At 41.0% G+C, this 141,499-nt stretch overlaps 9 protein-coding genes, 1 long non-coding RNA gene and 1 pseudogene across 13 annotated transcripts; 4 read left to right on the forward strand and 7 right to left on the reverse strand.

The window, feature by feature from the left end:
• Positions 1-29,244: 29,244 nt before the first annotated feature.
• Positions 29,245-34,175, forward strand: LOC127770621 (phosphoglycerate mutase-like protein 1). 2 transcript variants are annotated; one of them, XM_052296405.1, is made up of 10 exons: positions 29,245-29,475; positions 29,821-29,891; positions 29,996-30,103; positions 31,083-31,162; positions 31,918-32,080; positions 32,344-32,418; positions 32,531-32,619; positions 33,175-33,294; positions 33,623-33,667; positions 33,772-34,175. In XM_052296405.1, the coding sequence occupies exons 1-10, from the start codon at positions 29,322-29,324 to the stop codon at positions 33,854-33,856; spliced, it is 990 nt and encodes a 329-aa protein (XP_052152365.1). In that variant the 5' UTR covers positions 29,245-29,321; the 3' UTR covers positions 33,857-34,175. The 2 variants fall into 2 exon arrangements, with proteins under 2 accessions (XP_052152365.1, XP_052152366.1); XM_052296406.1 differs by having other exon boundaries at positions 29,350-29,475; positions 29,798-29,891.
• A 304-nt stretch (positions 34,176-34,479) lies between these two features.
• Positions 34,480-38,349, reverse strand: LOC127770622 (uncharacterized). Its single transcript, XM_052296407.1, has 5 exons — positions 38,030-38,349; positions 37,531-37,706; positions 35,232-35,415; positions 34,818-34,924; positions 34,480-34,721 (listed from the first exon to the last, which is right to left on the reverse strand). The coding sequence occupies exons 1-5, from the start codon at positions 38,099-38,101 to the stop codon at positions 34,640-34,642; spliced, it is 621 nt and encodes a 206-aa protein (XP_052152367.1). The 5' UTR covers positions 38,102-38,349; the 3' UTR covers positions 34,480-34,639.
• Positions 38,350-39,731: 1,382 nt separating this feature from the next.
• On the reverse strand, positions 39,732-49,015 carry LOC127771377 (fatty acid amide hydrolase). The gene is made up of 19 exons (XM_052297278.1): positions 48,590-49,015; positions 48,428-48,488; positions 46,121-46,311; positions 45,899-46,028; positions 45,683-45,760; positions 45,444-45,591; positions 44,956-45,068; positions 44,799-44,874; positions 44,436-44,507; positions 44,217-44,268; positions 43,611-43,691; positions 43,458-43,541; positions 42,875-42,978; positions 42,657-42,749; positions 42,398-42,466; positions 41,567-41,631; positions 40,890-40,951; positions 40,537-40,632; positions 39,732-40,024 (listed from the first exon to the last, which is right to left on the reverse strand). Exons 1-19 carry the CDS (start codon positions 48,779-48,781, stop codon positions 39,965-39,967), a joined length of 1,827 nt encoding a protein of 608 aa, XP_052153238.1. The 5' UTR covers positions 48,782-49,015; the 3' UTR covers positions 39,732-39,964.
• A 20,504-nt stretch (positions 49,016-69,519) lies between these two features.
• Positions 69,520-72,861, forward strand: LOC127772316 (probable glucuronosyltransferase Os04g0103100). The gene is made up of 4 exons (XM_052298345.1): positions 69,520-70,677; positions 71,007-71,256; positions 71,632-71,844; positions 72,583-72,861. The coding sequence occupies exons 1-3, from the start codon at positions 69,953-69,955 to the stop codon at positions 71,800-71,802; spliced, it is 1,146 nt and encodes a 381-aa protein (XP_052154305.1). The 5' UTR covers positions 69,520-69,952; the 3' UTR covers positions 71,803-71,844; positions 72,583-72,861.
• Positions 72,862-73,569: 708 nt separating this feature from the next.
• LOC127772315 (uncharacterized) lies at positions 73,570-76,563 on the reverse strand. Its single transcript, XM_052298344.1, has 9 exons — positions 76,235-76,563; positions 76,018-76,156; positions 75,682-75,894; positions 75,446-75,590; positions 74,732-74,882; positions 74,517-74,626; positions 74,337-74,434; positions 74,138-74,207; positions 73,570-73,957 (listed from the first exon to the last, which is right to left on the reverse strand). Exons 1-9 carry the CDS (start codon positions 76,467-76,469, stop codon positions 73,868-73,870), a joined length of 1,251 nt encoding a protein of 416 aa, XP_052154304.1. The 5' UTR covers positions 76,470-76,563; the 3' UTR covers positions 73,570-73,867.
• Positions 76,564-76,639: 76 nt separating this feature from the next.
• On the forward strand, positions 76,640-80,899 carry LOC127772318 (uncharacterized). 2 transcript variants are annotated; one of them, XR_008017355.1, is made up of 4 exons: positions 76,640-76,977; positions 77,073-77,301; positions 78,035-78,126; positions 80,560-80,899. It is a non-coding gene; the product is annotated as an uncharacterized LOC127772318 (long non-coding RNA). The 2 variants fall into 2 exon arrangements; XR_008017354.1 differs by having other exon boundaries at positions 80,591-80,899.
• LOC127772317 (rhomboid-like protein 19) lies at positions 80,709-83,871 on the reverse strand. 2 transcript variants are annotated; one of them, XM_052298346.1, is made up of 9 exons: positions 83,741-83,871; positions 83,499-83,642; positions 83,165-83,283; positions 82,802-82,862; positions 82,335-82,501; positions 81,837-81,951; positions 81,523-81,725; positions 81,318-81,428; positions 80,709-81,136 (listed from the first exon to the last, which is right to left on the reverse strand). In XM_052298346.1, the coding sequence occupies exons 2-9, from the start codon at positions 83,580-83,582 to the stop codon at positions 81,040-81,042; spliced, it is 957 nt and encodes a 318-aa protein (XP_052154306.1). In that variant the 5' UTR covers positions 83,583-83,642; positions 83,741-83,871; the 3' UTR covers positions 80,709-81,039. The 2 variants fall into 2 exon arrangements, with proteins under 2 accessions (XP_052154306.1, XP_052154307.1); XM_052298347.1 differs by having other exon boundaries at positions 83,499-83,637; positions 83,741-83,861.
• A 10,648-nt stretch (positions 83,872-94,519) lies between these two features.
• Positions 94,520-98,079, reverse strand: LOC127770092 (G-type lectin S-receptor-like serine/threonine-protein kinase At2g19130). Its single transcript, XM_052295767.1, has 2 exons — positions 98,044-98,079; positions 94,520-97,185 (listed from the first exon to the last, which is right to left on the reverse strand). The coding sequence occupies exons 1-2, from the start codon at positions 98,077-98,079 to the stop codon at positions 94,672-94,674; spliced, it is 2,550 nt and encodes an 849-aa protein (XP_052151727.1). The 3' UTR covers positions 94,520-94,671.
• A 965-nt stretch (positions 98,080-99,044) lies between these two features.
• LOC127770226 (G-type lectin S-receptor-like serine/threonine-protein kinase At2g19130) lies at positions 99,045-101,930 on the reverse strand. The gene has a single exon (XM_052295893.1). It carries the CDS (start codon positions 101,793-101,795, stop codon positions 99,354-99,356), a length of 2,442 nt encoding a protein of 813 aa, XP_052151853.1. The 5' UTR covers positions 101,796-101,930; the 3' UTR covers positions 99,045-99,353.
• Positions 101,931-102,937: 1,007 nt separating this feature from the next.
• Positions 102,938-104,203, forward strand: LOC127770093 (uncharacterized; annotated as a pseudogene).
• A 7,089-nt stretch (positions 104,204-111,292) lies between these two features.
• LOC127770228 (chalcone synthase-like) lies at positions 111,293-115,155 on the reverse strand. The gene is made up of 2 exons (XM_052295895.1): positions 114,763-115,155; positions 111,293-112,958 (listed from the first exon to the last, which is right to left on the reverse strand). Exons 1-2 carry the CDS (start codon positions 114,935-114,937, stop codon positions 111,952-111,954), a joined length of 1,182 nt encoding a protein of 393 aa, XP_052151855.1. The 5' UTR covers positions 114,938-115,155; the 3' UTR covers positions 111,293-111,951.
• Between the last annotated feature and the right edge of the window lie 26,344 nt (positions 115,156-141,499).

Below are 141,499 nucleotides of genomic sequence, written 5' to 3' on the forward strand. Positions count from 1 at the left end.
CCCCTATGTATGCCCAGATTCCTCATGATCGGGATGAAGAGAAGTGTCGAGTCAAAGTCACCTTGAACAGTAATAGTGAAGATATCCCATCAGTGATGTTCGAAGCTGGAGGAGGAAATTATATTCATGCATGTCAGGAGGTGGCAAGGATCGCCATAGGAGAGCTCCGCGATCGCTACAGTGATCAGTTGGCCGACACGGAGTATCGCTACCATCCTCGCCAACCCCAGGGAAGTGACCGTGGCAGCTACCTAGAGACTGAGGGGATTGAGAATGATGCTACCACAAGGCATTTGGTTGAGATGCTGTGGGCTATGGATGAGACCCGCGCGGAGGTTGTGCTAGCAGCTCAAGATCGTGAAGATCGGAATCGCGGTAAGATTTGCAAGCTAGAAGACAAGGTGGATCGTTTGGAGAAGGAACTAGCCACATTGAAGGGAGAAGCACCGCCGCAGAAGGCCAGGGTTCGTCTTACCGCAAGGAAGAGAGCTCTATTCGTCCCTCGCTACCAATTGGCGCCAAAGGTCCGTGTGGTGGAGAAAGAAGTTACCCCAGCCCTAGCAGATCCTCCGGTCGTCAATATAAGTGATGATGAGGGAGAAGAATCGAAGCGCACCCATTCAAAGGTCGAGTGGGGAGCCACTCAAGATGATGAAGACAAGTCGAACGAGCCTTCAATCAACTCCGATGCCCGGAAGATCTAGAGTTCCTTGTCAAGCCGTTGTCCTAGATCGTTGTGTTAGTTTGCTTGTTTTAAGTTTGGTTGTGTGTGTGGGTCCTGCATGTGGTTTACATCAGTGGTGGGATGTAAGTGCATGCGTTTGTTTGCTTTCGAGTGTTAGGTAGTTGGTGAGTTTAGTGGTGTGAGAGAGTCTTCAGTTTTGTAAGAATGAAACTCAGTTAAGATCAATAAAAGTTAAGTTAGTGGAAAAATTAATTCTCTGTCCTAAGTAGTTTTTCCCGGTTTCTCTTCTTGTGCCCTTGCCCATGCCAGATGGTGCTCACTCGCAGCAACGGGAATGGCCCCAACAACAACAACAACAACAACAACAACAATGGAGAGAACCCCACACTTGCTCAAGTCCTGGCTCAACAGGCACAGCTTATGAACATGATGATGCAGCAACTCCAGAACCAGCAGAATCAGGGAAATAACCACGCACCTCCCCAGAACAAGTTAGCAGAATTTCTTCGTGTGAGGCCGCCCACTTTCTCTAGCACCACTAATCCTGTGGAAGCTGGTGATTGGCTGCACGCCATAGAGAAGAAGTTGGATTTGCTTCAGTGCACCGATCAGGAGAAGGTCTCATTTGCATCACACCAACTGCATGGCCCTGCCTCTGAGTGGTGGGATCACTTCCGCCCTAACAGGACTACTGCTGAACCTATCACTTGGCTTGAATTCACCGCTGCTTTTCGGAAGACGCATATACCATCGGGAGTGGTGTCTCTCAAGAAGAAAGAATTTAGGTCGCTCACCCAAGGATCTCGCACGGTCACCGAGTATCTGCACGAGTTCAATCGTCTGGCTCGTTATGCTCCAGAAGATGTGCGCACTGATGAAGAGCGCTAGGAGAGGTTCTTGGAAGGACTTAATGATGAGCTTTCTTACCCACTCATGATTGGGGATTACCATGATTTCCAGAAGTTAGTGGATAAGGCTATTCGTCAGGAGGACAAGTACAACCGCATGGAGCAGAAGAAACGTCGGATTGCTCACTTCAAGGCACAACAGGGGAATAGTCAGAGGCCGCGTCTTACTTTAGGACCCCAGTCCATGCCACAAGGAGGTTCTTCGTTTGTGGTTCGTCCGCAGCGTCAGTTCTTCAACAACAATGCTGGCAACAACATCCGAAATCAAGCTCCACGTCCTGTGGCAGCTCCAACCCAACAACAGCCTACCAAGAAGGAGCAAGGCAGCAAGCCCGGAGTATGCTTCAACTGTGGTGAACCAGGACATTACTCTGACAAGTGTCCGAAGCCCCGACGCGTGAAGGTTGTCCCTACCCAGAGTAACTTTACCGCACCTACGCCAAAGGCTCGTGTCAATCATGTTGCTGCTGCAGAAGCTCAAGGTGCTCCAGATGTGATTTTGGGTACGTATCTTGTTAACTCAGTTCCTGCAACAGTGCTTTTTGATTCTGCTGCTACACATTCATTTTTATCTATGAGTTTTGCGGGAAATCATGGGATGGAAGTAGAAGATCTTAGACGTCCTTTGATGGTTAGTACCCCGAGTAATCAAGTACTCTCTTTGCAACGTAGCCCCTCTGTCAGAATAGAAATTCAAGAAGTGCCATTCCTGGCCAATCTTATCTTGTTAGAATCCAAAGATCTTGATGTCATCCTAGGGATGGACTGGTTAGTCAGGTATAAAGGTGTGATAGACTGTGCCAACAGAAAAGTAACTCTCACCAGCAATGATGGTCGAGTTGTAACAGTTCATGCACTGTCCTCCGAGTCTTTAAGGTCAAGTCTGAACCAAATAGCTTTGGAAGAGATTCCCGTAGTACAGGAATACCCGGACGTGTTCCCGGACGATTTACCTGGTATGCCGCCTAAGAGAGATATTGAATTCAGAATAGATCTGATACCCGGAACAACTCCGATCCATAAGAGACCTTACAGAATGGCAGCCAATGAGTTGGCAGAAGTCAAAAGGCAAGTCGACGATTTGCTTCAAAAGGGATACATCAGACCAAGTTCATCTCCATGGGGAGCTCCAGTTATTTTTGTGGAAAAGAAAGATCATACCCAGAGGATGTGTGTGGACTATCGTGCATTAAATGATGTGACTATCAAGAATAAGTACCCGCTGCCCAGAATTGATGATTTGTTTGATCAGCTCAAAGGTGCCACCGTTTTCTCCAAGATAGATCTTCGATCAGGGTATCACCAGTTGAGGATTAAAGAAGAGGATATACCTAAGACGGCTTTTACCACTAGGTATGGATTGTTCGAATGTACTGTTATGTCTTTTGGACTTACCAATGCCCCCGCTTTCTTCATGAACTTAATGAATAAGGTGTTTATGGAATACCTAGACAAGTTCGTGGTGGTCTTTATCGATGACATTCTTATCTACTCCCAAACAAAAGAAGAGCATGAAGAACATCTTCGTCTTGCGCTAGAGAAGCTGCGAGAACATCAGTTGTATGCCAAGTTTAGCAAATGTGAATTTTGGTTGTCTAAAGTGAAGTTCCTTGGTCACGTCATCTCAGCCGGAGGAGTTGCCGTTGATCCCAGTAATGTGGAATCCGTAACCAACTGGAAACAACCGAAGACGGTTTCAGAGATTCGCAGTTTTCTGGGTCTTGCAGGTTATTACCGGAGGTTCATAGAGAATTTCTCCAAGATTGCTAAGCCCATGACACGACTGCTTCAAAAGGATGTAAAGTACAAGTGGTCAGAAGAATGTGAGCAGAGTTTTCAAGAGTTGAAGAATCGCTTAACATCAGCTCCTATTTTGATTCTACCTGATCCTAAGAAGGGTTTCCAAGTGTATTGCGATGCATCTAAGCTTGGCTTAGGTTGTGTTCTGATGCAAGAAAGGAAGGTGGTTGCCTATGCATCTCGTCAGTTACGCCCGCATGAGAAGAATTACCCTACTCATGATCTTGAGTTAGCTGCAGTGGTTCATGCGTTGAAAATTTGGCGTCATTATCTTTTCGGTACTCGTACAGAGGTGTACACCGATCACAAGAGCTTAAAGTATATCTTTACTCAGCCAGATCTGAACATGAGACAACGGAGATGGTTGGAATTAATTAAGGATTATGATATGGGAATTCATTATCACCCGGGAAAGGCTAATGTTGTAGCAGATGCTCTTAGCAGGAAAGGCTATTGCAATGCTACGGAAGGACGACAGTTGCCATTGGAGTTATGCAAGGAATTTGAAAGATTAAATTTGGGAATTGTTAGTAGAGGTTTTGTTGCAGCCTTAGAAGCAAAGCCCACGCTAATCGATCAGGTTAGAAAAGCCCAAATTAATGACCCCGATATTCAAGAAATTAAGAAGAATATGAGAAGAGGAAAAGCTATCGGTTTCTTGGAAGATGAGCAAGGAACTGTATGGTTGGGCGAGAGAATCTGCGTCCCAGACAACAAAGGTTTAAAAGATGCAATTCTGAAAGAAGCTCATGATACTTTATACTCTATTCACCCTGGTAGTACCAAGATGTACCAGGATCTCAAGGAAAGATTTTGGTGGGCAAGTATGAAGCGTGAAATCGCTGAATACGTAGCAGTATGTGATGTTTGTCAGCGAGTCAAGGCAGAACATCAGAAGCCCGCAGGTTTGTTGCAGCCTTTGAAGATACCAGAATGGAAGTGGGAGGAAATCGGTATGGATTTCATCACTGGTCTACCCAGAACATCATCAGGCCACGACTCTATTTGGGTGATAGTCGACAGACTTACCAAAGTGGCTCATTTCATCCCAGTAAAGACAACATATTCCGGAAGTCGGTTGGCTGAATTGTATATGGCAAGGATTGTGTGCTTGCATGGTGTCCCTAAGAAAATAGTGTCTGATCGAGGTAGTCAGTTTACTTCACAGTTTTGGAAGAAGCTTCAAGAAGAGATGGGTTCTAAGCTGAACTTTAGTACTGCTTATCATCCGCAGACAGACGGACAAACCGAAAGGGTAAATCAGATTTTGGAGGACATGTTGAGAGCTTGTGCTTTAGACTTCGGTGGAAGTTGGGATAAGAATTTACCTTATGCGGAATTCTCGTACAACAACAGTTATCAAGCTAGTCTTCAGATGGCTCCTTACGAAGCGCTGTATGGTCGGAAGTGCCGCACTCCGCTTTTGTGGGATCAAACGGGAGAACGTCAGGTTTTTGGGACTGATATTCTAAGGGAAGCAGAAGAAAAGGTAAAAATCATTCAAGAAAGATTGCGTCTGGCCCAGACTCGTCATAAGAGTTATGCCGACAATCGTCGTAGAGATCTAAGTTTTGACGAAGGAGATTATGTGTACCTTCGTGTCACGCCTCTTCGAGGAGTTCATCGCTTCCACACTAAAGGAAAATTGGCACCGCGTTTCGTGGGACCTTACAAGATTGTCAGTAGAAGAGGAGAGGTCGCTTATCAGTTGGAGTTACCTCAATCTTTAACAGGAGTCCATAATGTGTTCCATGTGTCGCAATTGAAAAAGTGTTTAAGGGTACCTACCGAAGAAGCTAATCTTGAACAGATAGAAGTCCAAGAGGATCTGACCTATATTGAGAAACCAATCCGTATCTTGGAAACAGATGAGAGAAGAACCAGGAATCGAGTGATCCGTTTTTGTAAAGTTCAATGGAGTAATCACTCGGAAGAAGAATCAACTTGGGAACGAGAAGATGAATTGAAGTCAGCTCATCCGCATCTGTTCGCCAGTTCTTCCGAATCTCGAGGACGAGATTCTGTTTAAGGGGGGTAGGTTTGTCACACCCTAAAAATCCTAAATATATAAATTGTTGTTTAATTGGAATTATTAGAATTGATTTTTAAAAGCCTAGAAGAGAAGATCTAATTTTTAAATAATAAATTCCAATATAAAATGGGGCTAGATAAAATTTTATTAAATACTTTGCTTAATTCTATAATTCCTAGATTTTTCTGGGATTTATTTGAGCTAAGGAAGTATTTTTAATAAATGGAATTGCATTTCATGAATAATTTAAATTGGAAAAAGTTTTAAAAAGTCTCTTTTGGCTTTGGGCCGAAAGTCGGCCCAAACCCTCTCTCTCCTCCTCGGCCCAAGTCGGCCCAGTCCGCAGCCGCCGCTCGCGCGCGCGTCCGCTCGCTGACAGGTGGGGCCCGCCTGTCAGGGTCGTCGTCTTCCTCGCGCCGCCGCCGCCCAAAACCCTAGCGCCGCGCCGCCGCCGTCTCTTTCCAAATCCGGCCGATCCTTTCCGTTTCCAATGAAATCGATAGAGGGGAAATGATCTTCGGGACCTCCTCTATCTTTTCTCTTTTGGAATCATCGTCTAAATCGCTTTGGAAATCCGTGGATTCGATCTCGAATCGGATCGGTCTCTCTCCTCCGAACCCTAGACTTTCCTTCTCGTCGCCGGCCGCCGTGGGCCTTCGCCGCCGTGTTCTTGCCCCTATAAAAGGATCCCCGGTGTCTCCGCTACCCGCCGCCACCCTCGCCTTCGCCTCTCGTCGTCCGTAGAGCCCTAGCGCTGTGAGTCCTCGCGCCGCCGTCGTCGCCGCCGCTCCAGCCGTGCGCCGCCGTCGCTCCAGTCGTCGCCGTCGCTCGGGAAGGCCGCCGTCGTGGTCGCCGTCGCGTCGCCGTCCTCGTCCGCCCCTCCGTCGTCGCTGTCGACCGCCGGAACTCCGTCGCCGTCGTCAAGCCGAAGGTTGCCGCCGCTTCTTCCTCGTCGCCGACGTCGTCCGGTCATCGTCCGCCGTCGCTTTGGTCGCCGGTGAGTTCGCCGTGCCGTCCGCTACCCATAGGTGCTCTCCGTTCGCGCCGCCGCGCCGTCGTTCGCCGGCGAGCTCGCGCGGTTCGGTCGCCGCCGGGGATGACGTCACCGCTGACGCCATCGATATCGTCCGCCGTGGTCCGGCCGTGGACCGGTCGATCTCGGCCGTCCGTTCCTGTGAACCGTCGCCGTGCACCCGGTCCACCGCAAACCCTAGCCGCTGACGCAATAAATCCTCTTTTCCTTTTCAAAAATAATTCATTATTGCATCATAATTCAATTAAAATCCATATAAGTGTTTTAATCCGATTTAATCTTTAAAAATTCATAACTAATTCATCTTAGCTCGGATTTAGTTGGTTCAAGTCTCTAAATTTTTCTAAAATTGAGATCTACATGTTAAAAATATCCACATGTACTGTTCATGCTTTGTTTATGTGCTGTTTTGGTGTTTTGCTCTTTTCTGTTTAGATTCCGACGTTTCCGGAGAGTCCGTTTTCGCAGGAGAAGAATTTGAAGAGTTCCAAGGCCAGCAAGGCAAGTCACACAGATCCCAAATAACCCTTTGAGCGTGTTGATCCCATTTAAAGCTATTGTTTCTATTCAACTATTGCATTTATTTTCGAATGTCATTGGGTGGAATTAACCTATTGTTTGTTATAGCCCTTTTGTTCTTGATTACTTTATTCCTTGATACCTTGGGTTCTTATAAATTGACTAGTTGAGCTTTATATTGGTTTAGCTAGATATTAGATGTGATTGCTTAGCCATGCTTAGAAACATTAGCACACTATTGGGATAACTTATGACTCACTATTATTTAATGATGGCTTAATGATAACTCATGATGGTTAATCATGATTGGTTAATTAATTAATTTGCCAACTAAAACCTGTTAATGGTGGGTTGTGAGCACATGGTTTTGATGGTCGTGCTCATGACAATTAAGGACCGGTTCACGAGTTTCGGTTGTGAAACATTAACCGTGCCAACCACAAGCCAGCGTGGGCAACGGCTTTACCTTTTGTATAGCATAGTTCATTGCGGGGCACCAGACTGAGAAGTGGCAGAGATAAGCCCACGGGGGTCGCTGGGGAGTCCATGCCTTGTTTATAAGGGGGTGATTATGATCCAGGAACGGTGCGCTGTGGTGGATTGTGTTGTGCGAGGGGTACTGTCACAGCTCCTTTCTGAGGTACCGTGGTGGTATCAAGGCGCATGGTGACATGTCGTGGGGCTGTATCTTGTGGGTACAGTGGTACACCTCTGGTCAGAGTAAAACTATTCGAATAGCCGTGCCCGCGGTTATGGGCGGGTCAAACAATGTCTTTCGTGATTAGTCTCACACCTCTCATCATAATAAAAGATACTATGACTGGTAATAATTTGGTTAGCTCCTAGCTTGGAATGGTATGTTCCTGGTTTGGAGATAGAACTGTGCAGCCGGGATTGGTTGTTCAGAATGGTTGGGCCTATGCAACAGGGTATGTTGTATAGCGTTGGATTAATACTGTTTAAATATTACTTAACTGTTTTATTAAATTCTGAAATGTTTATTAAATGCTGTTTATGCAAATGAAACCCTACTATGCCATCCTTTGTTATCCTGTGCACTTGCATATTTGCTGCGTGGCTTGCTGAGTATGTCATATACTCACCTTGCAATCATTCATCAGAGGAGGAGTTCTACAGTGATGCTGATGGTGTGGAGGATTAGGTGTAGCCCTGGTCAAGCTGCCTGTGGAGTGGAATCGTCTGCGCCGTTTATCTTATTTTCCGCTGCTTAGATCTTTATTGATTGAGAGGAACTATCTACCTCTGTAATGACATTTTATTCGCTTATTAATTAGAGTAATAATTGTACTCTATTATCAATTTGTTATTGTGTGCCTCGGCTGATTCCTGGACGAGGGTTCACACACATATAAGCGTTTGGAATTTTGGATAGAAATTCCGGGCGTGACAGAACTCGAGGAGCCATTGTAAGATACAGGCAGATAAGATGTCTTCCATAGATCGGAGTCCGACATCTCCTATTCCCATGAAAGGAGTTTCTGTTCTTATCCATTATATTCCCCATATTTGAATATACCTTTATGTATAATACTATATATGCGGTATTTCTGGTGGCAAACATAGGAGGAATAACTAATCCGTAACACTGACACTTTGTGGGTAGGTTGTAACACTGACACTTTGGGTAGGTTAGGTAAGTACGTTTTCTTGATATTAGGAGGGAGCGATTATTTTTTTCAATAGATATAAGCTAATGTTATAAAACAATGTGTTGACTAATTTAAGTGAAAATTAAGGGCTATTGCTTTTTTATAGAATTTTTAGAATTTTTTTTATTTTATTAAAGCGCCATGTGATAATTTAAAAGCATTTTGGGAGCACTACGTAGCAGCTTGAGAGCATTTGAAAGATTGAACTTTTATTTAGTATATAATAGATATTTTCCTAAATTACGTCTCTCTCTGCGCTTCAAATTAATTTCTTATCGTTCTATATCTTTAAGTCAACATTTGTATCTCTGGCCATTAATTTTTAAATATTCATATAAGTATAACATCATAATTTTGGATTCACTATAAGAATAACTTTCATAACATATATTTCTATGATCAAGTAGAACTATATATCATCGGTAATGTGTAGGTTGTCCCTATCTGCATGGCTGCATCGATCACTCTCTTCACCTTACCTCCACCTCCATCCACATCACCCTCTAACTTTTACGCCAGATTTAAGGAATGGAATGGATCATTGCGTATATCACCTGAAGTAGCTCTTACTAGGGGCACTGGCCTCTATCTATCTGTCCTAACGTAGTACGATTTAATTTTAAACTACTAGTATATGGCAAATGAAGATATGATCAAATGCATGCAGCTTGTTGACCTACTGCACATGCTCGTACGCATGTTGCATATATTATGCAGTTTAATTAATTAGAAGAAAGTTGCAGAGATTGATCATTATATATGTGTGTGTATACTACTCTATAAATTAATATATGCGCGCGGGTGTGTGTGTGTTTTGATTAATAGGCTAATTAATACGATCGATCGATAATGGAATAATGAGATTCACCGGCAAAGTCAACAATGAACCGGATGGATGCATGGCCTTTATGACTAACTAGGAAGAAAGCACCCGCAGATACGTATACAGGGTTTAAGCCTTTATACCCTTTATGGCTAACAATGAACCCTAAACCCTTTATTAACTATTTGTAAAAGGAATACTAAAATAAGTTCTATCTCACCATATATATACCAAAGATTACTTTATGAACAAAGCAATCTTTATATTTTTCTCTCATATGGGTAGAGTTAGAGTATATGTGTGTATATTCATATAGTGAGTGTGCGTATGTTTATATGAGTGCCTACAATTGCCTTTTACATTGTTAGTAAAAGAGATACTTTCAAGACAATTGACAGATTAGGTGGTGGAGCAATGTGTGACATGAGGTGGCACTACGGCATGGCCTCTGCAACAGTCTTGCAAGGAGTGCCCATGACATGATCATGCCTACTATGGATACAATGATTGTTCGCATCATGGATCAATTTGAAGACATCAAGATCAAGCGGTCCAAGTGGTGCAATCTGGTTCGGCCACCCGCTTATATTGTTTTCTTCAAACAGCCGTAGAATGTGCATACGAGCTTTATTTTCGGCCCGTCAGTACTTGATGGAAAACTCTAGGTGTCCTCTTTGGATCCGTATCGAGTCTCATCTCCAAATTCCCTCTCAATTGACCGCAATCACAAAAACAAGGTGTTGCATCACCTATAATGGTCTTATGGACTCGTAACTTCATTTGGGACCTGGCCAAAGTGCAGCCCATGTGGAGTGCACCCCAATCTGGTGAAGCATGACACTAGAACCTCTTGGTCATCCTCCCACTTCTTTAAATAGCTAGATACCCCTTCATGGTTTCTCGGGTTTTGTTTAGATTAAAGTTTAGCTATTGCTACTCTACATTCTAGTTACGCATGTCGGCTAGACCGCCTAAGTACTCATCTTTAGAACCCCAACTTATTGTGTGTATTCAATTCCTATCTGCAACACCAGATTGTTTCTGTGTTGTTCTTGCTTGTTTCTTCGATTTACTTGTAGGCATAAGGTTGATTCGCACCAGCAAAATCAACAACCCACGGAGAGGTGTATTGGTCGCTAAAACGCAACACAACATCTTGTATGGTTGTAGTCAGATCGTTAGTGCTTCTCCCAAATTGTAATCATCCACTCATCGAAAGATCAAGCCAACCAGAGCCGTGAGCGTATCAAGTGCAGCTCAGGGTTTATTAAGTGGTATCAAAGCTTTCATTGCTTAGTGAATTTTTATCTACCTATAACAAGAAAATAACCATAAAAAATCCATCATTTATCTAGCCATATTTGTGCCACTGAATTGTTATTTTTGGTATTTTCTTTGTTGAGTTTTGCAATGCATCGTCGAGTCGTATTGTTGGTCTTAGCGTCTAGTCCATTTAGGGTTTCTAGTTCTGATCACGTATACTACCACTGTCACCGTCGCTGACGTGTCTTTGTTGTCGTCGGGACCTACGAAAACATAATCATCTCGCTGCTAGGGTTCGATTCTCAGAAGTTTATGTCATTAGGGTATTGTCGATAGGTTTTGGAGTTGATATAGGGTTGCCCAGTGTGTGTTTTTGCCATGCTTTTTTGTGCTGCACAAAAAGTATAAGAAGAGACTATAACGGATTTTGGAAGTACTTATGTTCAGTTCGGGCAGAAATAGTAGATTGGATCGGCTAAAAGTCAGTTTCCATTTTATCTCGTGCTTGTGCACCAAATCTGGACAAATGGCCGTATCCTTCCACCCCCACAGTACGGTTGTTTCCTCTACCATACCGTGAGTTACTAGACACCTTGATGAAAAAAATTTCGTCATCGGATTTACAATCTGTTTGCAAAAATGGAACTGACATAGCTTCATCACTTCATTTTTTTTGTATAGTTCAAATCTTTGGGTTTGAACTTTTATATTTAAGTCCTTATAATTTTTATATTTACATTTGAGTACATGTAATCTTGCAGTGAGGTTCTTGAGACTGTTTTGCTTAAAAATAGAAAAGAAAAGCCGCACAGAAAAGAAAAGAAAAGAGCAGAATGAAAAAAAGAAAGAAAAAAAGAAGAAGGAATGAAAAGAGAGAATCACTTAATTATTATCTTTGAGATTGCTTTCATATATCAGAGTTGTGCTTAGTTATTTTTAGTGCTATGTTGTGGTATCATCTGTGTCTAGGCTCACGTCTCTTAGTACGTTCTAGCCAAGGACTAACACGGTACTGTGTTTGAACGATATTCAACTTTGTTTTCTCTGATTTGAGTATTTGCTATTCCTTTGCTACATATATAAGCCTACCTACACCTCCACAAATTTTATTGCAGCCGCACAACAAGTGTTTGCCAAGGCATCGATACATCCAACCTTCATTAGGGTAATTGGTTGCGCTGGTGTATATCACCATTCCTCTTACATTAGTAAGAACTTGTAAGAGCTTGGTTAAAAGTTTGAGCTTTTATCTTTTGAGCCTCCACTACCTAGTAGTAAATAGGAACATGTATACTTTCGTTTATGTTTCTTGTTTTCTACTAACAATGTCAAGGATACGCAAGACAATTGGGGATAAGTGTGCTCAACATCGACATCTTCGTCGCGACATGAGGAGTGATCAACATGATATATATATGAGGTAATACTAATGAAAATGGTCAATAATAAACCCCTACCACTAAGTTTGATAGTATATTTTGTGTTCTTTATGCAATAGTTAATGGTTAAAGTTTTTACTTAATAGTGTTGGAATTAATGGATGGGCTAAGGCCCACTCGAAGATTAATTCTTTGGAAAATCACAAAAGCCCACCTCATGGGATGGCATGCATGTGGAGTTTAGTACCACCTTGCTTATTCTAGGAGAGGGGGACCTCCTTAAAAGGGAGGATGCCCTCCTAGCCACTTGAAGCATGTGTGGTGTAGAGAAGAGGGGGAACACACGCGCGTGCTCGCTCGCCTGGCCTGGCAGGCGGCGCGGGTGCATAACGTACGCGTCGAATGGTCCGCAAAATTGGCTCCTCACCCTGCGGGTGCACGACGTACGCGTCGAATGGTCCGCAAAATTGGCTCCTCACTCTTGCGCAGATGCATCCTCCTTTTGCAGTTTTGTTTTGCCGCGGGAAATTGGGATTTGTTTTGTTTTGGAAACATTCCAAAAAATCCGGTGCGTGAAAACGGCGTGGAGTCCGGGTAAGTTGCGCACGACTTATCCAGTTCGGTTACGCGGAGTGGAGATCGTGCGGGCGCCCTGATCAAGCAACCTATCTCTATATAAACCGAGCCGCCGCCTTCACGCAACACACGCGAAATCAATCTAGGGTTTGCCTCCTACTCTGTGGTGCGCCGTCGCTCGTAGACTACTCCATCCCGCTCGCCGGCGTGCACCGGCGATCAGGAGAGCAGATCTCCGGAACCTCTGTCTTCGACGTCTTGCACCGGGAGAAGGCGGCAATAAGGTTTTTGGAAAGCGCTTCGTGCGACTGCTCCCTGTTCGTCCGCGACGGCTCGCCTTCCTCTCCGCTCGTGTGCTACGCGCCTTCGTCGACGCCCGCAACCGCGAGTAGTTCCTGCTGAGCAACCGGTCTTTCCGCCACCTCGGTACGTGTTCGACATGTTGCGCATATTTGATCTATTCATGTTTTACTGCTTAGTTTACATATGTAGATCTAATGATGCGTTCACGCTAGTTTACGTCTACAATGTCGTGATATATTTATGGAATAAATTAAATCATTATGTCCTTATAATTTCAACAATCCAAAAACCTTATTATAGGCACTGTGGTTTTACTATGGCTGGTTTTGTCGATACACTGAGGCCGGAAAAATTCACCGATGTGCACTTTAAGAGATGGCAGATCAGGGTCACCATGTGGCTGACAGCTACGAAATGCTTCTGGGTGAGTGCTGGTAGACCTATGTCACACCCTAAAAATCCTAAATATATAAATTTTTGTTTAATTGGAATTATTAGAATTTATTTTAAAAGCCTAGAAGAGAAGATCTAATTTTTAATTAATAAATTCCAATATAAAAGTGGGCCAGATAAAATTTCATTAAATACTTTGCTTAATTCTGTAATTCCTAGATTTTTCTGGGATTTATTTGAGTTAAGGAAGTATTTTTAATAAATGGAATTGCATTTCATAAATAATTTAAGTTGGAAAAGGTTTTAAAAAGTCTTCTTTTGGCTTTGGGCCCAAGCCGACCCAGTCCGCAGCCGAGCCGCCGCTCGCGCGCGCGTCCGCTCGCTGACAGGTGGGGCCCACCTGTCAGTCTTCGTCTTCCTCCGGCCGGTCGCCCGCCCGAACCCTAGTGCCGCGCCGCCGCCGTCTCCTTCCAAAGCCGGCCGCCCCTCGTTTCCGATGAAATCAATAGAGGGGAAATGATCTTCGGGATCTCCTCTATCTTTTCTCTTTTGGAATCGTTGGCTAAAATCGTTTGGAAATTCGTGGATTCGATCTCGAATCGGATTCGTCTCTCTCTCCCGAACCCTAGACCTTTCCTTCGCGTCGACGGCCGCCGTGGGCCTTCGCCGCCGCCTCCTTGCCCCTATAAAAGGATCCCCAGGTCCGCCGCTACCCGCCGCCACCCTCGCCTTCGCCTCTCGTCACCGGTAGAGTCCTAGCACCGTGTAGCCTCGCGCCGCCGTCGTCGCCGCCGCTCCAGCCGTGCGCCGCCGTCGCTCCAGTCGTCGCCGTCGCTCGGGGAGGTCACCGTCGTGGTCGCCGTCATGTCGCCTTTCTTGTCCGCCCCTTCGTCGTCGCCGTAGACCGCCGGAGCACCGTCGCCGTCGTCAAGCCGAAGGTCGCCGCCGCTTCTTCCTCGACGCCGTCACCGTCCGTTGATCTTCCGCCGTTGTTTTGGTCACCGGTGAGTTCGCCGCGTCGCCCTCTACGTGCTGGTGCCCTCCGTTCGTGCCGTCGCGCCGTCGTTCGCCGGCGAGCTTGCGCTCCCGCGCCGCCGCCGGTGGTCCGTCGTCGTCGTCGTCTCCCGTGGTCCGGCCGTGGACCGAACGATCTCGGCCGTTCGTTTCGGTCGAATCAATCTCAGCCGTCCGTTCTCGTGAACCGTCACCGTGCGCCCGGTCCACCGCAAACCCTAGCCGCTGACGCAATAATTCCCTTTTCCTTTTCAAAAATAATTCATTATTGCGTCATAATTCAATTAAAATCCATATAAGTGTTTTAAACCGATTTAATCTTTGAAAATTCATAACTAATTCATCTTAGCTCGGATTTAGTTGGTTCAAGTCTCTAAATTTTTCTAAAATTGAGATCTATATGTTAAAAATATCCACATGTACTGTTCATACTTGTTTATGTGCTGTTTTGATGTTTTTGCTCTTTTCTGTTTAGATTCCGACGTTCCCGGAGAGTCTGAGTTTGCGGGAGAAGATTTTGAAGAGTTCCAAGGCCAGCAAGGCAAGTCACACAGATCCCAAAGAACCCTTTGAGCATGTTGATCCCGTTTAAAGCTATTGCTTCTATTCAACTATTGCATTTATTTTTGAATGTCATTGGGTGGAATTAACCTATTGTTTGTTATAGCCCTTTTGTTCTTGATTACTTTATTCCTTGATGCCTTGGGTTATTATAATTTGACTAGTTGGGCTATATATATTGGTTCAGCTAGATATTAGATATGATTGCTTAGCCATGCTTAGAAACCTTAGCACACTATTGGGATAATTTATGATTCACAATTATTTAATGATGGTTTAATGATAGCTCACGATGGTCAATCATGATTGGTTAATTAATTAGATTGCCAACTAAAACTTGATAATGGTGGGTTGTGAGCACATGGTTTTGATGGTCGTGCTCATGACAATTAAGGACCGGTTCATGAGTTTCGGTTGTGAAACATTAACCGTGCCAACCACAAGCCAGCGTGGGCAACGGCTTTACCTTTTGTATAACATGGTTCATTGCGGAGTACCAGACTGAGAAGTGGCGGAGATAAGCCCACGGGGGTCGCTGGGGAGTCCATGCCTTGTTTATAAGGGGGTGATTATGATCCAGGAACGGTGCGCTGTGGTGGATTGTGTTGTGCGAGGGGTACTGTCACAGCTCCTTTCCAAGGTACCGTGGTGGTATCGAGGCGCATGGTGACATGTCGTGGGGCTGTGTCTTGTGGGTACAGTGGTACACCTCTGGCCAAAGTAAAACTATTCGAATAGTCGTGCCCGCGGTTATGGGCGGGTCTAACAATGTCTTTCGTGATTAGTCTCACACCTCTCATCATAATAAAAGATGCTATAACTGGTAATAATTTGATTAGCTCCTGGTTTGGAATGGTATATTCCTGGTTTGGAGATAGAACTGTGCAGCCGGGATGGTTGTTCAGATTGGTTGGGCCTATGCAACAGGGTATGTTGTATAGCGTTGGATTAATATTGTTTAATTATTGTTTAACTGTTTTATTAAATTCTGAAATGTTTATTAAATGCTGTTTATGCAAATGAAACCCTATTATGCCATCCTTTGTTATCCTGTGCACTTGCATATTTGCTGCATGGCTTGCTGAGTATGTCATATACTCACCTTGCAATCATTCATCAGAGGAGGAGTTCTACAGTGATGCTGAGGGTGTGGAGGATTAGGTGTAGCCCTGGTCAAGCTGCCTGTGGAGTGGAGTCGTCCGCGCCGTTTATCTTATTTTCCGCTGCTTAGATCTTTATTGTTTGAGAGGAACTATCTACCTCTGTAATGACATTTTATTCGCTTATTAATTAGAGTAATAATTGTACTCTATTATCAATTTGTTATTGTGTGCCTCGGCTGATTCCTGGATGAGGGTTCACACACATGTAAGCGTTTGGAATTTTGGATAAAAATTCCGGGCGTGACAACCTATGGGAGTTCTTACTGCTGACCAGTAGAAAGAATTCGATGAGGCCAGTACTCTCTTTGTGGATGTATTCTTAGCGTTCTTGGTGATCGTCTAGTCGAGGTTTACATGCGTATGACCGACGCTAGGGAGTTGTGGGATGCACTTAATACTAAATTCGGTGCTACTAATGCTAGCAATGATCTATATATCATGGAGCAGTTTCATGACTACAATATGGCTGACAACCGTTCTGTAGTCGAGCAGGCTCATGAGATACAAATCATGGCTAAGGAACTCGAACTCCTTAAGTGTGTCTTACCCGACAAATTTGTGGCCGAGTGCATTATTGCGAAACTACCTCCATCTTGGAGAGGTTTCGGTACTACACTCAAACACAAGAGACAGGAATACTCCATTGAGGAGTTGATAGCGTCTCTTGATGTTGAGGAAAAAGCTCAGGAAAAGGACACCGTGTCTAAGGGCGATGGTGGGCAGTTTAGTGCCAATGTTGTGCACAAGGCCCAGAATAAGAGCAAGGGGAAATACAAAACTCAATAGACCACCAACTTCAAGAAGCAAAAGAAGAACAACAATAATCCTAATCAGGATGAGAGGACTTGCTTTCTGTGTGGCCAACCTAGTCATCTAGCTAGGAAGTGTCCACAACGCAAGGGGATGAAGGCACCTGCAGGGCAGACTTCTAAGTCTACTAATGTAACCATTAGCAACACTGGAGATGAAAGCGGGTATGGTAATTTACCTACTGTTTTTTCAGTTAATCAGTCTACTAATTGGTGGGTTGATACTGGGGCCAATGTACATGTTTGTGCTGACATCTCATTGTTTTCTTCTTATCAGGTCGCACGGGGTTCCACCGTCCTAATGGGGAATGGGTCATATGCTTCTGTTCATGGTGTTGGCACAGTAGATCTGAAGTTTACTTCGGGAAAGATCGTGCAGCTAAAGAACGTGCAGCATGTCCCTTCTATCAACAAGAATCTTGTTAGTGGCTCCCGTCTGACTAGAGACGGATTTAAGTTGGTTTTTGAGTCTAATAAAGTAGTCGTGTCTAAACATGGATATTTTATTGGTAAAGGTTATGAGTGCGGAGGCCTATTCCGCTTTTCCCTTTCTGATTTCTGAAATAAGTCTGTGAACCATATTTGTGGCAGTGTGGATGATGAGGCTAATGTTTGGCACTCATGTTTATGTCATATTAATTTTGGCTTGATGTCTCGGCTTTCCAGCATGTGTTTAATTCCTAAGTTTTCTATTGTCAAAGATTCTAAGTACCATAGTTTTGTGCAATCGAAGCAACCTCGCAAGCCTCACAAGGCTGCCGAGGAGAGAAACTTGGCACCACTAGAACTCCTACATTCAGATCTTTATGAAATGAATGGGGTGTTGACGAAGGGTGGAAAACAATATTTCATGACGTTGATTGATGATGCTACTAGATTTTGCTATGTGTACTTGTTGAAAAGAAAGACGAGGCTCTAAACTATTTTAAAATTTATAAGGCAGAAATTGAAAATCAACTTGACAGAAAGATAAAAAGACTTAGGTCTGATCGTGGTGGAGAGTTTTTCTCAAACGAGTTTGACTTATTCTGTGAGGAACATGGCATCATACATGAGAGGACGCCTCCCTATTCTCCCGAGTCTAATGGGATTGCTGAAAGGAAGAACCGCACACTGACTGACTTGGTGAATGCCATGTTGGACACGCGAGACTACCTAAGGCATGGTGGGGGAGGTATTGTTGACCTCGAATCATGTGTTAAACAGAGTTCCTAACAGAAATAAGGACAAAACACCATATGAGATATGGATTGGGAGAAAACCATCACTTTCTTATTTGCGCACATGGGGGTGCTTGGCAAAATTCAATGTACCAATAGCGAAGAAGCGCAAACTTGGACCTAAGACTATGGACTGTGTCTTTTTGGGATATGCTCATCATAACATTGCCTATAGATTTTTAATAGTTAAATCTGAGGTACCTGACATGCATGTTGGTACAATTATGGAGTCTCGTGATGCTACCTTCTTTGAGAGCTTCTTCCCAATGAAGGATACACATAGTAGTTCTAGCCAACCCGCTGAAATAATTCCCAGTTCAATCACACCACCAGAACAATCTGAACATACACATGAACATGTCACTGAGGAGGATGACAGTGAAGCTCCTCGAAGGAGTAAGAGACAAAGGACGGCTAAGTCTTTTGGTGATGATTTCACTGTGTACCTCGTGGATGACACTCCTAAGTCAATTTCAGAAGCATATGCATCTCCTGATGCAGACTACTGGAAGGAGGCTGTCCGTAGTGAAATGGATTCCATTCTCGCTAACGGGACTTGGGAGGTGACAGAGCGACCCTATGAGTGTAAACCTATGGAATGCAAGTGGGTGTTCAAGAAGAAGCTTAGGCCTGACGGTACTATAGAAAAGTACAAGGCTCGGCTTGTTGCTAAGGGCTACACTCATAAAGAAGGCGAAGATTTCTTTGACACTTACTCATCTGTTGCTAGATTGACCACAATTCGTGTGCTACTTTCCCTGCAGCCTCACATGGTCTTCTCGTTCATCAAATGGACGTTAAGACAACTTTTCTTAATGGAGAGCTGGATGAGGAGATCTATATGGATCAACCTAATGGGTTTGTAGTTGAAGGTCAAGAAGGCAAGGTGTGCAAGTTGTTGAAGTCTTTGTATGGTCTGAAACAAGCTCCTAAGCAATGGCATGAGAAATTTGACAAAACATTGACATCTGCCGGCTTCGCAGTCAATGAGGCAGATAAATGTGTGTACTATTGCCATGGTGGGGGTAAGGAAGTTATTCTGTGTTTGTATGTTGATGACATACTGATATTTGGGACAAACCTTGAGGTGATAAATGAGGTTAAATCATTCTTGTCTCAAAATTTTGATACGAAGGATTTGGGAGTAGCTGATGTTATCTTAAACATTGAGCTAATTAGAGGTGAGAATGGGATTACACTCTTGCAGTCCCATTATGTGGAGTAGATCTTGAATCACTTTGGTTACATTGATAGTAAGCCTTCTCCAACACCTTATGATCCTAGCTTGTTGCTTCGCAAGAACAAGAGAATTGCTAGGAATCAACTGGAATACTCCCAAATCATTGGCTCGCTGATGTACCTGGCTAGTGCAACTAGGCCTGATATCTCCTTTGCTGTGAGCAAGTTAAGCCGGTTTACCTCTAATCCGGGAGATGATCACTGGCGTGCGCTTGAGCGAGTAATGCACTATCTGAAAGTTACTATGGAATTGGGGCTTCACTATACTGGGTATCATGCGGTACTGGAGGGTTATAGTGATTCTAACTGGATCTCTGATGTGGATGAGATCAAAGCCACTAGTGGATATGTCTTCACACTGGGTGGTGGTGCTATTTCGTGGAGGTCTTCCAAACAGACCATTTTGACGAGGTCAACCATGGAAGCAGAGCTGACGGCATTGGATACTGCTACTGTTGAGGCAGAATGGATGCGTGATCTATTAATGGATCTGCCTATTGTTGAAAAACCAGTGCCGGCTATCCTTATGAACTGTGATAATCAAACGGTAATTGTCAAAGTGAATAGTTATAAGGATAATATGAAATCGTCTAGACATGTGAAAAGACGATTGAAGTCTGTCAGGAAATTGAGAAACTTCGGAGTTATAACGTTGGATTACATCCAAACAGCTAGAAACCTGGCAGATCCCTTCACGAAGGGACTATCACGAAATGTGATAGACAATGCATCGAAGGAGATGGGTTTGAGACCCATGTGAATTATACTATGGTGGTAACCCAATCTATGTGATCGAAGATCTCGTGAATTAGAACCTGGGAAGAACAAACCATTAGTAAACTAGAGGAGAGTACTAATCTATACCCTCTCTAAGTGAAGATGCCTGTACTCTCATGAGCTGCAAGGCAGCTTGGCTATGCCTTAATGAGTTCTATTGGCTTTAATTAGTGAAGATGATATCCTGCAGAGCATTCTTGAAAGAACTCACCTTTGTGAGCTTGACTGTTGGTCGCAGTCTATGGAGATTTTGGGTGAATCTTCTAGGAAGCTTACTAAAGACCTAGGAGTATGACTTATACACTACACCCGAGGGGTAGTCTACAGACGGTCTAGTACCAGATAAGACTCTGAGTGAAACTTGCTTGCACAAGACTTGCAATTCAAGGCGTAGTCCATTGTTCAAGTGTTGAGTAAGTGTAGCTTGGAGTTCTAGATGGATGTTCGACCTTAATCGGTCTCCATCGAACCGCTGGTATATAAACAGTACATTGGAAAAGGCAAATCTCAGTGGGATTTTGAGATTTGGTGGGGGATTGTTGGAATTAATGGATGGGCTAAGCCCCACTCAAAGATTAATTCTTTTAAAAATCATAAAAGCCCACCTCATGGGATGGCATGCATTTGGAGTTTAGTACCACATTGCTTATTCTAGGAGAGAGGGACCTCCTTAAAAGGGAGGATTCCCTACTAGCCACTTGAAGCATGTGTGGTGTAGAGAAGAGGGGGAACACGCGCGTGCACGGGGTACGCGTCGAATGGTCCGCAAAATTGGCTCCTCACCCTTGCGCAGATGCAGCATCCTTTTGCAGTTTTGTTTTGCTACGGGAAATTTGGATTTGTTTTGTTTTGGAAACATTCCGAAAAATCCGGTGCGTGAAAACGGCGTGGAGTCCGGGTAAGTTACGCACGACTTATCCGGTTCGGTTACGTGGAGTAGAGATCGTGCGGGCGCCCTGATCAAGCGACCTATCTCTATATAAACCGAGCCGCCGCCTTCACGCAACACACGCGAAATCAATCTAGGGTTTGCCTCCTACTCTGTGGTGCGCCGTCGCTCGTAGACTACTCCATCCCGCTCGCCGGCGTGCACCGGCGATCGGGAGAGCAGGTCTCCGGAACCTCTGTCTTCGACGTCCTGCACCGGGAGAAGGCGGCAATAAGGTTTTTGGGAAGCGCTTCGTGCGACTGCTCCCTGTTCGTCCGCGACGGCTCGCCTTCCTCTCCGCTCGCGTGCTGCGCGCCTTCGTCGACGCCCGCAACCGCGAGTAGTTCCTGCCGAGCAACCGGTATTTCCGCCACCTCGGTACGTGTTCGACATGTTGCGCATATTTGATCTGTTCATATTTTACTATTTAGTTTACATGTGTAGATCTAATGATGTGTTTATGCTAGTTTACATATGGAATGTCATGATTCATTTATGTAATAAATTAAATCATTATGTGCTTATAATTTCAACAAACAAAACTATAACAATACGTATACGTAGTTAAACATGAGCAGCCTATGAAAATCAATTTTCTATGTAGTGTCGTCCTTTTCATGTGAGTATACATATGTATTAATTAGAGATTAGCTTTTGTGTAGTTGATATGTATAGGTGTTTCCACTAATTTCATTGTGGCCTAGATCACAGATTAATTATGCCCTTTGTGTGGACTTGATTATATTTCTTTTCTGGAAGGAGAACACACGTACACATGATGGACCTAACTTCACATCATCGATCTCATCTTTTCTTCTTTATTATAAAGGGCACTAAATTGCATATAAAGTCTCACTTCGCCTAACCAGGTTTGACGACTAATAACTGAAGTACCACCAGTTTAAGTACTCGATCGATCGCCCAGGTCTAACTTTAAATTTTAATTAAATAATTAATGGGATGTCTAGGTGACGGCCGGAATTCTCCAATTAGTCTCGTCATACTTCTTTTCGATCCAATATATTACTGGAAGAGCCAGGAGGGAGATGGAACCAAACATGTCTAGCTAAAATGTAACCCAACGGATAAGGAGGTTCAGACCTATTTGGAAGAGCATAGAATTGCTATTTGGTAGATAGTTATTAAGAATCTGAAAAACTGAGTTTTCCAGATCCTGGCTGCTAATTTATCTTATGGATTCTGTAGCTACATATTTCAAAAAGTTGGGTGTGAATATGGACTTTTGATAGAAGAGTTCAAGATTTTAGGATAATCTAGCAGCTTCTAAACAGGGTAAATTATACAGGGAAATTAGTAGCGCAAATCACTTATGTAGTGAAATCTGTAAACTACCGCTAGACTTAAAAATAAACATCTAATATTTATCCGTGCTGCCAAGAGTACTCTTGAATAAATCTCGGGGTTCCCAACTCCCCCTCTCGTTTTCCGCATGCATGCTTTTGGAACGGCTAAACAGTACAATTTTTGTAAAAAGTTTCTATACGAAAGTTGCTTTAAAAAATCATATTAAAACATTTTTGAAAAAAATAGCTAATACTTAATTAATCACGCGCTAATGGATCGTTCTGTTTTCCGTGCGGGAGGAATTAGTTCCCATCCTCCTGAAATGAACACAGCCTTAGCCTCTCAGACAACAATCCAATTTAAAATTCGCTTCTATAAAAATTTGAATTGAGAATCTTGGGGTGGCTGTAATAACCGCTGCTACATGTATATATACGAAGAGGACTAGCCTGTTCCACAGCCATGTCACCTCCAAGTGCCACCATTACCATGTCGTCGCTGTGGATCCGGTCCATGGTTTCAAATCTGCTAGGAACAATTAATCATCCCTCGGATATGTCCATTTTGCCGCTACACTTAAGTTTGACACTATTAGGTGCAGTTAGCCAGAGAAATGGGCTTCAATTGGCAGCCCGCTAAATATATTGTGCATCGGCCCATAGTACATATATGTATATTGTGCTGCTTCTCACCCCAACACTCGCGCCTCTCCCGATCGAAAAAATTAAAGTAGTGGCGGCGCCGGAGGTGAGGTCCATGCGCCATCAATCCCTCCCCTCCCCCAAGTGGCGGCGGTGGCCGGCCCCTAGTGCCGACTATCCAGGCCCAACATCCCACAACCATGCATGCATCACCTAGTGCCATCCAATAAAACTTACGTTTGCAATTTTGATGACAAGAAATTAGGTATATATAAAAATGCTGGCTATAACTTAAGTCAAAATAGAAATACAAAATATTAATTATAATTTATAAGAAAAACTTGACATATAGAAAAAAATTGATACTATTATTATGATAGTATGTTGATACCGTGAAAGATCGATTATTGAACTATCTTATTAAAACAGAAGATCATTTTTATTTAAATATAATTTAGAGACAACCATAAATGCATAGGCTATCATATACATGTGATATGTTCATTAAGCATATATGTACACAAATTGAAAACAAGATGGTAAAGGACTGTTTAGATTTATGCATGGTATTGGTGCCCTATTGTTTGCTTGATTAATTGAGGTTGCATGGTTATGCTAACCATGATGAGGAGAAAGAAATGCACGGGATGAAACATGTATCACTAATAGAAATATAAGCCAACAAAAAATAATCCAATGATCAATAATAATATGACTTTGGGATGATCTCCGACGTTAATTAAGTGTGATTCTAATTGATATCTTATCTTATGTTATTTTATATAGTGAAAGCTGCAAGCTTTCTTACACGAGAACGCGTCACATCATCAAAAATATATCAACCGTTGAATAAATAATAGCCATTAGATCAGAAAGTTACATATGCACTAAAAAATAACAATTGGATAAACGTATGGAAATTTCCGGAGATTTATAGGGCCTCATCTTAGACACATGGTACAGAGAGAGAGGAAGCAAAGATAATGAAAAAAAATAAAAACCAAGAAGCTTATAGTGATTTCTCATATAGTACAATTTAGTTAAATGTATAGTTAGCTAGACCAATAGATACTTTGTAAATAAATTAATTCATGCTAAAACCTCATATATAACAAATAGTTCTTATACGGAATCAAAAGTCGCGCAACGCGCGACTATGGCCTTGTTTAGTTCCCAAAACAAAAATTTTTCACCCATCACATCGAATATTTGGACACATGCATGGAATATTAAATATGGATAAAAAAATAAAACCAGTTATATAGTTTGCGTGTAAATTGCGAGATAAATCTTTTAAGCCTAATTGCGCCATGATTTGACAATGTGGTGCTACAGTAAATATTTGCTAATGACGGATTAATTAGGCTTAATAAATTCGTCTCACAGTTTCCTGACGGAATCTGTAATTTGTTTTGTTATTAGACTACGTTTAATACTTTAAATATATGTCTGTATATCCGATGTGACAATTAACCTAAATTTTTCTCAAACTAAACAAGGACTATGTGGCTTGTAGATAATTAAAGTGACGTGAAAACACCACATAAGAAAAAAAATATTAATAACTACACTATATGAGAGGATCATTTGTATTGTATAGGTTATATAGATTTGAGCCAGCAAGCCCACAAGCTGAAGCCTGATGTACTGTAGCATTTGTTCTGCATGTCCTTTCGGTAATGGATCAGAACTTCTCTAAAAGAAAAAATACAAATTGGCATTGGATGGATCGCCTTTGACTTGTACTACTACATGGAGTATGGATATCTTACATGAATTAATACTGTATATTATATGTGCCTGTATGGCTGACCGAAACATTACTGAGATCGATGCTTCTAGAGGTCGAGCCCACCAAGTCCAAGTCAACTCCACACAAGCCAATTTTGGAAGTATATTTTTATGAAACACGTTACAGAACACACTCAAATATTTGCCACTCAAAACTCACTAGTTTCCTTGTATACCATCAAAAAGTTGATATTATCTCTGTTTTTTAATAGATGACGCCGTTGATTTTTTCTCACATGTTTGACCATTCTTCTTATTTAAAAATTTTATGCAAATATATAAGATATAAATCACACTTAAAGTATCATGAGTGATAAAACAACTCATAACAAAATAAATTATAATTACGTAATTTTTTTGAATAAGACAAATGATCAAACATGTGAGAAAAAGTCAACGGTGTCATCTATTAAAAAACGGAGGAAGTATTTCTTTATATGCTACTGCTTCGCAAAAAAAAAAAACTGACAAGGTAAGACAGTTTGACCTCAATAGTGGCATATAAAGGATGTAAATTTTCGTTGGATGGCATATAAGGAAATTCATAAATTTTGAGTGGTATATGAAGAATTTTCTCTATTTTTAAGTCCATGAATTGGCAATGGCCATCATGGTAATGTAACTTTTGTTTATCTGCAAGAACACTTAGGCTGCGTTCGGTAGGGGTGACAGAGAGAAGATTTCTCTCGTTTTCCATGCGCACGCTTCCCGAACTACTAAACGGTGAGTTTTTTTTCACAAATTTTATATATAGGAAAGTTGATTTAAAAAATTATATTAATCTATTTTAAAATAATTAATACTCAATTAATCATGCACTAATAGCTCACCTCATTTTACGTATCTTCCCATTCTTCTCTATCTCCTCCTCAAACTTTGCCTTAGTCGACTATAAATATAAATGCTAAAGCTATAATAGAAGTGTATGTAAATAGTAGGTATGTGTGCCAATAGATAAGTATACTTGTACAGTCGAAATTTTTGCTTGTACTGAAGTATTTTTAAGATGAAAAGTATAGTGGTAATATACCGATAATTTAACAAATTGATCCTTTCATAAAACTTGATTAAAAATAAACCACATAAAAACTAATTTTAGAAATGATCCGTGACATTAGCGCATGGGCATGGCTAGCACGCGTACGCGCGAGGACGCTAACTCGCGCGCACGCGGGCCTCAGCCTCCTCAATAGCGACATTTAACGATGCGTGTGACGACGTCGCTAATCCTGACCATTAGCGTTAATCATGGTGATTAGTGAAAATGCTACAATAATTTCCCAATAAAAAAATGAAAACAATTGATTTTGAAAATTTTCAAAATACGATTTGAAAGTTTTTCAAAATATCGATTTGAAAGTTTTCAAATCCGAGTTAGAATTTTTTGTATTTTGGGTTGAAAGTTTTAAAAATGTGAGTTGAAAGTTTTCAAATCTGAATTGAAAGTTTTCAAATTTCAGTTGAAAGTTTCAAATTTCAGTTGAAAGTTTTTAAAAATTGAGATGAAAAGTTGAAAGTTTTCAAAGTTTGACTTCAAAAATTTCAAATTTTGAATTGAAAGTTTTCAAATCTGAATTGAAAGTTTTCAAATTTCAATTGAAAGTTTCAAATTTCAGTTGAAAGTTTTTAAAAATTGAGATGAAAAGTTAAAAGTTTTCAAAGTTTGACTTCGAAAATTTCAAATTTCGACTTGAAAATTTTCAAATCTGAATTGAAAGTTTTCAAATTTCGAGTTGAAAGTTTTTAAATTTTGAGTTGAAAATTTTCAAATCTGAGTTGAAAGTTTCAAGGGAAAAAAAGAAACGTGGCTGCTAAAAATGGAAAAAAAAACATGAAAGAAACATACGTGTGGGCTTTTGGCCGTGAACGCGGTCTTTTATGGGCTTTTTGGCAGCGCGGCGCGTACGTGCCAATTAGCATTCTCATAGCATATTGGGGTTGGCGCACCAAGATCTTATTTGAGTTGGCACGAAATCTCCACGTCAAGGGATCTTTGCGCCACTGACCACTGTACCGTCTAAATAGGTGTGAAAGCATGTAGTTTGGTTTAGCTTGGTGGCAGATGCAACCAAGGTTCGAACCCCTCCTCTACCTTCTTTTTACAAAAAAAAAATTCCGCTTACCCTTAGTTCTCAACTTGCCGTTTTAATTTTAAACCCTAAAAACAAAACACGTGACATTTTAAAATAACATTTACCCATATTTATCAACTTGCTGTTTGAATTTTCTTTGTAAAGAGTTTTTTTTAATCCATTCTTCTATTTTTAAATATGTACTGAATGGGATATTTTTAAATAAAAATAAATTTTGAAAATGTGATATTTCTTTTAAGTGTACAAGTTTTTTAATTTAAACAAAACACATGAAATTTTATGATTTTTTTAAATAAAAATATATTTTTAAAAAATGTGATATATTTTTTAAATGTTTAAGTTTTTATACAAAACACATGACATTTTTATGAAAAATCAATTCGGGCTGGTGGGATTTGAACCTTTTACAGTGGAATCAAAAGAGCTCAACCACCAGGCTATGTTCACTTCAGCTACTTAGAGCATCACCAATAGTCTACTTATCTGATTCCCAAAACTGATTTTGAGAGATTTTAGTAAAAAAAACAGTTTCAACAAATCCCCTACTCTTTTACCCGAGCTTTGGAGTTCCCTTCTCCCGATTTCTAACTCCGTTTATATGCGGACGCGAAACTCACTCCCAATCTCGTACTCCCGCCTCTCCCTTCTCGTTTCCACGCGTGGAGAAAGCGATCTTTCTGCGCGTGAAAGAAAAAAAAAGGAATTTCCTATATATGTAGTTTAACAGAAGGGCCCACTTTCAAGTTTTGGGGATTGAATTTAGGCTATCTGTTGGAGGGAGGAGTTTTTTTTACTTCCTATTTTCAGTTTAGGAAACCCACAAACAATTTTTTGGGGAAAGATTATACGTAAGTTGTTGGTGATGCTCTTAGGGCACTCACAATGCAAGCCATGGGGCTCGTACCCCTAACCCAAAAAGTTGGCTCAAAGACACCCATCCCACAGTGCAAGCACCCCAAGTTGTGTAGCTTAATTGGATGAAATCGCTGTGCAAAGCAACTACTCTCACAACGCGCGTGACCTGGGTGCGGTTAGCACGACTGAGCGCAAGAAATCATTTCCTTCACCTACCCTTCATCTCGCTCCCGTGCTCGAGTTCGCCTCCTCCGCCTCACCCGCCGCTCCTCCCTCGTGGGGACGCCGCCGCCATGCGCCTCGTCTCGCCGTTGACTGCGCCGCTCGCTTCTCCTCCTGCACGGACTCGGGAGCGGTGGTGGCGGCGGGAGTGGACAGCGCGATGCCAATGGTGGATGCCTCCTCTCTGCTGCTCCGGTGGTGCGACGCTCGAGCGGGGGATGCCTCCACCGTGGCGACCTCGCCGAGGGAGACCTTGAGCAGCGGACTTGATGAGGAGGCCGTCGTTGTTGTCGGCACTCAAGGGCCCGGATCCGAGTTGCAGCGCCGGATTTGGGGGCAACGCCTCCTCTCTGCTGCTCCAGCGGATTTAGGGGGCAACGCCGATTTGGCCCTATGAACTGTGATGATTTTGCTTCATTTTTCTTTTTTTCATCTTGTTGAACCCGATCTGTTCTTCAATTTCTTCTCTTTCAATCCCCAAAATTTTCTTGCCTTTTCTTGACTCGGTGGTGGGAGGGGAATTTTCATGAGCAAACCGGGGATTTCTTCGCACGAGGGTAAGACGCCTCGAAGCCACGCCGTCCTTGGTGCGGGTGCTAGCCGTTTTCTCCGCCGCGCATGAACTCGCAACAGGGAGGTTTCTTGTCGCCCTCCATGGGGGCGAGTGGCTCTGTTGGGGCGTGCTTCCTCGCTCCACGCAAGCCCACATCCGAGCTGGCGAGGTGGAGCACCGGTCCACGTTCCCGCACTGTGATCGGCCTTATTAAGTAGTCTACTCGCATCTTTTGCACAGAGAAAAGGACAACGTCAGTGTATCTGGCGCTGAAATCTGCACACTGTATAAACATATTTTAAAGAGATTAAAGGAAGAGAGAGAAGAGCAGCATATGCTATAAATCTGTAGTCAGCTGCAGCACGGACTTCAAGACTTAATGTGTGTATGACATATAGGACCAAGTATTAATAGTATAGCAAACAACTATTGTATGAATTGACTATTACATTGGCTATAGTTGGCTATATTATTAAACTTGCTCTCGCACCATCTTTCTTCCAGCAATACAGAAAAACTGATGTCAGAGGGCTAATAGTAAATAGATTTTTCATAGAGTATTACTACTACTGCTAGTAGGAGAGGAGCGAAGCAGCAGCTCCAGATCTGTGGGTGTCTTTGGGTGAGTGGGCAAATAAACAAACAAAAGTGGCAAGCCAAGTAGCCAATCCGAACGCATCCCCGTCTTTCTTTCTTTCTTTCTTTGTGCCCAACTCTGACACGACTCACAGTTTTTTTGGCACGAGCTCAAAGCCTCAAAGTAGTAATGGTCCAGCTGCTCCAGCACTCGCATCTGCACACTGTATTCGCCGCCGCGACCACCACCATCGGAGTCGGACAGTTTCCCCGCCGCCGTGCCAAATTCCCCACCTCCCTTGTTCTTCTTCCTCGCTGCACCTCCTCCTCCTCCTCCTCCTCAGGTACCTCATATATAGCTTCCACCTACTTATCCTTGCCCCGCCTGATTCATTCATACGACCACTTCTTTCTCCGGATCCCCTCTCCTCTCCTAGCTTCTTCCTCTATCTGTACATTCGCAATATCCCATCCCATCGGATCGGATTGGATCCACACAAAAATCCCCATCACTGCCGGCCGGGCCCCAAACCCAACGATCCCTCCCCGATTCCAATTTCTTCCTTCCTGCAAATTTAAAGGATTTCTTTCTTCCTTTCCTTTTCACTGCTCTTTTATTTTTTTTGAGTGAGTTAACCCCCACTGTTGTTATTCTAATGGACGCAGATTCTATTTTCTTTGTCTTTTAGGAGCTCCAATGGACGCCAATCCTCCTACCACCGCCATGTATCCTCTCCACCGCTGCAAAACCATCTACCTGGTTACTACTTCCTCCTATGCTTTTCCAAATACTACTACTACTGCTCATCGATCACAATGTACTGTATTTCCTTAGCCATCAGTAATCCTTTCCTGTCCCTGCAGGTCAGGCATGCACAGGGTGTTCACAATGTGGAAGGCGAGAAGGATCACAGCGCCTACATGTCGCCCCAACTCTTTGACGCCCACCTTACTCCATTGGGCTGGAACCAAGTAATTTCAGCCTTCTCTCTCTCTCTCTCTCTCTCTCTCTCTCTCTCTCTCTCTCTCTCTCTCTCTCTTTCTTTCTTTCACAAATTGATCTACGTACTTTTCCTGTTTCAATCATGCTAGTCTGGGCTCTTAGTTCAGTATACAACACAAAGGAGTGGATCTCTTACCACCCTACAGTGACCTTTCCTTCTTTCTGATATTCTATTGTTCACTTGTTCAATCAAACCAAAGTAAATTTGTTGCACAAAATGAATATTGGAATCCACACTCACTTGGTGTGATTTCGGTATTAACTCATCCTCATCCATGATAAATAAATAAATAAATAGAATTCTGAAGACGCTTACACTCTCCATTTTCACATCACTAATATTTGTAAAACTATGATGGTCTGATATTTGAAAATGACATTAGTACATTTATCATGAAAGACACTTTCATATGGTTATAAAAAGTTGAAGATAACATAAAATATGCATTGTGGACCATATCGATGACCTAGTTATAAAACAAAAAAAATGAACAGAAGTAGTATGATGCAAAATGTCTTATTAAGTAAAAATGAACAGAAGTAGTATGATGCAAAAAATCTTTAACAGAAAGATTTTTTTTATACTTTTAGTTTGAGATCATAAAGTAATGCCTGCTATATTCGTTTTACATCCCTGAAAAATCTGACTTTGTGTGACGAGATCATCTTTTCATTCATAAACCGGCTTATGCAAAGAAACACTGTATTGCGTTTACTGATTTTGTGTGAAACTTCCATGTGGATGGATGAAGCATGGAAGGTTATATTTTTAGTCATGAATGGTATTCATGTTCTTATACAAAGTAGAAATGTCTGGTACTCCAGGCATATCAGATGCAAAATGTTATGTTAGTGTATATATATCTCCTAGCCCCTACCTGCAGGAAAACAGCGCAAAAAAAAAATAATTGCAAGTTCCATTATTAGTTTGTTTGTGTACATTTGTAGGTTGACTGCCTGCGTGAGCACGTGAAAAAAAGTGGACTTGCACAAAAGATTGAGCTGGTTATTACTTCCCCTCTACTGAGGTAGTTTTTCCTTGACCTTCTTGTATATGTTTTAAGTGTTCCAATACTCTTCTAAGCTTCCTAAATCCTAATATGTAATAAATGGTGCTATTCTGCATAATCTACTATAATAAATTATACCACTGCTTAATCTTACCAACTAGATTAATCTAGCAAATCGGTCTTTTAATCTTTTAACTGAACATGGTATTTGGAAGGCCTACAAGATACACCTGTGTTCTATTATTGTCCCTGATATATATGTCCGCTGGTGATCACTTGGTGAACCTTAAGTCCTTAACAGATATACCACAAAATCGTACACGTTCAGTAATTAGTAATGCATATCATGGTTTTAGCCACAAGAGCAGCATTGGCTTATTTCGGATTTGGGCCAGAAGCTCAGAACTCCAAGCTTTGTAGTATATGCTCACCTGGTTGGGTAAAATTATGATTCTCACATGTACCATGTTGCATACAAGTGTGAATTTTCTGCATGATCAAACAAGTTTGTGGTTTTCTGATGTTCTATTTTTAAATGTAAATAACAAGCATAAGTTGGAAACCTTTATGTGCATTAGTAAATAGCCACGAGGTATGGACATCATTCGGGCATGCCTGTATTTTTCTTGCAGCATTTGTTGCAGGGCTAATGTGCCTTGGATCTACTATAGACAAAATTCAGTTTATCAGAATTGCAGTGCCTAGTCATAACATAATATAATGTTGCATTGCAGTAGTGTGTTTCTAAATCAGCCTCACCATTAATTTCACAGGACTATGCAAACTGCAGTCGGGGTCTTTGGGGGTGAAAACTCTGTTGATGGAGTAAGTGCACCACCATTAATGGTGGAAAATGCTGGACATAGTAGCCGGCCAGCTATTTCCAGTTTGAACTGCCCACCGTTTCTTGCATTTGAGGCCTGCAGGGAGCACTTGGTACTTTCTTCTCCTAAAACACATTTAAAATATGAAGTGCTTATTGTACGCCATGCTTGATTATTGTAATTAAACATGATATTGGTCTGTTGCTAGAACCTATTTACTTTACTGTGCAATAGCTTTAAAATTGGATATGCTGTTTGAGAAATTGAATATTTTGCTTTATCTCTGTAGTTCTCTCACACCAATATCCTCATGGGTTTTGTCAATACACTTCCATAAATTTATTTTTTCTTTGTTTGATCCTTTGTTTTATGCAGGGTGTGCATCCCTGTGATAAAAGGAGGAGCATTACAGAATACCGCGCTCTCTTTCCTGCCATTGATTTTTCGCTGGCAAGAATCAATCTCTGTTGTTTCTCAATCATCAGTCATTACTGGGATCTCTTTGCTTCAAATGATGTTGCAATGATGTATCATAATATTTGCATGCTCATTTTCTTTACAGATAGAGAATGATGAAGATGTACTTTGGGAACCAAATGTCAGAGAAGCAAATTCATCTGTCGCAGCTAGGGGCATGAAGTTCATTGACTGGTAATTATATTTTTATAAAATCAATCAATTTCTTTCAATAATGTCCCTGGAACGCAATTACCATCTTGCATCGCGTCTTTTGTGTACACGTGTATCATAAAAAACAGTTTGGTCAATTGGTACTATATAAGGTTTGTGTGTAGCACTCATGTCAAAAGTGTGTATTGGTTAGACAGAAGTCAACTTGCATCTCTCTGCTATATGTCATGTTAGGTGGAACCTGAAATTAAGCTAATTTTGTTGCATCTATATTGACTATCCAATGATTTAAAGAACAAATATAGAAAGAAAAAATGAATGCTGGTCGGAACAATTTTATAACAGGGTCATTCAACAGAGGATGTACCCTTCCTCTAGACCACATATACTTGTTTGCATGCTTTTTTACCATTTAACAGTGTACTTATTTTTTACGGTTGTCTCTCTGTTCTCATGTTAATGGATTGTTGGCATGCAATATTTTATATTGGAAGACCCTTAGATGCAGCAGCAAGATTAGAACCTGTTACACATAGCATTTTAAAAGGATTGGATTTTTTCTCGATGTAATTTCAGGTTATGGACAAGGGAAGAGAAAGAGATAGCTATTGTAAGCCATAGTGGATTCTTATATCACACCTTAAGCATGTACAGCAGGGAGTGTCATCCAACCATAAGAGAAGAAGTGGGCAAGCAGTAAGTGCCTTTACACTGAGAATCCTTTTGGCTCGGTAGTTGCCAATTGTCATCATATTCTTCAACTATATGCCGATCATATTAATATATTCACAAGACATCACCTGTTGATACATAATGTGTAACATAACCAAATTGGACTGCACTCCTTTAAAGTCCCTTATGCTTCGTATCCTTATCACGCTACCGAATAGGATTACCCTTTTTTTACATTTTGGTTTCCTTGAACATTGTTGGCACGATAATTCTACTAAACGCTAAAAAAGTTAGATTCATGGTTAGTTGCATCAAAGGATCGTTTGCCTAACATTGATTTGTTTGTATGCAGCTTTGCCAACTGTGAGCTCCGGTCGATGGTGTTGGTCGATACAAGGTCAGTTTTGCGTCCTGATGTTCCAATGGTATATGCTTTGCATTCTTTTAACAATGAATCTACTGACAATTTGCATTCTGTATTGGTAAATTTCAATGCTGCAGCATGCTTGGGTCTGATTCCCCCAGTTACAACTACCCTGGAAGTATTCCAGCTGGACTTGATCTTCCTAGTGATGCTGCACCTTGAGCAAATTCAAGACCTGTGTTAGAGATTGTTACCGTGCATTGGTGCCTTGATTATTTTTCCCAGCCCATTGACACTATTCAAGCTAGCACTGGAAGTCTGAAACTTGGGTGAATTCAAACAGCATCTACAGATAGAACTTACCATTTGTTGCCCAAAAGTATGATCACGATTTTACAGGATATTTTATGCTTACAACTTTAGAGCATATCATGTTTTAAAATTTTACAAGATACTTTATGTCGTATCTCAACACGTACTGAACTTGACTGTAATAAACGTACGATTTACATATTTTACTCATGTACTTTGTGTTGCTTTTGTTTGCTTACGGCTTGGGAGTTCACGGGACAAATTCTTCGGAATAGCGTTGTAAAGCTACTACTTTGGAGCTCGTTCTTCTTGCTCTTTCTTTTCCTTTAGTCGATGCTGACATGCATTGTGATCTAATACTAGATTACGCTAAATATCTTCGGTTCTTCATAGACAAAATGGTAAAATGGCCCAATATCCCATCCCGATTTTGTCCTCGGTAAATAGGAGCAAAACATCCAGCCTTAAATCCGGCCACCCAGATGAACACGAAGATATCACCAGCTAGGTAATGCAGACTTGAAAGATCAAAGTTTAGCAACCCGTATGGTTATTCTTATGATTATTGACTTCTCCACGAGTAAATAGTGAACAAGTTCAGAATAATGTTCTACTTGAAGCAACTAATCTCTCGAATAACAAAATCCATCGAAGGGAAAAGTTACACCACAGCACGTCAAAAGCACTAATTATCTACACTTTATTATTCTTCGCCATCTCTTCCACATCAAGCTCTACTGCCAGAACTGGTGAATCCTGGTTCATGGCCATTCGGCTGTTGCATAAAGCAGGAGCAAAAGCAATAAGTTGATGTCAAATTACAACTTACTGTGTAGATGAGAGGCAGCCCAGAATATAACAAGGATCCTACCTGTTCTCCACTGGGCCATGGTCGACAGCCGTTCTTAAAGAGTATATCACTCTGCCAAGGATATCAGTCATAGGGACTGGTCCAAACAAGCGGCTATCCCTAGCTTCCTGTTACCAAAAGAGCTTATGTGAAGTACATAAAGAAGGTATGTGCTCAAATTCAATACACATATTTGTTAACCACACCACAACGATTTGTGCATCTAAGAGAATGTGCCCAAATCTCACTTTTTTGTTGCAACAATGAGAAGATATCTAGGTAAAACACTAATCTCTCTACGCTTTGTGCATCTAAAAGGATCATGTGCCCGTTGCTCGCTTTTATGTCCAAATAATAGGAAGGTATTTTGGTAGAACACCAACCAACAAAACTATGTCTACTATTTCTTCATGCATCAACTAACATACTACATACCTTTGGCTTTAGTGATTGGTTGTCTGCCAGAACCCAGCATTGATCCTTGTCAAGTACAAACGGCTCATCCTTCTCATCATTAGAGACCATCTCATAACCTTCTAGGGCAGCCAATCGTCGAACGATTAAATCATCAGATTTCTCTGGGTCTTTTAGTAAGACAACATCACCAACAAAGACTTGTCTGTGAAGATAATTAGATGCATAAATGGTTATCACATATGGATTATGGACATGATATAATATCTAACTAAAAAAGGTATCTGCATTAAGTTATGTCAACTTCATACATGGTTATTCTATGAGACCATAACCCATTAGTTGTTTTAAGAGAAGATATCAAATATTAACCAGCCCAACACAATTACACAATGATATAGCCAGTTTTTTTTTTTGTCAATTACACCTCATGAAATCAGCATCTTCTCAAAATTATCATATTTTTTAAACTAACAAGACAAGATCAATGAACAAAAATAGTCAAGACCGAAACCATATTCAGAGTACTCTCCAAAATTTTTATACAAGGACACAAAACTGGTATGCAAAAAGTTGAAAGGTTAGCATATGGATACCAAGCAAAATAACAACAAAGCAAAGTGGAGCAGTTGATGTAGTCTCAAAAGATTGGCAAAAGGAATTATCACAGGCAAACACTAACAATTGAACAGTTGCATACAATTATCTCACTCTTCTGTTAAGATCTCAGAACTACAGCCTCAACTTTAATAACTATTCATTAGTAAAACAATGCATTGGTTCAAGAAAGGAGGCAGAATTAGCTAGTGTACTTATTAAGGGTGTAGGTCTTGTTTATCAGTGGTCCTCGTAGCCTATTTTATATATCCATGTTTTACTACCACACTGGTCAATCAGATGATTTACAAGTCCCTCAAAATTAGGATCACAAGCAGAGAAGGGGCCATGTGCTGTGCAAGTCTGGCAAAAGGCTACAGATAGATAAAAATTTATCGTGGTCTATATCATTTTGGAATACACCAAGCAACATGCGTATGTGGATATGCCAGAATCCAGGTTACCCTCACCCAGAAGTCTACCAGCTCAAAGCATTGAATGTGTTGCTGGCTTGCTGCTGCTGCAGCCAACAGAAATCCAAACAACAATATCCAATAAGTAACCGTTTAAGAATTTTGGTCTCATAATGGAATTTAAATATTCAAGATGTCATTTTTACTGAAAATTTTCCGTGTATCTTGGAATCGCATTTTTTAGCCATGCTCGCATAGCTTGGATGGATATGAATATTTGTGCGTTTGCATGTGAGTTATCCCAATTGGATCCATATTTAAAAGGTTGCCTACCTAAGGGCCACTCTACTATGTCACACAGAATATGCAGTTAAGATAAGGAATCACAACTAACTATAGTAGAAAATTTGTCTTGTGTCCTCGATCCCAAGTTAGGAGTTGCTAAAAAACTTCCGCCAGTTTTTTCTCCTCAAAACTTTCAAATTTGTGACTCTTGGATTGCCTCGAGATCTGTGCAAGGAGAGGGAAAAAAATTTGCACAGCCGTGCACTAGTGGGAAGTCAAACTCCCGATCTCACAGTAAAGAGATGCTGATGCTAGCCAATCCAGCACAAACATGTTTTTGCACAATTATATACGAGTTACATATAAGTTACATTGTAACTATTGTATAGTTACAATAGTTACAATGTACCTACACTCCAATTATACTTCAGTTACATTTGAAAGTTTTCCACCCAAAAAACTTGCGGCAGTTTTTTGGGTAGTCCCATAAGTCTATATTGTTGGCTACTTGGCTTGTTGCTTTTGGCTAGTTTTATACAGGTTTTTGGTTAGTTCATGCGGTAAGTCACTTGGAAAAATTTTGATTGACTACTAAAAATTAAACTTTCAAAGTTCTGCATAATGAAGATAAGGCCACCCAAATTCAGCAGTCATGCAATTGATGAGCAATACTAGGGACAACCTTAGGAGCAAAAGATTATGGGCCAAAAAATATCAATCTGGGAAGAAAGATGCCAAGTATTAAAGCATAATTTAGATGAAAAAAAAAAGATTAATCATGGTAGTAAACTGACAAAAGAATCATGCTGACACAAGTTTGATGAGTTGTACATAATGAGTTGATAGTTGAGATATGTTATGTTGTTTTGATTATCTTGATGTGCATGCTACTCAACAAACACAATATGTTTAAACATGCATAAATCTTAATAAGCATACTAGTATTTACAGCTTGTGTAAGCATCATGAGGGAGAAAGTTGACAAGGAGTGTGGGGTAGAGGGTAAAGGGAAGCAGGTAATTTACGTTGGAGACAAATTGACGAGCTTTCTAACAAGGAGGGTTCCTCCTGTAGTAGATTCGATGGGGGCCATGGCTTCTCCCCCCTTGTTCCAATGCATGTAGGTGAGCTTGCCTTGGAAGAAGTTCTTCCAGACGGCATCGGTTAACTGGGTGCTGTTGATCTGGCCAACGTTATACTTCTGCATTGGGATAAACAGGAGGAGAAATGAAGCAATTCATAAATTAATTTGCTGCATATTCTATTCTACTGGTGGTATTCATCTGTGCGGAGAAACAGATTGGCTTATGAGAGCATGTAAAGATTCGATAATACAGCTACTGATTGATTAAAATCAATCAAGGCTATGTTAGTTAGTAGAGTAATCCACTACAGATTAGATTGCGGGTGTAATAGAATAGGCAGTGTGCTACTATCATATACTCCAATGCCATGGGAAAGATGGCGAGATAGAGTAACTAGGGTACAAGCACGCGGGCGGATCTATAGAGTAGTCGAACTTACCTTCCATGAGAGGGAGATGGAGTACTCGAACTTGTGCGCGGCGTAGCGAAACCACGTCGACAGGGAAACCATCCTCCTCCTGCTGCCCTAGTCGAATTTGAATTTGAATTTGATTTGATTCGATTTGACTTGATTTGATTAGCTCCTCCCCTCCGCCTGCTCGATTGCCCCGGCGGCGGTACTGCCTCTCGAAAGCCAAGCCCTAGCCCCTAAGAGGAGAAACAAAGAGGAGGCGGCGGCGGCGGCGGCGGCGGAGGGAGGAGGAAAGGAGAGAGAGGGACGGGGAACGCTGCGATTTATATTGGATTCGGGGTACAACAACACACAACTACAAGAGGTTTTTGCTGCTGCTCTTTTCTCTTTTTTTTCCTTTTTTGCCCTTCCTTCCCACGAAGCTAGGAAGAACAATATTATTAGAAATGAATTCATCTTTTTTCCTATAAAATAATGGATTATTTCCCCTCTCTCTCTCTCTCTTTCTTAAAAAGTGAGTACTAGTGGATTATTTATGTTGTGATGATAAGACACCTGAATTACATACAGTCGTTGATTCAACCATTAGCATAAAGTTACAAGTTGTTAGTATACTTTTGGATCTGTATGTATGTGCAATACCATTGTTGTCTAGGTCATCGCATCTTGGATCTTATCTCCATGTTAATATTACATACAAACTTCGTATCTAGCTACGTACATGCTTGATAGTCTTGGATGTTGGCGACAGTTTTAGACAAATTCATGCATTTTATTTAGTATATACACGCTCTTCGGTCACAAAATATCTAATATTTTGCATCAAATCCAGAAATTCGTTCATCAATACTCCGTCCGTCAAAAAAAAAACTCAAGGAGGGGGAGGGGATGTGACCCATCTTAAGGCCCTCTTTGTTTAGGCTTATAAGCTAAGTTATAAGTCGAAAAGTCTAAGCCAAAACAAACAAGCAGCTTTTTCATTTGGCTTTTTTAAGCCATAAGCCACTCTAACACTATTAAACCAAAAGCTAGGTTGAAGAAGCTTTTTTTGGCTTATATGAGATAGATGTATGACTCTACCATTAAACTTAGAACATTAAATCCACTGGTCTATAAATCATATAAGCCAATAAGCTGACTTAAAAGTCTAGGCCAATAAGCCTAAGCCTAAACAAAGAGGGCCTAAGACTGAATCTGGACTACCCTTTGTCCAGATTCTTTGTTCTAGGAGGGTTTTTTTTTTTACGGAGGGAGTAACGCTAAGTTACCTAATACGAAACATAAAAATGGTGTGTGTACATTTATATTAGTAATCCATAATCTCATAACTTATTCTAACAAAAAAACTATGATAAAGTACACCTCAAAAATCATGGAAAAAATCAAACAAGTATTTTGACTAGAGAACCTGTTTAGTTTGCGAAAAAAAAATTTTTGGATGTCACATCGAACGTTTAATCGGATGTCAGAAGGGATTTTCGGACACAAATGAAAAAACTAATTTTATAACTCACCTGAAAATCGCAAGACAAATTTATTAAGCCTAATTAAGCCTAATTAATCCATCATTAGCTCATGTGGGTTACTATATCACTTATTGCTAATCATGGACACAAAAGGTTCGTATCGCGATTTCCATAAAAACTGTGCAATTAGTTTTCTTTTTATCTATATTTAATATTTTATGTATATGTCCAAAGATTCAATGGGACGTTTTTAGGAAAAAAAATTTGGGAACTAAACAAGGCCTACTATATCACAAACACTGACCCAATCACACAATGCCTGCGCCAGTAATTTACAGGACTGTCCATACAAATGTGCGTTAGCCCTCCATTGGGAAACTTTTATTACATCCAACACCAGGAAAGACTGAATCATCTGCACTGTACAAATGTTCTGAATAAAAGCGTAGCACCAAGTGCCATACATCATTGATGGATGGATACATAATTTGTCAACTCAAGCGTTCAGGATGTCATGAAATGCAGATGGCCGTTTCCGCTTCTTCAGACAGAGCTCCTACAAGCAGGCACAACCAACGTCAGCTGTACACCGATTCTTCTAGCATCAGCAGATAATTTAACTATTGGACTTTGGATTATGTGGCTAGACCATTAAAAGAAGAATACTCCAAGTAATGCACAATCATAATACTTGTATTTATATTGCCATATTGGAAATGCACCTCCAACTGAAAAATAAATTCTAATGGGGTGGAAAATACCAAAATGCAGTTGGCACACCAATGAAACAAGACAATTTAAGAAGATAAATAAAAAATAATAATACTAATAGAAAACTTTCTAAGTTCATGGTACTACTCAGAATTGCAGTAACAAGTGCTATAGAAATATATATAAGTTTTCACAAGAATTAGAGGTAAACTTGCAATGGAAGGGCCAAATATAGTGGACTGTCTTGAAAATGTTCAGATATTCATCAGGATTCATACTAAGAACAGTCCAATCTAGACTTGCTGCAGGAGAAACCCAAACACGATATTTAATATTTATGATGTAGTTGCACAATACCTCGATTGCAGAAGCCACCCTTAATAAGCTAGCCTCGCCCCATGGTCGACCTATCAGTTGCAAGCCTATAGGAAGCCCTTGCTTATCATGACCAACCTGAGTCCAGAAGTAGTAACATATAAAACAAGTGCGCTTTTTAAAGATATTCAGTTACTGAACAAAAAATCCAACCCTGAGAAAATTCTTCTCTATTGGAAATAATGACAGTATTTAAGCAAAATATTTATGAATCACTCTTATCCAAAATTCACTTCATGCAGAATGCTAAGTTAAACATGCAGTACATGCTCTTCGTTTTTAAAGGAAAGATGCAATACATACATAAAACATAACCATGAGTTTGCACAACTTACAGGTACAGTTATCGCGGGCAAACCAAGAAGATTGCCAGCTATCACGAATCGCATCAGGTAAGCTGCAATGAAGCGGCGGTGTCAGACAAAAAAAGTTTTGCATGGTCTATATACAGAAGAAAATAGCCAAATTTGTAGTTAGCATCAAAACAGGCATACATATGCACTTTAATTCAAGTCACTTATAGATGAAAGATGATGGACTTGTTACTTCTAAGTTGTGTAACTAAGTTGTATATCAATCCAGACAGGAACAAAGATTCCTTGTTTACATGATTCCTGCTACAAAGAATAAGAAGCCTCCCTACAAAATTTTCCTTGTTCAAACTGAACGACTTATAGAACGGTTAGGTTCTCCACCCTAGGATTATTTGGAAGAGGTAGAGAAGGCCTTTTTTTGTGCTTAGTGCCAAAATTTTGATAATACAAGACGAGTACATGGACATTCCCAAAATTTTGGTAAATAAGGTTTTGATGGAGTGTTTGGCTTGCCACCTTACCAAACCTGCCCCTATACAGGCATCATATAATGCAAAATAGAAACATGACATGATCAAATAACAATTGACGCGTCCTGATTTCTGGTTTTCTCAACTTAAAAGCTATGATTTCGCACAGGTAAACAGGCAAAATAGCTAATGAAGATACCAAGAGAAAATGTCCTCCAAACTGTTTACCTGACACAACGTAATTGGACTCTCCTAACTTCAGAGAACTTTGTGGTATTTCTGGAGCAGTGATGCTGGAGAAACAACAAAATTTCCTTAGCTGTTTTAGCAACAGAAAATACATCTCACTAAAAAGGCAAAATATGTAAAAGTTCTAGAATGCAGTATTACCAGTAGACAAGAGATGCATCATCTATGTGCTATGGAGTATAGACAAATACTTACAGATTAGTTAATTTTAACTATTCCAGTCCATTCTGAACTGTATTGCCACAGGGCAATTCTCAGATATATAACATAATGTTCATTTAATGTAGAAAATACCAGGTCAACCATTTATCCACAACACAAAGCCAGACCATTTGCATTACTGTAAGAACTTGATTTGATATAAGAAAGTTTAAAGTCCTTCCAGACACACTAGATATCTTCTACATTCTACTTTTCACAATTAGGGTTGTCATTGTGCATGAGCATAAGAACATTGATCAATCTTTGAATCGTAAGACTAATAACAGGTAACAGCAGGTTAAACTCTTCAACATGATGAGGCAGATGAACTGACACAGTGTTCATGTCCAGGAATCGAGACTCAGGATTAACGCAGTTTTCATTTTCCAAAACATGATCGTCCAAATGGTGTTTGCCACAACTATCAGAAAATTGTCAAATGGACATTGCTTAGAAATACTTGTGACTGAAAACTACAAACTTCCATTGTGCACTGGCCTGCTTGACTAAGCAAAAGATAATAGATGGAGGAGGAAGTATGCATCAAATTAGTAAGAGCAAGTGGTAAGATGTACAGATTGATTATGATGAAATTTGTGGATTTATTACCCAGTTGTAGGAGTTGCTATGACATCAACCTTCTTGAAAGCTTCATTGTGATAGTACATTATCCTTCTCCTAAACATGCCCCGTTACATTTAGCACAATATAGGAGACATCATACAAGAAGAATAAGATAGCACAAAAATCAGCATCCCCTGGTGCTCACTTCAATAATAGGTCAGCAGCATATGATTTATGCTTTAGACTAAATTGCATCAGAAATAGAAAAATCTATGCATCAGCTGAATGTATACCCTTTACTCACCTTATTCGTTGAGAAGCAACATAGTCAGTCGAAGTGAATGATCCAAAAAGTGCCAAACTTGTTCGAGTGTCTAACGTAAATTCAGTTCGTTTTCTGGAGGAAATTAGCAGAAGATCATTACTACAGAACAGCAAACACACTATTTCCTGAAGGAAATTTCAAAAATTATATCTCAGAACAACATGTAGAATATGATATTCATTAAAATAGATGTGTACCCTGCTCTGTAATGAGGATTCAAATCACAGAATGATTCTGTGCCAATTGAGACAACATGGGCAGTACGCATCTCCTCAAGTTCTGGCAGTATTATTTCTTCTATCTTTAAACACATAAATAAAATCTTATCAACTTAGATGACAAAGAAAATTTTTACAGGAACACATCATTATAATTGGCTCTCATTCAAACATTTCGTAGCTGGAAAAAGTTTAAGCGTAACTCATACAACTCATTAGCTTCCTAAAAGCTCCAGATAAAGCAGCTCAGTAATCAATTATAAACCAATTATGATTTACAGAATTTAAAAAATAAACATATCATTTATATTTCACAGTTATTTCAACATATCCATTATCGATAATGCAATTGATGCACATAGAAATATCTGTACACATTGGAATGTCACATCAGTAAGGAAAAAACAGAAAACCACACAATAAAAAATGTTGCCATTAATAGAAGAAATTGCACAACCAAAAGCAAAGGCCTATTGTTGCTGCTATATATAAACTGTGATAATTAACTAGTAGAATACTGTACTCCTATTGTCTAAGGTATGTTAGATAGTGATGATCTTACTTGACATCCGAAGCTGCTGCTAAGAAGGTTAAGTGCATCCTCACATGTATTAGAGATATCACGATCGGAGACATCATGAAACCACTACAAAAACCAGTGTAATTTAGAACAGGCTCATGCATACCAAAATGATGCTTGATGTGAAAAGTTTACCTCAGTATATTTTCCTATTTTCACCGATCCCAGTATATTGTTGTTGTCAGGAGACACCAAATTAGGGACACAGAGCGGTGACTGTAGAGAGGAAATGGAAAGAAATGCAGAAGATGTGAGCTTGACAGGTTGCTTTAAGATCGATATCAAATGTGAATTCCAGGGGACAATTAAGAAGCTAAACATTTGGCTGTATTACGATGTAGATTTAACATTTAACTTTTTTAAAAAAAATAAAACATTGCAGTATGCTATATCAATCAGTAAACAGACAATATTGTCCCCTCATATAAAAAATACTACCTCCGTTTCAGGTTATAAGACATTCATATAGATGTTAATGAATCTAGGCACACATATATGTCTAGATTCATTAACATATATATGAATGTGAGCAATGCTAGAAAGTTTTATAATATGAAACGGAGGAAGTAGCAAACTGCCTAGATGCTATGACTGGGCAGCTGGTCATATGGCCCAAGGAAGAATGAACCAACCAGCCACAATTCTCTGTTTTGCAGTCAATTATCGTGTTACCTATCCAATTTATTAGTAGGTTGTGGTATTTAACAGGAAGATGAAAAAAGTACAGCATAAATATCTTACTGGTCTCAGGGTAAGCTTATCCATAGGCCTAGAGCCTGCTATTGCAGAATACCTGAAAAGTCAGTTCATTAAGATGACAGTCAAGCTTACAAGATCATTTATATCATGGAAAAATAGTGTTGACAAACTTCACGCTTAATTGGCAAGAAACGTAAGCCTAACAGACTTGTGCAAATGATCTCAGATCTCATGATCTCTCTAGCAAGGTAAATAGCTTACACTAGCAAAGCATCCTCCACTGAAGCTGCTAGAGGAGAAGCAACTTCAACGGTCCCACAATCACAAAGTGCCCTGAAAGCAGAATCTCTAATTACACATACTTCTAATAGGATGCATGTAAATATATTGTAATATGATCAGGTGTAGGATAGCCATAAAAAAACAACTCGTCCTTTATTTCATTGTTTTTAATAACTTCCATAATAGAAAACAGTTTCAGAACTTCTGGAATGTTAGCAGAGGGCTATATCGTCTATAGATGTGATGTTGAAATCTACTATAAATTTATAATCGATTTGAATTATGATGCTCAAAGGAGTTACTACAGTAAATATTAAGTGAATTCTAACTTCTTTTAGTTACCCAGTCATATCTGTCCGTCCGTAGGTTGTCTTCAAACCAATAATGCCACATAGAGAAGATGGTATCCTAACAGAACCTGTCACAGTAAAAAAAGTAGTAGCTGGAGACTAGTACAGACAACACAAGAATCTAGGGGCAATGAAGCTTATGTACAGACCTCCACCATCTGTTCCAATTGCTGCTGAGCATAACCCTGATGAGACTAGTGCAGCTGGACCTGATGAAGAACCACCAGTATATCTATCAATTGAATGTGGATTTCTTGCTGTTCTGCAAATGGAAAGGTTAAGAAACAAGATGGTTAAGCACTACACTAGGCATCAGAAAACAGTAAATTGGACTATCACTTAAGATTGGATCAAAATTTTGAATTCCTAATCTTTTAAAAAAATGTGTTAGATTTGGATGTGACTGATATAGCTCAAAATATTTATTTTCATCCCAGTACTTTGGTTAGTCAACTAGATTTACTAATGCTCAATTTAATTTGATTCTAGGAAACAGCTAATAAAATAATACAGTCTGTTTGGCCTTGAAAATGTTGTTGATATTTCTCATTTGTGACCACACAAACCGTCAGGTGCTCCCTAGATACTAGCTAAGGGATCTGAACAAAATAAGCAGTCACATGATGATAATGCATACCCATAGTTTGGATTGTTTCCAGTTACTCCAAGGCCTAGCTCATGCATATTAGCTTTCCCAATGAATAACACTCCACATTTCCGCAAACGAGCAACACAAACTGCGTCTTTCTCCACAGAGCGAATTTTGTCGAAAAATGTAGTAGCACCTGTATTTTTTTAAAAAAAAAGGTATAAGTTGGAATACGCTTCTCAGATACAGCAAACAAATCGCCAGGCCCCTTCAGTCTGTTAACTAACCCTTTGATGGATATGGGAAGCAGTCAATGTCATCCTTAATGGCAATAAAGATCCCGTCCAAGATGGAAATTGGGTTTCCTGAGCCAAGGAGCACCATCACATGTCAAGAAGATGAGATAGAATATGGTGGAGTTTCAATTTGAAAGTATTTAACCCAAATATACATATAAAAAAGTCAACAATACAAAAATATCATGATTTTAGAGAAGGGAAAACCTTGCTGAAATCTCTTTGTGGAAGCTTCAGCTTGTTTCCTTAGATCATCTGCGTTAAAATAAACCAACATAGGCATGGGAGGCTTCTTGTTGCTCCACTCTTCCACACCGGCAATGATATGCTCCGCAACCTATGCAACAAGAAGAAAGTCAAGTGGCACACATGCAGGAGGGGAGGCAGAGAAGAAAATAATGATTTGTTCAATCCAATGGGGCTACTGACAACAGACGGGGTTGTGATCCCGGAGCGGTACGCATGCGCAAAATCACGGATCTTCCAGTAGAGGAAAGGGGGTTTGTCCCCGGCCGGCCAACGCAGAGACGGATCATAGGGCGGGAGGCAGTGAAGTGCTTCCTCAACTCTGTCCACAGGGTCCCTGTCATCCCCCAGAAGCAAAACTCCTTGCTCCGGCTCTGGCAAAGCAGCACCAGTTCCAAATGTGAGCACCACAGCAGTAGTGTACAAAAAATATGGGTAAGAAAACAAATGGATTGCAAGGAAAATAGACAGGGGCAGAGGGTTTAAGGTGTGGTTTTGCAGCAGCATGTTTGATGTTTGATGGTACTTAAAGGAGCAAATCTTTTGTTTGTTTTTTGTAAGACATTTAATAGTACTACAATTAGGAGCGCAGCACGTTCCTAGTATTCCGAGCGCCAAACATGTATTAGTCCAGGCCCACCTCACCCCACGTCCCGTCATCCCGCTCCCACCGTTATCGGAGTAAACGATTTACTTCGATAATAAAAACAACTTCCCTGCTTTCGATCCCACCCCACGTCCCGTCATCCTGCTCCCACTATTATCGGAGTTAATGATTTACTGCGATAAAAACTTCTCTGCTTCTGGTATATATTCTATTTTTCCGGTACCCAACCAACCACTCTTGCCCCCACATCATTTTTTTCTTTTTTTCTTCGAATCTGAATCGATCCACCATCCTAGCCTATAGATCGGTAACACACCATGGACGAGGATGACGACACCGTGGCGGTTGACGGCGGTGACCGGCGGCGGTTGAGGCGAAGGCACAGCTTAATCGGCAAGGAGGTGTTCACCTGGGTCAAGAGCAACAACCGGCGGCTGCTCCACATCGGCGACGTTGATAGAACAAGCAAGTATGGAAATGACACTCCGATTTGCATCTGCATACTCTCCTTCAACTTCACGTATGAAGCCCCAATTTCTTTTTGCAAATCAAATTAACGTGTAATCTGCAATATTACCTGATCTGAATTGATGGTCTGCACAGATCCTACATTTGCACATCGTGCTCCATGTGGCTGGCCGCAGGACAAGGTGGAGTCCGCCGGTGATGGAGGTTGTTTGCTATTTTTCTTTTGCTCGTCGTCTCTATGACATGAACAATAATGTTTTTGTTTTTTTTTTTGCGCTTGCTAGATGATGGATGGCTGCTACTGCGCAACGTCGAGCCCATCTCGATACCATGCTGCTACATCCTCCCTTGATTCCATCGTCGCATACCGTTCGCCACTCGGTTGCTCTCTCCACTACCAGTCACAAGACACAGACCAGCCTCTCCATCCTTATAGCAAGATCCAACAAAGCCACCAGGATGTAGTTTCATGATGGATTTTTGGATGAATCATTTTTTTTTCTTTTCTAGTTTGATTCACCTGTGAGTAATCTTATCACTTGTGTGTGATTGAGCCTGTAATTTTTTTCATTCGTACGGCCATTTTGTGATACAGACTAACAATACTCTTAGTATCAATTTTTACTTTTTATACTGTATATTGAACACACCAGTAAACATATTACTACATAGTAGATACGAGATCATGGGCTATATAGAGAGAGGGTGGTAATTGTTTTACTCGCAGACCACGGAGCCTCAGTTTTTACCCTTATACTGTGTATTAAACACATTAGTAAACATATTACTACATGGTGGCTACGAGATCATGGGCTATATTGAGAGGACGGTGGTAATTATTTTAGTCGCAGACCACAAAATCTAAATAATATTTATAACACTGGTATTCTTTTACGATCATCTAGGAATGATGCACGTACAATGTGAGGGCATTCGTGCAAGTAAATTTGTTAGGTATTCTTTTATGACCATCTAGGAATGATGCACATACAATGTGAGGGCATTCGTGCAAGTAAATTTGTTACTTTTGAAAGGGGCATTCATGCGAGTAAATTCGTTACTTTTGAAAAACTCCACAAAGTAAATTCGTTACTTTTAAAACGTTGTGAAACATTAGAAAAATGAACTTGGAAAGAAAAACTAAACGGATGGTTAATATTTTACCGGGTCCTTTGATGAAGCACAGATAAGATGGAAAAGAGAAAAAAGAAACACAGAAGGTGGGGTGGTAAAAAAAAACGAAAAAACGAACGAGGGAGCATTGTGCGGCGCTCGAACTAGGATTAGCGATACCGGACATTTAGTATAATAACTATTTGATGATGAGAATGTTTGGGTAATAAAGTGAAGCAGGAAGGAAAGGAATATGAAATTGGGAATGCTATGGAAGGTGGGACATAGTATACTAGGCATACCCTGCGGCGGGTACTCGGGGAGGTACATGGGGCGCTCGGGGATCACCGTGTCCTGCAGCATCTGCGGTGCGTGCAGTGCATCAAACACCAAAAATTCATCACCATCAATTCATTATTAGCATAGTAGCAAATTTAATTAGGCAAAGCTAATACCCAACGTACCCTTGTGATGTTGTTCTGCGACTTGAGGACGGAGGTGAGGAGGCGGCCGAATAGGGGCGACTCCATGAGCCAGACGAAGGCCCTGAGAGAGAAGCCGGTGAGGTGCGGCGCCTGCAGCGACGGCGACTGGTACCTCACCGCCGACAGGTCCACCTCCTCCACCGGCGTCATGGCGCGCGGCGGCTTCCCCATCGATCTTGATTCTTAGCTACTACACCCACAGCTCTAGTAGTCTAGTGGCTAGTGTGGGTGGAGGTGGAGGAATGGAGTGGAGGTGGAAGAAGAAGAAGAGTAGGCGAAGAAGGCGGCGGCGGAGTTGGCGAGGGAAGGAGGGAGGACCATGAAATTATTGTCCGCCCACCCGGCCGTTGTTTTTCTTGTCACCCCAACTACACTATTTACTCCCTCTTCTTCCTCCGGTCTCCACTAATCCATGACAAGTTGAGAATAGTGTCCATGATCCGTTCCACCCAACTCCACTAATCAATATATTATGTTTTATTAACTGTAGAAAACACCACATCTCTGCTTCTATGATGTCAACCCCTATCCCCATCTTGACCAACTGCTAACTCCCGTTTATAGGATACATGTGGACTAAGATTAACTAGGAGCACGTAAAATAAAAAAATCACTAGCATATTATCAATTAAGTTTTAATTATTACAATCTTTAAAATAGATTTATTTTATATTTTAAGCAAATTCTATATAAAAAAATTTACACAAAATACACAGTTTAACAATTTTTAAAACGCATGCTACCGAAAATCCAGATACAATCTACATCTTAATTAGTAATGCTACCGCTTAGGATTTTCCTCATACCACTTTTTTATTTTTCTAAAAATAAATACACCCTCTCTTAAAAAAAAGTCAAATCCTGACTATAAACAGGACAAGCATTTGTAGGATTTGATTTTTTTTTTTTTTTTACAAAAAGAGTACTACTATTCAAGATTAAAATCTAAGCAAGGATTTTAACAACTTGTAGTTTAATTGACATTGGTCAAATATACAGATTTGACTTTTATAGTTCAAATTGGCCTCACAAAACTCACGGATAGGTTGGAAGTTAGCATGCAGGAGGACGACAAGACAACATGAGGAAGGAGACATCGATGGAGTATACCAGACTCAACACCAACAATTTATTATATCCTCCCCTTGTTTCGTGCTAACATTAATCTTACGCAAAAATAGGTGTGGCATCATCAACCGTTTACATGAAATATGTCATTTTCAGCCTTGAGCAATAAACTGATTAATATCCTTGATACTCCATCCGTTACAAAAATAAGTTAACATAGTACATAGTACCGGATGTGATATATCCTAGTATTATGAATCTGACTATGAAAGTACCGGATGTGATATATCTTAGTATTATGAATCTGACTAGATATCTTTCATATCCCACACTAGGTTAACTTATGTTATATATTGTAGTATTACGAATCTAGATAGTGTTGATGCGAAAAACACACATTGGCCTGAGAGATCTGCTTAACTCCAGTGCATGTCCTAAATCTTGCTTTCGGGCTTAAAGTCATGCCAGTTGATTTAATTCTGCAATCAACAAGAAAGGAAAACAAGAAAACAAGGTTAAATCCATAAACGATAGCCGATCGGCTAAAGGCCGATGACATATCGTTAATCATTAAGCCGATGTTATTGGCATTAGATCGGCAATGAAGAATAAAGCAAGATAAAGTTAAATCTACTCAATCGGCTGTAGATATTAATGATATATAATATACCTCTATAAACATATTTAAACCAAGTGATTGGGATAGATCAGATAGTGAGCCGAGACAGTATAAATCACTTATGCATAAAAGTACTTTAAGACGAAGATTATATATATTCATAGCATAGCCGATGAAGTAGATCTAACATATATTGGCTTGTACTCCGATACCACTCTATGTTAAGATATTAAAACAAGCAAAATATACCAAACAGTAAGCCTAATATATCTTAGTGCAATAAGATCTTAGTATAAAGGTCAGATTTAGTACGTCAAGTAAACGTGTACAGAACAAGACAACTGAATCAGGTAAGATCGGCTGAAACCCCGATACTATCTCTATTGATGATCATAAGACAAGCTAGATATTATAATTCTAGATATTGCTTAATAGATCGAACTCGACCGATGCAGCATTAAGCATAAAGAGAAACACAAGATCTAAACAAGTTGATGAAAACCACTATGAGATGGTGGATATACTATATAATCTAGATCAATATCGATATCTAACTCTATTGTCTGCCTTCCAATGATAGATGTTGGCTGATTTAGGGTTAGATGGTAATACTGATAGAGATTATACAGCACATATGATAACTCGACGATTTACATAATCAAGATTAGAGTGTCATAAAGATGTATGCACTAATCCCGAGAATACAAGCCGCCATGACAAGTTTTACCTCTTGTTGAAGATCAAAACCGATGTAGCTCAACCCAAAAGCAAGAACTCGTCGAAATAATGAAAATAGAAAATGTGGCGATACGCCAAAAGTGTTATTGAATTGTCGTTATCAATATACATGGTCTTGGGCCATATTTATACCCAAAATACATAATGTGTCCTTCCCGGGCACGACTCTAAATCTGCTACAACCGTTAAGATACGAACAAGTCTTTCAGGCAGACTCTTGCCGATAAATATCTCTAAGGAAACTATTCAAAATATCATAATTAATAGATACAATTGCCTATCCGTGACCTTATCTCAATCATGGGCAATACTTGTGCAGCACGTTGATCAATCCCAAAGATGATTGTAGAACCACCTTAGCGAGATCGGCTATATCGGTTGTCCTCTATCCGATCCATCGTTAGCCGATGCAGTCTTTAGCCGATGCCTCCCGTAGCCGATGCATACTCTGTTTCCGAGAACCAATCCTCCACCAAATCCGCTTCAATTTTAACTTCTAATTTGGTACATGATCTACCAATTTTGGTCGTCAACAGATAGATACATGTCATATCCCATACTAGATTAACTTATTTTGGGACGGAGGAGGTACATTATATTCTTTTCGTGAATAGAAATCAGTCCACCATATATACATAAAGATATGTATCGATCTCTCTCTCAACAAAAAAAATATTGTACCGATATCCACTTATTACTAGGGCGCAACATAAATTAAGTTGGTGAATAAATAAATAAGCAATGGGCGATTGCTCTTTTGACCTTTTTTAAAGCCTAACTATCAATTTGACCCTACTTTTAAGTTTGCTTATTCGACACCGTTTTTCAAAATCGAAGTTATCACTTGATCCTGTTTTCTGCAGTGTTAGGGTTTCATTTAGAAAAAGAAAAAAAATTCTTCATGAGCCACAATCGACCAAAAATACCCCTAAGTACATGTCGGTACTTTTCCAGAATTCTAACTACTCCTTCCTTATCCTCTCCCTCTCCTCTCTCACCGGAGCCTAAAGGGGAGATTCCTCTCACGGTGGCAACGGGGGAGGGCTGGCGACTGCTCGGCGACTAGGAGAATAGGTGGCGGCGGCTCGGGGGCGAGGAGGAGCGACGGTGAGGTGGATCCGATGAAGGCTTGGTGCCTGCGACAAGGAAAATGAGCAGTAGTGGTGGCTCTGTGACGAGGACGAGCAACAGTGAGGCGGATCCAGCGGAGGCTTGTTGCGCGAGAGATGAGAACGAGGAGTGGCAGGGTGGATGTCACGCCCTGAAGTTTTCCCCTTTTTCTTGTTTTAAAAATTTGTTAAATAAATCGTCCGGAGAAATTGTTCTAATTAACCTAGAGTTGAATCCCTAATTAATAAATGCAATTAATAATCAGAAATAGTGTGGTGGAACTTTTCTTGAGTTCCCCATGCCCTAATGCATTAACAAGATTTTTAGTGGAATTTTCAGAGCCATATAAATAATTTTAACCAATTAAAAATGAGCAAGTGCAATATTTTTAATCCCAGGAAAATCCTTTTCCTCTTTTTCTTTTCTTTTCCTTCCTTTTTCTCTTGAGTCTTGATGGGCCGTCAGCCCATCTCTCTCTCGCGCCACCTCCCTCTTGCTGGGCCGGCCCAAGCCGCCTCCCTCCTCTCCCCGGGTCACCGACAGGTGGGGCCCACCTGTTGGCCCCGTCTTCCTCCTCCAGCCGGCGGCACCCGCCGCTGCCGCCCCACCTCCTCCGCTCCTCCCGCGCCCACGCCGCGCCGCTCCCATGTCCTCCCCACATCACCGCCCTCTCCCCGCGTCTCCCGCCCCACGCGCGCGCACGAAATGGGCGGGATTTGATTTCGAATCCCACCCCACTCTCTCTCTCCACCCCATGTCACTGGCGGCTTCGGCCACCCTACCGGCCACGTCCTCCCCTACCTCGCCTCTAAAAACCCTCCCCCGAGCTCCCTCTCTCGTTTCCCCATTCGCCGTTGTCAGGGTTATGGATACCACATACCTAATAGTAGTTGACTAAATCTCGGCAGGATCCACCACATACCATGTCTTATATGGAAACTGACCTCGAGGGAGTTCCGGTTAAGGAAAGACAAACCATAGTTCTACATGGAAACGACAATGACTACTCGGATTGTATCCATATTGGTTTTCCTAGTTCTACTTAGACAAGGGGACACCTAGGGTATAAATACAAGACCCCCTAGGAGGAGACGGGAGACGACCACCTCAATCAACATACACGGAACAACAGAAGCCACAACATACAAGCCAACATACACCAAGACAAGACGCCGGATATCAACTTCAGAGATAGGCACGGCTAGTCCCCTACGGTGTCTCCGGATACTGTCAGGAGAGACGAAAGCACTATCTCTGATCTCGTCGGGCACGGATTCGAGGAGGAAGACTACCCTGTTGTTGACTACGAGTCAGACCTTCAGACCGCCATGTCGACAACAGTTAGATAGGCTACCCCAAATAATGTACTGGTGTGATTATGGTGAATAAGAGCAACGACCGGCTTCGGCCAACATGATGTAGGGTTATTACCTGACAATTCGGGGGCCCGAACCTGTATAAAAATCCTCGTCTCCGTCTCTTTTACCTCAGTCTCGTGTATATCCTAGTACCAATGATCCCCATACCGTGCAAATACCAGAATTGCGACATCAAACGTCGATAGCCGTCCTCTCCCACACCTTATACCGCCCTCGCGCCGTGCACCCGAGCTCCGTCGCCCGCCGCCCACCTCCGGCCGCACGCCACCGCAGCTAGCGTCGTCGCCACGCCACACCGCTGCTGCCTATAGCTTCGCTGCCGCGAGAGCTACATTGGCCATCGCTCGCTTGTCGTGCGCCGTCACCGTACCGCTCTCCCCACGCGCCGCCGTCTACCGCCGCCTCCGGCAGCCGCTAGCCACCGCTAGGGCCGTCGTATAGCCTCGCCACCACCGCCTTCATGATCTCCGGTGCCGGCCACTCCTCGGCCGCCATTCGATTGCCGCAAAAACCCACCGGAGTCCACTTCTCCTCGCGCGCCAGTGAGTTTGTCCCTCCCCTCCGCCTCCGGCCGTCAATGGCGTCTGCTGTGGTCATTTTCCCTACTCCTAACCCCTCTCCTCCCCTCCTCTAGGTGTCGCCGCCGCTCGTCCGCCCCTCCTCTCGCCGGGTCGTCGCCGCCGCCTTTCAACCTCCGCTCCGGTCGTTGTGCTCGCCGGTGAGGACTCCTTGCCCCTCCTTTTCTCCCCCTTCCCGTGAGCGCCGAGCCGCGCCGCCTTTCCGGCCGTGCGCCGCCACCTTTGCGCCGGCCGCCGGTCGCCATCGAAGGCCGCGCGCCGCCGCCGCCGCCCTGCCATGGCTAGCCGGCTTGAGCTGTGCTTGAGCCATGCCGACCACTCCTCCCCTTGAGCCACCAGCCGGCGCCCCCTCTCTCTCCCTTGTGCCACTGACAATCGGGGCCCGCCTGTCGACGCCGCCCCCCCTTCGCTGACGTCAGCCCTGGGCAATATTGCGCAATAAATTGATTAAGGACTTTTTCTTTATTAGTAAAAACACAGATTATCTTCTAAAATTCATATCTAATTCATCCAAGCTCTGTTTAAGTCCATTCAAGTCTCAGTAAATTTATAAAAATCCCTAGAATCCATTAAAAATGGTTTTGTTTCCTGTTTTAGTAGTCTTATAGTGTGTTTTGCTTGTGTGCTTTGTTTGTCGCGTAGATTTCGGCCGTTTCGTCGATCCGCGGTTTCTCAAAGATGTTGCTGTGGTCTCATCAGTGCGAGAGCAAGGCAAGTCATGCATTACATTTGATCATATTGTACCCAATTTACAAATATCCCACATTTCTATTAAATGTCGCATTCTTTTACAATGTCATGTGGGATGGGTCCTATTACTCAGCCATTTATTGTTTACCCTATGCCATTGATAACTTGGGTATCAAAATGATTAGATGTTGGTTTAGGAAATGCTTAGCCATGCCTAGTTCAACTAGTACACAAATGGGGATCACATTATTACATAGACTTTGACTATTAGCATAGCTTTGGATTAGTGCCACCGTAATGGTGTTAGTTTAAAATACACTGAATGGTGGGCTGTGGGTGTATGGTTTTGCTGGTCGCACCCATGGCAATTAAGGACCGGTTCACGGGAAACCTGGGAGACTTACCGTGCTTACCAGAAGCGGGAGTGGGTAACTGCTTGGTCTGAAGTATAGCTCGACTCTTTCCTAGGCACCGGTGGCGAGGGTGGGCGTGATGGACTTGGGTCGGCCAGGGTGTCCGGTTGTCTAGCTGCCGGATTCACCGCGGCGCAAGAGGGGACCACCCACTACCTGTTGGGGGTGGGGGTGAAACCTTAGCGTGGTGTGGATGGTTAGGGGAGGGTTATGCGGAAGGTCTTGTCACAATTTCCCCCTTTGCAGTATCATGGTGATATTTTGGGGCATGACGACATGTGTGGAATCGTGTCTTGTGGGTACAGTTGTACACCTCTGACCAGAGTAAAACTATTTGAATAACCGTGCCCGCAGTTATGGGCGATCAACCAGATTCACCGTGATTAGTCTCACCCCTAGTTTAGTTTAATGAACTGGTGTAGTTCAGGTGGTTGGTTGGGCCTGTTGCAACGTGGTGTAGCATTAGACAGTGATTGGTTAATATTGATTAATTACTACAATTGATTTACTGCTTTCAAGTACTGTTTTTAAATGCCTGCTTTATTGCAAATGAACCCTAGCCTCCTTTGGTTATATCCTGCATCATACCTCCTCTTCCGGTATGATTTGCTGAGTACAGTGGGTAGTACTCAGTCTTACTCTCATTTCCCCCACACCAGAGCTAAAGATCTTCCTAGTGGGAGCTGTCCTGTTGAAGTGTCGCTGCCGTCAAGGATTGCCTGTGGAGTGGAGTCGCCCCACTGCAGAAGTCAAGCTTCCAAGTTTAGCTCGTTTTATCTTTTTACGCTGCATTTGTAATCTTTTCTATTTTTGTAAGACGTGGATCTGTATGTCAACAATTGTCGTTTGTGTACCCTGGCTGGTCCTGGATAGGGATTTAATGCACATTCAGCTTAGAAATTCTGGTTCGTGAATTTTTGGGCGTGACAGTGGATCCGGTGACGGCTCAACGACTAAGAGAAGAGGTGGCGGTGGCTCGAGGAAAGAAGGAGCAGCAGCGAGGCAGATCAGATGAAGGCTTGGTGCGTGCGACAAGGAGAAGAAACAATGGTGGTGGCTCAGTGACAAGGAGCAGCAGTGGTGAGGTGGATCAAATGGAGGCTTGTTGCGCAGGCGATGAGAAGGAGGAGTGGCAGGGCGGATCCGGTGATGAGGAGGCCCGGGCGGTGGATTCGATAGAGTCGAGGCGTGCAAGCTCTGGAACTAGTAGCGGTGGGTCGGCGAGGATGATGGCTGCAGCGGCACAACCTCCCATCCACAAGCTACATGCATCGGCAGCGACGGCATCATCCGGTGTACGGTAAGGGCAAGGAGAGGACGATGGCAATGACATTGCTCCTCCTCAATTTGAACAAGGAGGACGATTGGCGATGATGCCGCTCCTTCTCGCTCCGAATGAGGAGGACGGCTGGTGCTTCTCTTCTTCGATCCAAACGAGAGGACTACGGGCGACGGGCGGCAGAACGGTTGAAGGTAGCGGGATCCGCCAGCAGGCGTGCGTGCGACGAGTGATGAAGGTGAAAATTTTTGTTGGAATTAGAACTTTTTACTCATGTAATAGTAATGAGATTATCACTATCAAACACTTGTCGATATTGATTATATTGAAACAAAAACCATTGAGAAGTATGATCAAATGAGCAAGGGCGTAAATGGTATTTTTTTCTTTGAGTTAACACTGTCGGAGATCGGTACTCCTACAACAGGGAAGAGAGGACCCCCTTTCGAGATTCGGCCAGGGGTGAGTAGGGATCAATTTCAGATTGTGTGAGCACTCAAACAAAGAAAACAAGCAAATATACAGGTTCAGGCCGCTCGGAAGCATAATACCCTACTCCTGTGTGCTAGCATTATGTAAGATCGAGAAGTCGACTTGGTGGGGCTGAATAGGCGATTAAAATTAAAACACACCTAATCAAAACTTACCTAAGTTGCTAGGCTTGGTGAGGGATAAACTTAATTAAGCAACTAATAAGTTATGTTTTGCAATCCTAGGGTGCTATGGACTCAAATATGTCTCTATGAAAGTAAATTGCAACTAAGTGATGTTTTGCAATCCTAAGGTGATATGGGCTCAAATATGTCTCTATGAAAGTAAATTGCACAAATGAAAATGCAATAAGTAAATGAGACAAGACAAGGAATTTTTCACCCGAGGTTCGGAAACTCGCCGGTTTCCTAATCCCCGTTAAGGCAAGCCCTAGTTCAACTCTCAAAACCACGAAGCCACCGCAAGCCCCCTTCATCAAGGGGTGGGAAAGGTGGGAGCCGGCCACGAAGTGGACTACCCAAGCCTTGATCACTAGGGGTAGTTCTTCCTTCACTCCAAAGGTGGTGAACTTTAAACCACTCACAACCGGCGCCGGGCCTTCTCCATAATCTCCTTGGAGAGGTCACCGGCAACACCTCCACAAATTGTCTAGGAGACAGCAACCTCCAAGAGTAACAAGTGATGACCTGGCTCGGAGATGATCAAGTGCCACACTAGCTCTACAATGAAGCAATGCACGTGACTCCTAGCTAATCAACCCTCAATCACACTAAATGGATGAACACAAACATTAGAGAGTGTGAGAGTAGTTGCAAGGGGTGTATGCAAGTGAAGCAAGTGCCAAGAGAGTCCCCTTGCTATTGGTAGGGGAGTATTAATACTCCCACCCACAAAAACTAGCTGTTGGGGGTTGAAATCCCCAACTCAGTGCACTGCCGGTCAGACCATAATAGGGTGGCCGGTCAGACTGGACTACTTTGCAATGGCTAGAAAACTAGCCATTCAGACGGGGGCACTGACACACGAGGGCCGTTTAGACCACCATAGGGCGGCTGGTCAGACCGACCACGGCTCGGTCAAACCGCCATTAGCTTGGTCTGACCGGTTGCGGCTCTGGATCACCAACCGTGAGGCCGACCATTGGCACACAGCCGGCTGGTCAGACCAGCCAACACTTGCTGGTCAGACCGGCATTAGGTCCTCGGTCAGACCGGCCCTGGATAGAGAATGCAGTATATAAAAGCAAACCAAGTCTAAATGCAAATGACCTAATGTGGCATTTTTTATCATCTATTTGTTTAGGTCATTACTCCTCTTGATAGTACGGCAAAGCTATAAATAAATCTAGCAAATTTGATCGCCCAAACTCCTCGATCAATAAAAATAAAAACCGCTAGTTTTACTGTCTTCGTTCCTTTTGCTTTGCACCATCGATTTTAATCCTCGATGATCATCATGGCTTACACATCATGTGGTCCTATCTCAAAATTAACTCAAGATAATAGTTAGTCCACAATTAGCGCTTGTCATTAATTACCAAAATCAACGACGGGGGCCTAGATGCTTCACACTGTGTGGATGTAAGAGGTTTACAATCTTGGTTTCTTGTTGAGCTAGGGTTTCTTTCTCTAATCCAAAAAAATTCAAAAGTCCAAAAGTCCCTTCTAATTGGCATGATCCCTCCTTTTATAGCATAATGGGGGTCTACAGTGCCACCATCATCTAGGGAACACCCATGCTACTATACATCTTGCCATTGCCTCCTCTGACATCCTTGAATTAATGGGAGAATTACAGTGTACAACTGTTATTTACTATGTGTCGACGTTTGATGTCTCAACTACGGTATTTGCATGGCATGGGGATCATTGGTACTAGGATATACGCGAGACTGAGGTAAAAGAGATGGAGACATGGATTTTTATACAGGTCCGGGCCCCTGAATTGTCAGGTAATAACCCTACATCCTGTTGGCCGAAGCCGGTATTGCTCCTATTCATGATAATCACACCAGTACAATATTTGGGGTAGCCTATCTAACTGTTGTCGACATGGCGGTCTAACGATCTGACTTGTAGTCGACAACAGGGTAGCCTTCCTCCTTGAATCCGTGCCCGGTGAGATCAGAGATAGCGCTTTCGTCTCTCCTGACAGAATCCGGAGACACCGTAGGGTACTAGCCGTGCTTATCCCTGAAGTCGATATCCGGCGGCGTGTCTTGGCGTATGTAGGCTTCTGTGTTGTGGCTTCTATGTTAATTGTGTTGGGTGTTGATTGAGGTGGTTGTGTCCCCTCTCCTCCTAGGGGTCTTGTATTTATATCCATAGGTGTTCCCTTGTCCAAGTAGAACTAGGAAACCAATATGGATACAATCCGAGTAGTTCTTGTCGTTTCCATGTAGAACTCTGGCTGTCTTTCCTTATCCGGAACTCCTCCTATATCCGCAGGTTGTTTTCGTATAGGACATGGTACGTGGTGGGCCCTACCGAGATTTAGTCAACTACTATTAGGTATGTGGTATCTATAACCCTGACAGTAGCCCCCGACTTCAATGCAAATGAACGAATTCATATTCTCAACCGCGCGCAGACCTTGGAGTAACTGTTATCGAGCTCATGTGACCGTTCTCGGTGAGTTCAGAGATAACGTTTAGACTTCCCTTATCAGCCACGTGCGGGCACCTATAGGGTTTGTCTGATCTCCGATGTCAACCAAGAAAGAACAGAGCATACGACTAAGTCTCCCGTCTTGCTGTAATCGAGAATTTAGATTGAAGTCAAGAAATTTTATCTCGGCAGGTACACCATCTCTTCATTCCGTATTCCTTGTCGAGATCCACCAACCGTTCTCGAGTAATCGAGTAGGCGTAGAGTCTGCGAAGGAGCCTTGTCAATATTTGCCGTACTCGCCTTAGTCGATCTTGGTGTAGAACCATAGAGACATGGAGTGTTCGATAATGTCGAATAGAATTTTCCTGAAATCAATACTCAGAAAAGAATATTAGATAGAAATAGCCCCCGAGCGAACGCTCAAAGGGTAACATGTTATAATATGTATGGAAAACCGAAAATGAATTAAACTTGCAGACCAATGTTTTGTATATGAGCGTCTACTCTTTTACCGACTTCGATCAGTCAGTTTGTTGAGTTATACACTCTCCCTAGCCCCCAGCCTTGTCATCAGAGAATCGTTTTCGGAAGATAAGGCTCTTGGACCTTTGACCTGCCTCGGTTGAACAAGCACTGATCCTAGTCCCCAGCCGTGAAGTTGGAAAATCCATTTCCGATTACATGGCTTGGTTAATACGCATGGCAAGAACTATTACACGACCAGATCTTACATGGTCTTTCGTCTCTGAAGGATCCGACAAGGCCTTATCGGCTCTGGGCGTCCCCAGCCGAAGTTCCCTTAGGTTCCTCGGAGGCCTTGTCAAGACAGCGTAAAGTGACATTAGGATAGGTTTCAACGCTAGGTGTCATCTGGGTAAGGGATCTCTGGGTAAAACACTTGGCATTATTGTGCACCTGATATCAACTTTGTTGAAGTAGAGGTAATGGGAGAATCGCTACACCTCTAGTCGAGGACCAGGTAGTAGTCAAACACCAATGGAGGTTTGTTGGTGCGAGAGATTGCTACGTACTGGTTCGAGAACCAGCGAGCGAGTAGAATTATCTCTTCGAACACCAATGGAAGTTGCGGTGTGAGAGATTGCTACGTACTGGTTCGAGAACCAGCGAACGAGTAGAATTATCTCTCGAATACCAATAGAGGTTGCTGTGCGAGAGATTGCTACGTACTGGTTCGAGGACCAGCGAACGAGTAGAATCATCTCTCGAACACCAATAGAGGCTGCGGTGCGAGAGATTGCTACGTACTGGTTCGAGGACCAGCGAGCGAGTAGAATCATCTCTTGAACACCAATGGAAGCTGCGGTGCGAGAGATTGCTACGTACTGGTTCGAGAACCAACGAACGTGTAGAATTATCTCTCAAACACCAATGGAGGTGGCGGTGCGAGAGATTAGTACGTACTGGTTCGAGGACCAGCGAACGAGTAGAATTATCTCTCAAACACCAATGGAGGTTGCGGTGCGAGAGATTACTACATACTGGTTCCAGGACCAGCGAACATGTAGAATTATCTCTCGGACACCAATGGTGGTGGCGGTGCGAGAGATTGCTACGCACTGGTTCGAGAACCAGTGAACATGTAGAATTATCTCTCAAACACCAATAGAGGTGCTAGAGTTGGTTTATTACATGTGCGTCTCATGTGGCCAGCATGACTCACACACCCAACTTGTAGCATATCCGGATGTCCATTCGCAATCATGTCGGGTGATCAAGCTTATGATGTTCGCGAGGAATTATCCGTTAACAACCTTTTCTTGAGTAGTCCAGCCATGGTCAGGGCTATGAGATAGGTCGTCGGTCTTCGTTGGTGGGTTGGGCGCGACGACTCTGCATTTGTCGAGATCGTTCTCGACAATGCGGTGTACTTGACCACAACCTACTCGAGTGCTCAATTGTTCCTGAAAAGTATTTTCTAGAAGGCAAGACATATAGCAGATAATATCGAGTATGTACTCAAAAAACTGCATGGATCTTCTAGCATTATCAGGATATAACGAGCAGATGTAAATATCAGGCATTATGTAAACCATAAACAAACATGATTTATACAGAAGAAAATAGAGCGAGCCCCCAGCGTTAGACCATAGTCGATTTAACATCGGGGACACTCGCGCAATAAATATTGTATAAAGAACATGCTCTAGGTAAACATAATAAATCATGGATCTGACAATGATGTATGATCTAAATAGGTACGATAAATTACAGATAAAATATTGCGTACCTTGGTAGATACATGCCGGATGTATCTACGAAATTAGTAGATCAATTTAAAAAACCAATCTACCAATTACCTTGTTGCGTACTTGTTCAACATCATACGGTCTGACATCTTTTGGTACGCCACAAGGCTTGAGGCTTGGTTGATCTCGATAGACCAAGTTGTCGATGACGATGATGGTTCCGATCTAGTCAGAAGATGTACTTAGACATGTTGGATCTCCCCACAGCCGAAGTCGTCGAGTAGCTTGTTGTTGGAGAATCCATCTCTTAAACCCATCTCGTCTAAATCCTGAAGCACCAAAATCCTCCTACCTGGCGCGCCACTGTCGACGTTTGATGTCACAATTCTGGTATTTACATGGTATGGGGATCGTTGGTATTAGGATATACGCGAGACTGAGGTAAAAGAGATGGAGACAGGGATTTTTATACAGGTTCGGGCCCCTGAATTGTCAGGTAATAACCCTACATCCTGTTGGCCGAAGCCGGTATTGCTCTTATTCATGATAATCACACCAGTACAATATTTGGGGTAGCCTATCTAACTATTGTCGACATGGCGGTCTGACGATCTGACTCGTAGTCGACAACAGGGTAGCCTTCCTCCTCGAATCCGTGCCCGGCGAGATCAGAAATAGCGCTTTCGTCTCTCCTGACAGAATCCGGAGACACCGTAGGGTACTAGCCGTGCTTATCCCTGAAGTCGATATCCGGCGGCGTGTCTTGGCGTATGTAGGCTTCTGTGTTGTGGCTTCTATGTCGATTGTGTTAGGTGTTGATTGAGGTGGTCGTGTCCCCTCTTCTTCTAGGGGGTCTTGTATTTATACCTATAAGTGTCCTCTTGTCCAAGTAGAACTAGGGAAACCTATATGGATACAATCCGAGTAGTCCTTATCGTTTCTATATAGAACTCTGGCTGTCTTTCCTTATCCGGAACTACTCCTATATCCACAGATTGTTTCCGTATAGGACATGGTACGTGGTGAGCCCTGCCGAGATTTAGTCAACTACTATTAGGTATGTGGTATCCATTACCCTGACATTATGCCCCAAGCACCCTGGTCAAAGGGGCTCGGGACAGCTGGGTCTTTGCTTTTCTCGCCACATGCTTGATCTTGAACCAGGTGGCCCAAGCCATATCACGTTAGAGCCACCGTCGTTCTTCTCATTTGGTGGCAAAGTTATGGATCTACTAGCCCGTATGCAACACGTTGCTTCATTCCTGTAGCTTTGAGTAACGTGGCATCACTAGCGTTTTCAGGCTTCGCCACCTCTTGGTTGCATGCGACTGGGCTGGGCTGTAATCTAGATCTGTAATTTTCCGCAATTAGCATTATGATGTTGCCCTTGAACAGATCGTTGGTCCCACCGCTCTACTCAACTTTGAGCCCTGAGTAGTAATATTAGCAGAGATTTCTAGAAGAAGCCCAAGATAAAAAGTACTAGTGGCCCCCTATCAGAAAAATTATATATTTTGTTTATATCTTAGGATTATATTAACACCCTGACCTGTGTAGTTCTTGGGAGTTAAGGCTAGTACGAAAGGTGAGAATGGTTACACCTAAGTTATAATACTCTTTTATCATCAATTATCGATATAAGAATGAATTCAACACCTCTCTACACTACCAGCGGGAATTGTTTGCAGTACTTTTGATGCAATTACAATGGATTCACTTTGTCCATTTCATAAAAATATAACCTAGTACAAGATATAACATATTCTAAATCACATTTTGTATTAGGATTTTTTTTGGACGGAGGGAGTACAGATCTGCGCCCCTGCGTTACATCCCTTGAGTCTCGAGCTTTCATGGCGTTCATTGAAGCTTTGCCCAAACAAAAAAAAAAGGAAAAAAGAAAAGCTCAAAAAGTCCAAAAAAGTAGCAATCCGACTAGTTGGAACGTGTGGGCCGGGTTGGGCTTTGGTAAGCCATTCTATTCAGCCAATTAGCAAGTGGGCTCATAGCCTTCCACCATACTGTACTGTGTGCATAGTATGCAGGAACCAGTGTGTGTCATCGATCGCGTGTTCTTGTCTTTTTTACGTAGTACCCGTCGTAGCCTGTCTGCGTACGTTGTACGTTGTGTGACAGCGCCGCATATAATATAATAAGCACTATACATGTGGTACCAAATTTTCACTGACTTTTTGTATGAATTAATGTGAAAGAAAAAAAGAGATGATGAAAAAGTTGGCAAAATTCGGTTGTAATAGGACCAGGAAGCTATGCACCAAATTATACATCCTTGTCAACTGCTGTCAACTCAAACCGAAAAAGTGTTGAACATTGTTTCGTTTGCAGTCCAAGCAAACAAATTCATGAAAAGCTACGACGTAACGTCGTCGTTGATCATCCTTGCATAATTAAGGACAATTTGGTTGCCTTTAGTTTTCTTCAAACTTCTGACTTTTTTTATCACATTAAATATTTGAACACATATATGAAGCACTAAATATGAACCGAAAAAATCAATTGCACAGTTTACATGTAAATTGCGAGACGAATCTTTTGAGCCTAATTACGTTATGATTTGACAATGTCATACTACAGTAAACATTTGTTAACGGCGGATTAATTAGGCTTAATAGATTCGTCTCGCAGTTTACAGGTAAAATCTGTAATTTGTTTTGTTATTAGTCTATGTTTAATATTTAAATGTGTGTCCGTATGCGTCATTTTTTTTTTGCCAAAACAACCGAACACGGCCAAACGCATGAAGTACGAAATTCCAAAGGGCCGACCTGCTTGTTTGACGGGCTATATTATTATGAGCCACAACCGATTTTAAATTTACGTACTATACTACGCGCAACTTTAATTTTCAATGTGCTTATATGTTTTATACATCAATGTTTTCTTTCTCATTCATCCTGTTCTTGCACAAGTGACGCATTTCAGCTGGATTATTGTATATCAATTGGATTATCCTTGCAAAAGAAATATAAAGGCTCATTTGGAACGTAGGATTTTTATAATTCGGAATCATGAAATATGTAGATCTTAAGTGTCCACTTATCTCAAATCCTATGGATTTAAAGCACACATAAAAAACGTAAAAATGACTATTCAAATCGAGCGCAAGAAAAATATATGAATACAAAAGGAAGATATAAAGGATATTCCCCAATTGGTTTGACCTTACGTTAAAATTACTCTAAAATCCCTTTGGACCAATCCAAAGGAATTTCGTATGATTTTTCTATAGCTATTCCTTAATTTGATCCAAGCTCCAACGGACCATATGAAAAATTCTTATAGGATTGAATTCTTTTATAACCCTTTGTTCCAAATTAAGGACCTCTAACAATTAATGGCTTGGGAGGATAGTACTCTCTTCGTTCTAAAATATAAGGCACAACCACCCTTAACCCAAATACCAAGAAATAATTATTATCATCTTCTATTTTAAATCACCCTAATAAATATAATGCATGCATCCAATAGAATTAGAGATATTGAGAGTTGAGGATTTAAAAAAGTAATAATTTAATAGAGAAGAGGTTCTAATTAATTGTATGCATGCATGCATGTCTTATATTATGAAACATGAAAAAAAAATAGTTGTGCCTTATAGAAATGAGGGAGTAACTTATACTACTACTAGCTAGCTAGGCATATACTCCCTTTATATATTTTTTTGACATTTGTTAACTCAATATTGGTTAGCTCAATATTGAACTAACCAACAAGTTTGCAACGAGGTAGTACTAGTAGTACTAAATAATATATTGTGTATTCTCTCTGAAAAAAAAATCTAAAACTGTATGTGATATATTTTAGTACAATAAATTTATATCCGTTCAAATTCATAACACTAGAATATAACACTAGAATGTATCACATCACTGGTAAACTTTTATAGGACGGATCGAGTACTGGAGAACATCACTGGTAATCTTTATCCATGTGCTGTGCTGTGCGTTGCGCGATGCGATGCCACTGCAGTTCGGTTCAGGTTTTGCTTCCGTATAAGAGTACCACTACCAGTAGTCAATTCAAACACAACAGAGAGTGGAGTTGCAACTTGCATCGCCTCCTGTATTGAAAATCTCAATTACTACTTGTAACTTTGTACTATATGCATGTGTAATTGTGTACTGATCGTTCTTCTATTGTACTATTTTTCTTAGAAAAAAAACTCGACAAGAAATTAAGAATTGAAAACGAGGCCTACTTATAATCCGAAGACCATTTATTTTCTCTTTTCGTCAGTCTCCTATATATTTTTCTAAATTTGGAAAATGAAATTAGTTTAGTACTAGGAGTACTAGAGTGCAGCAAGCAGCAGGGGCAGGGGAGAGGAAAGGTATACACGTACGCGGCCGGGATGCAACTATACTGTTTAATTATGCCATGGCGAGTTGCCGTGATGTCATGGCATGGCCAGGCTGGGAGAACCAAAGAATTGTCCTGTCCACGACGCATACTCGGACTAACCAAAGAATTGCGTGCGATCACTGTATAGACTGCAAGTCACCACAGGATTAATTCAATGAATCAACGGTAGAGACTACAGCGGCTCTGTCCAGTTCTAGGACCGCTACAGCATCTGATGAACAGTAAGTTTGGAGGATCTACGTCTTCCCTTTTTGTCCAACGGTCACTTTAGTGACTGTTACCAAAGTTGCAGTCAATCTAGAATCTGCAAAAGATAGGGATGAAAATGGAATGGATACATACGGATAATGGTCGTCCCACATTCTCTTTTTCTTTGGGTATGAAAACATATACGAATGATTTGGATATGAAAACAAATACGAATTATACTGAATATGATTGGACACAAATACGGACATAAATATTTTCTAGAACACGAAAACCACCTCAACTTTTAATATAAACAAATACCAACACACTCCATCATTTTTTTAATATATTAGTTGATACCTCGCACTTTGTTGTAGGATATATATGTGGATGAATACATGTTATATATTATAGAAATGGCAGATGTATATGTTTAAATAATATGAAAATAATGATTTAACTTTGCTTGCATATTGAGTTCTGCAAATACAATAAAATTACAAATGATATGTTATGTTTGTATGATATTTAAAATACTCTAGATAATAATTGCTAGTGGGTGACGATATGGCACACTTGCATGTTGAGCTTCTGAAGTTAGTGGATAACTTTATAGTAAGATAGGATGACGCCGTTACCTTTTAAGATATGTTAGTTTAACCATTTATCTTATTAAAAAAATATGTAATTATTTTGATTTTATTGTGACTTAATTTATCGTCAAATGTTTTTCAAGCATGATTTAAATTTTTTTATATTTGTATAATTTTTTTTTGAATAAGACGTGGTATCATATATTAGAAAATGGTGGAGGTATATAATTAGCCCTTTTTATATAATAAATTTGGTCATAAGCTTCTAATCAAGTTTAACATGTACAAGAGTGTTCATATAAATACACGTCTAACTAATATTATAATACAAAATATAATATAATTAAAAAATTAAATGTTTAGATAATATTACTAGTATAGACTGGTGTTGTGAGAGGGGCTACTATTAATATTTAAAGAGTTAGCTTGAAGATCTAGAGTTATATAGAAATGAGGTATGTGTCATGGCTTCAGCGGATATCCTAATAGTACCTTTCATCAAATATCCATATTTGTATCTTTATCCGGACTATCCGAGAATTATTCGCTCTGAACGGTATTCGTATCCGGTTTTTTTTTCAGAGTGGACGGATACTATCTGCTCCATTTTCATCCCTAGCTAGGGATCCCAGCTAATTTGGTAGGAGATGGATTTTTGTCCTTGAGGAGACATTCCCTCGTTTCCTATATGTCACCTAAATAATTATAAAAATATTAAAAAAAATAACAAGATAGATTAATATAAGACATATCACTTCACAAACATGCAAGATTAAATTCAACTGGTACAAATTGTATAATAAAAAATTAAACTAAAATTAGTTAACATGAATTCACAGTTATATTTGAACTTGCAAATTTCTAGATCGATTAAAACACATTCTCTATTTGGTAACGCATTTATGGAAAAGATAATGTAATTTCAATGCAACTGATTAAAATTTATTTTAGGGTAAAGTAACAGGTATAGAAAATACGAGAATGAATAATATTTTCCGAGCATCTCCAATATATAGTCCCCCAATATCCCACCACCAAAGTGGTTTGGAGCTACCCAATACCACTTTTAGTATTATTGGAGTTGTTGTTTGCAATTCCCTGATAAAAGGTGGATTCAACGTACTTCATCCCTCCCTTTCTTCCCACGCCCTCGGCTTACTCACACTGGCGAGCTCAACAAGGAGAGGTGGTGGTGGAGGACCTTGGGGTAGAGCTCGATAATGAGATGTGGTAGCGTTTTGTGGTGCTCAACCCCCTTGAGGAGCGGCAAGCAACCACCTTACGGTGCCCAAGCTCATAGGAGTAGAGCTTGGGTTGCCGTCCTTCAGATGGAGCTCGGGCCGAGAGTGAGATCCCGAGGAGCTGTTTGGATGGAAGCAAAAAAATATTTGTAGGGAGGAGAGACTATTAGGGATTTTTTTTAGGAAGGGGAGAGAGGATTATTAGGGATAGGAGGAGCTATTGAGGACTTGTGCGACACATTAATTCTTAATAGTAAGGGTGATAATGGTATGGAAATTGTTAGCCGTGTTGGTATTATGTCCATAAAAATAAAATCGATTTTTGACGGTTATTTTTTAAAATTTTGTGTTAGAGTATATAAATATAGGAGAAAAACCTTGACATTTCATATTATATATAAAATGATGTTGTTTTGGATGAAGAGTTTATGAGGGATGAATGAGATAACATGGGAGTATGTTAGAAGCGTTGATTCAGGAGGAAATTAGGGCCCCTTTGAATCACAGGATTAAAAAAATGGAGGAATAGGAAAAACATACGATTCTGATAGGAATTGAAGTGTAAAACAGAGGATTGCAAAACACAGAAAAAACACAGGAATGGTCGTTTGATTGGAACGCAGGATAAACACAGGAATCGGATGAGAGAGATAGACTCAAAGAAAATTTTTCAAGAGGTTGGAGCTCTTGCTATATTTCCTCCAAAATCCACATACAATGTGCCATTCCATAGGAATTTCATGGGATTTGGAAAGCTTCAATCCTTTGAATCAAATGGACAAATAGGAAAAATTTCCTATAGGATTTGAATCTTATGAAAATACTACATAAATCCTTTGATTCAAAGGGACCCCTAGTGTGTGTGGGTGGGGGATGGGAAGGGAATAATAATAATGCGTTGGGTTGGGTTCCGCCGCGTGGTGGTGGCGGTGGAAGAGAGGAGGAGAAAATTGTAATATTAGGGCTGCAAATATGGTGGCTTTGCTGTTTTGACACTTCGTGTGGATGATAAATGGGCCCATCTGTGTCTATGAAATGTGGGTTCAATGTTATTATAGCAAAGATTAATATTTGCAGTGTCATAATTGCAAATCCCCGCAGAGGAGGGAGGGAGGGAAGCAGAGTTGTTGGTTTTGGCGTACAGTACTACTCCAGTACTGAATTGGGTCTGAAAGGCTTGACCCACCCAAAACCGTGGGTCAGCGTTTGACCCAATTAGGAGTAGGAGAGGAGTACAAGTCTAGTACGCGTCGTAGTCGAAGAGAAGCGTCGTTAAAAGTGAGTTTTAAACTAACGGTAGCAGGAGCAGGAGTAGTTAACGTTAATTATTTTGGGTGTCCACAGCAGGCACGAGGAGGAGGGGCAGGTAAGGTAGCATTCGCCAAACTCTTCTTCTTCGCTTCATCCATCCATCAGCTGGGCCTGGGCTGGCTTAACTTCAACAGCATCATCTCCCCGCCATTCGCGCCGTGATTAGATTCTTCCGATCCTCTTGTATTCGATCTCATTCCAATTCGGCAATTTCCCCAACCCCCCCTTCCAGGACAGACACACAGCCAAACTCATCCTCCTTTTATTTTTCTTCCATTCCCTCCCTTGAGAGAGATTGAGATTGAGGCTGCCACCGCCCGCGCGCATCGATCGATACTACTGGAGTGGAGATCGAGCGAGGATATATAGATCTGGACTGGACTGGACTGGAGCTCCGATCAACCTACTACTACTACTCGTATATAATAAGCCAAGGAAGGCTAATGGCGTCGATCCGGCGGCCGCACTCACCGGCAAAGCAGCAGCACCTTCTCCGCCACGGACACCTCGGCCCCTTCGCCTCTTCCTCCCCGCCATCCTCGCCGCTCCGCCACTCCTCGTCTTCGTCTTCTCCCAGATCAGCAGCTCATCACCACCACCATCTGCTTGCTGCTGCTGGGCACACCTCCTTCCGCCGCCCGCTCCCTCGCTTCGCCGCCTTCTTCCTCCTCGGCTCCTTCCTCGGCCTCCTCCACTTCCTCTCCCATCTCCCCCGACCCCTGGGCCCCATCCCCAATCCTAATTCCCACCACCGCCACCGCGATCCATTCCCCATCCTCCAACACCCGCACCCGCCATCCACCCCCCACAGCAACCACAAGCTGCTCATCGTCGTCACCCCCACGCGCGCCCGCCCCTCCCAGGCCTACTACCTCACCAGGATGGCCCACACCCTCCGCCTCCTCCACGACTCTCCCCTCCTCTGGATCGTCGTCCAGGCCGGCAACCCCACCCCGGAAGCCGCCGCCGCCCTCCGCCGCACCGCCGTCATGCACCGCTATGTCGGATGCTGCCACAACATCAATGCCTCCGCCCCTGACTTCCGCCCCCACCAGATCAACGCCGCCCTCGACATCGTCGACAACCACCGCCTCGACGGCGTCCTCTACTTCGCCGACGAGGAGGGCGTCTACTCCCTCCACCTCTTCCACCACCTCCGCCAAATCAGGTACCCCCTGCAATCTTATATTGTCCCTGATTTCATACCCAATTTCTATTTTCATGCCCATTCGTACTAATAATTTGCAAATTTTGCTCATATACACTACACAGCGCCATGAATCGGGTTCAACATCCATACTTTTATCTATTGCTACTAGTACATAGTATGACTGAAGAAGGCTCTTTCCCCCAAGGACACCACCTGTGTGGACTAGTACTTACTAGTGTTGGGATGCATTCAAATATGTGTTACTGCTCAAAATTCGATACCGAATTATAATCAAGTTAGTAGTACTAACTACTAGCTTAATTTGTGCTTCTGTGTACCATCATCAGGAGGTTTGCCACATGGCCTGTTCCAGAAATCTCTCAACACACAAACGAGGTGGTTCTCCAAGGCCCTGTATGTAAACAGGGCCAGGTTGTGGGATGGCACACAACCCACGACGGGAACAAGCTGCGCAGATTTCATCTTGCCATGTCCGGTTTCGCATTCAACAGCACCATGCTCTGGGATCCCAAGCTCAGGTCCCATTTGGCATGGAATTCGATCAGGCATCCAGAAATGGTGAAAGAAAGTCTCCAAGTAAGTTGTTTCTCCATTTTTTTCAGTCCACCAAGATAGGTAGGTAGGTGCCTGCAGGTTCTCATTGCTGTGTAGAGCCAAGTTTATCTGATGAAGAAGCTGCTGATGCTATCAACATGCTAATTACTAGTTAATTGATCATCATGTTGTCTCTTGCCAACTACTACACGAACCACAGATATTCAGAGAAGGACAAAAAAAGTGTACGAATAATGCTGAAAAATACTTCTCTGTAGCTTTCAAACACATGGTTATCACCAAATGCAATACTGTGACCTTTTCTTGTACCCCCCCCCCCCCTTACTTGGATTTTGTTTTGCGATGCCTTTCTGCATGTAGTGTAACAGCTGAGATGAGATGGTTGTTACTTTGCAGGGAAGCGCGTTTGTAGAGCAGCTAGTGGAGGATGAAAGCCAGATGGAAGGCATACCTGCTGACTGCTCTCAAATAATGAACTGGCATGTGCCATTCGGATCTGAAAGTGTTGTCTATCCTAAAGGATGGCGGGTTGCTACAGATCTGGATGTAATTATCCCTCTAAAATAGTATCACCAGCTATGTTCACCAAAGTGCTAACTCCTTTGACAGGTTTGTTCTTCTATTAATTTTTTTGAGTTCTTTGTGGACTCTGATTTCGCTCTCTACATCTTGTCTATTCTAGTTTTTTTTTCTCATTTATGAATTCTTCAAATTGACGCAAGTGCTATACATCAAAACGGTTATTTGGTTCCCTTTTTTTTTTAAAAGCCCCATTATTTGGTTCCCTCTGTCTTATCTGTTGTGTTCCCGTGGCATTTATGCTAAAATATCGGATTAATTGTGCTATCATAGGGCTCACCATATTAATCATTGCGCTTCTGATTGTGACTCGTTTTGAATTTTGATCCATCCTTAGTGACTCCTTGGTTGATTGGATTGGAGTATGGTTGGTATAGTTAGCGTTCGGTTGCTATACCTTTTCTTTTCATAGTCAGGAGCCTTTATTTTTATACCGCACATGCTTTTCATTTGTGTATTTGACTCAGTTTTCTTTTCTTTTGGGGAAAAGGGTAAAGGAATTCAGGAATGAGTTACTACCATTTTGGAACCTTTCTACAATTTGTGTTGGCTTTTCTATGTTGAATAGTTAGAAACATGGTTGTGAATTTAATTCTTGCTGAATGATTGTAAATGAAGAGCAGCTGATTTCTATAAATTGGTGAATTTGTTTTATATTCATCACTACTGCCTATTGCAAGTTTGCATCATATAACAATAGCAATGAACTTACGACGTCTGCCCTGCCAATTTGAAGGCTAATAATATATGTTACTTATATTGTTTCAGGCATATACTGTAGAAATTAGGCCTTGGCAAGTGTGCAGAGACATTTATACTTTGGAGAAGCATCTCTCGGAAAGGGAAGACTTCTTCAGCTGTTGCTTCATAATTTTGTAGGATTCATAATTGCTTGGACGGCCTCTATCCAAATCCAATCCAAAAACCTTCTCTTTGCCGTGTATATGTTCATGTTGTAGCAATTTGTATTCATTTTTTTGGGTTCAAAAGCCAAACGGCAATACATGTTTCAGGATATTTAATTTAATAGCATTCTTTCTTCTGGCCTGTGCAGATTACTGCCTAAATGGACCTTTCCAAAATTTGGCATTACCAAAATTTTGGCAAGCTGACAGCATTGTCTCATTTATTCATGGAATAAGTCAAACGGCATATTTGTAAACGAAAAGTAATTTATGAATAAAACTTTTCTATATGTGTTAGCTGTCCAAAAGCAAGGGCTGAAAAATAAACTTCGGCAAGAAAACCCTAAAATTAGCTCCAAATTTAAGGTTGAAAATTTAAATTTTGACTGATAAGCATAAGTGAAAAGATGAGGCCCTGTAGACTAAATGTGATGTTGCCAAATTTTTTACACATGATCAATATCTGGTAACAAAGTAAATGCCATCATGTATTTGTTAATTTTACTAAATAATGGTATAATTAAAAAAATAACATCAATATGGACGCACCTTTCATCTTCATGGGCTGAGATTTTCTTCAGATAGGATGATACAAACAAAATGGGTTCCTATACTACGTGATATACAGAACAGAGGACACTGAGATCTGAAGGCTACCAAAATAACCATCACAGCGTACAAATAAGCAAAAGATATCAAAGAAAATGGAAATTCCAACATTCTAAACAGTTAGATATCTACTCTAAGGTCTATATATTGTTGACAGGCTTTCATTTATGATAACTTGATTCAGTATTCTTGAACAAGACGTTCTATGACTGTCATAATTGTTATGAAAAATCGCACCAGATGTTCTAAACAGTAATACATTAACTCATCAATCCGTTATGAAGGAAAATTGCCACAATAGATCTGCCATTCTGTTGGAACTCTTTAGTAATCGACTGATTGGTACTTGTGTAACAACCGACTTTTAAGCACCGCTATGACTACAAAAACAATGAGATTGCTTAGCATGCCATAGCAATCCAGATCCAGCCACAAGGTCATGGGATCAAAGTAATTCACATTACAAGTAATCTCATACAAAAGGATTGCTCATCTACTCAAAGTTGAAACTATAATTTCAATTCAGGAACCCCTCTCCATCAACGGATCATCAAGCCTTGGATCCCCTGTGATCCATCATCAGTCACCTTGTTTGCTTGTATTGTGTTAATAGCACTAGCAATGTTTCCCTGCAGCAGAATTTTCATAGACAACTGAATCAAATCCATGCTAAATGCTTAAAGACTTCAGCCCAGTGATATGCAACCAACATACAGAACCAAAAAAGAAGAGATTTTTTTTTAACTAAACTATGCAGTTGAGCTAATCAAAATGAAAAATTAAAGGTGAGATATCGTCAAGTGGCTTACCCTCCAAACTCCAAGCTTTGCACGTAAACTCTGCCACTGTGGCATCCCAAATATCCTCTCAGTATGCCGACTGAAAATTACATACCAGATCACTCATTAACCAAAGAATATATACATATATAGCACCTTAATATGGACCACAAATGTTAAAGCAAAACCAAAATAAAGGTAAGTCAAAAGGTCCTACAGATGCGAATACCTGACAATGATAACCTGGTTAAGCTGGTCAACTTTGCAATCCAATATCTTGCATGAAATAGCTTTCACAATCCAATACTCCACTTCATCATCATTGATCTAATAAATGTTTTACATGGTCAATATAAATTCTTCGACAGGTGAACAATAACACAATGGCAGGATTGAACAGCTAATTCACCTTAAGTGCATCTATGATTGCATGGTAAGGGATCTCCCCAGCACAACGGCTGCTGAGGTCAAGCAGGGACATCAGTCTCATTTTTGTTATGCAATCCTCATGAACCAGTCCTGCCAATTGTTTATCATTAGAAATCCTGTAAACGAAGCATCACATTTTCCATATTTGCTCCAAGTAAAGACATTTAATGTTTTCAATTCAGCAGTTGTACATACCATAACCTTTCAGCAAGGCAGAATTAGCTGACTGAAACTCTAAATAGGAATCAAGCCTCTGAGTAAGGAATATCTTCAAGAGCTCATAAACCAGCTGATACTTTTCGTCTTTTTCCAGCTGTGCAACTGCTGGCATATTGAGTAGATCACACTGCAATGACACATAATTGCATGATCCACTGCATTGAAGTGTGCCCTTAAACTATACATATAGCTTGTCAAGATTGAAATTGATAAAGACCAGGGACTGTAACATACAAGAGACATGTCCATACCCAATAACCCATTGTTGGTTGCAACTGGATTACTGGCAATAGTTGGTAAAATGGCAAGTAAAGAACAAGTTTATAAACATGAATATATGATAACTTCCTAAATCAGTTTCAGGGTAGTAGACATACTAAGAGATGAGAGCACAAGTACATACTAGGTTTCAAATGTTAGCGAATAACTTGTCCTTGTTCACAAAATGAAAAAAGTCGTATTGGCAGTTTAACAGCCGAATTCAACACTATATGACCCAATTCGACATCTGTTGATCTGATGTGAGAATCGCCATAATACATTGAAGTTCTGATATGGACACAGTGGGGCTCATCTTAATCCTTTGTTCATTTTAATAATGTCCATCCAACAGGGAGCAAATTGTGTCGTTACGCCTAAACAAATCCTAGACTTGGCAACAGAGATGTGAACTCTCAAGTAAAGAATTACCTGATAGAGATCAGATGACTTGACAAACTCAATGATTGCTGCAACAGCTTCTTCCTTTGCATCACCGATTGCATCAGCATCATCGGCCGATCCATTGAAGGTGGCAAGGTACTTATTCAGAAAGTTGAAGTACTCCTTGTTCATGCTGTTGTCAATCAAGAAAGGGCATGAGATCACCTCAATACAAAATGCTGCAATGTCAGGAAAGTAATGGAAGAAAGCAATGCAAGGCGCACCCTTTCTGGTCCTTGAGGATCCTAGCGGCAGCGAGGAACAGGTCCCTCTGCTCCACCTTGCCAATGCCCCAATCGCTGATGAAGCTGTCGATGTTCTTAAAAGTAGGGATAATGCAGTCGGCAGCCTTCCCAGCGGCGGCGAGGTCGAGTGCCTTCTTGTAGACGAAGGCCTTGGCATAGGGGCTCCCGAGCAGATTGTACAAGCTGAAGAGACTGCCTTGTGTGGGGCGCATACAATGGAAGCAAAGCATTGTGACAAATCCAATACTAGAAAATAATGTATATATATATTATTTATTTATTTTTTTTTAAAAAAAGAGAGAGTGTGAGGCTTACACTTTGAGGCGCAGGGCCGGTTTGTCTTGGGGCTGGTGGGTGAGCTTGGCGCAGATGAGTTCGGCGATCTGCAGGGCCTCGTCTTGGGATCGGGCCTTGGTGACGAGGTTGCAGATGATAGCGAGGATGCACTCGAGATCTAGAATTGGAAAGGATGAGCAGCAGCAACATGAGCCTCTCAAATTCAATAGGGGAGAGAGAGAGGGAAGGGAAGAACCTTTGTCCTTGTCGGGGAGGCGCGTGGATTGGAGGAGGAGGTCGGCGGAGGCGAGCATGAGGGAGGCCATGTCGAGCCAGCGGGCGGCGAGGATGTGCTGCTGCGCCTCGACGCAGAGACGGGTGACCTCCGGCTCAGCGACGTCGGCGCCGGCGTCCGCCCAGGCCAGCTCGGCGGTGAAGCGCACCACGGCCAGCATCGGCTCCTCCTCCGTCGTGTTCACGATCGTCGCCATCTTCTTCTCCTCTCTCTCACGCGCACAAGACGACGCCGCCGCCGGAGAGGAGATGGGAGGATGCAAGAGAAGAGGAAGAAAACCCTAAAACCCGATACGAATCAGCTCGGCTGCCCTTAACACCCGACGCCTTTCTTCGGCCCAATTAACCCTTATGTGGGCCTTGCTCGTCCCATCAACAACAACAAGTTTAATATATGTCCGTGTCAGATCCAGCCATCAAGAGAGAGAGATGAATCCGCCCCCGAGCGCGCGATGACAACGCCACACCAATCCCCGTCGCCTCCTCGCTCTTCCTCTCAGCCGCGCAAATCCCCGCCCCCTCACTCACAAAGACAGCAGCGGCTCTCGATCTGGCAACATGCAGCAACGGCGCTCTACCGCCCGTTGGCTTGAACAGCGGCGGATGCACTCGCCGGCGCATTGCATCGACGACTGTGGGGATCTCGCATGCATCTTGCTGTTTCATCCTCCTGTGTTCCCTTTCTTGCTCTGCTACTCCATTGAGGTGTAGGTCAATTTTCCCCAATTTTGCTTGAAAATTTCGTACGAAATTTCCGAAAAAAATCCGCTGACCCCCGAAATTTTTTCTCTTTCCGATAGATCAAACCCTGGTCATGCATCCATCGTCGGACCACCTCACTCGCTGCCGTGCCTCCTCGCGACTCCACGCCGCACGCCACCGCATCGTGCCCCTGCAGACGCCGTGGTGGTTCCCCCTTCCGCCGGAGCCCTACCCGGGGCTGCCCTTGCACCGCTAGACCAGCGCCGCCGGTCCCATGCAACTCAGTTTCTCACGTTCAATGAGTGGATGACCAGTGATAATAACATGGTACATTTGTATATATATGTTTTTCCAATGTTTCTTGATTCATTATTTAGTTTACTTGCTTGGTTGAGCTTCTTCAAGTAATTAGTCATATGTTGACTCGGTTTGATCGAGATAGATGATGCATTATCAGTTTTTGACCATCCAAAATTCTCTTTAGTGATTAGGATGCTCCAGAAATTTGGTCTTCTGTTCTATCGACAAGATAATTGTGTGGGGGCATGTTTAAGAAGCTTCTATTCAGTTCATCAAATTGGCTTCCAAAATATTGGGCACACCAATTGATGATAAGAGGAGCTCAGATACACCAATTGATAATAAGAGGAGCTCAGATTCTTCATTATTTTTGCAGACTAAGGATGCAAAAGAATTGTGCCCAACATAATTTTGCTTTGTGTAAACCCTTCTGAATAAGTAATAATAAATCTGAAAACAAATGTGAAACAGTGCATGAGATTTGACTATTTTCTTTTTTACTCATTTTATTGGCTACATGGATTTCACGTGCGCCCTACTGACTATTTTCTTGATGCATTAATGTTGTGAGTCGTAAGTTGTATGCACTCAGCTATATCAGTTTCAAACCATGAATTCGTTGCTTCATTAGCTTAATTGTTCTGTAAAAAGATTTTTAAGAAAAAATGGATCTGAACTTTATTGGTGAGATAAATGGCTGTAGCTCCATGAGACATCAAGTTCTTATTTTCCTTATTGAATTATTTTCTTTCGTTTGGAGGGGCTGCAACTGCTAGGATGATGGACATGTGCAGTGTGAAATCCCTTCCAGTGCTCAACTAATATAATTTGGACATGTTCACGGGATACCCTGTAAGTCCATACCACAAATACATAGTTGTCGTTTCAATTTTTAAGGTGTTTCCAACATGTTCACACTCGACATCTCCTTCTTTTCACTTAAGGCAACTACGCCGAGTACTGTTCCGATAACAATTTACTAGAGTACTATTATGAGACAATTAATGTCTTGAAAGTAACTGAGATATAAACCTCTATGGTTTGCATATCATATAAACTTCTACTGGTCACACGATAGAAGATATACACTTACTGTTGATCATGTAAATGTTATTTACTAGAGTACTATTTTGAGACAATTTTTTATGCTTTTCGTACTTTGTATGCGCTGTGTGATATACATATCATTGGAAAATCAATGCATTAAACTTTGAGTACACTTATGTATATATTGTGGGAAACGTGTATTGCACGTGCACGATTACTAGTTGGAGATAATCAATCACTCAATTCATGCATGAATAACCAAATTACCATGATCTAAACTAACCGTAGCTATTTGTGTTGCCGATGCTTTAGCGTGTTAGATAGGAAAAAAACAAACATATATGCACACTTGTCCGTGGAGAAATGTTAGAAGCCTACCAAATACATTATGTATCACTCCTAACAGCTGCAAGTGAGCGATAGAACCTTGTTTCTTTACTATCATCCCACGACACATCTAGCACCCACTTTCTTCTTTTTCTTCTCTTCTCCCTTATTCACATAGAATTTTGCTAGCGTGGAATAACCTATAGCCTGCTGGCTCGGGCTTATTATACCTATATTATGGCTTTGTTACTTGACCCATAGGTAGGGTGAAACTGGTACGGAAAGCATCTTTATCATTTCCGTTTTCATATTATTTTCGAAATCGGAAACTCCACATACAAAAACATAATCGAATATTATCGAAACCGCAAACGGAGCGAAGATGAACCGGCGCGAATACGGTAACGAAAATTTATTGGAATATAAAAACCCCTCAAACGGATAAATCCAATTCTCAATTCTCAATGGTCAACAATTCATCATAAAACATATATAAGTCCAATTGTTAAGTCTCAACGGTACATCACAAAACACAATCTATGGAATAAATTATCTATATTTAAGAGAGTAATGTTGTTGATAAATCCCAATGCAGGAAACAAATATTCTTATGTAACTTCAGATTTGCATAACAAATATTTTTAAAAAATAACAGCTAAACATCATGGTATTCACTATTCAGTGCTTAAAAAATCCAGGGTATTTCAGTTACAAAATTTCCGGAAATTCCGAGAAATTTTTCGGAAAGTTTCCGACCGATTCCGAGTTCCGACGGAAACTAACTATATCATTTTTTATTCCGTTTCTGAGAAAATATTTCCAAATTCGTTTTCGTTTCCAAAAAATTCCGACCTACAAATTTCATTTTCGAAAATAGATCCGGAATCCGGAAAGTTTCCATACTGTTTTCACCCCTACCTATAGGCAATAGCACCTACCTTTTGTCAGAGATTTCATCTACGAAGTTTTATTTTGCACATCGACATATTTTGCATCTTCAAGGACTCCTTTGAATTGAACGGTTCTAGGGAAAATTAGAGGATTTGAAGTCCTCACTTGTAATGAAGGAACGGGAATATGATATTAGAGGAAATCTTCCTATACCATTGATTTCATTGGAAATCCATAGGAATTTTGACATTCACTAGGACTTGTTTTTTTTTTCTTTTGAGATATCCAACACAAATCAATGTATACACCTCCAAATAAACATAGTTTAAACACAAATTTACGAACAAGAAAATATACGTTATGCATAGTTAGCAAAAATCATGTGTTTTACTCTATCACATGTTCCAAGCACTACATCTCATTTTTTTTCTCAATTTTTCGATCTTTTATTTTACACTTACATTACCTATTAATTAGTTTCTTATGTTTTTCTTATTCATGTGGTTTTGCATTCATGCGTTCGAAATGAGCCCTAAGTCTTATTGGCACAAACCCTTGATTACATGCTATGACACAATTTTACCTGATGCTCTGTGATAATATTACATAAGTTAAAAAAAGGAGTACAAATCAACTCACTCGCATGTCTTTCTGGAAGCTATTTGAATACCAGAGAAGCATATACACACAAATTGTATGTTGCATAGGATACGGATAAGATTTTGGTTTCTTCCTATTTTAACCCACATTTTTCTTGATAGTAGAGCATTAGTCATGTACACCTTCCGTTTAAAAAAAAATCAAACTTTTATACATGAATCTGAATAGAGCCTATGTTCAAATTCATAGATAGAAGTTTTATGTTCAAATTCATATATAGAAGTTAGTTTATTTTAGAACGAAGAGAGCACTGATATGTTGAAATACTTGGAACTCCTATTTCTATGTTTGACATTCGTGAATGCTTTCTAACCTATGGTTTTATGGATATACTTCTCACCGCTACCAAGTCTTTTGAAGGAGCATAGATGACACCTTTGCCCATTTGCAGTGCCAAGTCTTTTGAAGGAGCATAGATGACACCTGCAGTACAAGCATCTATCCTTTAGTTAGCACCAATAGTTCAAAACCCAATAATTCTGCTTCTACAAACAAATTGATAGCCGATATGGGTGTCCCTTGCTGATATGAACCCTATTATTGACTCAAAGTCACAGTTCACTTGGAAAATATTCTCAACAGCAATCCTCACAAAGTCTCAATTCTTTCTACATTACATCTGGATGGGGATGTCATCCTTTTCTTTCTTTTTTCACTGTAATCAACTACAACAGAATTTAACCAATAAATAATACGAAAAGAGAGTAAAATATCATATCATTGGTCCATTGTAAACTGAATTGCATTCTCCAGAACACAAATTTTCGGTGTTACAAAGCACATAGGCAGGTGGCCGTGGCTCTTATCACAGTATGGTGTGTTGACAGTGGACGAGCTATATTAATCTTCTGCTGTGGAATGGCCCAGAGCTGGGGCTTCCGTGTCTGCTGCATGGTCTGCAGCCAACCTTTCCTCAAGAACCCTTTCACCACGCTCCCTGGAACAATAAAAATAGATTCGCTGAGCTCTAATTAAATTGATAAAAGATTTATCAAAAGCCAAGGTTTGCAGATTTTCAAACAATTAATTTCATACTTATGTGCCACATTCTAATCAGAACTACCAGTGTACTAGTCGATAGGTACGCCTACAGGCATGCCAAGACACGACAGAGTTACCTTCTTCTCGATGCCTTTGCAGGATCTGAGACTGGGAGGGCCAGTTCAGAAGGTCTAGACCTTGCACACAGCATCCGATCAAAGAGGTTAGCAACAGGGTCTGTGACTGGCCTGCAAGGATCACAAGAATGGCATATCAGATGTGGGATTAATTGTGACGATCTTTGCCAATGCACTAATGCAGTATCGCGATTAAAAAAATTACCGCATGGCATCCGGGAACAAGCTGGGGAAGGAGAAGTCATCACTTGAATCACCCTTAAGCCCTGTCAGTGGGTTCCTCTGGAAGTATCTCAGGTAAATCCAGCTGACATACATCCCCGATAGCAGAGTTGGAAGGAAGTTAATGGAATCAGGTACAATGAAGGCCATGATAGTTGAGAAGCATAGCACGAAGAATGGCATCCACTGCAATAGCAAGGGAAAAAGGAGAGAAGCTATGTAACTTGTTGTGGAAGAAGTATTTATTAGCACACTACATGCTCAGAAATTGTATTTTATAGTAGTTCATCAGCATACCTTAGCCTTTATTTTCCAGAAAAAGCACATGGGGAGCTCAAGGTTTGGTAAAAGTTGTTTCAGGCCAACAAGAAAGCCAGCAAGGGCACCATGGAAACCAGAAAGTGGTGTAACACTGCACAACAATCAAGATCAGCTAGTGAGTACAATGCACAATTTTCAGTCAGTAATGTTACTAACCAAGAAAGCATTATGTAAGGTGTTGACATGAATTACATTATGCAAACATAACCAACAGTAACCACAATATGCCGAAATAAAAATATTTAATATCACGTATAGAAGTAATGGTATGATATTGTTATCCAGCGAGCTAATGTGTAGAGGTTTGCATGAACTAAATATTCATTGCTTTTGAAGAAACTAACTGAATATTCATATGAAAAGGTAATACGCAGGAAGCAAGAATGAATATTATTTCAATGACATAGTAGAAATATAATCTGTAGTAGTATAATAGCTATGTAAAAGTTAATTGATTGATGGTTAGAAACTTACAGGAAGCTCTCCTTTCCAGTGACATAGTAGAGTGCAACAGCAAAGCAGAATGCAAGGACACCGCAAATGGAGTTGACCAAGATGATAAACTTCAAGAATTCTTTGCGGCCCCACACTGGTTCGATATCCTTCCCACAGAAGAGAAGACCAAGGGAACTGCCGATAGCCTAAGGAAAAATAATAATAATCAAGAGTAAACACTAAACAGCAAAAAGGTACAAAATTTATGGCATTGCATCGCTTTTCATTGTTTTGAAAGTATGTCTCTGTGAAATACTTTTCATCAAAGTATTTGTTTACAAAGCATTGCATCAGTTTAAATACTTTGAAAGATTCAACCACAGCTTGTAACTAGGATAACAAATTGAGACCTCAGAAAGTATTTGTAACCTCTGAGCCGGTATGGTGTGTAATTGAAATCCACTATATAAAAAAAAAGAATGTGAGTGAGGAGAAAATGAGCTGACCCCTGGAAGAACTTGTTCGATGTAGCCAGCTGTGAAGACAGTCCATACAAATGGAATAGTCCTGCAAGGTGAAAGCAAAGGGGGCATTTAACTAGAGAATTAAATCGAGCATAACAGAGTGAATAAAAAATGGTGCTTGGGAGTTGGGAGCAGCAGCAATGTTGCGTGGTTGTTGAAAGTGCAGTATGTATCATTAAAAATTGATGTCAGTGTTGCTTGTAATTGCAATCGCGTAGTTGGTAGAATAGGTGTGTCGGTGTGATATGCATCGAGAGAGAAGGGAAGGGAGCACGTGCAGCATGGATGTGGTGGGTGTGGTGCATATGCATGCGAAAGGAGAAAGAAAGAAAGAAAGAAAGATACTTGGCGGGGATGATGGCGAGGTAGTCGAGGGAGGAGGGGAGGAGCTGGAGCAGCACATATCCGCCGACGAGGACGACGACGAGGCCCTTGCAGGTGCGGGTGAACTCCTTGCCGGGAACCTGCAGCAGCAAGATGACATTGAGATCTGATGGTCAACGCAGCAAGCAAGCATTGAGATGAGATCCCAGAAACAAAGAATTGAATTGAGGCATGAGATGAGATCTGGATCTACTACTATGTAAGTATAGGAGCAAGTTTGAGCAAGATAAGATCCAGATAAGGCAGGTGGAGGTAGGTGAAATGGAAACGGTGAAGCAACAAGGCTGAGGCTGACCACGGCGGGAGGAGCTCCGGCGGCGGCAGGCTCAGCTCCATGGGGCTCGGCGACGGGGTCCTGCAGCGCCTGGCTCTCCATCATCACGAACCTCCTCTCCTCCCTCCTCAGATCTCAACCCCCGTGTACCTGCTCCTCCCTTTACTAGTAGAAGGAGAAGGAGGAAGTGAGTAAGTAGTAGTAGCAACCAACGGGACGGGACGGGAGATGATATGGAGGAGGAGGGTTGTTGGGGGTCAAACCTCTCTCTCTCTCTCTCTCGGCAAGCTGCAGAGAGAGCGCGAGAAGGGAGAGGCAGGCAGAGATCGAGCAGAAGGTCTCCGTTCGTCCGCCCGTCTCCTTCCCTCCACCAATCACCCACTCTTCCCTCTCTTCCTGTATCCTCTCTACTATTCTAATTTCTTCTCTTAATTAATTTATTATTAATCTTGCTTACATTTTCTTATTTGTCCTTGTAACCTAGACTAGACTAGATCAATACTCCAATGCCAATATTACCTCCTTAACATAAAATTAATATTTCCTCCTCTTTAATAGACTTTTGTTAACGACCAAATTTGGTAATATCAGTATTGGAGACGAAGATTAGATCGAAGCGGAATTAAAGACGAAGATCGTTACGGAAACATGGTAAGAATCGGCTAGAGTCCAAATCGGCTACGATCGGGATTGGCTAAGTCTGAGTCAGACTGGGTTAGACGATACAGCCGATTCCGACAATATGACTTGGTGTACGTCATCGCGTTGAGTTGATATGCTTCAAGATGATTGCCATGTATGAATAGAGTCCTGAGAAGGCAATTGTATCTATTAATTATGATATTTTATGTAGTTTTCGTAGAGATATGTTTGAGCAAAAGTTTGCCGCAAAGACTTATGGTATCTTAGAGTTTGTTAGAGATAAGAGTCGTGTCCGATATGGACATCTTGTGTAATTCTCGGGTATAAATAGACCCCGAGCCCTATGTAATCGAATTAACACACGTTCAATACAATCTCGACGCATCGCCACCCTTTTTGCTTTCATTTTATTTCGACGAGTTCTTGCTTTCGGGTTGAGCTGCATCGATTTCGATATTCAACAATAGGTAAAACTTGTTATGACAACTTGCGTTCTCGGGATTAGTGCTTCCATCTTTATGATACTCTAATCTTGTCTATGTAATTCATCGAGTTATCATATATCTTATATAATCTCTGGCAATATCGCTATCTAACTTACAATCGGCTAACATCTATCAATAGAGGGCAGCCGATTAGGTTAAATATCGACGTTGGCTTAGATTATATATGATATCCACCACTCTATGAGACTTCCAATGGCTTGATTGTGTAGATATTGTCCTTCTTTTTATACTTATAGCTGCATCACTTGAGTTTGATCTTATGAGTCATGATTAGAATCTCAATCTCTAGCCTGCTTCTTGGTTGCCGATTAGGGTAGTATCGGGATTTCAGCCGATCTTACTTGATTTAACTATATTTGTTTTATATGCTTTATTGACATGTTAAATCCGCCCTTTATGTTAAGATCTTGCCGCATCTAAGTATATTAGGATCTTTGTTTGGTATATCCTATTTGCTTTGATATCTTAATATAGAGTGGTATCGGAGTATTAGCCGATACATGCTAGATCTATCTGATCGGCTATGCTATGAACATATATAGTTTTATTGTTAGTATATACTTCGATCTAAGTGATTTATATTGTCTCGGCATGGCGACCGATCTATCCCAATCACTTGACTTAAGTATATATCGACATAAAGATTATATATCGTTAATATCTACAGCCGATCGAGTAGATTTAGTTCTTTCTTATCTATTTATGACTGCCGATCGATGCATATATGACATCGGCTCAAAGACAAATGATACATCATCGGCACCTAGCCGATCGGCTATCGTTTATGGATTTAACCATGGTTTTTTTGTCTTTGTTTCTTGTTGATTGCAGGATCAAATCAACTGGCACGCTAGCATACCCGAGGCGAGTTTTGGACCTGCACTGGAGTTAAGCAGATCTCCCAGGCCTCGTGTTTTCACATCAACACGCTTTTGGCATGCCCAGTGGGATCGATTAGAAGTCAGAATCACAACAATTTTTCCTCATGTACGAGAAACCACCAGCATCGCCATCTTTGGCTGGTGAACCTAGCTCTGTTAAAGCTAAGACCCAAAAGTTGGGTTTACACTCCTCCCCAATCACACGATTCTTCCCACGTTTTCTACCTTGCTGTTGATGGTCGTTAGCGATTAGTTTCGACCGTCAATATTACCAAAATAAAGAAGAACTAGCTATGCTTGCAATACATATCCATGTTAGAATAATAATATTCCACTAGTTTTTGGTTCACTAAACTTTTGCAGAGAATGATCATTAAGTGGAGGAGAATCGACATCAAATCAGACGATAAATCAATCGGACGATGTCGAGAATCAGACTTATGCATGAATGGGCCAAGAACTCAGAATTGACACGATGAATTAGACCAAAATTCACAAGTCTGTATAAAGGAGCAACAGAGGAGGCCACCTGCCGAGTTTGGACCAAGTGGGCCCAGCCCATGGTTCGGCCGAACCTCCCGTGGCACCGATGGATGCAGGGTTTTGATGGACGGCTGGGATTGATCCCCAATGACGGTTGGAGGGTATTACCGACCATTCCAACCGTCACAACCGTCATTACCTGCATATAAAAGGAGCTCCTCTTCTCACTTCACTCACACACCTCAAGCAAAGTTCTTTCATATTCTCTCAAGTTTAATTAGTTTGGTGTTCTTAAGCTAGTTGAATAGGAATAGAGTAGAAATCGGAGTCCGGAAGCCTTCGGAAGAGTTTGGGTATAGCTCTAGTAGCTCTTCTCTTCTCTTTTGTAAGCTTTGTACTTTTATTAGAATACTCTTCTTTATAAATGTCATTTATGGTATTGAAATACTTTCCGAGTATATGAATGCCAACTTTACATTATGTTCATGTTATACTGATTATACTGCTAGCTTATTTGGGAGATGCTTTGGTACGGGTATAATGTTTGCTTATGCAAATACTCTATGTCAAGACGATGATATTAGAGTAGTATCTGGTAGTTTAGGTGTGGTGTCTAGATTACGGAATATCATTATTTTGGGTTATATGCTGCGGATGAGAGGTGGGCCGCTGATGGTGATAGATCAGTATGGGTATTCCTCCGTGCGTGTATATAGTCCTAAGTTAATTTCCTAGAGAGGGTATTCCTACGTATTTAGTCCCGGTTGTATGGTCATGACTGGCTGTCGTAAGGAACTCGGCAGTTAGGGGTGGCTTCTCGAAGTACCAGGAGGGCATTGGATAGAGGGTATTGGCTAGTATGTCAGATAACTAGGATGTATATGTATACTATGTATACTAGAAGTATAGGAATATATTCTCTTTCTCTTTTCTTTCCACTTAGCTTAGATATTTCAGTATGAGAATGAGTATGCTTCCTGCTTGTGTGTCACTCTACCCTTGATTTATCTTAACCCCTGCTTAGAATATGATTATTACAAGTAACATATAAATTATTAGTTAGGTTCTCTCTACTATGATCTTCCCACGAGATTAAATAAATACGATACCATTGGAATACTCTCGGGTGAAATGCTACAATGGTATATCCGTGCGCTTGCAGATGAACTCTATAACCATAATATACCAGGAGTATTTCTACACCATTGCTGGGAATTGTATTTCTAGTAATGTCGTTAAGAAATACCAACAGTTGCCTTGCTCGCATGCCCCACCAAACCACGTTGCTCCCCTTTTCAACATCTTCTCCTTCTTGCAACCTCCGCATCACCATCCTCATCTATCTTTTAAGCTCTGATACACCCACATCGTCGCCCTCTTCCATCTTTGGCAAGTTTCACTTGGCAACATGGCTCTCTTCTCCTCGCAACCTCATTTCCACAATTCTCCTCCTTTGTACTCGGCTCCAATGCTCCCACACCGTTGGCCTCCACCATCTCGTGTTGCTCTAGCTTCAACACATGCCCACCATCCTCATCATCTCCCACTGCTGAGGCGACACAACCATCGTCCTAGCTATCCCTCTAAGCCGACAAACACATCTCACTTTCTCATCCTGACCTTATTCTCCCCTAACCTTAACCCTACAACCCTATCCATTCGGGAGATCACTTGATATGAAACCAGGCCATGAATCATAGGGCAAGCTCTAAGCTGTCAGGGACGCGGTACTCCGACAACAGGGAAGCGTAGATCCCCCCTCCCTTGAAGATTTGATTGGGGGGCAGGTTGTATTGAGAGTGATTGGTGCTAAGAAGTGTGAAAAAGAAATCATATACAAATAACAAAACACATGGAGTATACATGTCTAGGCCAATCGGGGTTGTAACACCCTACTGTTGTTGTTCGTGTTGTATCATTCGGTGTTGATAGTAGAAAAAAAATTATAAGAGTAGGGTGTTACACCTCCGGGTGGTCTAAACCTGTATACTCCTTGTGTTTCGTTCTTTGTATATTTTTTTTCACACTTCTTAGCACCGATCACTCTCAGTCACAACCTGCCTCTAATCAAATCTTCAAAAGAGGGTCTGCACTTCCCCGTTGTCAGAGCACTGCGCCTGTTAAAAATATGTTGTGTAATACGACCTCCATCCTCTTTTAAACTAACCAATGTCAAATGAAAAAAACATACGTAATATATAGCAAAGTCGTTCAGCTGGAACACATGATTTGTTCGCTCGCATATATGTTTTCTCTTATGTAAGATATTTTTTTAAAAAGAAAGATGGAGACAAGGACAGGGAACTACAATGATGGTTTAACAAAAGCACTTTCAACATGACATTTTCAAGAACATTGTCAATCAAAGTTGGTGGAAATATCGATTGTGTTAATTAGCTCTAATTAAATAGGGCGGTGTCTACAACGAAAAGAAATATTCATGCTGAAAAATAGACTGTTTTTACTAAGGAAAATGGATTCTCATCCAGTTCCGGGGTAAAAACAAACTATTACCTAATAAAAAACGTGACTCCCTTCTTCAGTCATTATATTAATGATGTTGATTAGTTTTTTGACTAATATATTAATAGAAGATAGGAGTATTTTATCAGTATATCGCATTGGCAATTCCTAATATTTCAGTGTTATCGGTGTTTCTAATAATATTACAATAAAATATTAGAAGCGACCAACCATACATTTTAAAAGACCGTGATGTCTAAGTACTAACCTGTATCCTGTATGTATGGCCAGAAATGAGGATAAAAATCAATAGGAAAAGAACGTTGCGTAAAACGAACTAAAATGTTGTCAATATATAATGAAGTTATGCATAGAGAGGAAATGGAAGAAAAAGATCATATAAAGCAGGAAGAGAGTTGGGCAGGGTGTTGCTTTCACGGTCCTTAACTTATTTTGGACAGTTGGACACACCTAATTTTTCCTCTGATCGATTGTGGTTTTCTGAAGCATGCAGCCCACCGGAAAAAAAAATGATCTTTTTCCTGTGACGTACTACTTAATTTGTGTAGCCACGACTCCTACTTAGCTACAGCACACACATGACATGCATCGATATCTCGCTCTTTTTTTCCACTTCAACACTTTTTTTTTTTTAACAATAACACTTTGGTTGTTTCACTGAAAACGAACCATGCAGGTGCCGTAGCTAGCGATATGCTACTAGTCGCAAATGGACTAGAATTTCTCCCCTTTTCCCTATCTGATATACCATCGTTATATTGACGTGGTCTTGACTGAATATATTAATTAATAAATTATCTAGTAAGACCTGATAAAAAGCAAAGACCTGTTAAAAAGGGGTATTTTTGGGGCAAAAACTATTTTTTTTTCCCATAATATACTTTTTTTAGCACATGCCCAGATATATAATTAAAATTTGATATTTTGGACGAAGGTAGTATGTCTTAGTCTAATCAGGCTAGTAAAGCTAATATATACTTAGTATACTAAATAAGAAAATGGAAGAAAATAAGAAGGCAGCAATATGTATATGTTGAAAGAAACAAAAGGGAGAGGAAAATGATGGGGCATCAACCGGTTGCTGGCCTGCAAAACAGCTTCTCCATCATCATTTTTGTTGTCGTAACGAGGAAAATTATAGGAAATTTGACTAGAATTTTATGTGAGAATTGCTAGCTTCACAAGCGTGATCCTTTTGCATCTCATGCTTCCACTACTAGGGAATCCATCGTTATTAGTCCCGATTTACAACCCCTTTAACACCAATCGGAATCTTTGATTGTAGCGCCATGTGGCAAATGTTTTTTCTTTTTATTTTCATTATTTTTTACTACTTGTGTATTGATTTGAGCCATGCCAGTTGCTCCCAACATCCCTAAATCCCCACATCAAATTGACATCCACAAATTCAAAAAACATACTCAACAACAAAATCATCCACAAAATCGAATGAACATACTCAACAACAAAATCATCTACAAATTCAAAAAACATCTAAAAAAAAGTCTACAAACCACAGGTCTACATGCAACGGCATCACAACAAAATCATCCATTATTCATTCATAGATCGAATGCAGCTCGATGCCAGCGCTGTCCAGCCCACCACCACCGCCACCACCGGCGGCGGAAAAAAGCGCCCTCCCGCTCTTGCGCCTCCGCGTCCCAGCTGCCACGCCAAGGCAGAAGCCGACGCCGAGCTCCGCCTGGCAAGACGATGACGCCAGTACCGTCTAGCCCACCACCACCGCCGCCGCTGCCGGCGGAGGCGATCGCCCTCCCGCTCTTGCGCCTCCGCGACCCGCCGCCGCGCCCTAGCTGCCGCGCCAAGGCGGAAGCTGATGCCGACCTCCTCCTCTCGCTCCCTAGCTGCCGCCGTTGCGCCCTAGCTGCCGCGCCGAAGCCGACGACCTCTTGAGCCACACCCACTGCCAAGAACCGGGCCAGGCATGCTGCTCCTGCTCCCGACGGGACGAGGAGAAGAGGATGAGGGGAGGACAAGGGGAGGGGGAGGAGGAGAAGAAGAAAGAGAAGAATATAAGGACGCGCGAGGGAGAGAAAGAGAAGATAAGGACGCAGCTCTCTCCCCCGTGCGGCTCGGTTCTTCCGTTTTTTTTATTGTTTAGTCCCGGTTGGTATGAACAACCAGGATTAAAGTGTTGATTTTAGTACTGGTTAGTGTTATCAATCAGGACTAAGGATAGTTAGGGCCAGACACAGCCTGATAACTGTTTGAAGCTGGATTAAAAATGATCTTTAGTCCTGGTTGGTAACGGGATTAAAGATAAAAAAAGATTCATCTGGCTTTTGAACCTGGACTAAACATATTCTTTTGGTTTATTTGAACCGGAACTAAATGTGATTTTTGCCATTTGGGTAAAGATCACTTCTCCAATAGTGTTTGTACTATACGATAAAACAATCTTTGGCCAAAAATTGAGGAATTTGGTTTCACGATTAATTTTACATGTCTCTTCATCGCCTTTGGTCACCCAGCTAGCTCTTTTTTCACGACTGCTAACAACATATGTCAAAAGGTCTACCTAACATATATTTTCAAATTTAAAAATGAGAAATACTACTATATGCATTTACTCGTTCTATAACATGATATCTATGGATATCACTGTTGCAATATGCTATCCAGTGGTAGCGTTTTATCTGAACCCTCGTACCATTCGCAACAACGTAATGTTAGCATCAATAGTTTCATGGACTATGGCCTTGTTTGATAACAAAAGTCTTCTATTAGTTTAGTTTTATTGTTTTTTGGTTATTAAGTTAGTTTTTTGGTTTATATGATTTATAAGTTGGTGGATTTAAAGCTTTAAGTAGGTGGATTTAAAGATTTAAGTAAAGATAGAGTCCCGTAGCTATCTCACGTAAGGAAAAAAAATTCTCCAACTTAATTTTTGTTATTGTGATCATGCGGGAGGAGGAATATAAAGTGATTTCCGTTAGTAGTGTATAGTATGGGCCTACTTTTTGGTTTTAATAAGTCCTACTCAATCCCTTGGAAGGATCACTTTTTCACATATCAAAATCCGTTTATGATTCTCAAATTTAAATTTTTGGGGATGGAATTTACCTAGTTTGTTGGTGATGCTCTAAGTTGTTGAGAGACATATATATATATATATATATATATATATATATATATATATATATATATATATATATATATATACACTAGGTGAAACCCCGCGCATTGCTGCGGGAATTTAGTATGATAACAATAAAAAAATAACGTGTAAGATAGCTAGATAACATCAGATTAAGTAAATTAATGCGGTTTATGATAATTTAAATTTAAATAAAATGCAGAATGGTGATTCAAACATAAAAAGTAAGGTGATATGACTTTATGGAAGAAGAAAAGTAGGGAGATAGTTTGGACCGTAGATTAATAATCTAAAGGCTAAAAACAATTGATGTGATATGACTTAATTAAGGGGAAAAAAGGAGAAAGATAATTTAAACCATAGATTAATCATTTAAGCACTAACTAAGTGAAGATGAACTATATAAATATATAGGATATCATAAAACACAATAAGGATTTACATTGAAACATTATGTGAATTATACTGGATGATAATTTAATTTAATATGTTTGTATTTGAAAAGCTCTTAAATTATAAAAACTATAAAAAACTATAAAGATATAGCATGTTTGCATGATGTTTAAATGTGATGATTGTTAGTGGATGATGATGTGACATCTTGTTAGTGGATGATGATGTGACATCTTTGCATGTTAAGCTTAAGGAATTAGTGGAGGATAACTTTATAGTAAGATAGGATTCAAGATAGATCGATTGTGAAAGTTGATGGGGGTAAAGAGCATGATACCCAAAAATCTTTATCTTTAAAATTCTGTTTTTGAAATTCCTAATTTGATTTTAAGGTGTAAATAGATTTTTATTTCCAACAAATATCTTAAATTAACTTCCAATAATAAAAAGTGAACCCACACTGAACTACCAACATATAATAAAGAAAATCGCTTTGTCCATCCCCTCCCACGCGCGCGATCTCTCCACTTGTCGCCATCTCCTTTTGCTATAAGGAAATTAGAAGCGAGAGTGTCTCCCGACCGACTTGTAGAGAGCGAAGGAAATTGGAAGTGAGAGTGTCTCCCGACTTGTGGAGAGCGAGTAAGGAGGAGAATGAGATTCTAATTTTTGGATACATCTCTATGGAACTGTTGGAGCAAATCTTTTATAAAATAAATTTTAATTTTAAAATTGGGTTTCATTTAAGGATATTGTTGTGATGCTCTAAGATCAAGATTGACTTACCTTGTTGTTTTTTAGTCGTAGCAGTGGCAACACCACGCGTCCACCTTCCTCCCTCCGCCATCGTCGCTGCCTCTCTTCCTGTAGAGCCAGTACCGCAGTAAACCATGCCTGCGTCTGCCTGCCTCCTCTTCCAATTTTTCCTCCCCGGATGCGAATCTCCTATCCCGTCCCCGTGAGTTCTGCTTTTCCGCCGCATTCATCATTCACTCCTCTCTCATTTGCCCCTTACTTTTTTCCCCCCCTAGATTCTTCAGTGTTATTATGGTGATTATATTGCTTGGGGGTTGTGTTGTGTGGTGCGGTAGTGCAGGATCTGGATCTGTATGTATACACGCGAGCTGCGGGAGATCCGGATCGCATGCACTAAATTCACTGAAATCACCGCAGTGAGTTAAGTATATACTCCACCTAATAACGAAATGCACTTGGGTAAATCGTTCATTTTGTATCTTCAGTCCTGGATTTCTCTTGTTAAGCTCCATCTTATCAATGTTGGTAGAATGGTGATCCATGGGATAATTATTATGACAAGCTCTACTTTACAGTTCAACTAGACCATCAATTGGTTTCCTGAAAATTTTTTTATCTGAGCAATGCCACTGCTTGTTCTGTTCTTTCTCCAACACACTTTTGTGCAAAGTTAATCACCTTAAGAAAAGACCATTAAAAGTGTTAACGATGAAATCCTATGCAATATTTTCTTTGTTATCACTGTTTCATTTGGATCATACTACCAAGTACCAACATCAATATTTTCTTCAATTCCATTTATTTTCCAATGTGTTATAACCTACAACACCTTCTGGCAAAACACTATCTTTCATAAAGTCTAAGGACGCATGATGCTAACTCTATCAGATTGCTCATCTACTTCTATGGTGTGCTTCACACACAGAGAGACGACTATTTTTTTTTGTATATCTATATGAATATCTTGAATGAATTCATTAATAATGAATATATCATTCTGTTAATAGGTTTTGATAATAGAGTATACTGTAGCTTGCTTTGCAACTTGCAATTCATTGCCATTCCACCACATGGACTTAAAAGATCAGCAAATAATATATCTCCCTGCTTGTAACATATATTATCATAGGGCATGAACTGAAGTAAATATACACTGTTTCGAGCTGCTAGCCTACTACCAAACAGTACAACAAATAGTCATGGTCTTACCATTCACTATTAGTAATTTTCCTGTTACCATATTTCAGCTTTCTTGTGCACATTTTAGCCCCCAAATCTTATATGCTTTTTTTTAATGTTTTTATGCTTACTGCTGTGATGTATTAACATCCAAAATGGCTCTTCTTAGTGCCATTCTTTTGGATGTGCAGTTTGTACAGTGTCAATGGGTTCCTTTGCTTGTTGTATTGTGTACTCATGAACCAACAGACAAAACACCAATACTCAGGGGAGGGGAATTGGGGGGGGGGGGGGGGGGGGGGGTTGGATGGTAGGAGGGGATCAACCCAATCTGCCCTCTTGGGTGGATCAACCTAAGGAAAATTTCCCCTATTGGCAAACAAGGCCTAAATGGGCCGATAGGACGAAACCTTTTTATTGAGAAGAGTTAATAAGCTGAAAGTGGCTTTGTTTTGAGCTTTCTTTGTTCATCCCATTTATGTGTCTATTTTTTTTTATCTATCATGGAGGTTCATTTCTAGCAGAGAAAGCAAGGACCTATCTCTAAAGCAAGCAGTAAGCAGTCCAATATACCAACTTCCTATTTCAATTTAAGCATTATGTCAACTATACCGTCAACAAAAAACACATTTCTCACTGTGCATCGACAACCGTTGCTTACAAAAGTCTGTCATTAAAGAAAAAAAAATGTAAATACAAGAGTAGCATTATACAGTACATTTTAGCAATTAGAGGATTTTGAATTGTTTTTACATCTCAGCTACATTAGAAGATCTTGTTATAGCTGCAAGTAGTCTTGGCATAGGGGGCATATCAAACTCCTGTAGACCTTCAAGAACCAGGACCACTTCACCCATTGTCGGCCGATCGAACTCATTATCTTGAATGCACCAACAAGCAACTTTGCAAACCCTTTCAGCCTCTTCTAAATTGAAGTCGCCACTCAAACGTGGATCCACCAAACTCTGCACATCTCCCTCATGAAGCTTGCTGATGGCTTGCACAGGGAAGTAAGCAGCATGATGACTGTTGCTACTGTGTACATTAGGTAAACTTCTCATTCCTGATATGATCTCTAGCAACACCATACCATAGCTGTAAACATCAACTTTTGGTGTAATTGCGACACCACTAATCCACTCTGGGGCAAGATATCCAACTGTTCCTCTAAATGTAGTCAGAACTCTGCTAAAATCCCTTCCTACAAATACTGCCATCCCAAAATCTGCAATTTTAGGAGTAAATGATTCGTCGAGAAGTATGTTTTGTGGCTTAATATCACAGTGTATGATGCATTCGTGGCAACTCTGATGCAAGTAGGAAAGTCCTCTAGCAACTCCTATGGCTATTTGATACCTCGTGCTCCACGTCAGTATAGTAGCATTGCTCTGAAACAGATGGGTATCAAGAGAACCGTTTAACATGTGTTCATAAACAAGTAGCCTCTTGTCACCTTGGCAGCAGAAACCAATCAACTTGACTAGGTTGATATGTTGGATCAATCCGATTGAGCTCACCTCAGCCCTGAACTGCTTCTCGCCTTGACGGGCACCATCAAGCCTTTTCACTGCTACAACAGTCAAGTCCCTCAACACTCCCTTAAACACGGAGCCGAAACCTCCTTCTCCCAACTTCTCTGAGAAATTTTTAGTAGCATGGTCTAAATCACTATATCTGAAGGCTATAATTCCACTACCACCTTGGCTTCTGTGTAATGGCACACCACACCACTTGAATCTATTCCTCCAAACCATTAGCAACACCATGAGCATTATTAGTAACACAAGACTAATAATGCTTATGGTTGTAACAACTCCAACAATTGGTTTTCTTTTGTTTTTGCTCAAACTTTGCAAATCTTTGGCTGCAAGGCGGAGGTAAAGAACATCATCGAAATGATTTTCAATGCCATCATTCTGATTTACACTAAACAAATCCCCATGCCAGACAGAGCATATGTTGTTCTGATAGGAGTAAGCAGTGCATGAGCAGGAACTGAGACAGGCTTGTGCACATTTGCTCTGAGTGGTGGCATCTTGTATGCTTTCAGAGTCATAGGGCAATTTAACATGAGCTATAGGGTGGAACATGTCTGCTGAACTTGTCCTGTTACCGCTAATAGTGCAATCTAATGGAGTATTTCTGGAGCATCCTCCTGTCCGATCACCAAGGTCCCAATCCTGAGACGACTTTCGAGTAAAACTCTCCATACATTCACATACTGGATTTGAATTGCCGTTGCAGATGGTAAAAGGTCCACATGTAGCAAATGGGTTGCAGGGATCAGCAGGCTGGGCATATATGATTTGCCAAGACTGGTTAGCTTCTGACCATACATTGAGCATGATCTGACCAGACATGTCCAGTGAGAGGAACGAAGAAGACGATTCGTTGGATGAAGTGTACATGTAGTACTCCTCTTGGCTGTTATCAACATATGTAGGGATGATCAAACCTCTCGTCCGTGGATCCATTGCTAGCAGGGATCTGAGCTCTGGTATAAGAGTTGGTGATGTTAGACCATACCAATACACTTTAGGAGGGTTGCGGAGCATGAGGATCACCCCCTTGGTACCATTAGTGTCTAGTTCAACACTGTATGAGCCAAGACCTGGATCTATCAAGCTCTTCTTTGAGATGCATTGACGGTTCAGGCCAGTGATCTTGTTCCAACCAAACTTGGCACCAGGGAGCACAACATCTGTTGGGTAGTCAAAGCTTTCCCACAACACTACATTTGTTGTGCTTTCTATCACAAGGTTTCCGGTGTTCAATAGAACGACACTCGTGTTCGTGCTGCTGGTTTCTTGTGTCCTATGACTATCGATAATAATGCGAGTGGACCAGATTATGGATTCAGTGGCATGGTTAAAGATGACAAGATTGCCATCTGATGAGAATTTGAGCTGTGTTAGATTGAGCTCAGGGATAGTGATTGGCCTCTCCCTGTTGGCAACCCATACAGTAGTAAAAACTGGGATCTTATTGAACCATATGCCAAGGTACCAGCCAGGGGAATTGGTGCTAGTATCAGATGACTTACTGGTGCCTGCGTCTGGCTGGAAGAAGCCGAGGGTGAACTTGCCGTTGTTCGAGATGAGCTTGTCACCGACGGCGAGCGCTTGGCCTGCCAGGAGAGTATCATTATTTAGATTTGCAGCAGAGCATGGAGCAAGAGGAAGCAGGGAGAAGAGGAGAAGAACAAGGCCAAGAAATGCATAGCTCTGGGGACGCATGGAGACGAGAATTGCTGGTAGCTTCCTCTGCAGTTGGAGTTGGGACAAGGAATAAGAGGAGAGCGAGTGATCTGATGGGGAATATCTACACGGCAACGACGCTGAGCATGCATGCTGGTCAAATTCAGATTAAGACAGCACTGGGTGGGGGTGGCCACTTTTATTGGCCATTATCTCCTGTTGCTTAAACAAGTACAACATGTGTTTGGCTGGCTCAAGTCAACCATGAGGAATTTGCATGGTTGGTGGAGTTTGCGATATACGTATATAAAAAAACACTGAGATGCCAAACTGAAACAGCATACTACCATACACTTGGGGAGGTAGTAAACTAGTACCTTTTCAACATCAAATAAATTTGATTGGAGAGACTATACGGTTTTCTTCATATATGTATTGTCGTTTCAAAGGATGTAGGCTAGCAGCCCATCGCGTACATGCCTTAGAAGATATACAAGAAATTTGAACAGCAACATCAGAAGTTCAGAACGATACCATCATCAGCTCAGCTGTATGTATATATATGGAGAGATCATATGCAGAACTTGAAATGGACGATGGGACAGCCAAGGGATAAGAGCAAACGAATGACAATGCAAAAACAGCAACATAGATCATGGACAGCATAAGAAAGATGGTGCGTTGGCTGTCTACATCAGGTTGGATGTAAAGATCAGATTTTAATCCTTTTTATTAAAAAGAAAAAGGTGCAAATCATAACCGGGACAAGAGCGTCAGTGCTTAATGCAACGACATAATTGTGACCTTCCAAGGCCACACTATTTTCCAACCAAATTGGGTCAAAAAGGGCATCAATTTAGGGCGATAAAGCCCATTCAAATGTCACTACTACACAAAATCTACATATGTGCCCTTTTTTCCAACCGGCATCACGGAGGCGGCACTGATCAGAAGGCTCATCGGTGCCGAATTGAGAACCGGTACCGATTAGTTGCACGATTCCAAAAAATCGGTCCAAAGCATTGTTTGACCGTGGTCTTGCCTACGTGGCACGCCACATGGACGATGACATGGCGTTTTTTTTTTCCTTTCCCCTTTTCTTTTTCCTCCTATTCTTTTATCTTCTTCCTCCACTAGAGCCACCTCGAGCTCCCCCGCGTCGAAGAGGTCAAAGAAGAGAGAAATGAAAGAGGAAGAAGAGAGAAACAAAGAAATAATAATAATAATAATAATAATAATAATAATAATAATAATAATAATAATAATAATAATAATAATAACAATAATGTGCCATGTCGTCATCTACATGTCATGCCACGTAGGTAAGACCACGGTCAAATGAGACTTTCAATTGGGATGATACAATAAACCAAGTTTAGGATCTTCGATACACACTTTGCAAGTTCATAGATCTAGATGAAATTTGCTTACAAGTTTAAGGACCGCTAGTGCAATTTACTAAAAAAAATAGTAAGGACCTTTTATACCAAGCTAAGTTAGACTCCTCGATGGTGTCACTTGGTTTCAGGAGGAGCGACTCAGAGCACAGCATCTACACGTGTGCCGAGCTTCGCGGTTGATCGTCGGCGTGTACGTTGACAATCTCATCAGCACCGGCTGCAGCAGCAAAAAAAAAAAAATCGACATGTTCAAGGCTCAAATGAAGCAGGTATTCCTCATGAGTGACCTTGTTGGCCTCTTATCTTACTATATATATCCGGGCATCGAGATCACCCAGGATGCGAATGGAATTACACTGTGCATACAAAATGTTAATAGTACATGGCATCATCCTAAGGGAAGTTCGGAAATATTGTAGTACTACATTAGTCTGGCACTTTATTGGATAACTACGTGGTGGCATATTTCAATAGGCAATTTTACAAATGCTATATCTCTAATTCAAGCACTAAGTAATGGCATATATCATAATGAACTTCCTTCAATTTGAGGATACATTTCAGTGCTTCCATCAAATAAACATAGACATATTTCTTTTTCTCCAGTACGGTGGAGAATATACACATGTTTCTAGTACTGGCATATTCTCCAAAAGTATCTGCTCATCAGAATATAATAGGTAATCATTACAAACAGAACGGGGGGAAAACATACACCATACCATAAAATTCAACAATATTTGCAAGCTTGACTTCCTCTATTAATTTCTCCTGCCACACGTTAGCATCATAAATTATTCCGAAATATAGTGAAATACAAGTATTTATGAACTATTATATTGAACCCACGTCAGAGCATTTTGTTAAAGCTGCAAGTAATCTTGGCATTGGGGGCATTTCAAGCTCTTGCATACCCTCAAGGACTCGAACCACTTCACTCATTGTCGGTCGATCATGCTCATCATCTTGGATGCACCAACATGCAACCTTGCAAACCCTTTCAGCCTCTTCCAAACTAAAATCATCACATAATTGTGGATCCACCAAATTCCGCACATCTCCCTCGTGTAGCTTGTTGATGGCTTGCACAGGGAAATACGAAACATGGTAATTATCACTAGTGTATTCATTAGGTGAATTCCTTCGTCCAGATATAATTTCCAGTAGTACCATACCAAAGCTATAAACATCAACTTTTGGTGTAACAGCAACTCCGCTAATCCACTCTGGGGCAAGATACCCTACAGTTCCTCTGAATGTTGTCAGAATTCTGCTAAAATCTCTCCCTACAAATGCTGCCATCCCAAAGTCAGCAATTTTAGGAGCAAATGATGCATCAAGAAGTATATTTTGTGGCTTAATATCACAGTGTATGATGCATTCGTGGCAACTCTGATGCAAGTATGCCAATCCTCGAGCAACTCCTAGGGCTATATGATACCTAATGCTCCAGTTTAGTGTACCAGCATTGCTCTGAAACAAATGGGCATCCAGAGAACCATTTAACATGTGTTCGTACACAAGTAGCCTCTTACGGCCTTCACAGCAAAAACCAATCAATTTCACTAGGTTGATATGTTGGATCAATCCAATTGAGCTCACCTCAGCACGGAATTGTTTCTCTCCCTGACGATCACCATCAAGTCTTTTCACAGCTATGGTAGTTAGATCAATTAACATTCCCTTGAACACACAGCCAAAACCACCTGCTCCAAGCTTTTCTGAGAAATTTTTAGTGGCATGAACTAGATCATTGTATCTAAATGCCTTAATTCCACTGCTGTCTTCACCGTCATGTAATGGCGCACCACACCACTTGAATCTGTTCCTCCAAATCAGTAAAAACATCCCGACCATTAATAACACAAAACCAATTACGCTTGCAGCAATAACAACTGCAACATTTGGTTTCCTTTTGTTGTTTCTCAAACTCTGCAAATCTTTGGCGGCAAGGCGGAGGTAAAGAACATCTTGAGAATGAATTTCAATGCCATCATCTTGGTTTACACTAAACAATTCGTCATGCCAGATAGAGCAAGTGCTAGTATTTTGGTAGGAATAAGCAGTGCAGGAGCAGGAGCTGAGGCAAGCTTGTGCACATTCGCTCTGAGTGGTAGCTTCTTGTATGGTTTGGGGGTTACGGGGCAATGTAACATGAATTAATGGGTGGAAGATGTCTGTTGAACTTGTGTTTCTGGTGCAATCTAATGGACTATTCCTAGAACACCCTCCTGTTCGATCACCAAGGTCCCAATCCCGAGGTGACTTTCGAGTGAAATTCTCCATACAGTCACAAAATGGTTGTGAATTGCCGTTGCAGATGGTGAATGGTCCACAAGTATCATATGACCTGCACGGATCAACGGGTTGGGTATATAGGCTTTGCCACGACTGCTTGTCTTGAGACCAAACATTGAATTTGATCTGGCCATTAATGTCTAGCAAGAGGAATGTGGAAGATGATTCATCTGATGAATTGTAGCTGTAGTACTCCTCTTCACTGCTGTTAACATATGCCGGGGTGACTAAACCTCTGGTCTGTGGATTCATGTACAGTAGTTGCTTGAGTGCTGGTATCTTCATTCCCGATTCATCTGGCGACCAATACCAGTACTCTATTGAAGGGTTTCGGTGCTCGAGGGTCACCCTTCTGGTGCCATTGGTGTATAGTTGTACACTATAAGAGCCAGTGCCCATATCAATGAGGCTCTTCTTCGAAACACCAACACGGTTCAGACCGGTTACCTTGTTCCAGCCAATCTTGGCATTAGGAAGAGCAACATCTGTTGGGTAGTCAAAGCTTTGCCACAGCACTGCATTAGATGTGCTTTGTATGACAAGATTTCCACTGTCATGGAGAAGAACACTTGTGTTCATGCTGGCCTCTGTCCTATTGACAATACGAGTGGACCATATTATGGATTCATTGGCATGGTTTACGATGGCAAGATTGCCATCTTGTGATATTTTGAGCTGTGTTAGCTTGAGGTCGGGCTCAGCGATTGACCTCTCCCTATTAGCGACCCACACGACAGTAAAAACTGGGATCTTGTTGAACCATATGCCAATGTACCAACTGGAGGAGATGTTGTCAGATGACTTACTGATGTTTGCGCTTGGGTTGAAGAAGCCGAGCGCGAACTTGCCATTCCTCGAGACGAGCTTGTCACCGGCAGAGAGCACTTGTCCTGTCTTCAGAGTATCAGTTGCAGCAGGACATGGAGGAGCCTGCAGGGAGAAGAGAAGAAGCCCAAGGAATATGTAGAGAGAAGGCATGCTCTTCAGTTGCCGGTCTCCTTATTTTCTCAATATTTGTGCTGCTCTGGCTCCTTTGGTCTGCAACTGGGAGAAGGAAGGCAGAGAGGATATATATATATACCCCATGTAATATACAGCAGTGTCCAAAGATTGAGGTTGAGAGTAGATGCAGAGCTGTATCTATCAATGAAAACGCCGATGGCATATGCACGACACTTACGGGGAAGACACGGCAAAGACGCTGCAAGTCAAGTTTGGTTGCTGATTTAACACATCTAGCTAAGTAAGGTACCCCCTTGGCCACTTGGCCACTGGAAAGAGCATCTCTCCTGGACCATCAATAATGAAGCTTCTATTGCGTTTACTTTGGTTAATTCAATATTTCAATCATAGTTCCTCCACCGATCTTGTGTTTTTGCCTGCTTCTAAGTAGTAGATGTGTATATATATCATGTCCATGTGCTGTTGCCTAATTGTATCAATAATCAGGATGTAAATTCCAGAATATATAATCGGCAGGTTGAACCAAATTCAACTCTTTTCAAAAGTTTTCAGTCTGGTCTTTACGTTCAAGCCAATTACCCTAGTCACCAACCAAGCACATGTCCAAAACAAGAAGGCAATTCATAATATATTAGTATTATCATATTTCCAAATTTCATCATTGTCGATGCATGCATGCTTACAAATTACAGCAAGTTGGAGATGCTGATAAATTAGGAGTAACTATCACTATCAAGCCCAGCTGGTCTTTTTCCCCAACATTACAAGAAGCAATAGCACATAATTAAAAGTTTTCTTTATACTGGTCTGTGCTCGTAGTAGAATCAATCTAGGTCGTTCATTTTTTCTAATCCAATAGATCATATCAATTTATACTGTCACCTCACAAGTACAGTAATAGAATCATTTATTCTACTGATATTAATTAGAACTCATAAATCAACAATTAAGATAACTTCTATTGGTGATAATAATAGTAGTAGAGTATTGTCAATAGAGACTACTAAAAGAAATGGCTCATAACAGCAAGCAAGTCAATTGGTGGTCCTAATATCCACTACTAGAAAAGGCATTTTCCCCCGATGTGGGGGTCTTATTTTTTTACAGTCGGACATGACTCTTGGAGCCAAATGACAGCCAAAAAAATATAAACCGGCATGAAATTCGCTGTTAAGCAGCGCCTGCGAAAATCAGACCACTTAAGCGACGCCTGCGAAAATAGATTTTCGCAGGCGCACCGCACCTTATGTGGTCCGTCTGCAACAAAAAAAAATCTAGTCATCCTCATCCTTATCCTCTCCTCCCCACCACTCATTTCCCTCCCCCTCCTCTCTCTCTCTCTCCCCCACACTTAGAAAAATCGCCCGGCTCCCTCCTCTCCCACGTCCGCGCGCCGCCGCCTCCCTTCTCGCCGCCGGCGGCCTCCCTCCTCGACAACGACGACGACCGTGACGCCGCCGACTGCTCCCACGTCCTATTATTAAATTATTCTACATCAATCTGCCCGCAAATTAAATGACCAGAATTGATATCTGCTGTTGTACTGTTGCTATTACGACTGCGTGAATACAAATGTTTCCTCCGTTTCGTAAAAAACAAACGAAGTGAATGCAATCTCAGATCATGTGATCCAACATAAAAAATCGCTATGATTCGAAAGCTACGTGGCTAGCTTTCTCTGCCACAATATTTTCGCACGGTACTACCGCGCGCCGCCGGCTCCCTCCTCTTCCACGTCCACGCAGCCGGCTCCCTCCACGACGACGTCTGTGCGCCGCTGCATCCCTCCTCGCCACCGCGCGGCCTCCCTCCTCGACGACGACGACGACCGCGACGCCTCCGACAGCTCCCTCCGCTCCAGATCCGCGCGCCGCCGGCTCACTCCTCTCCCACGTCCACGCTGTCGGCTCCCTCCATGACGACGTCCGCGCGCCGCCACATCCCTCTGCCGCTGGCCATGACGAGCGACGACGACGGCTCCAGATCCGCGCGTCGCCGGCTCCCTCCTCTCCCACGTCCGCGCCGCCGGCTCCCTTCACGACAACATCCGCGCGCCGCCGCATCCCTCCGCTGCCGGCCACGACGAGCAACGACGACGGCTCCAGATCCGTGCGCCGCCGGCTTCCCTCCTCGCCGCCTCCGCCAGCCGCTTCATCTCCTCGCCCCCTCTGCCGCGCGCCGCCGACGATGACGACGGCGACGATGACGACGATGACGGCGCCGACGACAGCGGGTGGAGGGGAGCCCTGGCTGGCGGTGCCCCGTGTTTTTTTTTTATTTTCCTGGGATGATTTTCGCTGGCGGGCCATGGGCCCGCTTGCGAAAATGGTCTAATTTCACAGTCGAGATGGTAGCGGCGATCCTCTTCCCCTCCTGTGAAAATGGTTTTGGCCCGCCTGGAAAAATCTTTTTTTCTAGTAGTGATCCATTCCATCTGATGACAGGAAAACAAAGTTAGGTACTTTTCTCCATATATCGGGTCTATTACTGTGTGAAATCATTGTGTTGATTTACTTTTGTGTGGTGAACAATTTGTCAAGATGTTGATCGCAATTGGATTTAATGTTCATGATTCTGTAGTGGTTCATGTATACTACTTCCTCTGTCTCACAATATATCTCACAATATAAGTTATTCTAGTATTTTCCACATTCATATTTATATTAATGAATCTATATAGATATATATGTCTAGATTCATTAACATCAATATAAATATGGAAAATGTTAGAATGATTTACATTGTGAAATAAGGGAGCATATACTTATACTATATTCGATTGCTGCCAGGCTACTCAAGGGAGACAATGTTGTTTGGGCCTTGCCGGCCGCTACCGCTAATCACAGCATCTCCCACGCTAAGGAGCACAACTGTACAAATAGTTTTGTGAAATTATCAGGGGTATATGATAGTATCACGTAGGGGTGGGTTTGCTTGGTTTAATCGGATCGGTTTTTTGGGTTGCCTGGCATTCTTTTTTTGAAACTTAATACGGCTGGAGATTTGCCGGGATATATTAGAAAGAACAAAAGTTTATTTAAAGTACAAACAAGAATCCTGTGAACACAGGGGTGGGGAGGGAAGGAGCATCAACTACAACATGAAGTATTGAGAAACATCTTGAAAAAGGGGATCATAACGGGGTCAGATCCTAGATTGCTCAATTAGGTCGATATTTTCCTTCACCAGAAAGGCGACTTGGAGTTTATTCCTTGAAATCTGTTGAAAAATTCTTCTGTTTCGCTCTAGCCAAATGTTCCACCATGTTGTGATGAGAGCTCCCAGAACCTTGTTCCTGTTTTGTCTTGGCGAAATAGTGCAAAAACTGCTCCACCAGTCCGATAGATTTCCTTGCAAATGATGTTGAGGCAGCTGAAAATTCATCCAAATATAAATCTGCGTCCACACGGTCACTGTGAAAGGGCATTCTTTTGCAAGGTGGGCTGCATCTTCAAAGGCACTATTGCACAAACTACATATCCAATCACATGGCCAGTGACGTCGAAGCAAATTTTCAGCAGTAAGAGTTCGTTGATGAAGGATAAGCCATCCAAAGAAACGATGTTTTGGTTCCGCAAACGCGCTCCACAAAGGTGTAAATTCAGTTAAAGCATTGGATCCTTGGAGCTGTGCAAGGTATGCACTTTTTGCTGAATATTGTCCATTCGCTGTCCATCTCTAGGAAATGTCATCAGTTTGTCCAGCAACTAGATTAATGTTTTGTAACAAACCCTCCAGTTGGATTAATTCTTCAATTTCCACTAAAGAAGTGATCGGGTGGAGCATTTCAAGCCAGTGATTGTCCTCTAATTCCTTCTTTAAACTGTTTGACTTTCTTTTTGCTAATCAATAGATTGCTGGTGCTATATCCTTTGGCGATTGTCCATCCATCCAGTTATCATTCCAGAAAGATGTTTTGATTTCATTTCCAACAGTTATCTTCGTTCCAGCTTTGAAAAGGCACCTATCCATCTCATCGCATGGAAGATCCATATTTGCCCATGGCTTTTGGTCCTCCTTCCAATTGAACTAGAGCCAACGTAACCTCAGGGCCCTAGCAAACTTTTCCAAATTTAAAATGCCAAGACCGCCCAAGTCTTTAGGTTTGCAAACTTGTTGCTAGTTGACAAGGCTGCTGCCTGCACTAACCTTCTCCGGGTCGTCACCTTTCCAAAGAAAAGCTCTCCTGTAACGATCAATTCTTTTAAACACCCATTTCATCTGTGGCAGCACAGTAAAATGATAAATTGGTGTTGCTGAAAGAGTTGATTTTACTAAGACCTCTCTCCCTGCTGACGTGAAAAAGCGTCCCTTCCATCCCGGTATCCTTGCTCCAACCTTGTCTAAGAGAGGTTGCAAATCAATTTTTCTCAGTTTCTTTGTATGCAGAGGAAGGCCAAGATAGTTGCAAGGGAAAGTCTTCAGGTTTCCCATGAAAGAGGAAAGGAGATTGTCGAGGTCTAAGTTGTTGCAAGCAATAGGGTAAATCTCAGTTTTGCCCGGGTTTGTATGTAGCCCACTTATCTGTGCAAAAGTCTCAAGAATGCGTTTAACCGCTATCAGATCGTTCTCAGATGGAGTGATGAATAAAGCCACATCATCCGCGTAGAGAGAACATCGGAATCTACTACGCTTTGGGTCTATCTTTGCCAAGAGAGAAGCTTCTTCAGCTGCTTTGAAAATCTGATGTAGCGGTTCCATTGCGAGTATGAAAAGCATCGGTGAGAGTGGATCCCCTTGTCTTAGACCTCGCATGTGCCAAATTGCTTTACCAGGGATTCCATTGAGGATAATTCTCGAGCTTGAACTTCCTAAAATATTTGAAATCCAATTTCTCCATCTCTGTCCAAACCCAAAATTTTGCAGAACCTCCAGCAAATACGGCCAGTTTACGATGTCAAAGGCTTTGGAAATATCAACCTTTATGAAAAGCATCGGTATTTTCTTTCTGTTGAAGTTTTTGATCATGTTCTGCACATACAAGAAGTTGTCATGTATTGCTCTTTTCCGAATGAACGCGCTTTGATTTGGTCAGACGAGTTCATGAAGCTTAGGCGCCAATCTATTGGCCAACATTTTTGCTAATATCTTGGCGAAGCTGTGCATTAAGCTTATGGGTCTGAAGTCCTCCACCCTTGTTGCTTCACCCTTTTTCGGAATTAGACAAATGTTTGCTAAATTTAGGTCTTCCAATCTATCTGAGTTCAGAGAGCTGAAATGGTTAATGGCCTATAGCAAATCTGATTTAATCACCACCCAAGCTTTCTTGAAAAAAGCCCTATATAGCCATCAGGGCCAGGTGCTTTTTGTGGTGGAAGGTTTGATATTGCTTCTTTTAATTCTTCTTCTGTGAAATCTTCCTCCAGTTCCGACAGATCAAGGGAAGGGAGACTTAATTCTGACCAATTAAGAGTTAAGGAGCGTGGCACATACTGCCCTAATCTCTGGGAGAAATATCTCTCAAGTTCAGCCTCCTTTTGTTCTGTGGTTACAGCTATACTCGAGGGAGTGATTAGAGCCGGAATGAAGTTTTTCCTTTTTCTTGAGTTTGCTTTCAAATGGAAGAATTTTGAATTAACATCACCACATTTTAACCAAGTTAGTCTGGCTCTTTGTCTTATTCTTATCTTCACTAGTGTTGCAAGGCCTAAAACTCTAGATTTTAGAGTAGATTTCAGCAGAAGCTCTTCGTCTGTAAGAGCTCTCTCTTCTTGGGCCACGTCAAGTTGGAAAATAACCTCATTTGAGATTGCATGCTGCAATCTGATATGTCCAATCCGAGATTTGCTCCATCTCTTCAGATCTCTTGCTAGTCTTTTTAGTTTCAAGTTGAGCTTTGCAAAGGGATTTGACCCTCTAATTGGTCTATTCCAAGACTTAGAGGCTACTTCCAAAAACTCAGGGAATTTAAGCCAGTAAGCTTCAAAACGAAAAGAGGTATTTAGTTCCCTCTGTTCACAGCCCACCAAGAAAAGAGGAGCATGATCCGAACTTGATGAGGATAAAGCAGCCATGTAAGCAGATCCAAATAATATGTCCCAGTTCGGCGTGCAGAAAGCTCAGTCAATTTTTGTTTGTGTCGGCATTCAGTTTTTGTAAAATGCAAACCAAAGGAAGTTCTAGAAAAAATATCAACCGAGCAAAATAAACCAAAAAATATCGGTTTGGTTTTTTTGGGTGTTCAGTTTTTACCGAGAAAACCTATGCCGTACACTGCGGTCGACTTCCCGCAAGTACACACGGCCTACCCAGCTCTGCCCGAGGGCCTGTGCTTGATTTGGAGAGAGGGAATAGAATTTGTTGGATCTGTTAGCTGTCATGTATTTTTTGGGCCACAGTAAAAGTTGGGCTTGATGCGCACGTTTGTTAGTGGGCCTCGAGCATTTTGGATTGGCTGAACACTCATCGGATTCTTCGGTCTCGTCGGTTCACTGAAGAAAAAGCCAAACACCGAACTACAGGAAAATAACAATCAACCGATGACCGGACAAACCGCCTCTTCGGTTCGGTTCTCGGTCTTCGGATTTTTTTTTCTCCACGCCTAATATCATGTACATTGAAGCAAGTACAGTAACTATACATTGATATATATATCACGTATGTCTATAAAATACTCCTAAAAATAAAAAAATTAGAAAGATTAAATGGCAGAAAGAAATAAAGTAAATGATTCGATCAAACCACCCCCCCTCTCTCTCTGTTTGGGCTCTTCTATGTGTTTGACATGCATGTATGACCAACACGTCCAATGCTATCCAAACGGCTTGAAATTAATGGCCTTTTTCTTCTATAATACAAAATATAATGTACCCTAGAAATTGAACAGTATTGCGCATAAGTGGTTTAGATTAAAAAAAGGAAAAAGCTTCCAATGCAAGGCAAGAGGGTTTGGCTGGGTGAAGTGGGTTTGTTTAATTTTTTCCTATATCAAATTTTGCAGAGATCGATCGATCCTGCTTATATAGGTTTCAACCAAATACTCCCTCCATCCCAAAATATAACAACTTTTAACATTTAAGATTTATCCCCAAATATAACAACTTATCCACCAACATTCCCTCCCCAACCAATCCTAATTCTCCACCATTCACATTTTCCACCTACTTCCCCTTCTCAACCAACCATGACCTCTTCCTATTTAATTTTATCTATTTTCTTAAAATCGTGTGTAACTCTAAAGCTTTTTATATTCTGAAAGAAAATACATAGTTTCAATCACATCACATGACAGATACTCGATCCCCTCCTCCGTAGTCTTATGCATTTTGTTTTTTATGAGATGCTCTTATTATATGCGTGCATGTACGTTCAATATTAGTATACATCTCTACTACTTAAAAAATTAATAAAAAATAAATAAGAAGTGCTTCCATCGTCTGTAAAAAAAACCGGGCAGAAAAAACCGGACGAAAAAAGAAGTCCGATCCGAAAAAGGGGTGGGAAAAAAAAAACGCCGGATGGAAAAAAACCATGTTTGTCCGATAAAAAACCGGGCGAAAAAAAGTGCAAAAAAAAAGAAGTCCGATCCAGAAAAAAAGGGGCGAATAAAAACCAAAGTTATCCATAAAAAAACCGGACGAAAAAAAGAAGTCCGATCCAGAAAAAAGGGGTGAAAAAAAACCAAAAGAACCGGATGGAAAAAAAAACCTGGTTTGAACTGGATGAAAAAAAAAACAGGTTTGTCCGATAAAAAAACCGGACAAAAAAAAGAAGTCTGATCCAGAAAAAAAGGTGCAAAAAAAACCAAAAAGTATGTACTACTTAAAAGATGGTTCCTTCGTCCATAAAAAAAATAACGAAAAAAATTAAAAAGTCCGACTCCTATATCCGTAATAGTGAAAAAAAAAGTCCGACTCCTGTATCAGATTCGCTGTTACAAACAAAAAAAAGTCTGACTCAGATTGGTGAAAAAAATTGATGTGTCGAATTGAAGATCTGTTTGAAAAAACAGAATCGACATGTTGAGAGCATTCTATTTTTATATAATTTTAATTTTTGGATTTGTACTTTTATATTTGAGTCCTTGTAATTTTTATATTTACATTTGAGTCCCTATAATCTTGCAACAAGCAATTTGAGGTCGTTTTTGTTAAAAAAAATAATAAAAGAGAAAGAGAATAAAGGCAGAAAGATACATAAAAAGAAAAAGAAAAGCCGAAAAGAAAGTCTTACTCAGATTGGTGAAAAAAATTGATGTGCCGGATTGAAGATCTGTTTGCAAAAACGGAATCTACATGTCGAGAGCATTCCATTTTAATATGATTTTTATTTTTGGATTTTTACTTTTATATTTGAGTCCCCGTAATTTTTATATTTACATTTGAGTCCTTATAATCTTGCAACAAGCTGCTTGAGGTCGTTTTTGTTAAAAAAAATAAAAAAGAGGAAGAGAACAAAGGCAGAAAGGTGCATAAAAATAAAAATAAAAGCCGCACAAAAAACAAAATAATGAAAAACAACAACAACAAAAGTTTTTTCCCCTGAGTGGCCAAAAAAAACTGTAGATACGACGGAAAAAAAAATCTGATTCATATAAAAGGCAAAAAAATAAGTGGTGACAAAAAAAACGCTAGATCCGAATACTATAAAAACGGAAAAAAAGTCTGATTCCTATAAAGGCGAAAAAACATCTAAAAAAGTTCGTTCGATTCCCTAAGAAAATGGCAAAAAAATGGTTCGTAAAAAATAAAAAGCTGGTTCGTATAAAATAAAAGTTGCAAGAGAGAAAAAAATGGAAATGGCGAAACAAAATCTGATTTCTAACCAGTATATATCTCTTCTCTATCTCTAATCTAACTATTTCAAAAAAGAGAAAATGCATGAGAAAATAAAAACGGTTAAAATAACGTGTGAGGCAAAAGTTAGAAAAAAAGCTCAAAAAACACGCTAAAAAGGTTTTCCATCGTCAATAAAAAAAATAAAAAGACGCGCGAGAAAAATTATTTCCATTGTCGGTAAAATATTTTTAAAAAACATGCGAGGAAAAAACTGTCGAAAAAACACGCCATTTCTAAAAAAATGGTTTTAAAAAACCGTGCAAGAAAAAAAACACCGTCTATTAAAAAAAATCGCTCTGAAAAAAGCTAAATTGATGGACGCTTGAGTCGGATAGGATCCATCGATTTTTTGCCATCTACTACATGGCTTTATTTCGTCATATATTCTCATGTATTAGAAAAAAGCAAAAAATAACCTTCGAAAAAAAAACGAGCAAAAAAACGTGCGAGAAAACAAGAAAAAAACACACGAGAAAAGAAAAGCAAAAAAAGGGAGAAAAATATGGTTTTGTAGTAAAAACTGTTAGAAAGAAATACGCCATTTCTGAAAAATGGTTTGAGAAATCGCGCAAAAAAAACACTCTTTATAAAAAAACAAGCCGCTCATTAAAATAGAAACATTGTCATTGACATGATTATGCATGAAAAACGTATATTATTATTAGAATTATTTTACCCGTTGCAACGCATGGGCATTTTTGCTAGTATATATATATACTTTTGGCATGTATTGTACACACGTAGGCATGTGCTGTGAGTGATACACATATTGGAGCAAATATTGGAGGAAACTACGTATCGATCGCCCAATCCCTCTAAAATAAATTGGAATGTCAAATGTTGCAGTTGACCAACAAATGAAATATTAAGTTATATACGGTGAAAAAAACTGAAACATTTAAATTTTTTTATGAAACACGGTGAAGATACACATTGATCACGTATGAAACACAAGTGTTAGCGGATTGAAAACATTTGCTATTCTTTCATCAAATATAGTCATGCGATATCTTAATTATTGTAAGATTTAATCATCGAATATAACGGTGTGATCAAATTATAGATTGAATAAGTTTTTTAAGAGAAAAATCATTTTGAAGATCAGAGTGAAGAGAGAGGAGAGAGTAGTGGCATGTAGTTCTGTGAATTTTGAGGAACACAATGATGATACACATTGAAAGATATAACTATTACATATGAAACATTGTGTTTTAATGGTTTGAAACAAATATTTTTATTTTATTGGAATATAATCATATGATATTTTGTTGTAAAAGTTTAATTACAACGAATACAACGGTGTGATAGGATAAATAGTTTAGGAGAAAAATATATTTTCCAAATATTGGAGGGACGGACGAACGGAAGGAGGATGGATGGATGAGGGAATCACATCAGACGGCTTGGGCTTGGTTGCATGGTGGCGCGCGTAGGAGGATGGTCTCCACGGTGAGGCCTGGCCCGAAGCCGAAGAGCAGCCCCCACTCGAGGCCCTCGCCGGCCGTGCTCAGCCCCCGCTCCGCCGACCTCCGCCGCATCTCCTCCATGGCCACGATGACGCAGGAGCTCAGCGTGTTGCCGTGCTGCCTCATCACCTCGCGGCACACGGCCACCTTGTCGTCGCGGAGGCCGAGCGTGAGAACCACCCGGTCCAGGATGTCCCTCCCGCCGGGATGCACCAGCCAGAACACCTCCTCGTTCCAGTCCTTCTCCACCATCGCCTTCTTCACCAGCGACTCCATGCTGGCCGCCACGCGCGCCGCCACGTCGCGGTGCAGGTTGTACACCAGCCCCTCCTCCCGCAGCTTCGCCACCACCATCTCCTCCGTCTCCGGGATGATGTCCTGCCACGCCGACACCATCTCGAACAGCGTGCGCTCACCGTTAGCCTCCACCGGATCCGCGCCGACCACCACCGCACCGGCGGCATCCCCGAACAGCGCCTGCCCTACCAGGTTGCCCATGTGCGATTCACAAGGCCCGCGGAACACCATGGAGACGACCTCGGAGCAGACCACCAGCACACGGCCGCCTGGATTGTTCTCGGCGAGGTCCTTGGCGAGGCGCAGCGCGGTGCCGCCGCCATGGCAGCCGATGTGGTACATCATGCAGCGCTTGGTGGTGAGCGGGAGACCGAGCAGCTTCACCACCTCGAAGTCGGCGCCGGGCATGCATCCGCTGACGGTGGTGCACATCACCAGGTGGGTGATCTCGCACGCCGGCCGGCCCCAGTCGGCGATGGCGAGCCGGGCGGCGGCAGCGCCCAGCTGGGGCACAGTGACATCGGTGAGATTCTGGCGGACGTTGATAGAGGGGGAGTTGTACGCCGCCACGGAAGGGTTGCTCCTCAGGAACTCGTCCGACATGTGCACGTGACGCTTGTCGATCATTGTCTTCTCACCTGCAAAATCCTTCTATTATGTGTGTGTCTATATATATATATATATATATATATATATATATATATATATATATATATATATATATATATATATATATATATATATATATATATATATATATATATGTGTATATATATATATACATATATACATATATACATATGTATATACATATATGTATATGTATATACATATATATATATACATATATGTATATGTATATGTGTATATATATATATATATATATATATGGCGCAGGAGTTCCTATATACGTATTATCCTTGTCTTAAACTTTATGACAGTTTATTTTTCACATAATATTTGATCATTTACTTTATTAAAAGTTTAGTACAAACAAGTAGCGCAGCTAATTAAGGGGGTTGCCAAAGGCCCTATCCAAATACCACCACCACTACACCTCTCATATTTTTACTCTATATTAAGGTTAGCTAAGATAAGTATATTTATCTAGTTTGTTTTGTATAGCTTGAAAGTATTATCAATTTAGTTAGTTAGCAAGTCTAAAAATATTAGCAAGAAACATGATCTATAAAATTAGTTTGTGAATTCTTATCTTTTTCAAAGTAAAATAGATGATACTTATTTGTGAGATTATTCAATAGTTTACATTAAAAGAATTTAGCAATAAATACTAGTTTCAAACTTTCAATGATATCATTAAAGAGCTAAAATTCATGTTTTTTTTAAAGGACTACTTTACGCATTGATTGTTATTGACGGTGACTATTTGACCTCCTTTGCTATCAATATTAGTTATTCGGTCTCATGGTTTATCTTCACCCCACTCCCCCCTAATCCCAAATCCTAGCTTCGCCCCTGGTACAAACATATATATAAAAGCGGATTTGGATTTTCATCCCTCAAGAGAATATCCCCTAATTGCTTACATGTCATCTAAATATTTATATATATATATATATATATATATATATATATATATATATAAATATAAACTTAACAACATAAATTAATATGAAAAATATCACTCCACAAACATGCAAGGCCAAATTCGACTTCTCCAAGATGCAACGAAAAAAATTAAACTAAAAATATTTATCGTACATTCGCTGTTATATTTATTATTTTTGTTATAATTTATATAAGTTGAATTTTAACTTGTATGCTTGTGGAGTGATATATTTCATATTAATCTATTTTGTCAATTTATTTTAATTTTTTATAACTATTTAGACGACATGCATGAAATGAGGGGATATCCCCTCGATGGATGAATACACTTTCTCTATAAAAGCATAAGTTAAGATTATAGTTTTTAATGATAAAACAAGTTACAACAAAATAAATGATATTCATATTTTTTTACTAAGATGAATGGTTAAACATTATGAAAAAATTCAACACATCATACAGTAGAACGGAGAGGATAGTAAATATGTAATAACTAAGCAGTACTATCTCTATTTTTAAATATATGATGCCCTTAACTTTTGACATAATATTTTACTTTATCTTAAGAGGGTAACACACATACACACACCACACTCATACCATAATACACGTACACACATACGTGCGCGTCCCTAACACATGCTAAAAATGATAATGGAAGCACTAGGCATGATCAGTGAACTGTTTATCTTACTTGAATAAAAGTGTAAGCATTATTTAGCTGGTGTTACGGAGTATAACCAGCTTTAGAATGATTTTAAATCTTTAAATAAAATAAATGGTGATATAACAACATGTCAATAATGTAATATATATTTAAAACGAGAAATTAAGTAGCAGTAGTAGTATTTAACGGCAAACAAGTACGCTTACAGATATCTGCAAACTTGGCCTTGAGGTCAAGGAGGTGATTGGAGTTGGAAATGTCAAAGTAGTAGTCGGGGAAGGAGGATTGGGGCAGAACGTAGGGTGGAACAGCCGTGCCGATGCCCAGGATCGCCGCCACCAGCTGCTGCCCGCCCTGCTTAATGTACTCTTGGCTACCCATTCTCTGTGTATTAATTTATAACTATAATTAAAAGTTACTTGGCTGCGCCTCTGCTGGCAGAGGTGGAAAAGACGTAGAAACTATTTTATTTCGTTATTGGAAAAAACTAAGTTAATTACTTGGCACTATCTCCTTTTATCTCGATGGATATATATGTCGATCAAAGAAAGTGGCTAGATCTCTAGCAAAAAGCGAAAAAGGTAGAGTCTAGAGCGAGCGAGCTGGCTGGCTTCAAGGATGCCCAGTATTTGGGTTTGGCCATCCCTTTTATAGCGAGCTGCATGCTAATTTTATAAGGGACTATTGATGAGAGAGATCGATATTGCCCTCCTGCCCAACTTCATCTACTTCTGCATCATCTACTTCGGTCCATCCATCTTTAATTAGTTTTCTTTAATTCTAATTACATGCATGCGTGTCTTGCTTTCTGGCGCTCTGGTGCAGCTCAACTGGGTTTAGCTAGATCCACTCATTCGAGAATATTCATTTAGTGGTTATTCAATCTCTCACTCATCCACGAATAAAACAAATAAAAACCCCAGCGGCAATCTTCCATAGCTCTAACTTCATCTGAGTCTATGCTTAGGGAAAATAAGCTTGTATCACAACGAGAAAAATATATCATAACATATAATTATAGCATAACAAAAAATTTGATATAAATTATAGAAATAAAAAATAATTTTAAGTAGAAGATAGTGCAACTAATGATTATTTTGCCCTTTCTTTTGGGATTAATCGTGCACACGTCAGTCCACGGTGGATGAGTTTCCGGTTCAACAGGACGATACCGGGTGCTGCATGTGCACGCCTGACCCTTATAATTAAATCCTTATAACACCGTGTACAGGACACATTCATCCATCTTTAATTAGTTTTTTTAATTCTAATTGCATGCGTGTCTGGCGATCTGGAATACAACATGTAGCTCAACCGGTTTAGCTAGATCCAATCATTCGACAATAATATTCATTCAGTGTCATTCAATCTCTCACTCATCCATAAATAAAACACATAAAAAACCTAGTGGCCATCTACCGTTTGATCGGGGTAGCTCTAGTTTCATCCGAGTCTATGCTATGTGGAAAAAAAACTTGTATCACGACGAGAAAAAATATATCATAGCAAATTATAGCATAACAGAAAATTTGATCTAAATTGTAAAATAAAACAAAATTTTAAGTAGGAGATAGTGGAATTAATGCTTATTTTTTCCTTTTTTCTAGGATTAATCGTGCACGCGTTAGTTCGCGTTGGATGGGTTTTTGTTCAGCAGCACGAATGCACCATACATACCCTTATAAATCCTTGTAACACCGAGTACAGTACACGGTGTGCCCTCACATGTTTGTGTGTTTCCGTGGAAGCGTAGGTAACTTGATTTGTTTCAGAGAACTCCTCCTAACTTGGGGGGTGTTTACATTCAGAGGCTTTGGCGTGTCACATCAAATATTATATAGGGTGTTGCATGGGATGTTCGGATACTAATAAAAAAACTAATTATAGAATCCGTCAGTAAACCGTGACAAGTTTATTAAGCCTAATTAATCCATCATTAGCAACTGTTTATTGTAGCACCACATTGTCAAATCATGGAGCAATTAGCCTTAGAAATTCATCTCGCAAATTAGTCACAATTTGTGCAATTAGTTATTTTTTAGCCTATATTTAATACTTCATGTATGTGTTTAAACGTTCGATATGACAGGGTGTAAAACTTTTGTGTGGAAACTAAACAGGGCCTTTATGCTTCACAATTAATGGGAGTGCTAGGACTAGAAGTTCTTTTCAGTCGGTGGCTCCAAGCTCAAAATATGTTTTGTAAAAAGAAAAATCTTTCACTGTATTCTTTAGAACACTGGTGTGTTCTTTTGGAGGGGTTGGAACCCCTCCCCTTCGCATAAAAACGGAGCAATATATTAACACGTGATCATTAATTAAGTATTAACTATAAAAAACTTAAAAAATAGATTAATATGATTTTTAAAGCAACTTTCCTATATAAACTTTTTGCAAAACACGCACCGTTTAATAGTTTGAAAAGCGTGCACGCGAAAAACGAAAGAGATGAGTTGGGAACTCATGGAAAAGAACACAACCGTTTATTATGTTTATTTCTTAAAAATATTTAATTTCTTATAATAATCAAGTCAGCATAATATGTTTTAAATTGGGTTTCTATTGGGGGAAATTATACAAGTATAGTAGATTATATTCTACTCTTTGCTGTGAAATACATAAATAAATATGTGATAAATATTATGGAAATGATCAATCAATATATATTGAAATATTATGATGATGATATAGAAATAATGATTCAATTTGCTTCCACGTTGAGCTAAAAAGTTAACAAATTATAGATGACACAACAGGTTTTAAGGTATAATAATTGCTAGTGGATAGGGATATATCCTGTTTATACATGTTAGGTTGTAACTATAGAATTCACGTTGCTAGTGAGATTTTATAAATCATTCCAATAACACTTGATTCAAGCAGCATTAAATCAAAGGTGAGGTGATTAAATAATCAAAGCATGTTAAGCTATATAATTAATACATAATGGTTAGCCCAGAATATACTGATGGTTGTAAATAATAAACACACGGACGTGATCCAACTGGTGTTCTATGCCCAATGCATATTAAGTTTTTATTATTTTCTAATTATATAGAAATACTACTTTGATACCACGTAATAGCACTTAAAAAAAAAGCATTATTGTGTTAAAGGTGAGATAATGGAATGATGAATGCAAATTAAGGTATAATTGATACAAAATGGCTAGCACACAAGATATACCTTGATGGTTGTGATTAAGCCTAGAAGTGAACCACTGGTTATTTTCCAATATGGTACGGTTCAATGCATGTTGTGTTTTTTTTCCCAATTACATAATTATGTAGGTACATACGATAGGACAAGAGATTCTTGGAATTCTGATCAAGAACTAAGGAAAGTTGCAGCATATAGGACGAGAGTTTGCTAGTGGCAGCAACTAACGGGATAAATATCTTGTAGAGTACAGGACAATTAATATGGAATGGCCATCAGACATGATTTTTTTATGTGTTGTTCATGAAAAATAACTCCTGTATAATCTCTGGTATGATCAAATGAATAGTTACCGGATTGCTCTCTTTTGTTTTATACCGCTCAAATATATATCTTTCAGTGGTATTAAGTACGTATGCCGGTGAAGATTGATGGTATATTTCTATATATTCAAAATTCATAGTACGTGAACCAAGAAAATAATTAAAATTGTCAACAAATTTAAATCAAATTTAACGTGAAATCGTCACAAACGGACGTACATTGATGTAATATATATTAGCCTCATGTGAAAATATCACGGGTCAAATCGTGTGGCCTCGTTTCGTCACTGGCCGGCTGCGAAGATCATTTTCACAAGCGGCTGGCAATAGTCGCCTGATTGTGAAAATTCTATACCACATGTGTAGTTGACTACTGCCAATGAAAAATACTGTATTCTCTTTGGCCATTAATTAATAGCAGACTAGCAGTCATAGCAGCCAACGGCAAGAGAAATTTTGATTTGGCCGCCAGAGATGCATATTCATAGTAGTGCTAAAATCACGATTTTAATTTGTTATGTCACCGAGTCAATATTGCCTTTTTTTCAATGACCTAACAAATGGCAGCTACAAGAGCAATACAAACGGTGCATTTTGTTTCCGTGTCCATCGCAAAGGAAAAAAAATTAAAGATAGTGCAATGGCAAGAACGAAATTAATGTCCCTTCAACACTTGTATATCCCATGTTCCATGTAGATTTGCTTATCTGATGCTACCAACACTTTCTAATTTAACCTAAAAGCTAAAAAAATCTAAAGGAAAACATTCATTTCTAACTTGTGAATCATTGTGCACGAATACACAGATTAAACCTTTTGTTTTAATTGATAAACTTATTATTAATCGAAAGGAAAAATCCCATTAAAATCGAGAAACTTTTTATTCGAAACATTAAAAGTGAGTTCAGGGTTTGAGCATATAGGTTAAGATTTCACGTGCTAACGCTTTTGTGCTAGTGTGCTCAATCTGTTGCTTGTTTAGATCGATTCGGTTTTATGGGCTTTATATATTGTGAAGAAAAGTACTTGGTATTGAAAAACATCACGTTCTGGCCACACACACAGAAGAGTCGGTGGAAGGTATGGAATTTCTCGGCTGAAGGTGGTTCGAGTCGACAGTTTGTTGCACGAAGCTAGGGGTTTCTAGAGGTCTGTGGCCGATTAATGCAGCTTTTGTTGATACTTAATTAGGACGTACTTAGTGCTTGATTTGACCAGTTATACACGTCGATCTGTGTCCGTATCGGTGGCGACTGGCGACACCAATCCGGCGTCATATTGGTCAATCCGGTCTATAGTTTTGTCAAGGTTTTATTTCCCCTGCTACAGCTGGATAGCTGCCACTACTATCTTCGAAGAGAGCTAGGTTGAAGAGGACCTACCTATTTACTCTTATAAATAATTTAGCTGTTGTAGCCCTATTTAACCTGATATTAGCTGTTTGAAAATATCAACTGCTAGATGTTTTAGCTGGCTATTTAAAGCACTGTTGCTTGTGATAGTGACCAATGGAGACATCTATTAGGTAGTCGGTTTGATCCATCATATCTGCCACTCAAGTCCCTAGATAATAGGATATTTCCTTCTGGAAGCGTTGAATCTTTACTCTATTTTCATACAGACAGAATTAATTTACGAAGTGAGCATAGCTTAGGGGGTGTTTAGTTATAGGGGGTAAAGTTTTGGCGTGTGTCACATCGGATATTATATAGGGTGTCGTATGGATTGATCGAGCACTAAATAAAAAACTAATTACAGAATCCGTCAGTAAACCGCGAGACGAATTTATTAAGCCTAATTAATCCGTCATTAGCAAATGTTTACTGTAGCACCATATTGCCAAATCATGGAGCAATTAGGCTTAAAAGATTCGTCTCGTAAATTAGTCGTAATCTGTATAATTAGTTAATTTTATTTTTTTAGTCTATATTTAATACTTCATGCAGGTGTTCAAACGTTCGATGTGACAGGGTGTACAATTTTGAGGTGGGATCTAAACAGGCCCTTAGTCGGTTAGGTTACTTATGGTAGTACCAACTCACCCAAATTCAAGTCCTATATTTAACACGGATGCTCATATTTACGGCTAATTATTCTCTCAGCGGTAAGTAATATTTTCGTCGATAGAGATGTGTCCATGATGACTTCGCCAATCTTAATGAACTTTAACATACTAAATGAACTCATGTGAAAAGGTTGTCAAAAATAAAGTTGTAGAACCCGTTGAGATCTACCATTTTTCTTTTGGTAATTTCACCATCCGAGTTTGATTGAACCATATAAAATTTGAATTTTAAAATATAAGAAATTCAAATAATTTTTCAGGTAGTAAAGGATTTTAAATGAAAAAAAATTATCAACAACAAAGTTGTAAAATGCATCAAGATCTACAACTTTTGTTTTGGTCATTTTTCTATATGACTTTGTTTCAACAGTTTAATGTAAATTTCAAATTATGACAACTTCAAACAACATTTTCAAATACTAAATGATTTCAACTGAAAAAATCATCAACAACAAAGTGGTATAACTCATCAAGATCTATAACTTTTATTTTGGTTGTTTCTTCATCCGATAAAGTGGTTTGTAACATTGTTCACAAAATGTACATCTCTCTTATTTAGTTTTATAAACTATAAGAGAGATATGTAAATTTTGTGAAAATATTACTATCACTTTGTCAGATGAAGAAATGACCAAAATAGAAGTTATAGATCTTGGTAAGTTATACAATTTTATTGTTGATGACTTTTTCAGCTGAAATCATTTACTGCTTCAAAATATTATTTGAAGTTTTGAAATTCAAATTTTTTAGTTGATAAAATGAAGTCACAAGAAAAAAATAGCCAAAATAACAGCAGTAAGAACACAATAATATGATAGAGCATGATTTTAGAAACATTTAGGAAAAAAATCATTCAATTTGGAGTTTATATGAGTGAGATAAACTAGTTTTAATTCTTTTCAAATTTTATTTTCCCATACGGCTCCTTAAATGGCTCGTATGGAAAAATCGATTTTTCCATGCGGGCTCTTAAGTGATCCACATGCAAAAATAAGCTTATTTTTACATGCGGACTTCTTAAGAGGCCTGTATGGAAAAATCGATTTTTCCATGCGGGCCACTTAAGGAGCCGTATGAGAAAATGCCTCTCAATTTTTCCAGATGCGACTAGTTATGATCCGTTTGCAAAAATTATGGGGCCTCGTAAAAAAAATCGTTTGTGTAGTAGTGCTGTCCAGTCTTCTGGAGATACTCATATAGGTATAGTGAGTGTGTGTTTATAGTGAGTGTGTGTTTATAGGGATGAGTGTGCGCGTGTTGTGAGTGTCTGTGTTTTGTACCGTGTTTAATAAAAAGATAATTAATCCGTTAACCTTTTGTGTATGACAAACAGCAACACTGAAGCTCCTTTTCATTTCATTTCAAGTTACCAATACTATGGTGGTTTAATCTTAGTTGCCTGCAGTATTCAGCAACATATGCATGCTCTTACTTTGCCTTACTGTCAATGTTGTTCTGAACGCAGAGAGGCCTCTCTAGCTTTCTGAACTACTTGCACTGGTACCCTTTTTTCCAACGAACTCATGAACTTTATTTAATAGGAAAAAGTCCAAATAATCCCCTAAAATTTGATCAAAAGTCCATCTATCACCTTAAAGTTTAAAACTGGAGATTCAACTCTTTAAACCTTACAATACCATTCGTACAGCCCCTTAAGGTGGTTTTACAAAGTAGTTTTTATTTTCTTTGCATATAAGTTGCCTAAGATTTGATCACGTCATATACTGATTGGACAAATATAAAAATTTTTCACTTAAATATATCTTTTTACCCTTGTTCACTCTCACTCGCAAGAAAAATACCAGCGTAACAATAGTATGACATTGCAATATATATATAAATTGACAACCTAGGATTAATGATACGTAAATATACTATAATACTTATTTAAAGCCGTTTGTTTAAGATATCAGATATGCAAAACCACCTTAAAGAGTAACATGGATGGTATTTTAAAATTCACGGGTTGGATGTTCGGTTTTGAAGTTTTCATCCATCTAAACTATATTTGAACTTTTTCCTATTAAATAAAGAGTCTAAAAACATAAACAGTCAAATAGAGGGCTTTTCTGAAAAAAAAAAGGCCATACAAAGTCCTTTACTCTTCCATGGTATCCGACTCCGAGGCTCCTCTGCGCTGGCAGCCGGTGGCAACCCGGCGTTGCTTCCTTCGACAATGTGTGTCCCAACCTAACAATGGGAAGGTTTTCCACGTATCAAGCACCTTCCTCCGGTTGCTCCACAGCATGGCGTCTTATTTCACTACTAAAGAAACTTCTTGGTTGCCGGATTTCCTAACTGTACCTCGTAGACCACCTTTGAGGTGGACTACATGAATGTGAAAAAAAATCAGGCTCAATGCATCGGCTCAAATCTAGCCGATGCATCGAGCAGCTCATCCCACATCCACATATCACCATCCATCCATCCCACATCCATCTGCATCACAAATCAAAGAAATTTTGGCTCAATTGAAGAATTCCATCACTCCAATCAAAATCCATGACACAAATTATTTGCATGCATCAAAGGTAAAAGTACAAGATAAACAAATCAGAAAAAAAATGAAGTCCATCCGCACGTCGTGGAGTAACCTGCACTCATCATCATGGAGAAGTTCCTTCGCACGTCGCGTTGGGCCGAAGAGGGCGTGGAGCTGGGTTGGGAGGCATCGGATCTGGCCGCCCCAAGCGCCGGTGATCAGGCTCCACGCTCGCCCTACGCCATAGCCGCCGTCACCCCAGGCATAGAATTAGCGCCCCTGTTGCCGCCGCCGGAGATGACACCGTTGCTCCTACAAGTGCGGTGGTGGCTGTGTCGGTGACGGTGGCGGCGAGGGGGAGGAGCGAAGAGGCAAGGGGAGGAGGAGGAAGAGGAGGTGAGGTGGTGGTTTGGAGAGAGGCTGGGATAGAGAATGAGAGTGGCAAGATAGAGAATGAGGAGGCGGAGAAAACAATAAGAACGGCGACTGCGAGAAACAGGATCGAGCCTGTTGGTTCGGTTCCTCTCCTCACCTGAAACTGTCCGTTCTTTTGAAAAACCGTCATTGTTATCCTAGCCCAACTGACAACTACTTTGATGGGACATAAAGTATCGGTTTTTAATAGAAATTGACACCTTTATCTGGTAGGAGTCATAGGTACCGGTTCCTATTAAAAACCAGCATCTATCTCTCTAAAAAGTGCCGGTTCTACCGGATGACGCCTCACTGGCGTGTGGCTCAGACGGGATGTCGATTTTTGCATTTTTGACACCTATAGTGATGTCCTTTTTCGTGTTTTTGTAGTAGGGTTTCCACCGTGTCCTTCCCTTCCCCTCATTCCTCCATTTTCTGAACATTTACTAACTTTTGCCAAAGTAGGAGTTTTTCATGTTGAGAAATAAATAATATCCAATGACAAGTAACTGTTCCATACTATATTTACTCTTATAATACACTCGATGCATGTACCACCTCCACTACTTACTATAGAACAAATCAAAATATTGTATGTTGGTTCTAAAGGGTTGTGTGTGTGAAAGCATGCATCAATATCCATTTACACTTATGCACATATAAAAAACAAACTTAGGGAATGAATACTAATTAATATGGTGATATTTTGAAAATAACATAAAAAATATATCATGCTGAATTGAAAACTGAAAATGGAGGGTGTAGCTTTAATGGTTGTTAACGACCAAATTTGGTAAGATATGAACCATGTTTGACATTGGAATCGAAGCAGATTCGGCAAAGAGATAGATTCGAAGAACAGAGTATGCATCGGCTGCGAAGGCATTGGCTGGAGTCTGCATCGACTGAGATGGATCAAACAGAAGACAGTCGATACAGCTGATAGAGGTGGTGCAGCCGATTCTGACGGTAATGGCTTCAAGGCTGTTTCTAGAGTCGATCAACGTGCTTCACAAGGATTGCCACAATAGAGATAAAGCTCGCGGAAAGGCAATTGTATCTATTAATTAGTATATTTTGTATGATTTCCTTAGAGATATGTTTAGGAAAAAGTCTGCCGCAAAGACTTATGGTATCTTAGAGTTTGTTAGTGATAAGAGTCGTGTCCGGTAAGGACATATTTTGTATCTCGGGTATAAATATGACCCGAACCCAATGTAAAAAACAACAACAGTTCAATACACTCTCGGCGCATCGCCACCCTTTTTTACTTTCGTTCTATTTCGATGAGTTCTTACTTTCGGGTTGAGCTGCATCGATTCGATCTTCAACTAGAGGTAAACTTGTCATGGCGGCTTGCGTTCTCGGGATTAGTGCTTACATCTTTATAACACTCTAATCTTGTTTATGTAATCCGTCGAGTTATCATATATACGTTGTTATCTTTATTAGTTGCGCTATATAACTTGTTATCGGCTGGTTCTTACTGTTAGGGAGTGACCGATAGGGTTATGTTTCGTTATTAAGTTAGATTATATCATGTATCTACCATCTCTTAGAAGTTTTCATCATCTTGCCTAGATCTTATATTTGTCTTTATGCTTAATGCTGCATCGGTTGAGTTCGATCTATTAAGTAATATCTATAATTATGATATCTGGCTTGTTTTATGATCATCGAGGGAGATAGCATCGGGATTTCAGCCGATCTTACCTGATTTAGTTACTTTATATTTTATATTCTTGATTGATATGCTAGATCCGCCCTTTATGTTAAGATCTTATTGGATTAAGGAATATTAGACTTCTTGTTTGATATATTCTGCTTGTTTTAATATCTTAATGTAGAGTGGTATCGGAGTATTAGCCGATATATGTTAGATATATTTGATCGGCTATGCTATAAACGTCTATATAATTAGTACTTTAATGTATACTTTGACTTAAGTGATTTATACTGTCTCGGCATGGTGACCGATCTATCCCAATCACTTAGTTTAAATATACATCGAAGAAACGATTATATGTCGTTAATATCTACAGCCGATCGAGTAGATTTAGTTCTAGCTTATTTATTCACAACTGCCGATCAATTCCAATATGACATCGGCTCGAAGATAAATGATACGGCTGTCGTTTATGGATTTAACCGCGGTTTTCTTGTCTTTCTTTCTTGTTGATTGCAGGATCAAATCAACTGGCACGCTCACGAACCTAAAAGTAGGCCAGTGTGTGTTTTTCACATCAACACGCTTTTGGCGTGCCTAGTGGGACTCGAAAAGTTTGCGATGGAGATTTTCTAAAAGTGTCCGATTGTGATATACAGCCAATTGAAGATGGAGACCCCAAATTATTATTTTGAGGGCGTCGTGGAGGGTTCAAATTTCTACACCAAGGACACGGTGGATGATCTCGATGGCAAGTTAGGACAGGGTTTCATGTCGGCTGATGATTTGGAGGAGATTGACATAGGCCCAGGAGATAGGCCAAGGCTGACATTTATCAGCAAGAATTTATCGGCAGAGTTTAGAACCAAGTTGATAGAGCTTTTGAAAGAGTATAGATATTGCTTTGCTTGGGAATATTACGAGATGCTAGGACTCAGTCGATTGATTGTTGAACATCGGCTTCCTATCAAACCAGGATATAAACCATACCAGCAACCTCCAAGGGGATGTAAAGCCCATATGTATGATGCTATCAAGGATGAGGTTACTCGCTTATATGATGCTGGTTTTATTAGACCTTGCCGATATGCTGAGTGGATTTCGAACATAGTCCCGGTCATCAAGAAGAACGGCAAGCTTAGGGTGTGCATCAATTTTTGGGATTTGAACAAAGCTACCCCTAAGGATGAGTACCCAATGCCGATTGCCGATCATTTGGTTGATGCTGCTTCAGGAAGATTATTGGTTTTATGGATGACAATGCAAGTTACAATCAAATTTTTATGGCAGAAGAAGACATTCATAAGACTGCTTTCAGGTATCCTGGTGCAATTGGCTTGTATGAGTGGGTTGTGATGACTTTCGGCTTAAAGAGCGCTGGGGCTACATATCAGAGAGCCATGAATTACATATTCCATGACTTGATCGGCTTGTTGGTTTAAGTTTACATTGATGATGTGATTGTTAAATCAAAAGAGGTAGATGACCACATAGCCGATTTGAGGAAGGTTTTCGAGAGGACAAGGAAATATGGCTTGAAGATGAATCCCACGAAGTTTGCTTTCGGTGTATCGGCTGGGCAGTTTTTGGGCTTTCTTGTTCATGAGAGGAGGATTGAAGTAACTCAAAGGAGTGTTAATGCAATCAAAAAGATTCTATCTCCAGAAGACAAGAAACAATTGCAGAAGTTGATCGGCAGGTAAATTTTATTAGAAGGTTTATTTCTAACCTATCTGGGAGATTGGAACCTTTTACATCTTTGCTTAGGTTGAAAGCCGATCAAGAATTCACTTGGGGGGCAGAGCAACAAAAGGCTTTAGATAATATTAAAGAATATCTTAGTTCTCCTCCAATGTTGATTCCTCCACAGAAGGGAGTGCCTTTCAAATTGTATTTGTCAGCTGGCAAGAAGTCAATTAGCTCAGTTTTGATCCAAGAACTCGAAGGCAAGGAAAGAGTTATTTTCTATTTGAGTCACAGGCTCTTGGATGCAGAGACAAGGTATTCTCCGGTGGAGAAGTTATGTTTGTGTTTATATTTCTCTTGCACAAAGTTGAGGCATTATTTGTTATCCAATGAATGCACCGTGATATGCAAAGTCGATGTGATCAAATATATGCTATTGGCTCCGGTTTTAAAAGGGAGAATCGGAAAGTGGATATATGCATTGACAGAATTTGATCTTCAGTATGAGTCACCTAAGGCAGTGAAAAGGCAGGCTATAGCCGATTTTATTGTGGAGCATCGTGACGATACAATTGGCTCGGTCGACATTGTGCCTTGGACTTTTTTTTCGATGGATCGGTGTGCACTCATGGTTGTGGTTTCAGCTTGGTTATAATTTCCCCTCGAGGGCAAGTTTTGAGTTTTCTTATACTATTAAACCTTACGCAACTAACAATCAGGCTGAGTATGAAGCAGTTCTTAAGGTGTTGCAATTGCTCAGGGTGGTTGAAGCCGATGCTGTTGAAATCATGGGTGATTCTTTGTTGGTGATCAGTCAATTGGCAGGAGAATATAAATGCAAGAATGATGTGTTGATGGTCTACAACGAGAAGTGCCGAGAATTGATGGATGGATTTCGGCTAGTAACTTTAAAGCATGTGTCTCGGGAGCAAAACGTTGAAGCTAATGATTTGGCTCAGGGGGCATCCGGAAATAAGCCGATGATGAAAGATATTGAGGTAGAAGTCGCCTCAATAGTAGCCGATAATTGGAGGTATGATGTGTATCAGTATTTACAAAATCCATCGCAATCGGCTTCTCGGAAATTGCGCTATAAGGCTTTGAAGTACACCTTGTTGGATGATGAGCTATATTATCGAACGGTTGATGGGGTGTTGCTTAAATGTTTGAGTGCCGATCAGGCTAAAGTCGTGATGGGAGAGGTGCATGAAGGTATATGTGGTACTCATCAATCGGCTCATAAGATGAAGTGGTTGCTTCGGCGTGCGGGGTATTTTTGGCCGACAATGTTAGAGGATTACTTCCGATATTACAAGGGATGTCAGGATTGTTAGAAGTTTGGAGCAATTCAAAGAGCACCAGCGTCGGCTATGAATCCTATCATCAAGCCGTGGCCATTCAGAGGATGGGGTATGGATATGATCGGTCAAATTAATTCTCCTGCAAGTAAGGGGCATAAATTTATATTGGTTGCGACCGATTATTTCCTTAAGTGGGTAGAAGCTATTCCTTTGAAGAAGATTGATTCGGGGGATGCTATACAGTTTGTCAAGGAACATATCATCTACCAATTTGGTATCCCTCAGACCATAACAACAGATCAAGGATCAATCTTTGTGTCCGATGAATTTGTTCAGATTGCCGATAGCATGGGTATCAAGTTGTTGAATTCCTCTCCGTATTATGCACAAGCTAATGGGCAAGCCGAGGCATATAATAAGAGTTTGATCAAATTGATGAAGAGAAAGATTTCTGATTATCCTCGACAATGGCATACAAGATTAGCTAAAGCATTATGGTCTTATCGGTTGGCTTGCCATGAATCGATTCAAATTCCTCCTTATAAGCTTGTTTATGGACATGGGGCAGTTTTACCATGGGAGATTAAGATCGGCTCAAGAAGGATAGGTTTACAAGATGAGATAACAGCCGATGAATATTATAATCTCATGTCTGATGAACAGAAGACCTAGTTTAGTCTAGATTGAGAGCCCTTGCAAAAGTTACTAAGGATAAGGAACGAGTTGCTCGTCATTATAACAAAAAAGTGGTGAATAAATCCTTTTCAGAAGGAGAATTAGTTTGGAAATTGATTCTACCGATTGGAACACGTGATAGTAAATTCAGCAAATGGTCACCGAATTGGGAAGGACCGTTTCAAATCCATAAGGTTGTATCCAAAGGAGCTTATATGTTGCAAGGACTTGATGGTGAAGTTTATGGACGAGCGCTTAATGGCAAGTACTTGAAGAAATACTACCCAAGTGTGTGGATTAATTCATGATCAGCTGAGGTTTGCCGATACATTCAAAGCCGATGTGGTTAACATCGCCTTCAGACGGCCGATATATGTTATATCGCCATTAGCAATTTTTTCTTATCATAATTGGTTGTGTTCTGCCGATGTATGATGGCCGATATAAGTCATATCGCCCTTAGTTGTTTTTTATTATAATCGGTTATGTTTTGCCGATGTATGATGACCGATATTTAACATATCGCCCTTAGTCCAAGTTATAATTTTATCAATGTCTTCAACATTGCAAAATTAGGGGGACAAAGATATAGAAAAACATGGATTTCAAAAGCGAAATTTAAAGGCAAAAGTTTAACTTGGCATTCATTACAGCCCAAAAGTTTGCATGTTTATAGTTGAATTTATAAGACTTAGCTCATCCAGATACATATCTTTGGATGGCCGATATCGCCCTTTGCCTAATTTGATCTATTTCATCTATTATTTGGGCATCAGCTGCATCGGTGCTGGAGATTGGCTTCAGAGATTTGGTCAGCTCAGTCAAGTGTTTGATAGAAGTCTTTAACTTGGATTTTTGATCTTCAATGGCTTTTGACAAATCGGCAAGCTTTGCTTGTTCAATAGCAAGTTGTGCATTGCATTGCTCTAGTTCGGCTAGGAGCTCTATCTTCCTATTATTCAGCCGATCAATGTTTGCTTGAGTTGCACTCGGACCAGCCTCCAATTCATCCAGCTTAGCCTTTTCTTTATTGATGGAAGCTCTATTAGCTTGGATGGTTGCTTCAAGGTCTCTCCTTTCGCGTCGATCGGCAATCCTCTTCTGAGTTTTTTCAAGCTTAAGCCGATGTTGCTCAAGGTATGCCGCTGGAGTAATGGCATTGGCTAGCTCATCTGGGATTTTGTCATCTATTTCATGGAGTCTATCTCTAATAGACCCACAGCTGGTTACCAGAGTCTCCAACGAACCTTCTAGCCAATTTGAAATATCTAGCAAGATTGTTTTTACATCATCGGCTAGAGGTGCCAAAGCTGTGCTTGTGGTCTCTTCTTCTTCATCCATGAACTGCTGGATGTCAAAGGAAAACATTTCGGCTAAGATCTGGAAAAGAATACGGCTATATATTGTTAATTAGAATCATATGATAGCTGATATGATTTGAAAAGGTGAAGATAGAAGCTTACAGGGATGGCTGGAGCTGGTGCTATAACTTCTTCTTCTTCTCCTATATGATGACTTCCCACAGCCGATGGAGTGTTTTCACTTGATTCAGAAACATGAGTTGGGGGTCGAGGAGGCTGAAAACAGAAGTACAAGTTAGCATCGGTTAAAAACTGGAAAAAGAAAGTTGACAGGATTAAGGAAGTTAACCGGTGGAGCTGCCGCTTGTGGTTTCTTGGTGGCTACTTTCTTCTTCTGCAAAGTACAAGGTTAGAAATCGGCTTTAAATATAAGAGCAACAAGTGAAAAAGATATGCATACACTCGACTGGTAAGTGTGACGTACTGGAGGTGATGGCGTTCTTTAAGGACCAGGTAGATCGGCTGGTGGAGTTTGTTCCCTTGTATCGCTAAAGTGTTCAGCCGCTTTGTCTATATCTTCTGCCATTGCTTCATCTTCCAAAAAATCTGCTATGTCTTGGTCTATGGTTGGCAGGTCATAGGTAGTAGCTTTCTGCTTCTTGGGTTTCTTCTTTGCAGCCGATGGGGCAGCAGCCGATTTGGATCTCTTCTTTCCAGCAATAGGAGCAATTGGCACACGAGGCATGTCGTGCAGCAATGTAGAGGTCTTGGGGGCATTATAGCCGATGATAGGAGGGGATAATCCACCACCATTGGGCAGAAGCCCTGGAGCATATTGGATTTCCACACCACTATTACTGTGATGAAGAGGAGAAGATTCTGTTGTCTGCAAAAGAGAGAATTTACACAAAGTTAATATTGATACATCAGATTGCAGTTAACCGAATTGACAAAGGAGAGGATGTTTACCTGGGGAACAACTTCAGGAAAGAGATCTATCAAATACATGGAAGCCGATTGATGGAATAAATGTTTTTTCCACTCTATCCACCATCGGTCGAAAGCTGCACTTCTCAACATCCTTAGCTTTATATTATTGATGCTGCCCAAAGGACGTCCTCGAAGGTTCAGTAGCCGATCCATCATGAGTAGTGATGTAATTTCCCCTCTGTTTTGGATCTTGTCGGCGAAGAATAAGCTAATTGGCAGTTGACCCATGCCAAATTGCCTTGCGGCGCTTGTCGGATGACAAAACTCGTAGGTCATCTGGATGTTCTTGCCTTGGTGGATGCCGACAGGGATGATGCAAGGGTTGATGGCTGCTGAGAATACCTCTTTGGATTTGTCTTATTTTTCGGAATTGATCTCGTCAAACCGAAAATCACCTGGTAGCTAGAAAGTGCTATGTCCTTCATATGCAAACCAGATTCTAGTGTTCTTGGGGAACCCATCATAAAAGTTGTTGAACCATTCTTTGAAGAGCTCAGCCGATAGCTTGGATGCAGTATTGACCGACGCTGCTTCTTCGAAGGACATACATCGGCTTGTAGTACTCCTTTCTCCATCATCTCTGATGATCGGCTCAAACCTTGGAAAATTTGCATCGGCTAGCGCTGGTCGATCGGCAACCATCCTGGTGTGCAGGTTCAACTAGATTTGAAGTAACCACCATGGACCCCCTGTGCTAATTGATTTTCCAGAGACTATCTTGTTTATTGCAGCATTGAGAGTTTGATATAGGTAGCCTAGCAGATACTTTCTAAGAGGGAAATGCTTCTTTTCTACCAAATTCTCAGCTACACGTTGCCAGTTAGCAGTAGGACCACAGCTTGGGCCGCAGAACAGGAATTTTTCAAGCCACATCATAAGGAAAGCTGCATGTTCCCTTGGAGAAATTGGCTCGGTTCCCATGTTCTTCGCAACATAACCTGACCAACCACCTATGCTCCTGGTTTGAACTCATGGGTGAGTTGGGTATCCAAGCTAGGCAGGTTAGCCGATAAGGTGCCATCTAGGCCAGTGATCACGATGACATCTAAGAGAGTTGGGGTCATCGGTCCTTGGGAGAAGAGGAAGGTGTTCATGGCCGTGGACCAGAAGTAAGTAGCAGCTGCTATCATAGATTCATCTCTCGCCATGTCTGCTGCAGTTAAGGCCAAGGCTTGGGATATGCCGATTTCTTCCCAGTGGGTTGATTTGCTAGCCGACATCCTCTTATACCAGGCAGGCCAGCTCTTTTCAGCCGATGGCCAAGATTTGAGGGTATTTTTCCAGCAGCTTAGATCTGGATTGGCAAATCTATAAGGAATTCGGTTGGTTTCTCCATTGATAAACTTTGTGGGGTCTAGATTGCCGATTGGGCCAAGGAAAAACTGGAACTCATCAGTTATGCTAGGGATCGCAACTTGGTGGGTGAGATGCTACAGAAGAAGAAAAATCGAGGATTGAGCAGGAAAAGAACCAATCTTACGCAATAAGAAGGGAGTTTAGCCGATGGGCACTTACCTCAACATATTCGGCGGATAATGCGCTCGGTGGACTGGCAGAGGTCGACATTGCCGACAGAGAGGATTGGTGTCGCGGAGGGTCGCCCTTGGATCGCCGGAAATCTTGAAGGTGTCGCCGAAGAGCTCGAGGCGGAGGATTGGGGAAAGTTTTGGCTAAGAGCGGTTAAAACGGAAGCAACGTCGTGAAACGAGAAGAGCGGTGGTTACTATTTAAGAGGGGAGCATGGTAACGGCCAAAACGGAATCGGTTTTGGAAACCCTAGTTCGGCTTGGAAAGCGAAATTGAGCAAATCCTCAATATTACAAATATAGCGGACTTGGGGGGCATGTGTTAACGACCAAATTTGGTAAGATATGAACCTGGTTCGATATTGGAATCGAAGTGGATTCAGCAAAGAGATGGATTCGAAGAACAGAGTATGCATCGGCTGCGAAGGCATCGGTTGGAGTTTGCATCGGCTAAGATGGATCGGACAGAAGACAGCCGATAGAGGTGGTGCAGCCGATTCTGACGGTAATGGCTTCAAGGCTGTTTCTAGAGTCGATCAACGTGCTTCACAAGGATTGCCACAATAGAGATAAAGCTCGCGGAAAGGCAATTATATCTATTAATTAGGATATTTTGTATGATTTCCTTAGAGATATGTTTGGGCAAAAGTTTGCCGCAAAGACTTATGGTATCTTAGAGTTTGTTAGAGATAAGAGTCGTGTCCAGCAAGGACATATTTTGTATCTCGGGTATAAATATGGCCCGAACCCAATGTAAAAAACAACAACAGTTCAATACACTCTCGGCGCATCACCACCTTTTTTACTTTCGTTCTATTTCGACGAGTTCTTGCTTTCGGGTTGAGCTGCATCGATTCGATCTTCAACTAGAGGTAAACTTGTCATGGCGGCTTGCGTTCTCGGGATTAGTGCTTCCAACTTTATGACACTCTAATCTTATTTATGTAATCCGTCGAGTTATCATATATATGTTGTAATCTTTATATATATCTTAATGTAGAGTGGTATCGGAGTATTAGCCGATACATGCTAGATCTATTTGATCGGCTATGCTATAAACGTCTATATAATCAGTACTTTAGTGTATACTTCGACTTAAGTGATTTATACTGTCTCGGCATGGCGACTGATATATCCCAATCACTTAGTTTAAATATACATCGAAGGAACGATTATATGTCGTTAATATCTACAGCCTATCAAGTAGATTTAGTTCTATCTTATTTATTCGCAACTACCAATCGATTCCAATATGATATCGGCTCGAAGATAAATGATATGTCATCGGCAACTAGCCGATCGGCTGTCGTTTATGGATTTAACCGCGGTTTTCTTGTCTTTCTTTCTTGTTGATTGCAGGATCAAATCAACTGGCATGCTCACGAACCTAAAAGCAAGATTTTGGACCTGCACTGAAGTTAAGCAGATCTTCCAGGCCAGTGTGTGTTTTTCACATCAACAACAGTTTAACCTTGGCATTTGAACCGTAGCTAGTTGCCTAGTTCCTAGAATATATAAATAATATAAAGCCCAGTTTTTTTTTTACGATCAGCACCAGACAACGCAATGATTCATTAAAAAAATACAAGACTATTAACTTGAAAAACAATAGCCAGGAATGAAAAACAATTCCACCACCACCACCATGCACCGACAACGTCTACACACAGCCGCCGCTAAGTGTGAGCGGTCGCCGCTAGACCAACAAGGAAGCTACAACCGAGACCGCCGAAACATAAGCCCTAATAACCAGCCACCAACTCAATTCTATCCACGATTTTGGGATTGAGGGGTAGAGGGTAAGAGAGAAGATGAAACCACTTCCCTACTAAGGCCCGCCGATGTGGCCAACTTGCAAAAGCTTGTGTGCCGCCGCAAGAGGATGAATAAGCCTGCACCAACTGCTTGAGAGAAGATTTGGCAAGGGGGCTTCCAATATGACGACTCCAGTGAGAACGGCGACGATGAGCACTGCCGCCATCCGTCAAGGTCTTAGGGAGAACCAAGACAGGGTTTTGACCCGGCAGCCTCACCAGAGGAAGAGGATGACTCAACAACACTCTCAAGAGGGAAAGCGAAGCCCAAAGTGGCCGCCGTTGCCGGCCCGACCAATCCCAAGCTAGGTTTACACCCGTTGTCCGCCCCCTACCGATCGACAGCCAAAGCTCCAAAGCTCTACCACCTGCCAACCTCTGTCGGCACGTGGACACCGCTGCATCGACGCCTCCCGCCGGCTGCACCTCCGCGTCCATTCCGCCAACAGCTCTACACACCACAACGGCCTCCCGCTACCGCCGGCTGTGCTACTACGAGCTTCGTAGTCGACCGCGCCTCTAAATCGGGTTCGCCTCTACGCGCCGTGATAGCTTGCTGCCGTTGCCAACCGCCTCCACACATTGTGCCGGTCTTCACACCGCCAGCCGCGACTTGCCCATTGGTCACCCCGCGCTGCGTTGGCCTCCGTGTCACTTGCCGTGCCTTCTCGCGCCATGCCAGCCTCCACCCCCGCCGGCCACGAGAGCCTCCTACTAACCGGCCGCCGGAACTGTTGCCCCGCCACTGCCATCGTTGGTACAGCAACCCCACCACCTGCCAGCCCCTCCTCTCTTGCCTCCACCATTGCCTGGCTCCAGATCTGGCCTGTACCCCATAGTCGGTCTCCTCCCTCCCTGCCTCCACCTCCGGCTACCGTCGCCATCCACGCGCCGGCCTGCCACGCCTGCACCATCTCTTCCCGTGTGCCAGCCTCGACACCAGCGTTAATTCGGCTGGCCTCGCCCCCTAGCACGCGTGTCCTGGCCGCCTGCCATGGCCTAGGCTCCGCCACTGCCGGCACCACCACCAACGCGCCACCCCGAACAGCCCGCTTGGCCCAAGCACGAGGTGGACGAAGCCCCGCCGTCGCCATTCTTGCAGCCATGCGGCTTTGTCAGCGGCTGCTCGGGCTGTGGTGGAGGCCGCTTGTCGCCTCCCAAGCCGCCCGTGGTGGAGAGCAACGTGAGACCAAGCTTTTTCTTACCACAATTATAAAAGCATAATTTAAATAATTAGGTTAGTTGTTTACTCCGTCCATCCATAAAAAACAAACCTATTCCGAAATGCGATATATGTTAGTACTGCAAATGAATTTGGATTGGTGTTTTTTATGTAACGAAGGCAATAGCTAGTAGTAGCTGCAGCGCAGTCAGCCTATATACAGTGATTTGTGTGCATGTGAGAAACAGCGGCTGCGCTGGCTGGGAAACAACGGGTGTACCATGCCGCCGAACACGGGCAAAATAGCGGCCATAGCGCGGTCGCTTGCTGCCGCCTGCCGCTACCAATTGCAGCAGTGGGCCGAGCTGATATCAATCTACGGTGGCCACTGAATAAGTCCAATGACAGCTCACACGCGTGGGGAGACCAAAGTGGCTGTACTACCAAATATAATTAAGTGGCTGCTGTATACTGTACTAAACTTGCGCATGTTTTCTCCGCTGTGCAACGACCATGCAACCAGGCAGCTGAGATATACCATTAGTTTGCATGCATGTACCTCTCACTGGTACAAAAATCATCTATATAGGTTCCAGGTTTTCCTTTTCACAGGTGGCACAAAATAGAAACTGTATCCGAAGATAGCTGAGATCATCTCAAGATATCATGGACAGTTGGTGAGAACATATTATTGCACGTGGATTCATATAAACCTTACTAGGTGATACCCCGCGCTTTGCTGCGGGATTTATGGATGAATATATATGTTAAATATCGTCGAAATGATGAAAAGTTAAAATGTTGAGAAAATAATATGAGGAAGATGATTTGACACATGCTTGTTGACCTGTATAATATAATATTGTAGTTAATGTGTCATGCTTGCATAGGATTTAAAATAGGCTAGAATAGTAATTGCTAGTGAGTGAAGATGTGGTATGTTTGCATGGGATTTTAAATGGGCTAGAATAGTAATTGCTAGTGGTTGATGATGTGGTATACTTGCATGTTGAGCTTTAGCTTCTAATAATTGTTAGTGGGTACCAACTATATAGAAAGTATATATTTGAAAATAGCGGTGGTTTTTTAAAGAACCGTCTATCAAAATCATTATTTTTAAAAACAGTTTCTAAAAGGATTGTACATAAAAATTCGGTCTTCACGGATGGTTGCTTAAATAACTATGCTTAAAAATTGGAGCAATATTAATATTAACGATAAAATTTGGCAACTGTTATTAGTTAAGACCGAGTCAAGGGAGGATTTAACGCTATGATTATAGTAGATTCGGTTGGAAAATGTATTGGAATAAGTTGATAAGTGTCATGGTTACGGATAATGCATACCCTCTATCCTACGAGTCATAGAATGTAGAGATATCTTCGTATGTACGGTAAAGCTCCGTATGCGATAAGGGAATCGACAAAAGGTTATGGAAATAAATTATGGATGCTTACTGATGTTAGTTTTCTGTTGAATTTCTAATATTGCAGTTATGGAGCATGTTGGAAGCTCAAGCATTGTGCATGGGAGAGGCAAGAACAAGAGAATTTAGACGAACTTTGATTGTTCGAGTTCGCTTTAGATCCAAGCTGGAAATCAAAAGGAGGTTTTAAAAATGGATACTGCAAGTTCTAGAGAATGTACTTGCTAAGAAGTTGTCAAGTTCTGGCCTTACTATTGTTCCGCACATTGAGTCGAGAGTAAGACACTTTAGGACTAAGTTTGGCATAATTGAAGTGATGCTAACCAAAAGTGGCTTTTCTTGGGATGACAACAGAAAGATGATACAATAATGTGAGAAACAACAAGACGATGATCATTGCAGGGTAAGTCATCAAACAAAGTATATATAATTATATGGAGTACAAAATTTATTTATTGATTCATAAGTCGCTATTGGCGGACTGCGGCCGCCTGCCGCTACCAATTAGCCGCTATTGCAGCAGTGGGGCGAGGTGATATCAATCTATTTACATTGGCCACCGAACAAGTCCAAAGGTCCGGTCACACGCGTGGGGAGACCAAAGTGGCTGTACTACCAAATAGCATGTGGCTGCTATACTAACTTGCGCATGTTTCTGAGTTTCTCCGCTGTGCAACGACCATGCAACCAGCCAACTGAGATATACCTCTCACTAGTACAAAAATCATCTATATAGGTTCTAGGTTTTCCTTTCGATGAGAACATAATATTACACGTGGATTCATGATAAATCTTATTTGAAAATAGCGGTGGTTTTTTAAAGAACCATCTATATATCAAAATCATTATTTTTAAAGAGGTTACTAAAAGGATTGTATGTAAAAATCGATCTTCACAAATGGTTTGCTTAAATAACTATGCTTAAAAATTGGAGTAATATTAATATTAACATTGAAATTTGGCAATTGTTGTTAGTTAAGATCGAGTCAAGGAGGATTTAACGCTATGATTATAGTAGATTCGGTTGGAAAATGTATTGGAATAGGTTGGTATGTTTAGAGGTATTTTTTATCAGCTTCCATAGTAGGGAAGGTTTGTTTTTATTTTTCTTTTCTATAGATAGAGTCCTGAGCCAATCAAGTCGTGTATAAATCGATCCCAGTTAATTTCCTTTTTCTATAAGGTGACCGATCAAGTCCTATTTGAGTTGGACTTGTATCAACCCGAGAGTATAAATATATGTGCTTTGGGACCTTGTAATCTAACAACAATTCAATAATCACTTTTCGGCGCATTTCTACCCTAGTTCCAATTTCGATGAGTTCTTGTTTTCGAGTTTAGGTTGCAACGGTTTTGATTTTCAGCGAAAAAATAAGATTTGTTAATCTCGCTTGTATTGGTGGAATTAGTACTTTCTCAAATAAGTCCAATATACTAGTTAAGCTGTTACTAGCGTTGCCTATCCGATATATCGACTCTTTATTAGATTGCTTTGCTATCTACTCCCTCCGTCCTTAATATAAGGGATTTTGATATTTTGTTGCATGTTTGACCACTCGTCTTATTCAAAAAATTTGTGCAAATATAAAAAAACGAAAAGTTATGCTTAGAGTATTTTGGATAATAAAGTAAGTAAAAAAATAAGTAATAATTCTAAAAAATTTTAAATGAGACAAATGATCAAACAGTACAAGTAAAATATCAAAATTCCTTATATTAGAGGACCGAAGGAGTAGATGGATTTAGTATATCAATCCCTCTATGCATCACCTAACGGATCGTTTAGATTAATCAAGCTTATTATATATCTTATTCATGTCAAGTTCAATCTTCTAGATTATAATCGATTAAATCAACTTGATCAATCTGATAGGTCATGTTCATCATTTTATTGGAGTTTTAGCCGATAAGTTATCTACTTATCATCAATTAATCTGCTACTTACCAGACTTGATATAATCATCCAGTTGTTGCTTTTATTGACTTCTAGGTCCGATCTATCAAGATAGTGATCAATATTTGAAAATATTTGATGATTGCTATTGATTGTACTTCTTCTTGTCGTAGCCGCTAGTAGTTATTTTTTTATAGGAGTTAATGATAAGTTTCAAGCAATTTAGCACATCGGCCTATATTTAAAGATCATATAATTGTTTAAATACTATTTTATTTTTAAAATCTTATAGTGTCTTGATTTTGTCCGATCTATCTAGATTGGTTTTAGTAAAGTTACGTGATTCACAATTATATTACATCCAAGTCTCCACTGATGTTTCCTTTTGATTCATTTTTGCATCTAAATTCCACCTGTTATAGTCATTGATCAGAAATTCTATCAGCATCAGCTGGGCACACGATACTATATTAGCCGTGTGGCTGATTGGCCCAAAGATCTAATTTCTTTGGTTCTATCTTGTTAGTTACAGGATTAAATTAACCGGTACGTCCTGAACCCGATTGATAGGACCTGCACTATAGCCAAGCAAATCTCTTAGGTTTTTGTGTCAACGACAAATTTTACGTCAATAATTAACTCGAAAAAAATCGTAACTCTAGTGGAAATTGTACATGAAATTCATATGGCTCTCGATAGGATATATAACTTCATAGTTTTAAGGTTTTTTTTTTTAATTTAAGATCATTAGGAACCTAAATACTTGTACAAGCTTTCATATCTATTTTTAAGAAAAACAATTATTGAGTTTGGCAACTGACCCCGGATGGAGATATGCACTGTACAAAGTTGTATATATAGTGCTGATGAGATTTACAATTTTTCATTTAATATTATTTATAATATATGTTTTAGAGAGGTAAACTTAAAAAATATCATATAATGTTTGAGTGATTCCTAGTACATTTCTGTAGAGCAATTATGCCAAAAGTCATATCTACTTAATTAATGGCTCTGCAGAAAAGTGCCGGCAGTATCGGCTACGTCCACAACAAAAATCCACTATACCGATATGCTTTTGTCATGACTTTGTAGATGCCTTTGGCACTTCGCCTATCAAAAAATCACTTCATAAATCAGGTTAATTTAAGGGATATTTCACGTACGGTGCTCTTCTCAACGGCGGTATCGGGCCTATATATGTGACTGCCGGAGCTACTTCTGTGTAATGGTCCTTACTTCTTCGGTAATTTCAGAAATTTTTTGGCCAAAATTATTTGAAGTTTTGACTGATTTTGAATTAATTTGAATAAAATTTGACCAAATTCACAAAAATTGCAAAAAACAGAAAATTTTGGGTGATATTTGAGCTTGCCGGTGGGGAGCAAAATTACCAAAATTTTAGAAATTTCGAACTGAAATTTCAAACCCTGGTCATAAGCGTATAATCCAGTCTATCCGACAAGCGCAGTTATTTATATATAGCACGCTACTTATAGTTTTGTTTTTGTTTCGTGTAAAAAAATTAATCCAGGAGTAGGATAGTTAGATGGACAAAGTCTTATAGGTCGGTTCTTCTCTTGTTACTGTAGTAAGGTGGTCATAACTATAAACTATTGTTTTTGTTTCGTGTAAAAAGTTAACCCAAGACTTATATGATTGGATGGATAAGATTTTATAAGTTGGTTTTCCTCTTGTTTACCAGTAAGGTGATCTTAACCAAGTACACATAGTATTTTGTAGACTACATAAGTCACATTCTAATGGAAAAAAATCCGAATCACCCCATACTATTGTGATCGTCAAAATAACCCCCATACTATTGCGATCGTCCGAATTACCCCTAAACTCCAATACCGGACATTTTTAACCCTGAAATTTACAAACCAGACTAGTTTCTGCTTATGTCGATCCAGGATGGTTTTGGCCCTACGTGGACACACACGTCGAAGTCTAGTCAACCAAAATAAATAAAAAACGTAGGGCCAACTTATTAGCCAAAACAAATAAAACATGGTGAGACCCGCTGTCAGTCCAATCCCTCTTCTTCTCCCCTCCTCTTCGCCCTTTCCCCTCTCTCTCTCTCAAATCTCCAGTGCATCAAGGGTGGCAGCAGAGCTAGTTAAGGCAAGCAAAAGATTTGGGGGCAACGCACGGTGGCGGAGCTAGTGGAGGTGACTCATGGCGGCAAATTAATGCGGAACTGATGTCGCACACCTTTTTGCCGCCTATCTCGCTGCCCACATCATAGTGCCCTGACCGAGAGAGGTGGCGGTGGCGGAAGAGGGGTGGATCCGGCTTGGTAGGTGACAAGGAGAGCGGATTTCTGCCGTCATCTTCTCCGTCGGTGCTGCCCGCCAGGCCTCTCCACCTCTTCCGACCGGCACTGCTATCATCACCTCCTACGCCCGAGCCACCAGCTACACCATGGTCCCCTCGACTATGGTCGGAGTCTACATCGTCTCCCAAGGTCAATTTGGGGGAAGAGGGGCAGCGGTGGCTGAGGCCCCGCCTTGTCGGAGTCCGCATCGCCTCCTGCAGTTGATTTGGCGGAAGGGGGCGCAGTAGTGGCTGAGGCCCACATGGCCAATGTCCGCATTGCCTGCTGAACTTGGTGAAGAGTGCACCTCAACGTCGTTGCTTACTAGGGTCGAGCCGCTAGGAAGGAGAGGAAAGGAAGAAGCACTGACAACTGGACCCCACTGATTTTTTTTGTTTTCTGACTGGGCTGCCATGCTTATGCCACATAAGCTAAAAATCACTTCGCATTGAGTTAGTTGGAAAATTCTTCAGGATTTAAGATTTTGGGGTGTCAAATATCCGGTATTAAAGTTTAGGGAGTAATTCAGACGACCGCAATATTTATGGAGTAATTCAAACTTTTTCCTATTCTAATTTGATCAAAGATGTCACATTTTGTGAGCTTAAGCACCGTGTATAGGCCACTAAGGTATTATTATTATTTTTTTCTTCTTCTTTCGTTCGGATGGCCCAATCGAGCAGAGTGGGGAGGGAGAGCTAGCAATGCAAGTTGTCACTGTTTATTGAATGGACACCGA

This window comes from Oryza glaberrima, chromosome 4 (genome assembly GCF_000147395.1).
Source record: "Oryza glaberrima chromosome 4, OglaRS2, whole genome shotgun sequence".
NCBI classification, from domain to species: domain Eukaryota; kingdom Viridiplantae; phylum Streptophyta; class Magnoliopsida; order Poales; family Poaceae; genus Oryza; species Oryza glaberrima.

Coding starts and splice junctions, on each gene's coding strand:
- LOC127770621 (XM_052296405.1), top strand. CDS start 29,322: ATGGTCCAGCTGCTCCAGCACTCGCATCTGCACACTGTATTCGCCGCC. Junction 32,620..33,174: donor GGCATGAAGTTCATTGACTG/GTAATTATATTT, acceptor ATGTAATTTCAG/GTTATGGACAAGGGAAGAGA. Junction 33,295..33,622: donor AGAGAAGAAGTGGGCAAGCA/GTAAGTGCCTTT, acceptor GTTTGTATGCAG/CTTTGCCAACTGTGAGCTCC.
- LOC127770622 (XM_052296407.1), bottom strand. CDS start 38,101: ATGGTTTCCCTGTCGACGTGGTTTCGCTACGCCGCGCACAAGTTCGAG. Junction 34,925..35,231: donor ACCAATCACTAAAGCCAAAG/GTATGTAGTATG, acceptor TTTTGGTAACAG/GAAGCTAGGGATAGCCGCTT. Junction 34,722..34,817: donor CATGGCCCAGTGGAGAACAG/GTAGGATCCTTG, acceptor TTTATGCAACAG/CCGAATGGCCATGAACCAGG.
- LOC127771377 (XM_052297278.1), bottom strand. CDS start 48,781: ATGGGGAAGCCGCCGCGCGCCATGACGCCGGTGGAGGAGGTGGACCTG. Junction 46,029..46,120: donor GGATCACAACCCCGTCTGTT/GTCAGTAGCCCC, acceptor CTTGTTGCATAG/GTTGCGGAGCATATCATTGC. Junction 40,633..40,889: donor TGCCCGCGATAACTGTACCT/GTAAGTTGTGCA, acceptor TTCTGGACTCAG/GTTGGTCATGATAAGCAAGG.
- LOC127772316 (XM_052298345.1), top strand. CDS start 69,953: ATGGCGTCGATCCGGCGGCCGCACTCACCGGCAAAGCAGCAGCACCTT. Junction 70,678..71,006: donor CACCACCTCCGCCAAATCAG/GTACCCCCTGCA, acceptor TACCATCATCAG/GAGGTTTGCCACATGGCCTG. Junction 71,257..71,631: donor TGGTGAAAGAAAGTCTCCAA/GTAAGTTGTTTC, acceptor GTTACTTTGCAG/GGAAGCGCGTTTGTAGAGCA.
- LOC127772315 (XM_052298344.1), bottom strand. CDS start 76,469: ATGGCGACGATCGTGAACACGACGGAGGAGGAGCCGATGCTGGCCGTG. Junction 75,895..76,017: donor CCGGCCCTGCGCCTCAAAGT/GTAAGCCTCACA, acceptor CACACAAGGCAG/TCTCTTCAGCTTGTACAATC. Junction 74,435..74,516: donor CAATCATAGATGCACTTAAG/GTGAATTAGCTG, acceptor AACATTTATTAG/ATCAATGATGATGAAGTGGA.
- LOC127772317 (XM_052298346.1), bottom strand. CDS start 83,582: ATGATGGAGAGCCAGGCGCTGCAGGACCCCGTCGCCGAGCCCCATGGA. Junction 83,284..83,498: donor CCGGAGCTCCTCCCGCCGTG/GTCAGCCTCAGC, acceptor TTGCTGCTGCAG/GTTCCCGGCAAGGAGTTCAC. Junction 81,952..82,334: donor ACTGGAAAGGAGAGCTTCCT/GTAAGTTTCTAA, acceptor ATTGTTGTGCAG/TGTTACACCACTTTCTGGTT.
- LOC127770092 (XM_052295767.1), bottom strand. CDS start 98,079: ATGAGCCTTCTGATCAGTGCCGCCTCCGTGATGCCG. Junction 97,186..98,043: donor GTGCCGCCTCCGTGATGCCG/GTTGGAAAAAAG, acceptor CTCCAACTGCAG/AGGAAGCTACCAGCAATTCT.
- LOC127770226 (XM_052295893.1), bottom strand. CDS start 101,795: ATGCCTTCTCTCTACATATTCCTTGGGCTTCTTCTCTTCTCCCTGCAG.
- LOC127770228 (XM_052295895.1), bottom strand. CDS start 114,937: ATGGGTAGCCAAGAGTACATTAAGCAGGGCGGGCAGCAGCTGGTGGCG. Junction 112,959..114,762: donor GGCCAAGTTTGCAGATATCT/GTAAGCGTACTT, acceptor AGGATTTTGCAG/GTGAGAAGACAATGATCGAC.